Source organism: Siniperca chuatsi, linkage group LG19, assembly GCF_020085105.1.
Source record: "Siniperca chuatsi isolate FFG_IHB_CAS linkage group LG19, ASM2008510v1, whole genome shotgun sequence".
In the NCBI taxonomy this organism is placed as follows: domain Eukaryota; kingdom Metazoa; phylum Chordata; class Actinopteri; order Centrarchiformes; family Sinipercidae; genus Siniperca; species Siniperca chuatsi.
The window spans coordinates 7,918,099-8,062,277 of record NC_058060.1 but is presented as its reverse complement, the minus strand read 5'-3'; the positions used below and the strand labels follow the sequence as shown (position 1 = coordinate 8,062,277).

The window sequence follows — 144,179 nt, the reverse complement described above, 5'->3', positions numbered from 1 at the left end:
CTACCTGTGTGAGCAAATCCATTTCACCAGGTTTTGATTTAAATAAATATTTGGATTATAAAAGGGGCTTGAAATTACATGCTGACCATTTTGTCACAAGCTCCCCCTTCTCAAACCAGGTCCCCAGCAAAATCAGCCCACTTTAATGTATAATTGCAACTAACACTAGATTTAATTTAATAACACTTTTCTTTCTATGAAATCAGTACTCTCTCTATTTTAGCGTTTATTTGAGGTGCTGTGAGAAATAAAGGAATCAGAAACTAAGAAAGTGAAGAAAATAAAAACACTTTTGAAGTTAATCATGCAAGAGGGTTGTCAAAGATGTGTTGCAGCAAGACCCCAGGCGACACCAGAAACATCTTTTAATCTGCGCTGGGGACATGTAAACAGTCATTAAGACGGTGGGAACGCTATTCATACTTTTCAGCTGCCTGATAGATGTGGAACGCCTTGCCAATGTCTACACAAGCAAGCGCACCAATGCAAAGCCGACACTTTCAAGAAAAAAAAAAAATTGGGAGCTTGTGTGAAGAACTTTGTGCGCACCTTTGCGATTGACACGCATCTACACAACACAACACATCTATTCAGGCTGTGTGCAAAGTGAAGGGATCCACTCAGGCTGACGATAATGTAGTTTTTCTTCTGCGGAGTTTCTATGGCAGATGTGCTAGCGCTGTAAAAGCGGAAGGGATGCATTGGGGGCTTGTTAATTAGCAGAGTGTTTTGAAAGGCCTCGCATCCCGCCTTGGCTGGCAGGTTGGCAGCACCTGATTAGTAGGGAATAGCGAAGCGCTGAGACGACGCTCTAGTTCCCCAAAATAAAGAGAGGAAAAACTCACTTTCTCCCTCATACACACACACATACACACTCAGGGGGCCCATACGCTGGCCTCATTTTTTCCTTGTCTTCACCTGACAAATTGCATTCACGCTGTAAAAAGTGCAGACGCTGAAGAGGGAATACATGTGTCTAAAGCATCTCTTTGAACTGGAAATGCTAAGGAGATCATTAGACATACAACATTGTTTTCTGACGTGAAACATGTTCCACGGAATAGGCTGCAAATTACCTCATATGATGATGGGGGTGATATAAGCAGATGTAAAGTAGACAAAGTTTCATAAGTTGTCAGTTTGATTGAATTGCAATGTAGTTTGATGTTTTGGTTGTTTTTTGGCATCCAGTGACCATATGCCTATAAAATAGACATATGCATATCATATGTGTTCATGGTCAGTAAACCCTTCAATCCCTGCATTTGAATGACAGCATTTAAAGTAAGGCTGAAATTATAGTTCTGCAAAGGTACACATTAACATCGCTGTGGATGCACGCAGAGAAGGATGGTATGGGTAATCATAAGTTGCAGAGGCTCACAGGGAAGTCTATGCACACACCTCCCAAGTCTCAACAATGCATCATGCAGCCCTGTGTGTCAAACTGATTGGTTGATCAAATTTCCTTTTGGGAGGTGGGTGCGAAACAGAAAACAAAAACGTTGTGTTCGCGTTCCGTATAAGTCGCAAGGCGAACATCTCAGAAGGCCCCATGAATTCACACACTGTCTTCTACAACAATAAGTGAGAAAGAACAAAAGAATGGAAGGACATTTTTCAAATCTGCACATTTCTGTGTTTGGCATATGGTAAATACAATGTGGTCGGGTAGTAGTGGGGTCCTCATGCAGACATTATGAGGTCCCTCAGGGGTCTATGATTTCAGGATATTTGTGTTTGTGGGCCATGTTGTTATCCGGCTGTTGCCCTCAGTGTCAGGACCACCATGGGAAGTCATTTCCCATGGGGAATACCACCGATCAGGGCCTCAACTGTGAAAGCTCATTTCATGATTTTATTTATTCATGGTCAAACAGGACCAAGTTAACTTAAACCCTAGTGGAGTTTTTGATCTTTCTTTTTAGGCTCACTTTAGGTTGGTTCTTGGTTTGACATGCTATAATATTGGCCCATACCAGAAAAGAATGAAAGATTAAACGGAGAGATACAGTAGGTCGATAAATATTGAGGCCATGCAGGCAGCTGTAACAAAAAGAGTTGGTGTTTCTCAGTCAGGCTTGACATCCTGGACAGGAAGCAATCTGGAAGAAGGGCCACCTGGTCACCATGCAGCCAGACAGATGGGAAGACCAGATCTGGGGTGGTACAGGTTACCAGGACCTCCCTTCTACTGGTCCTGGGTCCAACTAATGGACATCTGTCACAGTCCCACAACAGAAGACCCAGCCACTGTCAGAGCTGTAATGAAATATGTATGAAACAAGGATGTTTAGCAGCAGCGGGCCCAGTGCTAATCAATGATTCGATCCACTGGCGCTCAACACGGAATACATATATTATACATTATCTTTTCATGCAGTCAATTTTATGCATTCTGATTCCACCTCCAGACATACTGCATTGAAATGAGGCAAAGCTGAAATTGTGTTTAAAATTTAAAGTGGTCCCATTGCTCCAAGCTACATGCCCTCTCTCACTGTCATGCACACAAGATTGTAGGAAAGTGAGACATTTTCTTCCCTCGCACTGCTCTCCCTCCGAACATCTGCTGTAACAATTGCAAAGCCAAGCCTTCCTCAAACAACAGCAATCATATTTGTGTCACAAAGTAATGTCAATTAAGCTCTTCTTTCTAATTATGCTAGCAAAAAAAGAAAGAAAAGTGTCCTGCATGGTGAGCCAGAGCTAAGTGACCTGAACAGGAGTTAGCAGTGGCAGCCAAGGGCAAAGCTGGCTAATGTAAACCAAATCCTGTACCTGGGGAGCACAGCCTATTCAGGCTAATCCGCTAGCCTGGAGGCTCCTGCTTTAATAGGGGCACTGTGGACCTAGTCATTGTCCTCTCTACTCAAGGAGCCCAATGCAACATGTTAGCCCCACCGAGCTGCAAAGACCCCTCCACCCACTCCTGCCTGATTATTTATCTGAGGCATGTGGGAGGGGGGTAGCAGCGAAGAGGGAGGAGAAAGGAAGTGAGATTTGTGTATTTGTGCGTGTCTGACGGTGTTATTTGAATGTGCCAAAAGTATATGATATGCTATTTTAAGACAACTCATAGCCCACAAAAAGAGACAAAGTGCATTTCACATGTGAGAAACAGCCCAAGATGCTTTGACTCAAGATCAGTGCCGACAACAATGCAAAAATGGAATATAAATAGACTGAAGGGAATGAGGATCTGGTGGATTGTAGTGGCTGTATTATCAAACGCACCTTTCTCCGCAGGCCTGTCATTTGGCACCAGCCACCGAGGGAGCAATAGCAGCTGTCAGCATCCTCCCAATACATCTCATTGGATTCAATTCATTTTACCTGAGGCATTTTTGTCAGTCCTTGTCTCAGATTCTCCCATTATGTGTGTGTGTGTGTGTGTGTGTTTAGGTGTGTATCTGTGAGCTACGTGCACCTGAGGTATGTTTGTAAGTTTGTATCTGCCCTTACTGTGTTTGTGCACGGGTGCGTTCATGCATGTGTGACTGAAAAGCAAAACAGTATTTACACACATGTTTACCCTTGCTGCCATGGGAGCCTGGAATATGCCAGGGGCTGCTGGGGTTACCCAGCAGGGGAGGAAGCCTGTGAAGGGCTGCCTCGGTAAACCCACTGATTATTTGTGCCATTAATTCACACCTCCTTGACCTTGCTGCTCAATCTATACTCCGGTGCTCGTCTCAAGTAGCGCGTTAGAGGAGGCCAGGCTCATACATCCTAATCCAGGGCTGACAGACCACAGAACGGATGCTCCAATGTTTTTTTTCCCCTTTTGTTTTCTGTCCTTGTCTCATGTTTTTAGCTGCTGGCCTTGTGAACTTGGGTGCCAAAATCAGTCTTTTCAATACTTATCATCAACTACATCCAGTGATGTTGATGGTATGTGTACTAAAAGTGACAGTTTACCTGTTATTATTTTATTTTTTTTGTGCCATTTAATTTGGAAGTAGCATTTCTTGCAGAGGCAAGTGAAGGAGACTTCTTCAAACTGCTTTGAGGCGGTAAAGTAATCACTCTAAATGTAAATTAAGATTTGCTAAATGTAAGTAATGTTCCGTTCTGTGTCCTTTGTGAGGTAAAACTCCCCGGGATCTGTGCGTCTGTCTGCCGCTATGGCTGGAATGTAGAGGTCAGATTCATAATTAACCCCTTACACTTTTTAAGGGAAGGGACGGGTAGAGAGGGGACGTTAACTACTAATGTACTTTATTGCAGGCAGGCTATTTTTCTTATTACGTTATTTCATACTTGAGCAAAAAGTGATTGAAACTGCATCCAAATTGCACATCCTCATACAACTACTTTTCTCATTATAATCTCTTTAAAAGATGATTTTCTTTCCTCATGATACAGCTACGATGCATTTCAAGTGTGCAAACAAATTGGGTATCCACTATTAGCGAGCACCGACTCCTGTCCCAACGTTTTGCTTCTGTTGTTACCGCTCATCAGCATCAGAGCCATGTCACCCTTTGATGGCTCAGTTTTGGTGGTGGTGGGGGGGGTTGCGGGGCAGCGTCAAGCTGGGTTCAGAGGTTAATTGTGAGTATTTTGGTTTGTTACTCCACGTGTAGCTTCCATTCCACTTTGATTCCACCCTTCACCTTTTGACTGGCGCGGAAAGGCTTTGCGCTGATCGCATTTGGCACTCATTAATAGTCATAATCTGAGGGAGGCTGAAGCTGTATCGACAATGGTGTGCGTGTGTTGCTCAGTTCTGCCTGCCCCCCACACACACACACACACACACAACCAACTTCCCCACCTTCCCCCACCAACTTCCTCATTCCCCACCATCCTGCTGCTCCATGCCCCGCCGTGGTGGACGATGGGCAGGCTGGCTGGCTAGCAGGCTGGTGGGCGGGCGAGGCCGGCAGCTCTCGGCGGGTGATGAAAATGCATTCTCCGGGCTTAATTGAAGGTAGAGCTGTCATGTTCCACGCAGACAGCCACATGTAATTATTCCAGTCTGCCAGGCTTCAGTTTGCCTGTCAGCTACCTGCCTGGGTTGCCTGCTGCTGCTGGAGGGTGTGTAGAGACAGAAAGCAAGGGAGGGCTGGATAAGGGAATGGATAGAGAAGGAGAGGAAGGCGAAAAAGTGTGCATGCATGTGTGTGCGCGCGTGTGCTGGGCCTGGCTGGGGAGTTTCACTGGAGGGGTGCATAAAAAGCAGTGATCTTCCAATTTGTCTCTGCTGCTCGTCCTTTCTCGCTCCCTCTATCTTTAACTCTCTTTCTACCTACATCTCTTGTGCCGGCACCCTCCAGTCAATCTTCTCTCTCTGTTTCTGTCTCCATATTTCCTCCTTCAGGAAGAGACAGAGGAAGGGGGAAAAAAGTCAGAAACAGAGGCATAGAGAGGAAGAGTGAGCGACAGTAAATGTAGGCCCTCCACAGATAGCCCAGGCCGCTAAACATAGCCTCCTTGGTTCTACATCGACTTCAATTTGGGGAACCTCAGAGTATTTTGTTCCTCCATGTGGCAATTAGGATGTCAAATCAAACTTGGGAAGGCAAACAGCAGAGCAAGCCTCCTCGCTGCTATTTCCAGACACCACGTCTCTGTCTCAAGCACACACACACACACACACAGACACAAGCCTCTTTCTCTCTCACACAGACAGCCATCCAGATCTCCTAAGGATTACACAAACTCTGTAGCTGCTCAGAGAGAGCTTCTTTCTCCCTCACATGGACACAGAAGCACACACACACACACACACACACACTGTTATGGAAATGATCACATCCCTGAACAATGCTGAGTTTCTGACCTAGCAGTCCGAAGAGCTATAAATCGGGGTATTCCAGCGGAGGCCTGACCCATGACCCTTCCAACACCAGGCCTGTCCTCACTGTCAGTCAGACCTTTATCTCCCTCTGACCTCTAAACATTACTCAAACAACAACGGGGCAAAGTCAGAGCCCTCATCCCCAATCACACGCCTCTTTTCCCCCAGCATTTCACACCATGACATCAGTGTGTGCTCTCTGCTCCAGGACGTCTGCTTCCATTCAACTTTGGTACCACTTGTGGTGTTATCGTGTAAACCGGGTCTGTTGTCTGAATTTATCTGAAATACTCAGCAGTAGCAAACCAACACACGTACTGTAGATCAGGATTCTTTCATTTTCATTACTTTTACATTACTCTATTTTGGTTTTGCTGGATCATTGCTCAGCTTTCAATACAGTGGATCAAATCATCCTCACTGACAGGCTACAACTGTGGGTTGGTTTATCTGGTTCTGCTTTTAGTTGGTTTATATTGCATGGTATTATATTATCAAATAGACAATTTTCTGTGATGTTATGACATGCCTGATGGTGTTTTGAGCTATAAAATCCCACAAGGGTCTGTTCTTGGCCCTATTTTATTTCCTATTCATATGCTACTGTTGCGCCTGCTAATTCATTGTTTTAATCTATCTTTTTACTTCTATGCAGATGACGCATGGCTGTACTTGACAAATGTGATGATCTCAGCAAACTAATTGACCTAAATGACTTCCTAGACTTTCATGTTGCTTTTATGTTTGTTACCATCCTGCCTGATGATTTTATTGTGATGCACCTTGTAACTTGTTTTAAAAAGCACCCACATGACACTTACACACATGATTTTCGCCACCTTAGTTGCAGCATTTACTTCTTGGTTTGTCAATACTGTTTTCCTAAAAGTGTGAACAGCCTGGCTTCCACTCACGCTGGGCTGAAAACCATCTAATGCAAAAAATGTGTAAGATTCCCCGACTCACCCAGACAATTTGTCAAATTTAATCAAATTCCCTGTCATCTCCTGTCTGGCATATACCTTCTTAAATGTCATAATATTCCAGAAATTCCATGACCAGTGGGAAAACTGCATACAAGATAAATATTTAAGCCCTGGAGGTATTGCTGTTTCAATTCAACACAGAAAAAGACGCACAGCCCTCTGGTTCACGGGGTTTTCAAAAGCACAGCCACATGAAGGCACTGCTTTATTCCACCGACTGTTTTCTTTTCTCGTTTTTTCCCTTTTACCACCAAGCACTGTAAATTATAATTGCTCTGATCTCATTCAAATGCATTTAATGACAGACCAATAGGGTAAATGACAGCTTTTGAAAACACTTTGTGAATCAGTAACCTAAACCTCAATCTGTGTGTTTGCATTCACGCACATATTCCTTCGTGTGTGTGCGTGCGATTGCATGAATGTGTTGGTTCTGTGCCAACATGGGGCAGCGTGCGCTAAACAAGATAAAAGAGTTTTTTCCCCCAAGAAGCTCACTAAATGGAACGTGGACCCTGCTGTTTGTCTGCAGAGGAGGCTCTCCGAAGGCTGGAGACGCTCAGGAATTTGGGGCTGAGCGGGGCAGGGCCACCGAGGGACATGGGACTCACTCTGGGTCACTGCTTCTGAGGTCACCCCCCCCATTCCTTTGTGTCCCCATTCAACCTACAATATGCCAAGAGCAACAATATTCTTCAACACAGGAAATTAATCCACCCGTGTCGCTTAACAAGTCATTTAATCAGGTACCGAGCAGTGAAATCTTATTTATTTTATTTCTAATCTTATTTTATCTGAAAAGTTTTTTAATCCAACCAGCGAGGCGAGATCATTTCATTTGTTTCCAATGCAAATCTTGTTGTAAAAATCATTTTCATGATTCTTAACAGCGTGATAGACCCCATCTGCCTTGTCTCAAACTTTCTACACCTTGAAATAGTGTATCAAGTCATGGTCGTAGAACCACCACCCGATTCTGAAACTTTTTAAAATGAAAACAAGGTCTTAAAATAACATCTTTAAACTTAATGACGTTTTTTGCAGTGGTCATGCATTAAGTACAGTCTTGATGCATGTCAGTGATTTAATTCATAATACACAGTGAACAAAGTTTTCTCAACGGCATCTCCCAGGTGAAGAGTAAGAGTAAGGGTGCAGAGAATGTACATATTTATAGAGGTAAACAGTAAAGGGTAGATATGAATATGCTAAGATATATACAGTGTGAACATTTAAATCCATTTATTCCATGGAATATTCTGTTAGCAGATGAGCTGAAATGCAATTTGTAAAGGAGCACACCAAATTTTGGATTACAAGCTTATCAGTTGGTGATGAAAACAAATGATCACTTCTTCATTGGCTCTGGTGCTTCATGTCAACTCGTTTGCAGGTGTTGAGTGATAACAATAGGCCACTAGCATTTAAATCATATGACCTACAGATTCACAAAGTTGAAAAAGTGATCATGGAGTGTCAACAACGCACGGAAAGGGGAGCATATAAGTTTATGGCACTGAAAAACTTCAAAAAGGAGATACAACATGAAGACAGGGTTTCTGATCCAAAGGATAAATACAAAATAAAAATGACATAAACCTCCAATTTTCACCACAGTCACTTGGACCCAGATCATAATTTTGTGAAACACAAATTCAAGTACACAACTGAAACAAATTAATGAAATTAACTAATTAAATAGCTAAATCAAACTGGCCTAAAATGAATATCTATATATATACAGTATATCCACTGCACGCAGATTTTAATATTTGCATAATCTTTCATTGTACACCACCTTCACTTGCAGAAACAAGGATAGGGTTACACATAAACAACTGAAGGCAGCTAAGACTACCCTCTCTCCATTTCCCTCGTTGTCTCTTTAGTGCAGTGTTGTGTAGTCTGCTGATTACTGGGCGGTTGCTGTTGGAGGATATTAGCCGACTCCGTCAAGCCTCCTCCCACAGTGACAAGCTCCAGAGAAACCCTTCACACAGCTGGAAGCTCGGAGGCCCCAGTCTTCAGAGGCGTGCGCCCGGCCCCTCGACACAAACCACACCAATGTACAGTTTTGTCTCTTTACTCCTCTCCCTCCCATTCCCTCCCTCTTCCCCTCCTTATCTGCCTTTTTTCTCCTCCCTTCTCACTCGGCCTCTCTTTTTCCCCCTACTTCACTTTGACACGCCCTCACTCTCAAAGTCTTTAGCAGTTCATTTGAAGTGTGTTTTCACAGCAAGGCAAACAGTTAATTTATGGAATTGAAAATAGAGCAGCATTTTGGTTTGTGCAATGCACTCTTCATTAGCAATGACATGTTGTGGACAAATGTGGACAAACATGTAGCTAGCCTGGTTGCTTGACTGCTTTTTGATTGACTCACTGCCTGTATTAATGATTTTTAGCCATGCTATCAGTCTATCAGTTGGTCAACCACTTGGTCCAGTCTGAAATATCTCAACAACTAGTGAATGGATTGCCATGACATTTTGTAAAGATATTCATATTCCCGAGGGACTACTGACTTTGATGATCCCGTCTTTTCCTCTAGTGCCACCAGCAAGTTAACATTTTTGTTTAGTAAAATATCTCAACAGATGGATTGTCACAAAATTTTGTACAGACATTCACCTGGTATTGCTTGCTTAAGCTAGCAGAAAGATGCATAGATAACCTGTCAACTTGCTGGGCGGAAATGTGGTCATGCTGTACAGATTGCATTTATACCTGGCTGATCCGATCGCATTCCGACCAGAATGTGCTCTGCAGGCATTTACATTTTCACACTAGGACATTTTTTTATTTGTCCAATACTTTGGTTTAAAATATCTGCAAAACGAATTACATTCTCATCAGCCTCAGCTGCACTTTGTGTTTAGTGCTAAGATGGTGAACATGGTGAACACTATACCTACGAAACATAAGCATGTTAGCATCTATGTTGCGAGAATGTTAGCATGCTGCCATTAGCATTCAGCTCAAAACACAGCTGTGCCTAAGTACAGCCTCACAGAGCCGCTAGCACGGCAGCATCTTTCAGTAATGCAATCTAGTGCAACAAAACCACAAACTACAACCTCAAAAATGACCTAATACAGTCTCGACAAAGACTGAACATCATAAGCTTCACAAGTGTAGTGTTTATTGCAGGGCTGTTGTATTGCATTGCATAGATACGGTGTTCCTGTTATTTAGTCCATGCTTTAACTGATGTTGACAAGTGTTGATTACAGTAACTGTTCACTGACGGCTCTCAGGTGGCTGTGCAAAACTATTAAGTATCTCAAATGAACTCTGACTTAGAAAAACACTGGCCCAGTGTTGATTTTTTTTTCACATTCCAAACACTGAAAGCTTTACATATCAGCTATTATTTATTCTTCATTTATCAAATGACCCACCAAGGTTCACATATACCATAACTGTCATCATGCTCCTGAGAGATAGTGGTAGTTTCCTCTGCCATCTTATATTTCATTTTAATGAAATGGAAACATTAGTCAGGTTCTGAATCCATTTTAATCAGAGCAACTTGGAGTCTTGGAACTGTGTGTCTATAAGCAGAACAAAAGTCACTTCTTCCCTGTGAATAAGCTGCAAATCTGGGCCAGCCACCACTGAGACCCACCACGGCCCTTGGACTCACTTAAGGAAGGCCTGTAAAAACCATGACTGATTTACATCTCCACTGCCTGGGCTTCCGCAGAGCAGCGCCGCCCCCCGTCCCACTGTGGGTGCTTTAGTGAACCACTGAGGGGTGGGTTGAGGGCACACTGAGGGGTGGGTTGAGGTTTGGGGGGCAGAGAGGGGCTAAGAGAGAATAGGAGTGTAGAGAAGAAAGAGGGAGGAGAGAGAAAGAGTGGGGGCGTAAGAGGGGGCCAAAGGTCACAAGGGCAGTGCAGGGCACTCACAATCAGCGCTGTGTAAACAGGCCTTCTCCTGGAGTGGACAGGTTGCAGGAGGGAGTCCTCCACGGGCCACTGGGGCTGTCAGCAGAGCAGATAACTGATGGAAGGAATGTGGCATTTGTTCTTAAAAAGAGGGAGAGTGGGAGGAAGAGAGGGAAGGGGGAGGAGTTCAACTGGTGGCAGAAAGCGGGGCCACCAATTAACATCTACATGATGCATTCGTACAGCTGGGCCTCTTGCTCCTTAAGCCCTGCAGCTGCATTTCTGCTGGCAGGCAGCTCCCTGCTTCCCTGGCCCTGTTCGCTCACACAGAGACCCCCTTAACTGCACAACGGCATCGGCCTCGGGTCTGCGGCAGTACAGTCCTTACATTGCCAGACAGTTCAGTCATTACTCTGTAGACTACTGGTCATCTGGTGAGCTCTGAACAGGGCCTGAAAATAATGAATTTATAGGAAGGTTTCCAGTTTTTACATCCTCAAGAATTTGTAAGCCAAAGTTTCCCCTACAATAAAACTATGAACAGGGAATTGGTAGTGTTTTGTTTCCACTCCAGCACACCCTAACTCCTTGCTAAGCCTCTACCTGTACATAACTGCCAAATCTTTTTGTCTCATATTACTGTATATCACCACGCATTCTGTCATTTTCCTAACCACCACCTTCCTTTCTGTCTGTGTCTTCACCATTTATTTAAAGACTGTGGTTAGGAAGATTGACATCAATTTAGGAGTTAAGCTGCACCAATGGGATTAATGTGATCCACAAGTCAAATCCTGTCTGCAGCCTCTGCGTGTGTCCTGTCTGCCTTGAGATGGGCGTTCATCTCCCCCTGATCCCAAAACAGTTATTAGCCTGTCCTCCCATCAGGAGCATACGGAATCAAGATATGAGTCAGCTGACCTCGCGTCTGCGTTCAGAAGAGAGGCAGAGCTCTCCCTCCGTGCCTTCAGTCTGCAAATGGAGCCATGATCCCCATCTTTGACCCTCCCTCTACCACCACCCGTTGTGGTGGCCTTTGAGGCCAAGTGAGGTGTAAACAAATCCAATATACGTTGCATTGTATGGCACCCCAAGGGTCCCCATGAAGTTACTCTAGAGGTACAAATCACTTAGGGTCACGGTTTGCTTGCTTTTTCTTGCTCTGTTTCCCCGAGGCTCGCAGTTCCCCACGCCGAGAACTCTACCCAGCCACCCACCGCTGCCATCATACAGGTTTATTTACATTTGGATGTCTTAGATTGATTGAATGGGCCCCTTTTTGGGATAGTACCTCCACAGGCCTGCTTAGTGTTCAAACCGGAGACCACCGTGCAGAGAGGTAAAGGTCCACACATTCTGTTCCTTAAATCACAATGCCATCGGACTCTGGCTGTTACACAGATTGAGGATGTCGGTCCTTAAGCTTTGCCATATATCAGTATTATCATCAGCACTGGTAGAAGTTATGATGCCGAGGTTGTGTGCAGGATCATGTCTTTTCAATGTCCTTGCCCTGCTTTTTAGAGGTTTTTGTTTGAAATGTGTGATGTGAGATTTAGGTGAATTTTCGTATGAATAATGTAAATATACATTTTCAACCTGTAGCAAATTCAGGAGAACTTTTAGAGGGGCTATTTAAACATTTTTCAGCAGGAATGGCTTATTTGGAATAAAGTCAAACTGGGAAGGTGCACTGCAAACAGTGCCGCAGGTCAGCAGGGCAGAGGACAACTATCCATTTCCTGGAGAAGACCCTCCCCTGACCTGGCAGGCAGTTATCAGGTCACTCCGGGTTCAGCCTCTGGGCGTGGCCCGCTGCCTGACTGCATGTTACCTATAGTATTAGAGAAGTACAAAGGAATGTGAGACGATTCAGTGCTGTATTGTGAAAAAACCTACTGCTGGCTGGCTTGACCTGGACAGCAAGGATATAGCTTACTGGTGTTATCTGCTGGTCTCTGACACAGGCTTTAGCAGGTTATTCAGCCTCTAACGTTTCATGTTAGGCCACTGACTGAATGTATAATACACTGAAGCTATTGACAGTAATCTGCCTCAGTATCATGGTGATTCTAGCATGTATAAAAGGAATGACAAAGGCAGTTTCAGTATCACTGGATGCCAACAATAGCTCCTTTGTGTCCAGTTATGTCACTATGAGCTGCTGTTCAAAACACAGGAGTGTTTTGGAGGAGTCTTCACTTCTACTGAGGACCTGTCAGGGGATGCACAGTTCAGTGGAGCAGTAGATCTATTTGTGTGTGTGTGTGTGTGTGTGTGTGTGTGTGTGTGAGAAAGAAAGACAGATACATGCATCTGCCTGCGTCTGAACACTTGAATAACAGATTGTGTTACGGGCCAATGAATCAATTCACATAATATGATGTAGTGTAGTTGTTAGATGGCAGTTGCTCCAGATGCATATCACTTAAGTTCACTTTTTAGGTAATTGGGTGTGACACGTCTATGAGGCTATTGACGACCAAACTAATGCGAGCAGCAATGCAGTCTGACTTGTCAGCATGGGCTGATACCAAACAGTCAAGTTGCAGTGAATAAGCTCATTGAACTACAGTTGTACGATTTACATCAGTGGTTCCCAACCTTTTTTTTTGTCAAACATACGCCCCTGGGTTAGGCTGGGTTAGCTGAACTCAAGTACCCCTTCATGGACAACACCTGTCATGTTCCAAACATGTCCATTTGAATTACTGTTAAACTGGATGTTATTTAACGCTTTTAACTATATAAAAGTGGGTAATCATGTTGTCATACAATTTAACTGTCCATGTTATGATCGGTTGAGTCAAGTTAGCATTCATAGTAGCACTACCGCACCATGTAGCAGAAGCCGGATGTTTCAACCATTACTTTGAGCTATTTCAACCATTTATTCAGTACTCTAAATGTCTTTCCACAAACCCCTGGTTGGGAAACACTGATTTACATAATATCCTAGTAGTAAGTTGAGATAAATTGAGATTAAAATATAAACCTTGTACCATTTACTCATGGTTGAATGGATGGTTGTATTCCCAAAATTTCACATGCTTTACTTTCACGGTATCTGTATCATCAGCTAACCATCCAGTATGAGAGGCAGAGGAGATTTAATTAACTTAGCGTTGGGAGATGTAATTAAGCAACATTGTGTAGCTGCTCTTTCTAAACCCAGCTGGGCGATCGTAGGATAGGTGGGTCTGCGCAGCACGTCCTGAGGCTAGCTAGCTAGCTGGTGCAATCACAGTGCTGTCTCACAGCATCAGGTATTTTAAATATAATAGGGTTTGGCCTGGTTTCTCTTTGCCCCAGTTAAAGTTCCCTTTCTGCTCCGCCTAATTAGACAAAAACAGCTCCCTCCTGTGAGTCTTATCAGCCAAACATTACTGAGGTTTCACAGAGGCTCTCATCAGACAGACACAGAGCATGTACATTTGGAACATTCACTGTACTGTATACTCAACATAGATGAGGACGACAGTGCAACACCTGCGCCTTTATTACTGATCAAAGTTGCACATTCATATTTTAACAAGGAGGGACCATATCCCGCTTTGACGAAAGGGACCCTTGCGTACCAACAGATGCAGCTCTGTTCATTATCTATGGAGGAATGTCAGGATTCAGATCTGTGAAATGCCATTTGCTGAACGCTGTCACACGCTCCAGCACACTCCACAAACCAATTAAACCAAATTGACAGGATTGTTCAAACTGGCCTGATTTGTCAACCCCAAACACATACACACACACACACACACACACACACTGCATGGGATTATTTTACAAGCGATACTGTCACTGTTTGGATTATTCACAAAGTGTGTGTATGCTTTTTGAGTGTAAGCCATTAATATTAACTATGGCAGGAGAAGGCTGTATTTGTCAAAGCCTTGCTGTGGTTTGTTCACTAACACTAAAACGCAGAAGAGAGAAGGAGGAACGTAGTAATATTTCTGACTTTTAATTTTCAAACAGTACAGCATGCTGAATGTAGCTGTCATTTATTTTTTAACAGCAGCATAGCAATGTTTTAAATCCTTAGCATCAACTAGAATGGTGCAATTTGAATACATTTAAAAACACTACATGAATAAGTTACATGTCAGACATTTAGCATAGCTCCCATATTTTGCTCATAGAGGACTCAATCAAATGCTCCTATTGGGGACATGCATTCTTAATAGCACGTCAATGCTCATTGGTTTATCATACCGTTTCCAGACCCACTGGGGTGCGAATTAACTTAAATTAAACTTCTTTCTGGGTTTTTTTGCTGAGAATATTTATGTATGCTGTTGGATCTCCATGCTGAGAGGGCCTGAAGAGCGCAACCTCAGGGTGAGATGTTTATTGAAAATTCAATGAAAAGGACCCATGCTTATGGAGTCAAAACAGCCTCCAACACATTAAGAATTAAGTAGATACTGATATGAATCAATCTACTGTTACACTCAGAAGGGGTGTCATAAAACTTGGATCCATATACAGCAAAACAAGTTATTATTTTGCAAAAAAATCTCCTCTCAGACAAAGGCAGTAAAACAAAGCTGCATTACCTCATGACCTTTAATAATACTTACAACTTGATGAGAGAATCCAATGATTTGTCTCTATCAAAATAACTCTCAAGCAATATTTCAATGCAAGTCAAGTTTTCCAGAGTCCCACCAGACAAATCCCTGAGCATCCCCACATAAAGTAACATCAGCTTCTACCTCACAGACGCTGGATTTTAGCTGTGGTCAGCTGTGTTTTCCACCACACTTCAGTCTGCAGCAGCTAATAAGACTATTTCAGCCGTCTACCTGCAACTGTATGGCTGAGATGCACTCCTCAATAATGCATTAGACAGGCAGGCTAGCACCCCTGGGTCCCCCCTTTCTCTCTCTCTCTCTCTCTCTCTCTCTCTCTATCTTCCCCACTGCACATACTGTACAGCAGAATACAGTGATGATGCTGCCTCTGCAGCTTGACTCAAAGGTGAGTAAGGCCTATTGATTTGTGGACAGAAAGCACCACTTCTCATCTTCTCCGGGCCCAGCTGCAAAATGGATGGGAGTGAAGAGGATGGTGGTGGTGGTGGGATACACAAGGGGGTGCAAGGGTGGTGGGAAGGGGGATGGAGACACAGAGAGAAACAAACTGGAAAAACAAGAGAGGTACCGGTGCTTTGTTACTCTTTCAGCTGCGGTGACATCACTGTGAAGTTCCCCCCAGGACGGAGCAGAGAGAGGAGGGCAGATGGGGGAGGAGAAGAGGGGGAAAGAAAAATAGAAAAGTTGAGGCCAGGAGAGAAGTGGCTGTTGCTCTAAGAAGCTAGTTCCGTGGTCTTCTTAACCCTTTTGGGCATTCTGCAGCAGAGATCAGAGGTTTAACCCATGATATCTGTAATCTTGTGCTATTTCAGTGTGCAGATTTTTATTTCAGCCGAAAAGAAACAGCTTTTACTTATTCAACATGTCCTCAAGCGAGAACCTGAAGCAACGCGCTTCAAATTCAGTCAACACAACCAAATACAGAAATGACCAGTGACGTGCATGAACGAGCACAAAGAGCGCCGTTCATTGACCACGCTCATGTTTTTGGTGAACGGTGAACTGAACGTGTCCGTTTGCAACTTATGAACGTGAGCGTCGCTAAGTCCCGCGAGAGGTAACGACGCTCACGCACTGTGTTTTACGGCACCCGGCACGCCGTTGTTTTGGGTCACGGAATCTGATGGTTGACACATTTTTGAAACGACGCTGAAAAATCCGACCAGTCTTGGGAAATGTCTGCGAATGAGTGATGATCACAAATAATCATTAACAAAGGGTAAGACGAGCTAACAGCCGCAAAGTTCCTCCACCCAAGTCAAACTCACAGCATTTTGTAAAGAAAAAAATGGAAGAAATGAACATGAACAAGTTAATTTTTTGGTACTGTGAATTTAGTTAGTGCCCGGGCATTTGAATCAGTTTTTAGTATCCCCTGGAAACTTTATTTTGTAACTTAGTTCCGTTTTTTTTTCTGTGCAACTTGTATTTGGTTGTGTTTTCTTTTTTTGCAGTGCATTTTGTTAGCCTGCATATGTATCATCAAATTAAGGTGTTCTTTTCATTTGATTGTGTTTTCTTTATTTGCATGTGATTTTTGTAGTTGCGCTGTATTGAGCTTCCAGGGCCGCCGCAAAAAAACTGATTGAAGCTAATGTTTTGTATATTACATGTTTTAAAATCAATTCTTCAGGTCAGTCTAGTTGGAACGTAGAATTTACATACTCTACTTTTGTCAAATTGTCTGATAAACAGTCATGCCAATGAAGTGAACCAGAGCGGAGCCGAGATAAAGAGCATTGTCTCCTCATTTGTCTCTGTCCACCGGTGGCTCCCTAAGTGGACTCGCCATTGATAACTGCACAATGCTTCCCTTCCCGCACAACAAAAGCTCCCTCAACCAGATGGCAAATTAGTGGCAATTGTTCAAAAACAATGTAGACGGCTGATGACAGACGCTCAGGGCGCATGGCGGAGACAGCAGCAGGCCGTTGTTTGGACAGAAGATTTTTCCATTCAGACTTCTCCTGCACTGCACTCCCACACCGAGTAAGCGAGGGGCGACTGGGAATCATTATTCAGTACTCCAGGGGCCCGGCCGTTTAACACACATCCGCCAAGTTCAATCTGCTCCAATAGACACATGCACTTATGATTTCTCTTTCAGCGTGTTAGTGGAAAACAGATGAGGTGCTGCTGATATGTTCGCCTGGGCACAGTTTTGACAGCAAGCTTCTTTTTTTTTTTTTGTTGCATATAATCTGTCCACGCCTCAGGTCATTAAAGTAGCACCGACTTCGGAGCAGTACATTATTAGGCTGACAGCTGAAGGTATTAGTTAGCTCTTCACACAGCTTTATCACAGCTTTTCACCGGTGAAGTGTGTTTTCATGTGAAGCTGTTCGCTGATTCGAGGGTTCAGACATTTTTTTCTCGCTGTCTTGCTCCATCTCACCATGTGTAGTAAGTACAGTGCTTTACTGGAATGAAACAACATTTGTTGTTTCTGGCCATTTCTAGAGGTCTCCTCGATGTTAATGACTTCAGCAATGGAGCTAGTGACACATTGCTGACACACTGGACAATTCCCACATTTGTGTGAGCTGAGGAAAAGCTGGCAGAAGTGGATTTCTATGATGAATTGCACCACTTGCTCAGTGGCGTCTGGATTTAAGAAAATAAAATCAGCCAATTACTAATGTCCTGTAGAGGTTTCCAAGGCTTTTTCCCCCTAGTAAATTAAAATGTAAAAATGTATGTGTTTGGGTTGGTCAGTTATTACAATGGCACAAGGAGAGTGAGATGAGGTAGTGGTGTTCAGGATTATATTTAGAGAAAAAAAAACAGAGCTCTGCTGGAAACCACAAAATGAAGAGGCCACAGCTTCTGTTCAAACAAGCATAACAAACCAAGACTTATTTTAGCCTCGCTGGTGAGCAGTCCAGAGGATACACACTTCTGAGCGGACAGCTGCGGTATTTACCAGAACCACAATCTATTACCATTAGATAATAAATCAAAAATAAAAGACAATGCCAAGAATAACAGCCATAAAATAGGAAAAAGATCACCCCATTACAACATAGCTCGCTTTGAGAGTATGCAATTAGTTTTTATTTTATATGGCATGCTGTTCGTATACCAGAACTAAAGAGGAAAATTTTCAAAAGCAAAATAGGAGAAATAGGCAATCAGGCAAGACTGATCATAGAGGACTGGTGAGGTTGGTTCTTATTTCTTTTACTTTTTCTATGAGAGAGTTGTTTGATCTTAGAGCCTTACATTTATACATTTTTGGACATACAGTACTCTAAGTACTGTTTTCTTTTATACATCATCCTCTACACATTACATGTGCTGTTGTGGTGTTACAGTAGAAAGTGGACTGGTCTGATTTTTGCTTCTTGTCTCGTGTCATATAAACTAGTCAGCCCTTGAGGAGTGCATGGGAGTGCTAGCAGCACTGCAAGGAGCATGTGCTTTTGCTGCGTTCACGCAATGTCAGCACGATTGGAAGAACAAGAGGACTTCCATCTATTCCAGCTTTGGAGCATTCATGCACTATTCAAAGATGGTGACCACTTACTGCTGTAAGTCTTGTAGTCATTTAATTTAAATTATGTGACTACTAGCTATTTTCGCAGTGCTACTTATTTGGAGCAGTTCGTGGAATCCAGATATGAACAAACTGTATTATTAACTGTAATATTGGATTTTATTTAGATGTAACTGCCAGCAGTAGTGGCTTTGTGGCTATTTTGCCAATGGTTTAATGACATGAATGGTTTTTCCAACCCTGTTGCTCGTAATTACAGTCTAATGACGTGAACGCGACATTTGAGCTAAATGCTAACATCATCATGCAAACATGCTCTCAGTGACAGTGCTAACATGCTAATGTTTAGCAGATAATATTTACCAGGGTCACCATCTTAGTTTAGCATGTTAGCATGCTAACATCTGCTAAACACAAAGTAAAGCTGAGGCTGATGGGATTGCCATTATCAATGTAGTGCAGGTATTTGGTCATAAACAAAAGATCTGAACAAATTTTATTTTAGACCCGGTGATGGTGTTAGATGAAAAGTCAGAGGATCACCAAAGTCATTAGAATGTATCCTCTGGGGAACTTGAATCTCTGTAGCAAACTTCATGGCAATCTGTCTAATAGTTCTCAAGATCAACCTCATGGTGGCGCTATAATGGAAAAGTCAGGAGTTCACCAGTCATTAGGATTCGTCTTCTGGTAACCATGAATGTTGATACAACAATTTGTAGATGTCATTTTATCATATTTCATGATATTTCATATTTCACTGAATAAGTGAAAACTTTAACCTGCTAGTGATGCTAGAGGTAAAGTTCAGAGATTTATCCTCTAGGGACCTTGAATGTCTGTAGCAAATTTCACAGCAATCCCTACAATCGTCAAGATATTTAACTCTGAACCCAAATGTTAACCTAATGGTAGTGCTAAAGGGAAAAGTCAGGGGATCATTAAAGGCATTAGGATGCATCCTCTGGGGATTACAGATGTCTGTACAAAATTGAATGGCAATCCATCCAATAGTTGTCAACAGCCTGCATTTCAGTCTGAACCAAAGTGGACCGACAGACCAACATTGCCATCCAAAAAACCTTAAAGACATCTGAATGAGGACAAAAAAAGCCCTCTAGGTAACTTTAGCTCCTTGCTAATTCTTCCCCAAGACATTATTTATAAAGCCACATATTTGATGAACTCCTGAAATACCACTAGGGTACATTTAGTATGTCTTCTCCCAGGTGCACAGCAGGGGGGGGGAATGCATCTTGAAGAAAACATTGACTGTCTCTTCTTATTGCCCAAACTGAGCCACTCTCAGCCTGAAAAATATCAATTCACCTTCCCTTTCATGTGAATCTGAGAAATGCCCCAATTAAACACAAACACCATAAATCAAAACACCTGTTAGTGACGATGCAAGATTTTCAAAGACGCTCTGAACCTCTTTGAACATCTCCCTCTTCTCTCTATCTCCTCCTTTTAGAACATTGATTTACTACCCGTGACTTCATATAAAACTTGATAAATAGTGGGGTTGTGGGTACAGGGAGATAGAGTGCGTCCTGTCTGCATCAACGGTGGAAAAAGCAAACCTCCAGGGTGATGGAGGGGGCGACATGTTCAGGCATGTCAACTTAAAAGCAGGTATAAGGAGCCCCTCAGCACGTTCTGGCACTCCAGTTCCTGCCATTTGTTCTCCTTTGGAATAAAAACCCGGCTGAAAGCACAGGATGTCGGATGTAGACAGCTCCCCTCGTTTTGGACACGTTTGTCTACAATTACTGTCTGAGTTCTTGCTGGGGGAACCTGTGAAGGTATCCCTGCTTCCTCTCTTTTTCCTCTATCCCCTCTGTTTCTTCAACTTTACCTCTCTTGCAGCCTGTGTCCTCAGTGATTTCACCTGATGAGAAAATCGAGCAGAGTCATTTGAGACTCCCACCCTGCCCTGGCTTCTTCTCTTCTTTTCTTTCATTTTGCCTCGAATCATCATTTGGAAATCTACCCCACAATTAAGTCATTTTCCAGGAATTTGGCTCCGCGGCCGTGAAACGCTAGATGGAGCCGGTCTGGTTGGGCCGTGCAAAGCCAGAGCTGGAGGGTATTTACTCTCCCCTTCGTCCAAAGTGTCATTTGTAATGTTCTTGGCAGACAAATGCAGCACCGGTGGAGATAAGTGAAGGCCTTCTTAATACAAAACTGCCATCATCACCAGAAGGAGCGTAAATAAATAGCTCACCTGTTCCAGCACTTCCATTTAACGAAGCAAGACTAATTCCCCGCTCGAATCACGCAGCGGCGATCAGTTTACCAACAGCATCAGCCCTCTCCCTGTCATCCTGCCTGACATCTGTAATGATAACAGAGTTAATGCTAAAGCCTCCCTGCCTCATCTCCCCGTTCTCTTTACACGCAGATTAATTTCAGCTCCGGCTTGACAGACAGACACATCGTCAAAACCTGCCCCGCTATACAAGGTTACTGAGTCAAGGCTGGCATCAGGAATGTGCGTGCACCTGCATGTGTGTGTGTGTATGCATGCTTGTATATATGTGTGTGTGTGTGTGTGTGTATGTTTGTGTGTCTCATTGCCTGCCTCCTCTACACCGCCTGCCAAAGCCACTTCCTTAAACATGTCAGACATAATCCTGTCATTGCTGGAGGGGAAATAGTCGAGGCCGGCAGGCAAGCAAGCCAGAGAGGGAGTGGAGAGTGGAGAGACGATAAATAGTCCAGGTTATGTGTCCAGGTGTGTCTGTCTCTACCACACACTTAAGACATATTTAGAAATAAGCAGAATTATCCTCTCCAAACCCAGTTTCTGCTTGCATTTATGGAGTATAGCTATATTTTTTTTTAAAACACACAGCCACAGTAGCAGTGGATAGTGGATGTGGGTTTGAGGTGTTCCTGTGTTTTGGCAGAGTTTCCCTCTAAGTGGAAAAACACAGATGTCAACAAGCCTTTTCTGGAATCTTGCACCTCATTCCTTTTTCTTGGTTAGTAACACTTTCAAAACCAGACTCAGTCACAGTTAGTCACCACAGGTGTGCAGAGTTAAAGATAATTATGGTTTATCATAACTTGGGTCTTATTTTGGTGGTTTTGGACATGATTTATCAGTTATGATACAATTGAACTGATTAAAGTAAAGTAAGTCCAACAAGACAAGAAACATGAGCAGTACAATCACACATGTTGGAAACAAACCACCGGACCAAAAAAACCCTCATAACAAGTGTTTACCTCATAACACTTGGTCCGGTCTCCACCTTTTTTTTGTCATGGTATAAATATTTCCGATATTACTCACCCAATCCCTGTTTTCTTTCAGCTTTCACGCTAGCATTAATGTGATATTTATTCGTAGCATGATCTTTAAAATTCTTAAAGTATGTTTACAGTAGTAGCATCAGCAGCCAAAGTTCCAGCACTGTTGATGTTAACCAGATATTTTCTTTTTTTTTCATTTTGAGAGCCAAAGAGTCACAGGTTTTTCATGATTTTCTGGATCCATTCATAATTAACGCATTAAAGCTGTTAGCAAAGTTTAACAATCCTGAGCAAATCCCCCAGTGACTTCACTTACCCTCGCTGCATTCTGATTGGCTGTCTCACATGCTTAGTATCGGTTGGTAGGGCAAATTATAACATGTTTCGTTGCAATCCCAGATGTCACTAATTTACTTGGTGAGTAAAATATTATTATTATTACCAAAAGGAACGACAGCCAAAAGTATGCATCAATAATGTAATGTAATGAATGTAATCAACTGGAATTACCCTTTAAGTTCATTCCTCTCTGTGCTGAAATTTGTTTTGCAAATCATCATTGATAAATAAAAACCTCTAACTGTTCATGTTTGAACCTTCTATATATGGTTCAGTTCTGTAACTCATTGGGTTAATGATTACGGTTTTTGTCTTACCTGAAACCACAAAAATGCATGTCAAAGATATTACATAATGTGATTCAGATATTTTTTTTATACAGCTAGAGTCAAGTCCATGAAAGTCAACACTACATACATTATGTCACTGAGTAATTGGGGGATAAACTCTTTGGAGGATGTTACTCAGTGATGTTTCCACCCCCCTTTTCTCCCCCAAATCTGGGAATTCAGAGCTGCTATGCGAGGTTACAAACCTGTGTCTGTGATAGTACTTGTGCATATGGAAAACAACATGAATGTATTTATTTTGTCTCTGAAAGCCTTCTCCTGTCACTGTGTGTGCTGGAAACATGTATCAGTCTTCCTAGCAACTGCACGAAGTGAAAGATTGTGTGTGTGTCCCCCCCCCCGAACAACACGGAGGCACCGATAGAGGAGGGAGCCGACAGGCTGGCAGGAAGAGATAGATAGATACCGTCCTTAAAATAAAGAAGTCAGCCTCTCCATCCCATCTGTCACCGACACCAACCTGCCGACTCTTCCGCCTCAGATTGTCTTGGCACCCCCTGTCTTCCTCTGTTCGTGTGAGCGAGGATTTCTTGGCATGCATTAGCCAAATCTAAACTAAAGAGCGCATGCAGTAATTCAGACTCTTCTCGGGTTGTTTTTGTAGCACGAGGCAGCACATGGGAAATTCCTGAGGTGCTGTTTTACACAGATGGTGACATTACAGAGCAGAGAATAAACTGGATTGGGTGTGATGTGAAGTGACATGTGACTTAGTTGAATGTTGAGCTTTTGCCATCACTTTGCACATTTACAAAAAAATGTATGCTTGCGTGTCAAGATCAGCATTCATGCATATAGTCTAAATCAGAGGATTTCAAACTGTAAGACGTGAGGCAAAGATACTGCTTGAGGCGGAAGGGACAGGTGCACGGCGGTGTCCTGAAAACAACAGGAAGTTAGTTATTGTAGTTTGTCCTGCCGATTCAGACTGCTGACCAACAGTCAGCTCTTGGAGCTGCGACAGTGGCTGTGACACATGGATATATGGAGGGAATTAAGGTACTTTAACCCAATTTGCATCCAAATTCGCACTTCTTGTCTTAATCATAACTCAGTCGAATCTTAACACACAGACGTGATACACGTCTTTTTAGATTCAATGTGACTAACACTTACAGTGGTGTTCCCATTATCTCTGATGCCCATTGTCGTCCATAAATCCGCTTAGAAACCGTAGAAAAAAGACACTCCTTATAACTCCAGAACTTGCCCGTGAATCGTCACGTTTTTTAAGTTTTCTTCAGTATCAAAGAAGTCCAGTGATAGCTTTCTGTACAGCCATGGGAATACTGCAAACAGGAACTGCTAATACTTTTGGTGCCAATTTGCCATGATGTAAATAAGTAAAGGTTAAAACTGTAGCCCACAGTTAACTCACTGAATTCATGGCAACATTATACTTCCTGTTTACAGCCCCCAAATTATGGGAACTGTAGATTCACAAACTAGAGCATAATTATCCCCCAAAAGAATAAAAATAATAACAGGAGTGACAAAATCCATTAATATTGATATCTATAATAGGGGATACACAGCTGGTTCAATTTTGTGTGTGGGGGGGGGCCCACAGTGTCAGACTTTGAAAATCCCTGGCCTAAATGAACACACAGGCATCTTTACTGTACATGAGCATTTGCAATAGTCATGTCAGGACTTGCAAAACTCAGTTTACAGTTTCTTGACAGTAAGTTTGCATTAACTAAATGCAACCAAACACGAGAATAAACTGCATTTAAAATGTACATGAGTCAATTCTGGTGTCTTTGGAAATGAGACAATACGTTGCAACAGTTTAAAGTGGCAGCAGACTGTTTCTTGCCAAACCTGCGTAAGTTTCTATACTGTTTTTCTCTCACTTAGTGCAAGTTTTGAGGTTTCTCCCTCGCGACAAAATGGAGGAAAGCATTCCAGCACTTCTACCGTGCAGCTGTAGTCCAACATTAACAAAGCCTTCCGAAACATATATCACCCTGCCATGGAATTCAATCTTTCCCAGAAGTTCGAAAAACAAACCATGGCTAGAAGTAGCATCTGTCAATAAAGTATAAATGAAGGGCTTGATTATACAGCTGGCTGGCCGGGAGCCATCTCTCCGAAGACAGGAGAGGAAAAAGAGTGAAAGAAAAGACGAAGAAAAGTAAGAATTTGGTTGTTTTACTTCGGCCGGGCCCTTCCTCGCCCATGCTATGCAGCAGCTGTAAACGCACCAGTCAAAACAAATCTGGGATGCCAAGGGCTATTCTGCTTTCTGCATACACCCCGGCTCCACCTATACACACAAACACAAACCTGTACGGTATTTCTTTACTGACTTCTTCACTCCTGTGTATGCGCTTCATGAGCTATCTCTCCGTAATACCTTTTCTTAGTGTCACAGGTAACGTGTGAGGCCTGTGGCAGAGTCTGACCTTGCTGGCTCAGAGAGTGTTCATCCACTTTCAGATTGAACTTTCTCATGTGGATTCAAACACAAATAATCCGTTCATGAACAGTCATGTTTGGTTTAAGAGCCGATGGATACAGCAGAAGGCTCTGGAATTTGGAAAAGAAGGGGGGGCCCTCCATTCAGATATATGTGCTCTGCCTTAAAAAAATTACCTGTCTTCTGTGTGTATGAAAGCCACTTCGGGTCAATAGCACACTTCAGACCTGCCTGATGATGAAGTTTGAGAGCAAAACAGCAACTAGAGATGATGCACAAAGCAGAGCCCAGCTGTAAAAATGTCTGCAAATGCATAAATATACACAAACAGCTTTAGAGGAGACAAGGCAGGTAAGGTTTTATGCTGAAATGGCTCTTTTTGTCTCTCATGGGTGCTAAGACAGGCCAAGCAGGTCACGTGTGTGTGTGTGTGTGTGTGTGTGCGCGCGCTCCTCACCCAGTGGAGCCAACTGCGCAAGCTGCATGAAGCGCTCCAATATCCCACCTAGCAAAATAAACCAGACGATTAAAAAACAACATACAGGCTCAGTTCCACTCAGGACCTACACCTAAACCTTTCCAGTGCTGCCCCCCTTTCTCCCCCCTTTCTCCCTCCTTCTCTCCGCTCCTATCCACCTCCTTTCTTCTTTTTCACATGCTTTTACAGTGAGGTACGCTGAAAGCTCTCTTTGTTGCCACGGTCTGTGGCGTTTGAATGGTACCAAACAAGCGCCCAAGTGCACCGAGCCCCCAAGACGGCCACTGAATAGAATTCTTCCCCTGACTTCTCCCTGGCCGAGCGACAATGAGTGGAACCACTCCTTTCTAGTCAAGCCCGCACTAATGGCTAAGACAATATTTGCAGGAATGAGGGGGATTTAATTTGTATTCAGGCTGTCTCCATTTCTTTTCACGGAACTTGGGCCTGTTCAGTTCAACTGTGCCGCAGCATCTGAAAGTACGCATTCTGCCGATTTCGCTTTGATTTTTTTTTTTTTACCTCCCTCCATCACCACCAAACCCCCAACCCTGTCTTTTTTTGGGGGGGGGGGTCTTTCAAACACCATTTGCTGCCCTGTGCTTGGTTTCTTTAATTCAAAACAGAAAAAGAAGAGTGGGGCAGGGAGTGCTAGGGAAGGAACAGGTGTGTGTCAGAAAAAGGAAACCATTGTGTGGTTTCGGGGATATTCTGTCGAAAAGAAAAGAAATTCTGACATTGTGGCTACTGTGAGTTGTTTTCTTAAATATTATACTCATCCTTGTTTTGTGCACAGTCAAACTAATTTCACTGGTTTTCAGATTATCCTCAGGTGCAATACAACTATATCAGAGTCCTCATGATCTTGAAGGGTCCACATGAAAGTGCGACTCGAAATGTGTAGATATAACAGCCTCCAGGATTAACTATAAAAGCTTTTTATCTTAAACTGATATTCCAAAAGCTATTGTTACAGGTTCAAAAGTAGCTCCAGGCTACAAAAATAATTCCTCGGCCGGCGCCCGATTAAATAAAGTAATTAGCAGAGTCATTTTAAAAGGCCGGTGCTTTAGATTACAAACGAAAAATACAACAGGCAAAAACAGCACCTAATGCTGACTGACAGCAGAGAGAGCGGTGAGATGTCGTAAAACACTAAACTGTGTTTTTCCCCCAGGTATTTTGAAGTCCTTTAAAGCAGGTTCCACACACACACATATATTAAGCTACACACACCGTGCTAATTATCACGGCTACGTTTTTAGCCATTTGATGCTGAAAATGAAAATGTTCCTGTGGATTGTTACCATAGAAATCGCCTTACTAAATGCCTGTCGCATCAATTGCAGCTGTATAACAGACTTTTTTGTTTTCTTGGCCGGAAAGAGGCTCAGCGCTGCACGGTAACAAAAGGACGGCGGAGCGCGACGTCAATTTGGGTATGAGAGAGCCTGGAACGCAGCCATGAGCTGTCTATCTAGCGACAGACAGGCAGATCGTTTGCATACTTGAAAGATGACAGTGAAATCTATATTTGGGATGCTGGGCTATGAAGCAGTGATGTGCTGTGTGTTTACTTTGCTCACTAGCAGTGAGAACAATAAATGAGCAGGGCATCTAAGCCAAGAATACAATCACTTTTAAATCACTTTTACCTGCATTTATGCATTTGTAGTGTATATTACGCACAGAGCACCTTAAATCTCCTGACTTAATCTGACCTTAAAGGAAAGGTTTTTATTCGCTTTCTTGCTGAGAGTTAGATGAGAAAATACCAACACTCATACCTGTCCATTCAGTATGGAGCTGAAGCGTAGTAGACGGTTAGCTTTGCTTAGCATAAAGACAGGAAACAGCTATCCGGGCTCTGTCCACATATAAACAAGACTAAGAGAGGCTGTACTCAACTAAAGTGGTGCTTTGAGCTAAATGCTAACTGCAGCATGCTAACATGCTCACAATAGTGGCGTTGTCATTGTGAGCAGGTAAACTATTTACAGTACCATGTTCACCATCTTAGTTTACCATGTTAGCATGCTAACATTTGGTAATCTGTCCAAAGCACTGCACAAATGAAGGTTTTGACCTGATGATGGCTGTAGATGAAAAGTTAAGTTATTACAATACATCCTGAGAGGTACATGAATGGCTGACAATCTATCCAACAGAGCTCATCAGCGAGGTTTCGGAAGTGAAAACCCCATTCATATTCTGAATAATGGATTGTGACTATTAGCCATAATGTCGTAACCATTCAAGGTAGACTTACCACGAGCTATGAGATTGTGAAATGATGGTATATGCTCCTGTAGAAGCCACAAGTCTGAAATCAACTTTGTTTTAAGTAAAACACGTTTTATTTGCGATCTCATGGAGAAGTACTATAGTAATGTTACGTTTACCACAGAGCAACCATGATTTCCCTTTCATTTTTCACTAAAACACTATAATACTGACAAAGGTTAAAGTCAAGAAGAAGCGCGTTACTATTGTTAGGTTGGAAGTTATCGTTTGCAATGGTTTATGGGATGCGTAGTTCCTTCACTCTTAAAATAATTATATACACAGTCTTGTAACCTTGCCTTTTTTCAATTTTCCAATCTTTTCTTTGCTCTGAATCAAATATTTTATAGTCACGATTCATCCCGTACTTCGTCTCACTTGGTTCAATGCCTAAAACTCTTTTTTCTGAAACATCAATGAATGGGAAATTCACTTCCGGAGAGATTAAAGTAATCCATCCAATAGTTGTTGTGATATTTCAGTCTGGACCAAAGTGGTGGACCGACTGACTGACAGTGCCATCCATAGTACCATGCCACTAGCATGGTTTTAAAAATTTTAAAAGTTTTTGGGCTTTTTGCCTTTGTTGGAGAGAGAGGGAATCACATGCTGCAAAGGGCCCCAGGCTTCTGCGGTAAGGACTCAGCTTTAATACATGGTGTGCGTGCTCTACCAGGTGAGCTACTGGCACCCTCTATCCAGTTTTTTTAACAGCAAGTTTTACAGGGGGGTTATGTGCGCACACATTCCCCTGCAAAACCACAACTTCAGTATCTGGTTTTTGTACAGATTAAAAAACTGAATATAACGGGTTAATTTGTGAGCTTTAGAAGTGGTGGCAGGTGGATTTTTTTTTTTTTACCTTTGGACAAAGCCAGGCTAGCTATTGTCCCCTGTTTCCAGTCTTTATGCTAAGCTAACAGTCTCCTGGATGCAGGTTCATATTGAACAGACAACCCTTGGCAAAAAAGGAAATAAACGTATCTCCCAAAATGTCAAACTCTTCCTTTGACATGACCTCTGACCATGCTGAGTAAATGTAGAAAGATTTAAGCCCAGATTCTGCTACCCTACAGTAAGGTGTGGGGTTTTGTTTAGCAGAAAAACACATACACGCTTTCTTACAAGGTGATGTTACTTTGACTCTAATTTGTCCTCTGAGGTTGTAACACTGACATTGTTCCTGCCTTAAAAGCAGAAACTGCAAAACGTTGTTGTTTTAAAGACGTCTTTCAGAAGGAAAAATAGATGTAGCCTCTGTCGAGAGGTTTGTGCCTCTGGGAACGTGAGATGGTAAACAGACGTTTGACAGGGCTGTTCACACACACCGCAATAAAGCACTCTGTGTTCGCATATTCTCTTTGAGATGTCTAAGCAGGGCTCAAGGTGGGGAGCTTTTGCGTATACACAGTTTTGCCTGAAATGTGTGTGTTTTAGTCATAAATATTCAGTTTACAAAATGAATAATAACAGGGGTAGCCACACAAAACAGGATGGAATCCTGTCTGACCCTGTGGATGACCTCTTAAAAATAATGACAGATACTATTTTATTATTGAATATCATTTCCTGGTATTGTTTTTTTTAAATTATTTTTATTTTTTTACTTTTTTATTCAGGTTTCGTTTCATTTAGTTTTCCATTGTCATCTATGAGTCACTTGCTCCCTGGAATTTTCAAGCGTTAGACACTGATTGTGTTTTTTCTTGCTTCACCGAGCAAAGAAAAGGTGTGTGTGTGTGTGTGTGTGTGTGTGCGTGCATAATGTGTAGTCGATCTTAAGCCGAGACACAAGGTGCTTCCTCTCTGACTCCGCGGTTTCCATCTAATCATTATTCCTCTCCAAATTGCAACGATTGAACTTTGATCAGCTCTCAAAGAAAGAAAAGGAGAGATAGAGAATGTTGGGTAAACTTTTGAGTAGAGGAGCAGCGAGGCACATAACAACCACCAAACTCCAGTAAATAAAAAGGTACTTTTAGCCTAAATCCACCCCTTTCCACATTCTGGTCTGCAGGGTCAGCAGAGAGAGGGGGAAAAGAGAGGCATCTGCTGTCAAATCAAATCTGGTTGTCAGAATGTTGTGCCACACACACATACACATACCATCACCACTCGCCTTCACATAATAATGAAAAAAAAAATACATGTACAACAACAAGAAAAGACTGAGTGAGCCAGAGAGCTGGAGTTGGTGAAGTGGGAGAGAAGCGCTGAAAAGAGTTGGTGGTGGGGGGAGTGACACGGGCTGAGTGAGAGCAAGTTTTGAAATGTGCATCAGTGTGTTCGGGGGGGGGGGTTAGGTGGGAGGGAGAAGTTCCCTCATATTGAACGAGCGCCTTGCTCGCTGTTTGCTCCCTGAGCCAGGTCTCAGATTGAAGGGGACCAGCTCCACCACCATTTTTTCGCCCGCGGTCATATTGACTCCAGCCAGGCTGTTGGGTCTGGTATGACTGCAGGCTATGTGTGGGCCTGGCTGCCTGGCTGCTTGGCTGGTTTCTCCGTGGACAGAGGAGGAGGGGGGGGGGGGGTTTGAGAGAAACCCTGCGAGTGTGTTTAGTTTTCCACAGGGCAAATACCCGCGCTCCCATCTACCTAATTAACGAGATGAAGTCCCGACGATAACGATTCTGACAGCTTGTCTGTCTGCTATCTGCCTTGCCGAAGTGAGAGGAGAGGAGCCGCTTGTGTCTATACGGCAGGAATTCCAATGAGTCCGACGACTGCTTGCATTGGTAATTGCATTCCCAGAAGCCATTTTAATGAATCTAAATTGCTAAAACCTCTATTCCTGTTCCACTGATCATGATAAGTTGATGTACTAGCTGGGCACTGTCAATATACTCATACATCAGTGCGATTTAGAACCCAAAAAATAACAAGTTTAACCCAAAACAGAGCAAAACAAAAGCTTTTCACATTCCTATCCTCCCTTATGTCATTCTGTAGGGGGCTTGCCACAGGTGAAATACTCCTGTATTAGAGCTATACTAAAAGAATGACAGGTGTCCACCCTCAGTGTTGTAAAATTCTGTAAGAACTTACTACAACAGCTCTTTTGATTCATGGTTCTGCTCTGAGAATTTACTCGACGCTTTACAGCTTCCTGTCAATTCAAATTCTGAGGTGAATTATGATGACAGTTCTTTAAACAGCATATTTCTGCAAAGATCCTGTGTCTGTCTTTCTCTTCTCTCACGTATCCTTCTTTTTTCTACACGACAGGTCTGTTTAAAGGCCACATGCTCCTGATTTTTAACCGCAAGCTTTAGTTGAATAGATCTGACTCCACAGAAAAAACACCCATACACACACACACACACACACACACACACACACACACACGTCCAGGTTGCATTGAATAAATGTAAACTGAGATGTTTAGAATTGCAAATGGTGCGTTAGGTATTTCAAAGGGAGCCTGTGTTTACTTGCATCACGTTCCAAACCCAGCCAGTGGCCAATCACATAGGGGAATACCCCCACTCATTTGCTACTTCATCTCACACACACACATACTCACCGGATTCCCCTAAAGAGGAAACATTAGCGAGCTCAAATGTGCTGCTGGTGTGTATTTCCCTTGGTACCTGACGCTGGTCTCATACAGAAAGCCACTTTCATCTGCTTTTGTTCCTGATACACATGCATTGCACTGTGAACCGCACTGCGTGTCCTCATGATTTCAGTTGTTTCAAAGTGGATTATCGAAGTAAAGATATGTCACCAAATGACACCTCAGCCTGGGTGAAAGTGATAGCTAAAGATTTGTCAAGACATTTGTGACAAGGAAAGGAGCAAATATCTTGGTTTCAGGAGTTATATGAGTGCACATCCACAATGCCTGTGTGTATGGATAGATTTAAAACATGATTCTGTACTTTTTTTTATTTTTCCAGGCATGTTTGCCTTCTTATTTGATAGTGACAGTAGAGAGATGACGGGAACCAAGGGGAGAGGTAGGAGGCATGACATGCAACAAAGGTCTCCGGCTGGACTCGACCCACGGACATTGCAATTATACGCTCAGTGTCTTAAACCAGTAGGCCACCTCCGCCTTTGAGATTTTTACTTGAAATAATCTAATCGAATCAATTCAGGGAAAGTTCATGGCCCTTGGAATCAGTAATTGACGAAACAATCTCACCCCTTACTACCATTTAGTAGCTGTTCCGGAGCTTTTTATCATATCTCACGATCTTCCTCAGCAGGTGGAGTTTGCCCAGTTGTCATGTAAATGTTAAAATTTCCAATTTACTGATTACTTTAAGAACTTCTCGTCCATGTTGGCTTACAAATAGAGATTAAAGAGATGCATCAGAGACAGTGTATAATACGTTAGTTCTGCAACGGCTACTAAATGGGCCACTACTGTCGTCAATGTCAAGAGTGAACTTTCACTCTCAACTTTTAAGCTGACGTGAACGAGAAGCTTAAAATGCGCTGTAAAAGGGAAATTTGACCATCTGCGTACAATTCTTTGACAACTGAGCAAACTCAATTTGCTGAGGAATATCATGTGATAAGATTGAAAGCTCCAGACCAGCTGCTAAATGGACCTTGAGGTGAAAAACCATTATAGCCATTATACCCATTATTAAATATGTGTTGATTAAACAAAATATCCCATTCATTAAGATAAAACATCAATGCAGTAAACTTCTTATGACAGGTGAGTGGATGCCCTTTGAAAACTGCTTAAGGGGATAACTGAGTACACATTTTGAACTAGAATACACACCCTCCACCTGCACAGTGCAATTTGGCCAAAATAGTATAAAGTCTTAAAAGATCCTCCCTGCCTGATGATCAGCCATTTTCTCAGTGTTTTGTACAAGTATCTATTAAAGATATTCTGCATACGGTGAAACCAACAGATGAAAGTGGGGTTCATCCCTCTTCCAATTGGTAGAAATCAGTTAAAACTCAACTCAGATCCAACAGGAATAAACCATATGAGAAGTTGAATGTCTTTGGCGTTTATTTAAAGCGTGTCAGGGCGGAGTTGAGTCAACTGGAGTTTTGAGCTCGTTTTACTTGAGTTTGACATTTTTAAAGCAGCAAGTTAACGCGTGACTTATTTAGAATAGCAGTGTGTTGCTGCAGAACTTAACTATTAGCAAGCGAGTTTTAAAGTTCAAAGTGCTTCACACGCCCACAAAGGCGCATGCAGAGTACCTAAAAAGCACAAATAGACGAGCACACATCATTATATTGCAGTAGGAGATGCAAACTAGAGGAATGTTTGTTCAATGAGATGTTAAATATAAATTGCATGTGAAAGTATTACGGGAATAGGTACGATTTTCTAAACAATACCTTTACTTTATATGTTGATATTAATGTTAAATGAAGCACAGTTTGTGCAAAGTAATCTTCACACATCAAGACAGATTCATCATCACATTCACAGCTTTAGCTCTTGAAGAGACACACTGAAGAAACAGAATCACTGAAGCTCCACTTATGTCACTTTTTTAAGACGTGCATTTAGCACCTTCTATAGTGTGAATTTCTGTATATAAGTCATGTTTCTAAAGTGGCGACCAAGAGGCCACCAGTGTCCATTGTGTGTGAGTGAGTGAAGGTTTGCTGGGGTGGTCTCGACCCTGAGACAACAACTCTATAACCGGGACATTGTCCCAGTCTTTGTGAGAGGGCCTCGCTGAATTAGCCTCTGCCACCTCTCACAGCCCCCTCTGCTCTGCCACACCGCCATGAATAGATCTCCATTGTTGCGCCGTATAATGTAACAATTTCATTATTACGTGATTGCAGAAGTTTGACTCATGACCCGGACCTCGGTAAGGCGGCAGTGATGTTCTTGCAGGGAGGAGGAAGGTGTCCAGGGGTGTGAGGATGCAGCGGTGGCTGGAGTCAGTGCAGGTTACCTCTGAAGGCTGTTCTATCAGCCTCCATTTAGACCTAATTGGATTGCTAGTCACCCCTTAAATTAGCTTGGCTAATAAGGTGTCCTGCTGTCAGACAACGGTGTGCAAAATAATGAATAAATACTGTATTTGAGGTGTGAGGCTCTGTTGTTTCACATTCGGAAAAGCTCAACAGAAATACCAATTAAGCGGACGCCTGGCATCAGACTCAACAGGAGAGAAAGAGAGAGAAAGACAAAAGGGACGCCGGGAAGCAACAAGACACAACTAAAGGTAAAGGAATGTAATGTTTGCCTTACTGAGATTGAATATTTAACGAAGAGCATGGTTAAAAGGTAACACAATACTCAGGCATTGACATTCCTATTAATTTTTAACCAGCTGAGCAGAGTATTCAGTGGTGTGTTCTCTGGAATCGGTTTTGCATAAAGAATCAGGATGCAACATGAAAGCAAGGAAATTAAAAATTAATCACACGTCCAAATGGACATGTTGCACGATTCAACCAATGTTGTGTGTTATGCTGCAACAGTTACATTACAGCATTTATCAATAAGCAGTCAGTTGTTGTTTTGTGGGATATCAGCTCCTGGTGTTTGTGTGTGTGTGTGTGTGTGTGTGTGTGTGTGTGTGTGTGTGTGTGTGTGTGTGTGTGTGTGACCCCAGCGACCATTGAACCAGAAGATATTCCAGTGACCTCGAGTGTGACACCATCCCTCCCTGGTTAGATGGTTCGTTTGTACACACGTTTGTGTTCTGACGTGGTGAAGGAAAACGCCTCAAGCACAGTATGCTGTCATAGGAGGCAGCAGCTGACAAGCAGGTAACCCAGGCAGTGAGGATTCAACTGGCTGGAGAGAAAAAGTAAGCTCTGCAATAAATGTTAGAGTTATTCCTTTTCAAAATTCAATGCGCATTTAATTTTTATTGGACTTTTTCAGGACACTTTTGCTGCAATTGTGTGAAACTTTCTCTTCCACTTTCACCCCCAAAATTCTATGCAGCAGTAATTCAGAGAAAGAGAAAATAGTCATGCATTTAACAACTATTGTATGTGGACATGGAGGCTTAATGCATGAGCTGCAGAAGCCCTGGAGCCTGCCAGGACGTACCATGCAGCACAGCCCTTTCAATCAAATCAAATCTCCACGCACCATGGCAGGAAACTTTGGCCTTCTCCACGGAGGGAGAGTGTCTTATCCTGATAATTACATTGGGATATAGAGATTGCGTTGCCACAGGGCTAAAATACTCCCATCGCTAAAACTTTTCAGCGCTGCAGCAGGCTCAATGAGCCTGGCAAGGCGGCTACAGTCAGACTGTGTTTGATTCTCGAAAAAACGGGAAAAGCACTCAAGCACGGCCATGAAGTGCTGAAATCCTAATCATCGCTCGAGAATCGTGAGCTCCACTGACAAGCAGGTAACAACAGGCAGAGAGTGCCCCGTGTTAACTGAGTATAGAAATGTGAAATCTGTAATCTGCAGCAACATTAGCAAGACAAGAGGTCATGTCTGCAGTGTCAAATGAAGCACTTCGTTAACGCTGCTGCAAATCATTTGTTTGCACTGGCACTCAAACAATCCCCAAGGAGTGATAAGGTAAAGGTGTAAAGACAATTATTGAAATCAACTTATCCTGATCTTGTTAGTTAAAAAAAAAAGCGGAACTCCACCAATTTTACTCATCAAAGTCTGTTAACAGGTCTAGGGGAGTACTACTGCAGATGTGAAAATAATTGTACACAGCCTTTTGTGGCTCCAGAAACAGCTGCGCAAAATATGATAAATTGTTTCAAGTGAGTCAGCGTCGGTTGGTGCTGAAGACTGCAAGTTTGAAAAAGAAGAAAATATGGCAGTGTGGAGAAAGAAAGAAGTGAGCTTACCAGACCTCTGTGGCCCGCTCCTCATCTCTGCTTGAGGCTGGAGGCTACGTTAGCTGCTACTTGCATAACATGCTCAAATGTGTGAAATAAAAAGGACAAAATCTTGGGTTCTGATGCTTCGATTTTTATTTATTTTTTATTTTTTTCACTGTCCATCGTGAGTCTGACAGTATTATAGGAGAGCAATGCTAAATCAGTGGAGTACTCTGTTCTGCTAAAGCTAGATGCTAACATCAGCATGTTCACTCTGACAATGCTGGCAGGCATTATGTTAACCATTTTCACCATCTTAGTTTAGCATGTTAGCATGCTAACATTTGCTAATTAGCACTAAACGCAAAGTACAGCTGAGGCCGATGGGAGTGTCATTAGTCTTGCAGGTATTTGGTCATAAACCAAAGTACTGGATATAATCAAATTTTGACCTGATGATGGCGCTGTATGGAAAACTAAGGGATCACCAATTCATCCTAATAGAGACATGAATGTCTGAACCAAATGTCATGGCAATCGATCCATTAGTTGCTGAGATATTTCAGTCTGGACCAAAGTGGTGGACCGAGTGGTGTAGTGGTATAGAAACTGTAATTTGCTTATGCTTATAGACCTACACATGGCTTTCCAATTTAGACCCATACGACCATCTACGTATTTTAGCCAGAGGCCACTGGATGTTTTCCTGACTTTTATGTTCCACTGTGGAGGTGAAGACAGCTTGGATGTCAAAATAAATTTTAAATATGCTTGTCAACGTGCTCTGGTTTGGTGTAGCCTTTCAGTGAAAATAAAGTAGTGGATAAGCAGGAGCTCATTTCCTCATACTGTCCACTTTCGAGTCTACAAAACCTTTTAACTGCTGAGCTGATATTATTCACTGTCTGACAGAGATGGAATACTGAAATACTGATGTGCAGTTTGGCTTTTTACTAGGCCACAGTGTAAACGCAGCATCTGTTTGCCACCCAGGCCAGTGTTCACCTGTGATGCGGCTGCCTAATGAGGCATGGAGGTCAGGTTGTAGGTTATGGGAACCTGGGTCGTGGTCAGACCCTGGAACTGTGGACAAACAGGAGGACGCATACAACAGGTGAGATCTGATACTGGTCCCATTCACGCTGAAAAGCCAGGAGAGGCATGGAAACCTCACAGTCTTTGACCCTGATGTCACTTCCTCCTTACTTAAAAGTTCAAATTACCCTTACTTCCTACGCAAACCCTGAGTAGCTAAACTGCTCTGGAATGATCTAACCCAAACCATTACTTCCTACTGTGTATCTTTTGGTTTCCTGAGAGGGAGGCTTGCTATTTCCCTTCCTGTCGTGTCTCACTTTCCCATATAAACACCCAAGAGGAGGGAGAGAAAATATTACAGCTTGAAAGCAGTTAATATCGCCATTCACTTAAGCAAAAACTACATCTTCTGTCAGTTTATACTCTCGACTGCGGCTCTGCCTGCTCTGGATCCCTGCCTCGGTGTCAGATTAGGAGCGAGTTGTTCATGAATATACAGCTGGTTACCCTCATTTCGAAACATTAGTCCCTGTTTGGCTTAGAGCCAGTACAGTAGGGGTAAATAGAGTAAATACAGACAGGCCTTGCAGATGCTAATGTACTTAGCGTTAGCGGTAAACAAAATGAGATTACTGGGGAGGGAAGGCAAACTCCGAATTTGATTTACTCAGGCTTAGCGTAAACAGCTTGTCAAACTCCTGCTCTGCTGCTATGAAAAGGGTGCAGAATGTGTATTTGACTAACAAGCACAGTAAGTGTTTCTTGCTATTCATAAAATTACCAAGGCGATTGTCACTGTAATTGAAAGTGACTGTGAAAAGAGAACGTATAGGCGCATCTCCTCAAAATATTGTTTACTTTTTTTTTCCCTCCTTCAAGTTGTTGTTGTGTTTTGAGTGATAGAGGATTACGAGTTAGGGATCAAACTTTTCAGTTATTATAATAATGGAATGTGAATCTGCATAATGCTAAATGAAAACAGATAAACAAGTTTGGCACATAGGAAAGTACAGCAGGGATCACCTAAATGTTAGTTAGTTAGTGTGTCCACGTGTCCCTGCAACATTAACATAATCCACAGTATAATCCAGAGGCGGCAGCAGGGGCCTCTCCATAACGAAGCAGATAACGAGCGCAAGACACCACTCCTTATGGGAATAAAACTCAGCTAAATGAGATGGAACCAGGCTTAGTGCTCATATTATGTGATAAATGGGATTTTCCAAGTTAGAATTTTCTGGCATGTTATAATTTTTTGCCACACTTTCCCCAGTTTTTTTTTTTTTTTTTAGTTCTGATGACTACAGCAGTCATATTATTTCTCCCCTCTCGCCGCGGGGAGAAAGTTTTCAGTGTCTCCCAACAAAAAAAGGCAGGCAGGCTAATTGCATGTCAATAATTCAATGCTTAATTTTAATGACCAGGAGAGTTCATTATTCTCCGTCTAGGCTGCCTGATGATGTGATTAATAGGGATGAAAGGTAAAGCTTGCAGAGGGGAGAGGAGAAGGAAAAAGGCAAGGGGATAGATAATGTTAGGATCTTCTATTCTCTTCCTTCCTCCACCCTTCCCAGATGGCAGAAAGGTCTCGCAGACTCCTGAGTCGACAGTTTGGAGGAGCGTGCGGACTGCCGGGGCACATACCGAACAGGAGGAGGAGGAAGTGGAGGTGGAGGAGGGACGACGGGGGAGAAAGTGTTTCTGGGTGTACTTGACGTCTCTGAGAGCAGCCAGTCAGGATATTCTCAGCACTTTATCTGGATCCTAACAGGCTACTTACGATTTCTACACACCCATAAACAGTCCAGAAGGCCCAACGAGGTGTGGGAAAAAAATCATTTAAAGTTTGGTTAAGTTACGGTCAGGAAATCCACTGTTGATCTTGCATAATCCCATGCAGGATGCAACCTTTGTTTGGGCTAAAAGCTGAAGGTATTCCAGGCACATTATTATGAACTGAGCAGTAAAGGTTTAGAAGTGGAAGAACCCCCCCCCCTAAGGTTTCTTCCCCACCCGGATTTGAGGAAGATGAAGGCATCACAGACCACTCCTTACAATGGAAGCACTTCCTCCAGGCCTAATGGCCTCTGAGCCGCAGCTTTTGTCCCCTGATTAGCCAGCCTATTCAGGGCTCAGCCCCCTAATTGCATAGCCTGTTTAGCTACCCGGCATTACAGTAAGAATTAATGAGACACAATTACTGCACCCAGGAAATCTCCTATCCCAGCGACCACTCCGATCTGCAGAGGGACCTCACTGAATAAAACCTCCTTGAGTCTAGAATTCAACCTACTGTCAAAAAAAAGTGGAGCACAAGGTTTTTTCCCCCCTTGCAGGAGCAAAAAAAATAAAAAAAATACATGTATTTATTCGAAGCTATCTCATAATTAGGCCCTAGAGTGAATGAGTGAGGGAGGGAGAGCAGTGGAGGAGATGGGAGAAGGAGAGGGTGGGGTGGGAGAGCAGCATTCAATAGCAAAAAGGCCCACAGATACAAAAGGCAGAAGAATGACAGGCGCAAGAGTGAAACCTGCTTGGAGAAATGAGGAGGAGGGCGATGGAAAAGATGGATGAGGGGGGAGGGGAGGGGAGAGGAGAGGGAGAGTCAGACACAGATGCAAATCTACAGTTTAGCTACAGATAACATTTCATCACTGTGGCTTTGTGGGAAGGCTAAAATATAGAGGCAGCCCGGGGTGAGCAGCCCAGTCTATGCTAATGGTCCACGGTGACACTTTAAAGAACCTTTGAGATGGGACAGTGGGCTCTGGAGTCCCGTCCACGTGGGAGCCGAGTGTTATCGCTCGGAGCCAACACAAGATCTGCGGGCACAAACGAGGTTGAGACCTTTCTAGAGTCCTCTCACATTTTATACACTTCTGACACACACACACACACACACACACACACACACTGCAGCAACTTTAAAGTAGCAGCGATTTCCCTTTGCTATTTCAGTTCAGCTGGATAGGTTAGAGGTGAAATAATCTACATAGTGTCACCATTCAAAGTTTTCTCAGTAGGTATTGATTAGTAATACTGACAGGCTCGGATACTGAAGCTTCCCATTTGATTACTAAGAGTTAGTTTTCAGTTAATTCCCAGCGGTCTAGCCTACTGTTCATTGGGGTAACGCACTGGATAGGCTTCCAGTCCATCACATGGCTGACACAAACAGACAGATGCACATTTACACTCGTGTTCATTTACCTTCAGCTAACCATCATTACCCAAGGTCTGGTTAAGTGCTGTAGTTTTTTGAACTAATAGTATGACAAATCTGCTAAATTAACTCTCTCGACAAAGGTTAGATGAGAAGATTGATACCACTCTCATATCTGTGTGCTAAATATGACGCTTCAACAAGCAGCTGGTTAGCTTAGCTTAGCATAAAGACTGGAAACCAGTGGGAATCAGCTAGTCTGGGTCCGTTCAAAGGAACCAGCACCTCTAAAGCTCTCTGTATAAAAACAAAAGTGTAAACGGTGTAGACAAAACTCCAAGAAGTCACTTGCGTTTTGCACACTTATAGTTTTTGCAGGGATTAAACAAACAACATATAACTTGTTACCTTGTAACAAGTTGTTACCTTTGGACGAAGCCAGGTTAGCCGTTTCTCCAATTTCCAGTCTTAATGCTAAGCTAAGCTAACTGGGGGTTGGCTGTAGTATAATATTTTCCGGACAGATAGAGAGCGGTATCTATCTTCTTATCTAACTCTTGGTGTATTTCCCCAAATGTCAAACTATTGCTTTGATTGATTGTTTTTTGTGACCCAAGATTTATCTAGCCTGACAGCCAGGTGAAAATAGTATCCACTTGTTGTCACATAATCCAGTTGATGGTTACGGAACAAAACATAACCAAGGAATCTGTGTTTAGGAGGTCATGATGCTTCATTTCCACCCAGATAGTGTTGAAGCTACCACGCTGCCTTGTACAAATTTGCCAAATGTTTAAAAAAAAAATCTACACTTTTTGGATAAATTGACTTCGATTTCTTCTTCATTAGTCCCTGTGTGGAGATGTGAACACTGCATTTGACCCATTCTAACTTCTCAAGAGGAATGGACCAACTCCAGATCTGAGGCCTTAGCTGAATCAAAAGCACTGGCTGGTATTCCTAATACCTGATATTCATGTTTTTCAGGGTGGGAAGAAACCAGAAAATCCAGTACAAAGCACACAGGGCAAACATGCTAACCGAAGAGCTAACCTCTGTTGTCATCAGCTCTGTAAAAGGACTACATCTGCTCTATCTGCTGTAGCTATTCAGTCCTTGAACAAGAGTGGACCAGTTGGGTAGATGATATAAGGTTGAAAGGATGAAATTTTCCTGCTGCAATTAACGCGAACGTCTCGGTCACTCATCAACATTCCGTCTGCAGCACTTTACTGAAGAGGTACTAATCAAAAACAAAGCATATTGATTGCTTGCTGAGTCGTGTGGTCTACAAATGCAGTTTGGAGTGAGCGAGTGTGGGGGGGAGCTTTTCAAGTCCTCTTATGTGGTTTGTAAATTCTGAATTTGTCCAAGATTAGCCTCCATAAAGAGGATTACTACTTTTGTATGGAATATTTTCAACACTGGCGTAGTCATTTCAGGAATGTTCATGTTGGGGCTTTCGGAGCATTGTGTTTACTCACATGTCATTCTGTTTTCCCTTTTCTTTCACCGATTGAAACAACCCACACGCATACACACACCTCACCCACCCTGAGCACTCACTGCGGCTGAGTCTGGTGGCGTTGACTGTGCAAACGCTAGTGCAATAGCCTCGGTGTTATCTGCACCGGGAGCCTGTCTGTCTCAGGCCAGCGCAGAGAGGTTTACCTGAATGGCCTTTGTTTCCCAGTGACCACCCTTAGAGCAGGTCGCAGCCTGAAGCCATTCCGCCCTGGACGTGGCCCTCCTCGGGTTTCGACCCTCTCAGAAAAATAGAAAAAAGAAGAGAAGGAGGGAGAAGAGCAACAGAGAGATGAAAAAAGAGAGGTCAGAGGCTCAGGTGAGTTTAGCGTGTAACCTGTCAATCAAACATCATACAGCATAGCTCAGGGGAGGCTCTCCCTTCCACTTCAGTGCCCCCTCTCCTCAACCTCTGGCGCTCCGTTCACCTTTATATGTCTTTCACGGCACGTTAAAAAGTACTCAGATCCATCCAGAGCTACTTTCTCACATTTCCCTTTAGCAATTTGCAGATATTTTGACAGAGGGAATCTATTACAGTTTTCATGCAGCTGTAATTTTGCGTCCAGGTACCAGACTTTTTCCATTCCACAGTGCTATGACAATATCAGCGCATGCCATGTTGACTTTGGTAATGGTTGTATGTCAAATATAAGCCTCTACAATAAATGACAGTCAGAAATGACACAGATTACCAAAGACATAATCATTAGCTAAAATAGCAGGAAATGCTAACTAGAAGGTCACGCAAACCAAGCTGTCAGGCAATACCATAAGTGTAAAAGCTCAATAAGAATTCATTCACAACCCCCATGGTTATCCTCCCTGATTGCACAATTAGTGTAGCAGCCAAACACACTTGCATTGTCTGGAGATGTCAATCTTAATGGTGTCATTGGCTGATAAAGACGTCCTCAGTCTGCATGAGGGAAGATAACATCACCAGCTGGAGAGTCGTAGCATTATTATTACGCTGTGCCTTACCTGCCTGATGCAATCAGTGAAAACAAAACAAAGTTCCCTCAAAGGAGCTCAGTCAAGCCTGCTAACCTCATTTCAGCAACAAGATTATTTCAATTGATCCAATTAACGTTTGCTGGAGTGGAGGCCCCATGATGTTAGAGGTGGAAGAGAGTGTCAGCAGTAAGCTTTTATCTCTCGGTGCTGTTGCACATTGCACAGTTAGATCAGGAGTGGATGGAAAGGTCAGACCATTAAATCAGATAGAAACAACGCCACATTAATTGCGTGGATGCATTTCCTGTGATGAGAGGTAATCAAAATGCCAGAAGGAAAAGGACATAGAGGATGAAGGTTACCATAATAAGGGATTCATAACGTTAGGTTTATATATTATACAATTTAGCATCTGCGGTAGTATAGAGCGGTCTTTTCTTTGACTCTGTAGCTAAGATGGTCTTCTCCTAGCCTGGCTCCAGACCTCTGAATCGCTGCCCACACCTCTGATTTGTTCAGGTTTAGTGTTGTACCCACTGTGACGGCTGTTCCCTTCTGTTAGAGAAGCAATTGACCAGTCAGAGTTTAGTGGGTGAGATTAAGAATGGGATATCATCTTCCTACATAGCTACTGTAACAAGGTACCTAGCTACATTCATGACAATATAGCAACAGTAAAATGGCAGCAACTGAGGAAAGCTACTGTAACTACTAACTAAGATGTATGTGTCCACCTATATTTTGAGGATGAAGTGATCTATATCTATGTGCTACACAGACACGATCTTTCATTTTGCCTACCAGGGGAGTCCAGTGGCTCCATTCTTCAGCCAAGGCCCTTTAGAGAAAATACCTAATGTACAAATAACATAAGCATCAATGTAGACATGCAGGTGTTTATTTTGACCATCAAAGTCTATAGTCAGCGTTCATATTTTCCTTGACATGTTTGCTACATTTCATCACATGGCACACAAAAGTAAAGTAAAAGTCTAGAAGAAATGTGTGAGCCCTGCCACCTCCACTCTTTTCTTATTGATGCTGACTTGCCTCTAATATTCAGTATACACATGGCATTACAGTGTAAGGCAATGCCTGGCCTAGTGTCTGTGTCCCACTATCTGGCCTTGGGGAGCTTGAGTTTTCCGTCACACACACACACACATCTACACAAACACCACCCACCTAAGAGTCTCCTTATGCCCCCAGCTCGTCACAGATGTATGCCAAAGAGCTTCAAATAATATTCGGTACGCTTGGAACTGCTCCCCAAATCAAGTCTGTCAGACGGTAGTCTATGTAAACCCAGTGTGAAGGCGAGATTAATACTGTAAATAATGCCCGTGTTTACATAAATAAACATGTCTTAATCTGACTGCTAATGAGCAGTATAGGATGCCCAGGGCAGCTCACCAGGGATGTCGCTCAGCCTCTGATGTGCACAGTGAGAGCGATCGGGGGTTTGATCGGAGCCCGCCAAGAACGAGACGCAAACTCCACAAGGTCGTTTGTGTTTTACACATCTGCTACCTCTCTGCTTCTCTGTCTCTCACCCTCTGGATATGGTTTCCCACTTCCCTACCTTGTCGTTTTCTGCCTCTCGCTCTCTCCCTCCTTCTGTCTGGCGGTCATCCTTGCCCTCGCCATCTGTTTCACAGTACGCCACACACGGAGACGGAGGGAGGTAGGGAGGGAGATGGTACCAAAGAGAGGATAAGTGAGTAAGGAAAACAGGATCTTGACAATCTTAGACTATCCATCCATCCATTTTCTACCGCTTGGTCCCGTTAGGGGTCGCGGGTGACTGGAGCCTATCCCAGTGACTTTGGGCCTTAGGCAGGGTACACCCCGGACAGTGGCCAACTCGTCGCAGGGCTAACACAGACACAGACAAGGACAGACAACCATTCACTCTCACATTCATTCAATACGGGCAATTTAGAGTTATCAATTAATCCTACACATGCATGTCTTTGGACGGTGGGAGGAAGCCGGAGAACCCGGAGAGAACCCACGGTAACACGGGGAGGACATGCAGACTCCACCCAGAGAGATTGTGTGATGTTGGTCTGGTCCGGGAATCGATCCCACGAACCCACGATCTCCTTATTGGGAGGCAGGAGCTTTAGCCGCTCTGCCACCGTGCACCCGAATCTTAGACTATTTAGGACTAATTTACCATTAATTCTGGACAAATAGGAATAGTTTAAAATTTTGGGAGATATACTTTTTCGCTTTCTTGGCAAAAGTCAGATGCGAAGATCAATACTACTCTCATACCTGTACGTTAAATTTGAAGCTACACACAGCAGCCAATTAGCATAGCTTAGAAGCAGCAGGAAATAGCTAGCCTAGCTCTGGTCAAAGGTAAAACAAATCTGCTGGTTTTACAGGGTACACGTTATATCTTATTTGTTTAATCCATACAAAAATCAAATTGTAAAAATGGCAATTTGTGGTTTTATAGGTCTGTTATGTGCCCCGTGAAACTGGCAGATGTTTTTTTACTTTTGGACAGAGGAAGGCTAGCTGTTTCCCCCTGCTTCCAGTCTTTATGCTAAGCTAAGCTAACTGCCTGCTGGCTGTAGCTTTATATTTAACAGACAGACATGAGAGTGCCGTCAATATTCTCATCTTACTCGGCAAGAAAGCGAATAAGTGTTGGACACCAAATGAGCCACAGCTTCAAACTACTAAACTCCATTCACTCCTCCAGAAAATTCGAACCATGTGGAAGATTTCAATCAATCGATCAAGTTTATTTATCACATGTAAGATACAATCACAGTGAAATGTAACATTGAATTTAACATTCATATGGACATTTTACTTGATGAATTTGGTGATGAGTGAGGCAATTAAAACTATTTCAAGTGATTACTGCAACTGTCTCTAAAAAAACACAAACTGATTGTTACAATGAAAACAAAACTCAGTCTAACTCAAATTAGACTGGTCCAAGACCAAAACTAAGCCTGTCTTAACACTAATAGACTAGTCTTACACATATCTTGTGAAACCAGCACCTGTTGCCAGCATCACGAGACAAGCTATAGTAGCCAACTGCATAGGGATCTACTTCCAGGGTACCCTGCTGGATAACCAGACTATAGATGCCTGTTCATCTGCACACGCCGGTTTGTTTACGTGTGAGGCTAAGTGTATCTGTTGCTTTAGTGTGTTGGCGTGCTACAAAACTAGTAGCAAAAAAAAAAAAAGATTGGTCACAAAGGTTTTCTACACAGTAGAAGACCCAGGTTGAAAAATACCTCAATTTCCCTTTAACCCATAGTTTGGGACATTACACATGTCTGTTACCTACTGTACTGGTATGTTGTGGTTTTGTTAAAATAGTGATATACTGTATACAATCACTATAAACATATAGTGATAGTAATGAAACGTAAATCCTATTTAACTTTTTTTTTACTATATGACACCATTCTCAAACTTGACTCCGACAGGTATTATGGAGGTGCTTGAGGACTCAAAGGTGTCCTATACAGTAGGCTACACTTCACACAGGCAGCCATTTTGTCACAACTACAAATGCACAACAACCCATATATTTGAATCGTAGCATCGCCAGTGAATCAAAGATAGAGACACAGCTCAGTATTACGTTACAGCTTGCACCAGACTAGAACAAAATAATAAAAAAAAATGTCAGATGTCTGTGAGTTCAGGAAAGCTACATTCCAATTCTTCCACCACAGTATTTAAAAGGCAGTATTACTACGTGATAGAACTGAACAGACATCCCAAGAGTCCTAGCTGACAATGCAAGATCTAAACAAAGGATTTTTAGCTTATAGCAGTTGACATGAAGAGCCATTAGGTTAAAGGAGCACAGGTAGAGGTGGAATAGGATGTATTCAAAGACTGCATGAATAGTAATGAGACGAGTTAATTAGCGGGACTCGCTTCCTCTTCCCTCCCTGTGGGAATGAAAGGAGACACCTTCTGACCTTTAACCCCTCGGCAGCCTGGTCAGAATCAGCAGTGAAGCAACCAGGCCGACCCTTCCACAGTATCCCCACCGCTGTGCGTTACAACAACGACAGCGCGAAAACGAAATGACCACCTTCAGTATCCAAAGACAAGTGTTCCACCCCATGTGTTGGAACCAGATGGCAAGTCTACCTGCTTAAGTGCCGTCCATGTGTCGTTCCAGGCACGCAGCCCTCGTCTCCGGTTACATGCAGGGGTTAAAAAAATCAGCTCCCGCTATTATATGGGCTAGTGTGTGTGTGTGTGTGTGTGTTTCCTGAGTAGGAGAAATCTCTGTGGGCTCGCTTACCTTTCTGGACAGAGAGAACAAGTTGCATGCTGTTTTACAAGAGGGGAGATAAATCTGACGGGAGTGTCAAGTAGCAGGCGTCATAGCAGCCAAAAGCAGACCTCTGCTGGCTGGCCAGATTCTTGTGGCATCGGATGGCTGAAAACTCCAAACAATCACACAATAACACACACACACACACACACACACACACACACACTTGGCTCAGGGACGGCAGCCAACAACAGTCAGCTCTTTGGCTGCAGGAGAATGGTACAGATTCTCCTCATGGAGGCAATGTTGTTTTTTAATTAGTTGTGTAAGTGGAAAAAGTGGATCTGCTTTTCTCAAGATCTTCGGTGTAACCCACCCTACAGATGTTTGTGACATTATGTAACATTGCTGCTTAGCAACTTATATGCAGTTCTACTGTTTATGTGACGCGAATAGTGGCCACTTTTAAACTAAATATTCTCACGGGATTAAAGCTTCACCCAAATAGAAAATGAATTAAAATAGATCAGTCCTATATTTACATTTAGTGGTTTCTAGGCATGCAGGTAGTTTTGATCTTCCCAGGTTTAGAGATATCCATCCATCTGTGAAATTTCGGCTGCCAGCCAATACAATGGAGGTGAATGGAAGTTTGGGTACCACTTACTAACAGGGCAGCCTTTATAAAGGTTTTTTTATCATTATTATTATTATTGTTGGTTAATAAATCATTAACTAATGCTTTATAGATCAGTTATAATCAATCAATAATAACAACTTTTGGGTTGCCAGGTTGTCAGAAATCCCTTTGGCTAGGGTTTAACCTTTACATTTGGTATTGGCACTGTCCTGTGAAACCCATGTATCTCCAAAAAGCTCATTTTCATGAGCTAAGAAAAACAGCCATGTTTTCAGCTTTGCAACAATGCTATTTTTTTTTAGATGATTCAATGGGGTTTTGAATGGTTTTGTAAGTAGTACTAAGTAGGGGAATGCTCGCAAGTTTATCGCTTTCCAAGAAGCCATCTAGTCCACAGCTATAAATGATGCTATGTCGCTAATGAAGGGTTTATAATTCATTGCGTGTGCAGTTGAACATGTTGACACATGGAGTGATCAAACAGTCCAATCACTCACAGGAATTTTTCACAACCTGGCAACCCGAGTTGTTGTTATTATTAATGACTTATAAATGATCTATAGACCACTAGGAAATGATTTATTAACCGCAGCAACATCTCTGTCCAGAATCATTGTCCCTGTTACTCGGGATAATCCACAGACTTTGCTGTGAAACGTTTTCATAGAAAAGATTTCTTCTGTAGAATGTAGTTCCAATTTGAGGTCTGTGGTTTGGAGTCAGAAATCTCAGAGATGGATATCTCAAAACGTGGGCAAATAAATCCCAAACTATCTGCATGGGTACCACTAGAGTTAATGAGAAAATATGCCTATTTGTAATTTGGGTGAACTGAACCTTTGATAACGAGGGGTTGCAACACATAAAATTGTACCACTAAAATGAGATTTGGGAGATTATTTTTCTACTTTCATTTGTGAGTGCAATGTGTGCATGTTGCTGATGTCAAGAACAGAAGCAGTTGCCTCTTGTTCATCATGAAAGCTGTCTTGTGCTGCTTCAAGACAAGATTCGATTCTCTCACTTAGTTTATAGTTTTTACTCTGCATGCAAACACACACACACACACAAGTCCTTCCTGGTCTCACAGAGAGGGGCAGCGGCCCTAAGGAAGGATTTACAGGGGCCGCCTGTCCTCCCAGCAGTAGGCTGATTGGAGGGGCTGGCTGTGTTTGTTAAGGTAATGGGCCCTAGGTGAGCTAATTCACAGGGTACACGCTCCATGCTCTGTCACCTCAGGAGCACCCTGGTGGAAAAGGAGGTTGCCGGCGGGGGCTGGGGCTAGAGGGGGAAGGTTTCCAGCTCTCGAGCTCTCCCAAAAATCCCCTCAGCCTTGCTCCGTCTCCTCCAGCTCCACCTGAAAGTGATTACCAGGCCAGCCGTGAGCAAACAAGCCCCATATGGAGTGTCTATAGTGGGGCTGCGGCCGGAGCCTGGGGAGCCCTCCTCCACCTCTTTGGAGAGAAGAGGCCTGAGCAAACACAGCTAATGAAGTCTTAACAAGCAGCCCCGGGTTAGCGCGAGCTCGCTAAATGCCACCGAGGCTCTTGGAATTGTGTCCAGCAGATTGGCTAAATCTCCTCGAAGCTTTCCTTTACAAGATAAAGTTGCATTAGCATATCTCTCTCTAACCATCTCAGAGGTAAGTCCAGGATCTGGCAAGCAGTCACACTTGATGGGCTTCCTTTCTTCGGCGGGAGCACTTGATTCTGACCGACAGAATGGGGCTTTAAATTGAACACATTAACTTTGGATCTTGATGTGATTCTGGATTTTATTCATTGGTCACAGAGTGTTTCTTTAAGGCTTTCGGTGTGGGGAGATATTTTCTCACGGCGTGCAGCTCTGCGCTGCAAACAGGAGATGAGTGGATTTCCTCAGAGTAAATCATTATCGCTGCACAGGACAGACTTGACGCCCTCTCTTGCCCTCGTCTATCCTCCCTCTGCTTCCTCCATCACTCTCCCACACTGTGACCTGCACCTTACCCTCGCTCCCTTTTTTTTTTTTTAATCGTGTGTCCCTTTTGACCCATCTCAAAATACCAGGGTTTATTATTGAGAAAACATCGCACCATCCATCGTGCGCACAAACGTACACTCACACAAGTCCACAGCACTGGCTAGCCGAAGTCTTGTTTCCTAATCAAACGCAAACAGCCATTAACAGAGCTCCTTCCTTGTCATCTCACAGTCGCTTAATCAGTCTGTGTTCTCCTGATGCTCAGCTCTCTCCGGGTTATTTTATCCGTTCAGCGGGTCGAGGCTGTAAAAAAAAAAGAAGCTGCCTCACATGATAAAGACCTGGCTCCACTCCAACCACAATACCACTAAACTTAAACTCCAGCGCCACCGCACCCCGGCCCCTGCACACAATGTTGCATTATGCATGGTTGGGAAGCTGAGAGGAAGATGCTTTTTTGTAAGACACACATTGGCCTCCTAGCACCCAGACTCTGCAGGAACTGTGTGTGTGTGTGTGTGTGTGTGTGTGGACAAAATGTCATCATTCATTGGTGAAATGAATATAGAGTTTCGAACAGATGTGCTGATCACATGGTTGGCCTTGTTTTACCAGACGCTGCATGACTTTGATAATGATAATAATGATGCTCACTGCAATAAAATAATAATTATGCATCCTTTATAAGTTACAGGAGTGTTTTAGTTCTGTAAAAACGACTTTTTAACATCACATACAACGGTTATTATGTGCAATTTATCAGTATGAAGTGCTTGTAACTCATTCTAAGTTCACCCTCTTAGGTAAAATAATGAACATGAATTATTATTATTATTACTATTATATGTGCAATATTTCAAGACTGTTTTTGGAAGATTTTTGAAAATATTTTAGCCTTTGCAGCAAAATCCAATATCTAGAAGTTCTGCTCATGTATGAAAGCACTTCAGTATTTGTAGTATTCCGTATTAGTATTAGTAGTATTAGTATTATTTTAATGTGTAGCAATGCATCACATTGTATAAACTCATCTTTTTTGCATGTGAAATTTAATCTGTATAACTATTAGCTGTTAAATTAAAAAAAATAAATAAATAAATAGTGGAGTAGAAGTATAAAGTACCAGAAGATGGAGAAATTCTAGTCAAGTACAAATACCTCACAAGTGCAGTACTTGAGTAAATGTACTTAGTTACTTTCCACCACTGCAAAAGTATACACACGTCCATACAGTATGATCATGTCTGTATACATTTCCTGCTGAGTGCCCCCACAGTCATGTTATGCATCTGAAGCAACATTGTAAAATAGCACAGGATATAAGAATACCATAAGGTTGATAAAGGCACACTGTACAGCAAGTCTTCAAACAGGAGTTCATAATATCAGAAGTAAAACATACATTTTACAGCAATAAGATTACCGTCAAGTAACTGCCGATGTCTCCAGACACTCTCTGGAAGCATGTTAACACTGATATGAGCGCTCTGCCGCCGCCTCAGTGTGCTGCTTGGTCTTTGCCTCGCGCAATTACGCCTCCCGCGGAGCTCTATGCAAGCGTTAAACGAAATATTAGCACCTCATTTAAAAAATAAAACAGCTTTTCACAAGGACAGACAGCTCCCTGGGTAGTCTTATCATGCGCAAATTAGCCAGTTTACCAAACTGGCCTCTCTCTCTCTCCCCTCTGTCTGTGTGCGTGTGTGTGCGTGTGTGTGTGTGTGTGTCTCACAGAAACAATCTTCTGGAGCTAGACGCATCCTCGCTCTGCCCATGTTACCACCGTTGTGACACTACATCCAAGACTGTGTGAACAGAAAGTTCAGTCACTGAGGGAGATTTTGAAAATAGTAGCTCATTATTTATTCCTCCCAGTGCTTCCGGTATCGTCTTTATAATTAGCCTGCTTCATATTATTATGATTATAATGTTCAGAATGATAGTTTTGTTATTTGAAATAGGTTTGGGGGGGGGGGATCTTTACAGGGCTATTATTTTAGACCAGCCATAGCTCTGGGCTTTTAAAAAAAATGCACAAAAGTAGTTATTTTGTCTCAGTATGTGGTTGTTTGAGTTGTGGTCGTCATCAGCGGGAGGTAGAATTATGCCCCCCCCCGTTCTCCACATCACCATCCTGTACCCCGGCGCCACAGACACTGGCAGAACTACTATCATCAGAAGCTATATAACAAAACATCTTTAGGTGACAAACGTGATGGACAGCTGGAAAGCACCGCCCCTGCCGCTCTGTGATTGGAGGAGCGGCTCCGGGGGGTGTAGCCTGCCACGCTCTGGTATATATTGGCACCGCTTAGTCTCCCGGCCGTTGATTTGTATGGGAACCGGGACTAAGGTGGGACGAGCCGACTGGATGTAGTCGCTGTGTTTTGAAGACAGAAATAAGGCCCACGTTTTCCCGTTTGTAGCGATCGGACAGCAGCACTTGAGATTTCTAACACCAGACTGTCTGAGGATACTGAGAGCAGTTTCCAGAAGAAGGTGGATTCTCCTCTCAGCCATCTTGACTGCTGCTCGCCGCCCTGAAGGCTGTTTTCTCTCCTCCTCCTCCTCCTCCTCCTCCTCCTCAGCTGAAAGTAAACACGGCTTGCACATTGCTTGCAACTCCGTGCAAGATCCTGAGAGAAGCGAGATGGGCTCGCTGCGCGAGATCTAACCGGACCAGAGGCAAAAGCAAGACGACTGGGAGGATTTATTGCTGTTGGTACCAGAGCAGAAGAGGGGGACACGACGCGCCGGAGGGATGGACCTGTTTGGGATTTACCTGCTCCTCTCACTCGCTCTCCTGCCCCGATCCAGCTGCACCACGGCCAAGGAGATCACCTGCCAGGAGATAGCCGTGCCCCTGTGTAAGGGGATCGGCTACAACTACACCTACATGCCTAACCAGTTCAATCACGACACGCAGGACGAGGCTGGACTGGAGGTGCACCAGTTTTGGCCTTTGGTTGAGATTCAGTGTTCACCGGACCTGAAGTTCTTCTTGTGCAGCATGTACACCCCGATCTGCCTGGAGGACTATAAAAAACCTCTCCCGCCGTGCCGGAGCGTGTGTGAGAGAGCCCGTGCCGGCTGTGCGCCTCTCATGAGGCAGTACGGCTTCCCCTGGCCGGACAGGATGAAGTGCGACCTGCTGCCGGTGCAAGGCAACCCCGACACTCTGTGCATGGACTACAACAGAACCGACTCCACCACGGTCTCCCCTGTCCTCTCCAAACCCACCAACCATCCCGGTAAGGGTTACAATCCACCCAAAAATAAGCCTAGCCGCCCCGGCGCGCCTGGGAAATACAAGCCGCCCGCCGCCCCGTGTGAGCCGGGGTGCAAGTGTTTGGAGCCCATGGTGCCGGTGAACACGGACCGTCACCCGCTCTACAACCGTGTCAAAACGGGTCAGATCACCAACTGCGCCATGCCGTGCCACAACCCCTATTTTACGCACGACGAGAGAGCATTCACCGCCTTTTGGATAGGACTTTGGTCCGTGTTGTGCTTCGTGTCAACTTTTGCCACCGTCGCCACTTTCCTCATCGACATGGAGCGGTTCAAGTATCCAGAGAGACCCATCATCTTCCTCTCAGCTTGTTACATGTTTGTGTCAGTCGGTTACATTGTCAGACTGATCGCGGGACACGAGAAAGTGGCGTGCAACCGGGAGTTCGACCTGGAGCACATCCACTATGAGACCACGGGCCCCGCGCTCTGCACCGTGGTCTTCCTCCTTATTTACTTTTTCGGCATGGCCAGCTCCATCTGGTGGGTCATCCTGTCTCTGACCTGGTTCCTCGCAGCCGGGATGAAGTGGGGCAACGAGGCGATTGCAAGTTACTCCCAGTACTTCCACCTGGCCGCGTGGCTCATACCCAGCATGAAGTCCATCGCGGTCCTGGCGCTGAGCTCCGTTGACGGGGACTCGGTCGCTGGCATCTGTTACGTGGGAAACCAGAATCTGGACAACCTACGCGGCTTCGTCCTCGCCCCTTTGGTGATTTATTTATTTATAGGCACTATGTTCCTCCTGGCCGGATTTGTGTCCCTGTTCAGGATCCGCAGCGTCATCAAACAAGGTGGCACCAAAACCGACAAACTAGAGAAGCTGATGATTAGAATAGGCATCTTCACGGTGCTCTACACGGTGCCAGCCACCATCATAGTCGCCTGTTACTTTTATGAGCAGCACAACAGGCAGAGCTGGGAGATCACACACAACTGCTCCAACTGTTTATTAGAGAGGGACCGCAGGAGCCCGGACTACGCCGTTTTTATGTTGAAGTACTTTATGTGCCTTCTGGTGGGCATCACGTCCGGAGTGTGGATCTGGTCCGGTAAAACTTTGGACTCCTGGAGGACTTTCTGCACCAGGTGCTGCTGGGGCAGTAAAGGCACCAGCGGCTCCATGTACAGCGACGTGAGCACCGGACTGACGTGGAGGTCAGGCACGGCCAGCTCCGTGTCTTGCCCCAAGCAGATGCCATTGTCCCAGGTTTGAATGGGGGTGGGGTTGGGGGGGGGGTGGCAAGCTTATGAGGACTGCTAATTGTTTGAGAGATAACCCATCACTCCCCGTCTTAAGCAATTTGCATAGTAATGAACTGCTGCTGAGGTGTCCCGCCTCACTCTCCCCAAACATCCACACACACGCACACACACACACACCTCTGTGGAGAGAGCTGGTTGAAACATTCACACAGGTTAATTCCTCCCTGTTTATATGTATTAGAGGTACAGACTGAGGCTTTTAAGCAAACTGGGCATTACTTGCTGTAGGCAGAGAGACAGTTTTGTTCCTAACCAGCTTCATACAAAGAGCATTTGGGTTTTTATTGCCATTTTATCTACATAGTGCCAGATAACATTGTATAATCCAATCACATCAAAGATGGTTTAAATTAAGCCTTAATAGTGCCCAAGTATTTTACGGGTCATTCGTTTTGTAATTTGAAATGTATTTATATAAAAGCTTTGTAAAAACGTGTACATTTGTGTATAAAAGAAACCTTTATAAGCTATTGTAAATTTGTACAAAGTGTAGATGTCTCTTTTTTTGTGAGAAAGCAAATATGACCTCTATTTTGACAATAAAATATTTGATAAATCTCAGCATCTGTGTACCTCTGCAGTGTTTTCCCATGCAAAGGGGGCTGGGGCTGGGGCTGGGGCTGGGGGTGGGGGGCCCATGCAGGCATATTTTGTGGTTCCTTGTGGTCACCGTGTTGAGGATGGCAGCAGCAATAGCAGCTTTTGAGAGTCCCGGCTAAAAAGGAAGCCCTTTTAACCATCAGAGGCCGGTAATTAGAGGCAGGGGTTGAGTTGGAGCATCTCCATAATTGTTAAAGTCCTCTTCATATGCCTCCCGAAGCCCGCTTTCTTAATTTAGTAAAAGAGGGAGTGGGTGAATGGGGGTACAAATGCAGGGAACGGACCCTTTTCATCTGCAGAAACTTTGATCTTTCTTTTTTAGCCAGCCTAGAATAAAAGGTGGTGTGTATTAGGAGTGTCTGTCTGATGTGCCAAGGTTCCCCCTAAACGTCCCCATTTGGATGCTTTGATGGACATCCTACAATTGAAAGAGCATTTTGGAACCCCCCACCCCCACCCCCAACCCCTTGCTTTTCTGGGGTTGTCAGAGCTGAAACCTGCCAGAGCCCCTGCGTCTTGTGTTTGGGGGGGTTTTTTTCCCGCCGAGCCTGAATTGAAACATCTTCTCCCTCGACTCAAGCCGTGTCAGCGAGTGCAGAGGGCCTTGACATGAATGATATTGAAATAGCTATGAAAGCCCCACAGGTGGTCTGTTCACATGATCTCACATCTTAGGGCCCCCTAATCGAGGCATTTTCGCTACAAATGTATCTGGTTTGGTCCCAATTAACCCAATGCGCTGGCATAAGATGATACACTGTAACCCAGCGTAGAAATGCCTTTGATAATGCTGGTCAATGGTGACAGTGGGCTTTGTAGTGACTGCTTTGTTCCTGCTTTATTCCTTTACACTCAAGACGGTAGATGTTAACCCCAATAGCTTCTTTTCAGTGTGGTGCAGACATGCATCTGTTCTGGGAGTGTAAATCAGCCACATAAATCTTTGCATCAGTGCTGTCAAAGTGCTGTCATTGCCTGGTGCAAAGACACCAATGAAGATGGAAGTTAGAACGAAAATGTCCTTTTCTCAAGAGCAAAAGAGCGCCCTTCTTAAGCATTTTGCTTCCCTGCAGTTCCCTGCATCAGCAGTTCGGAGTAGTTTTAGTGTTTGTGTAAAGTTACTACATTTCAAGTTTGGGAGTTTTAATCATGTTATTGTTTAGTTTCCAGCTTGAAATTGCTTTTATATTTCAAACACTGCCCTCTGTTTGGTAAAGTGTCTCGCGTACAAGTTCACGCTCTGAATCATTTGCTGTGATGTTTCCATCAAATAGTCACGGTAGTTTCTTCTAGTCTTGCAGCTTGTTCTTCTGGTGTTTACCTCAAAAACCTCAGGCAGGCCAGTGTGCAGCTCCAGCTCCAAACTGCCAGGCGCTCAGCAGTGACGTTAATGTGCAGCCCCACCTAGTGGTAGAAGCAGCACCGCACTCCTCCACAAGCCTCCACACTTGTGTTCAGAGCACTGAAATGTCTCAATTCTAAGAACGATTGCATTTTTTGCTCTTGATCTTGGAATCAAGAATAAGTGCCAAACTTAAAAATGTCTTAGCGTTTACAGATACAAGGCCTTTCCCAAAACTCATATACAACATTGTGACATGATGGATTCGGCTTGAAAACAATCAAATGTTCACATGAAGCACACTGATGTCAGTTATAAAATGTGACATTCGTTTTATATTCGCTGAGCTGTGAAACAGAGGGTTCCGAGTTTGAAAGCGAGACAAGACGGTGAATAACAAAATGTAGAAATGGCAAATAAAAGTGGTTCTAAATATATAAACTTGCCAGTCAACTTTTAATGGTAACGCGTAGTTTTTAGGGCTGAAACAATTAGTCGATTAATTGTCATTTGTCAGAAAAATAACGGGCAACTATTTTGATAATCGGTTAATCGTTTCAGCCGTTTGTCAAGAAAAGATAGTGAAAAAATGACAAACATCCTCTTCAGCTTGTCAGATGTGAGCATTTGCTGCTTTTGTTTGTTGTATTATGGTAAACGGAATATTTTTTGGGGGGGGTTTGGGCAGTTGGTCGGTTGGGGGTTGGAGGGAAGTTGTGACGGACGTTTTCTCATGATTTTTTTGACATTTCATAGATGAAACGATTAGTCAGAAAAATAATCAGCAGATGAAATCGCTAATGAAAAGAATCGTTTTTGACTCCTGTGTTCACTGCTTTGGAAAAACATAATCAGCTGAACTTGTACTTCATTCACACAAAACAGAATTATATGGCCTCCAATGATGAGTATCACTTAAAATCATTACTATATACATCTAACAAATGTAAGATTTTATGAATAATATGGCATATATTGGGGAAATATATGATCTCCTGGCTCATTCAGTGCTTGAGGGAGGGCATTTTGGGTAGCTGTAGTCCTTATTTGGAACTGAAGAATCACACGTAAACGTCACTAAAAGTTACTTTTAGCTTCTTTATACAAAGTCCTACTTTTTTTCTTTATGAGAACACGTAAGTCAAAGTTCAGGACCATTCTTAAGGCCATTTATTAGACATTTTAAAAGCAACATTCACTGCTAAACACACACATGCTAAACACATCACCCTGGTGCATCTTCCCCCATACCCAACTCATCAGGCACTTAAAGCAGCATGTCCTGGCTTGGCCGTTATGCACACATTGTAATTAACAGGAAACTCCTCCTCCTCCACAGAGGTCACCGACCCAATTCGGTGCACTTTACAGGAGAAAGTATGAGAGTGTCATTAGGAGAACCTTCACACAGACAGGGCAGGGCTCTCCAGACTTGTTGGGTATTAACTGGTTATTACCAGGTCAAGTCTGAGTTAATGGTTTATTTTTATTTGGACGTATTTTATGGACATGCCCCTTATCTGCTCTTGTCAGGGCTTGTGCTCGACTGCCGCCTGGCCCCTAACGGGCATACACACAGTTTTAGGTGGTATCGCTGGGCTACACTGGAGCAGAGGTGTAACCAACGTAAACAAAGCTGGTAACAAATAAATCCATCAACCCTCGCATGAATCCAGGAGACGATCTTTTCCGTGATTTCCGTGACTCTGATTGAATTGTCTTCTTCTCTCTGTATACAGGTGTTAAAGCCTCATTTGTGGGGCCAGGAGGAACATTCTCACATGGTTGCCCATCAAATATTAATGGCGCCGTTTGGTGAGAGGCAGACACAGAGGAGAGTACAGGGGCGATAGGCAGGTCATGCTTTTTAATACTATTGATCCCGAGAAGGTTGGGGTGTTTTTTTTTTTAAGCATAAGAGTAGATGTTGCAGCTGTGGACAGCATCTTGTGATCTGCATTCGTGGTTTTTGTATTAAAGATTATGACAGGCAGTTTTAAAGTTATAAAACCATGACATAACAACGACATTAAGAATAAAATGTGCTAAAAAAAAGTGTTTTTTATCTGCGGAGCTTACACATGCTCCTGCAGGTGATTACATCAGGTTTTGTAAATATGAAGACCGTCAGTTACAATCATTTCTCTTTATTTTTTCCAGATTACATTTGTCAGTGGAAGATGAACAATAGCACTTCAACCCCAGAGTTTCCGAGGGTGTATTCTGCCATGCATAAAGCATAACAGTGACCTCGGGTTTCTGTGACCCATTTAGATTAATGCTGAAGCTCCTGGCCTCCAGCTCAGGCGCATTATTCCCAGCTGGCCATTTGAGACGGCAGATGTTGGAAAATAGAGGGGTTCAGCGCTCAGGCTTCGTGGTTATAGTTTCCAAGGGACTTGGACGTCATTGAAGCTGCCGCAGTTTGGTTTGCACATTTACAAGGTGAGTTTAGGAAGATGGTTGAGGTCAAATAAAAATAAAATGGAAAATTCATGCTGTGTTTTTAACCAATAAGTGCTTCATTTAAGCACTATGACTGAGCCTAACAAAGATATCGGCATAAATCACCAGCCCCCCACTGGCACAGTAACAATGCCTCTGTGGTTTAGTAGTCCTTACAGTGCACCCCTGCTGCCTCGTCCAATCCAAGGAACCCCCACCTCCACACACACACACACACACACACACACACACAGCGGCTGAACACTGTGTTCCCTCTGTCCTTCACTGACTGACTGACATGTACACAAAAGAAAAAACCTCTTTCATCTGAAGCGCTGAGTGTTTTCCCAGATTCACTCAGCTCTTAGTCCAACAAATGTGCCCACACTCAGCATCGAAAATGGGTGTGATGTCACGGTTCTGCGGTAAATGAATATTGAGCAGGACAATCAGACGATAAGCAGTCAGTGAGAGCGATGCTGTCGTTTCTAAAATGGGAGTGTAATACAAAAAAAAAGGGTGACCCTACTTCTACGTCTATGTCCAACTTACAGGACGATGTAATACCAACTGGAACAGTGTGCCACATGTTACTATATGCCAAGTGAAATGAAATTCACACAGAGTCTTTTGCATTTTAAATACTATTTATCTAAAACAATTTAGCTCAGTCATATCGATGATCATTAGTTAGTTCCGTGCAGTTCAAATAGGGCACCTTACATTACATCAGACTGACATACAGCAGGAATGTACAAGGTTAAGACATCAACGCATTTCAGAATGGTTTAAGTAACGTACTGAACTAATGTTTTGATGACAAATCCCCTGCACAAGATGTCAAAATTAGTTTGCTCTAAATTACAGCATATACTCCATATCACATACATTCATCCAATCAATCTGATAAAACTCATTTACTTATCTTATTACATTTTGATTAGTCCCCCCGTGAAGCGGCCTGTGCCCGTACTTTTCATGCTCAGAAATAAAACTATTAAATGCAATACCCAATTCTGTCCACTCGAGGGAGCCATTAACTAGATTGTCTTTTGTCTCCCAGCTCTAAATGGACAATATCATGTACATATTTTTGTACCAAGACTGGCAAAACCATTATTAAATGTTGTCCATATAAGGTGAACGGCAGATAGAACTAAAGGAGACTCAAGAATTGTCTTGAACAGATATCAGCACAAAACTATCAGATTCTTTAACCTCTTTTATATAAAAATGTATTTGTTCTTTGTTTCAGCATATGAGCTATGACTATGTGCTTCTATCTTTTTAAAAGGTGTGCTGAAGATCTGTTCATTATAAGATAGTGAGTGGCAAATTATAACGATAACAATTTTGCTGCAAATTAGTCATTCGTTATTTTACACATTTTATTTGTCTGAGACAACACCCTGCACAACACACATTTGAATCAGTCTTCATTGTTCCTCCTGTGTAACTGCAGATTGTCTACTGCGTGGCCCTCAGCTGGACCTTCATGCGGTAAGGTTCAGGTGACAGAGTGACCCCATACACACGGGTCCTGCATCCTCGGGCCAGATGAACTTCCTCAGCAGAGTCACCATGATGAGGAAGAGCTCCATAAGAGCCAGACCCTCTCCAAGACATATACGTAGACATTTTCAATCATTAAGTCATGTACAGCTCTTAAAATAGAAGATTTGGGCTCTCATACTTGCAGAGAAATGCACGAACAAACTCTCCCTGGTCATTCAGAAAGTTTTCAGGGTTAAATTCATGAGGGAATTTCCACTGTCCCACCTCATTCAGCACCGAGTTCAGGTTTTGGATGATCAATGTACCTACCCTAAGGAGAAAAATTGCCAGAACCCGAACATATTCAGTTTACAATAATATGAAACAGAGAAAAGCAGCAAATCCTCACATTGGACACCATTAATCAATTATCAAAATAGTTGGTGATTAATTATCTGTCTCGAGTCCCAACTAATCGTTTCAAATCTCCAAAACCCATTACTGTTGACTACTGTATGCCTGAACACTGTGGTTTAGTGTAATACTATTAATCCAATCATTCCAATCCTTGTAAGCAATCTGGTTTGGAGCTACTGCAATGGAATGCAAACACCTGTTATAGCCAACTAGCAGGCCTACCGGGAACAAAAAAATCTATTTGCTGAAAGGCATTTCCTGAAACAGTAAAATGATCCAAAAAAAAAAAAACCTCATTAGTTTTACCCTGGGTAAGAAATATCCCATGAGCTTCGTGCCATTTGCTGAACAGTGGTAGATACTATGAGGGACAGTGTTGGCTATCCTATGGACTTCATGGATCACAGCTTCATGGATCACAGCCTGGAGTAAAAGAAATGACACAACATGTTCTTCAAACTGGGTTAATAATTCAGGCTTTGCAGGAGCTCAGCAGACCACTAAACTTCCAGAACCTGCCATGAAGATAATGACAATTTCCATTTCTTGACCAGCACCAAAGCAAGAAAGTAGTTCATAAAGTTATGTTTTTAAAAAAACAAAACAAATTCTGGTTGAGAAGCCCCAGCAGTGAATGAACCCCTGTCTGTAGCAGTTTATGTAGTTGTGTTGTGTTATATTCTGCCAAATATGTTACTCAGACCCGTGTCTGCACAAGAAATGTCAAAACTATTCAGAGAAATCTCTCTGATAATGTGCCTGCATGTAAGGCATGTTGTGTCTGTCGTCGTAACTGCCGTGATCCTTCTTTATCCAACACGAACATCTCCCGCTGACATCGCTCTGATGGAGAGAGTTAAAGAGACAGAGCAACGCAGGAGGAAAAGAATAATGATGAACAACACACTGAAATGTCAAACAATTAGTAGAACAACACACCACAAAAAAAAAACGTGAAAAGAAATGAAAGAATAGATGCCAGAACGATAGAAGCACAGATTGAAAGTAGGAGTCCCAGCAAAGTGAAGGTCCAGAACAAACACGATGAGTCGATCCTCACAAAAAGAAGAGCCATCAGCGCCTCTCTGGAATGAGAAAGGGAATCGTTTTGATTTTTGATTCTATCTTTCTTTATCTCTCGTCTCTTTGTTTGCATGACACACACACACACACACACCTTATCCAGTTCATCCAGATAGCAGTCAAGGAAGTCTCGTGGTTGCCCAGGGATTCTGGTCTGTTTGTGCTCAGTGATCAGACGAGTTGCAAGTTTCTTACAAGTCTGAGAAATGTACATTTATTTCTCTTCTCCACTGAGTGAAAATGAGGGGAAAGTTCCAAGGTGAAACAATGGCGGTGTTCTTGCTTAAAGCCCCGTGTTCTGGATTTGAAAATTTCAGACTTTGGTGACTCCCAGTAGAATTTAAAAAAAGATAGCGTAGCATGATGATAATTCTATAAGGGAAAAATGAGAAGTTCTCCAGATCCAATGAATATACCCACCTTAGTGTTCTTAAACGCCTTCATGAAGGGCAGGTTTCGAATCATGGGAACAGAGTCACACAGCTGTAAAGAAAGATAAGACTATTCCAATGATTACGAGGAGGAATACAGCAGGGTCATTCACTCGTGGATGCTAAGTCACTGGCTAGTCTACAAAATGTCTGGGCGGTCAACCAACGTTAGCTAAACCTGAGCAGGACTCCTGGGGTCTGTGTCACAGAGCAGAAGGTATTTGGGTAACTTTGATGTGTAAAACACAGAATTTGTCTGGACAAATCTGGAATATGAAAGTTAAAGCTAAAATAAGTGTGATTATTTTCATATCTATTTGAGTGCCCTTGATATAAAAACATCTGGGAACACCTGTTTTAATTTAAAGTTAATATAGTTAGCATTCAGCTAACATAAATATAAATGATGTTTGCTAACGCTGATAATTAAAAACTGTGTGGGAGTGTGATTAAAATCTGTATGACTTCCAATTACACAGAGACAGAGTTGATAGAATTACAGAAGCTCAATAGTCTTTCAAGCTCTGTGTTTTTGCACAGTTCTGTCAGTATCATCCATTTCTTTCCACCACCGGGACAGCAAAGTATCAGAGCTTTATGCACTTTAAATAACAACTGTATCAAATACTTAATTTAGATCTCACTACTGCTCTCAGTAGCAATGTTTCTGAGCTAAAGTTGTTACCTTACCTTGTTATCTTAAAGCGAAACTATGTAACTTTTGCTGAAATGCAGCCACAAATGGCAATTATGAGATACTAAATGCTAATGTATACATTGTGTATATAGAGTTTACAGTAGCACAAGTAAAGAAGAGTCATAAAGTCAGCAGACTGACTCAGCAATATCAGTTACACTGTCTAAAGTTTGCTAACATTAGCTAAAGTTAGCCACCATAAGCTACTGGTCATGCCAGACCAAGTAAGGCTGTAGCAGCAAAACCCCGGAGTGTATTGAATTGAGCAAGGTTTTGAATTCAACTTTTCATTTGTAAGAGGAAGTACGTGTAATTTATTCTTTCAAAAGTTACATAGTCTCACTTTAAGCAATATTACATACTCTGTCCTTTGACATCTCATCTCTGTCTTTTCTGGGCACGGTCACTGACAAAAATGTCTTGTCCAGCAAAATCAGCAGCCTTAGTCATCAGAGCCTCCTTCGTGGCCTGCACCCCATTGATGACTACGGCCAGTGTGGGTCCCAAGAAGAGACTCTAGACATTTTCATAGCACTTCCTCAGCTTGGGGAGAGCACGGTAAGAAGCTCTTGAAATGATCATGAGTCATTGCCAAATGCAACATGCAATAGATCTGCTTTTAATTCACAAGAAGAGGATTTACTTTTAAACATCAGCTACTAAGATTGCACACAGTTCTGACAAGCTCTGGCTTGCCTTGATTATACAACTACTGCATATGAGCATTGTGACAGCCCCTATGATTCACTTGTCCTCCTTGCTGCTTTTCTGTCAGGCAGCATAATCAGTAGCATGGAACACTGGAACAGCATGCACATCTGGAACAGCATGCACGCTATATTTCTCTGCATTCTATTTTACATGCAGCAACCTGCACAGGGCCTGAAAAAAAAATTGGAATATGTATTTTCACAATTATTAGGTTTGCTAGGGGCCGACCACTGCAGAGAGTGCTGCAAAATGTGCATAGCAACACTAAATGGGACATTAATGGAACAAACAAATAATCCACATTCTTGCCTAAAAGGACTTACATCTTAAATGGTGAATATTCTTATATTCTGTAAGTTTGTGTTTAATCAAACTATCCAACACTGTCTCCTTGAAATTACATTAATATACCACTAATCTGCAACAGCAAATATGTTTTAAGAGAAACATAATGCTGCCCAAATCAATTTTTTGTCAACATAATGAGGGCATTTTTTTTAATGAACATGTCTGCTAAGTTGCAAAAAACTGAACATTCTCAGCCAAAAGTTCAATGACAACTTTAGTCATTTGTTTTTCCTACAGTATCAGCATAAACTTCTTTATGGCTATGTTTAGATACTCAAGGACTTGGTTAAGATTAGGCAAAGATCGGGGTTTAATACTGAAAAGGTTAACAGTGACTGTAAACACAAGACAGGACACCAGGTGGGCTTGATTGGGGCTTACATTTTTGCCCCCGGGCTGCTTAACAGGTTAACCCGGCCCTCCCTACCAGTCTGACCTGTATGTCGGCATTTTAACACCCCAAAACCTCTCAATAAGATCCTCCGAGCTGTGGCTTATTATCTGTCGCTGAACTTTATCTGAGTGCCATGGCTCTCAAGCAGTCCCACATTTACTGTTGTGGCTAACAGGTCACTATTAATCAGGATAGCCTCAAATAAACAAAATGAAAGAACTGCTGCTTAATACAGCAATTTAAGTGACATTGCACTTCTTGGTGTCAGCAGAGGCCACTTCAGCAATGTTTAGAAAATCTACAGCACAGGAAATGCAGCGGAAAAAGGTTTTAAGGTGTTTTTGATTAATTGAAAGAAAGTGTCACAACCAAAATGTTTTATGAAGATACAAATATTCACATATCAAAATCTGTCATCACAATGCCAGAGGGCATTTGATTTCAAGTGTTGGATTCAATATATGGCAGCATTTAACATTTTTCATCACTAGAGGGCATCTGATTTCAAACTACAGTGTTGGCAAAGCTACTACAGCACAATGGACTGGATCAAACAAAAATAGCTACAATAAAGTGCTTTGCCAAGTTACAATAATACAATAACACTAATGAACAGCCATAACTGTTACACATAGAAAGATCACTTCACATTTGAGAGTCAATGAGTGAAACACATAGAAACATAAGACATCCAACAAACTTTCACTTTACAAAGAAAATACATAAAATAGTGTATGAAACTGAACATAAATTCATTTGATATTGTATTGGAAGGCAAGAATATGACTTATAATAAGAATTAGGCACTAAACAAAGTTTATTGGGTACTACCCAGACCTTATAGTACAGAATACCAATAAACACAAGTGTAACTGAATCCAGCTTTGGCTTTTACACTAAACATTGGGTGTATGGAGGAGGTGCGGCACCATTAGACCTGCTGTGGTCTGATGAAAACCCCTTGTGGTCGCCTTTATGACAGTCAGGGTTCAGCACTCAGTAGATAGGTGAGATATGAGGCAGAGAGCTTTTGTTGTCACCTTCAAAGAGACCACAAGAGGAGGAAGATCAAGAGCTATCCGTTTACACAGAGACCGACCAGCCCCTCAGCCACAAGAGCAGCAGATGCAACTGTGATGCCACTGATTTACTGTGGTAGTCTCCTCATTTTGTATACAGTAGTCCAGAGATTTCAAGAAAATACAGGTTACACTGCTGCTAAAAACCTTGAACCATTTTAGCAAAAGAAGAAGTTAATTAAACATTACAGCAGCCCCACTATATATATACTGTCTATGATTGACGTGTCACAGTGGAAGCTGGTGTCTAACCTACATTAATATGAGCTTTGATCAAGGTGAAACCAAAGCCACAGCAAGCAGAAAGCAGATATCCTGAAGGGCAACAGGCAACACTGCTCCTTTGCAGAGCTCCGCTGTGCTCTATTTCTAGTGACAGTGTATGTTAAGGCTTGTATTCCTCTTAAGCTCCGCGGGGCCCTGAAATAGAGTGACAAGCTGTCTCCATAAATACAGAGCCCCTATGGGGGAAAATAATTGCTTTGTGAGCCTATGTCGGGGGCCTCATAGAATGGAACCCTATTCTATGAGTTTGATAACACCACCTTAGCCTTTCATTTGCCTTTCTGACCCTCTTATTCCAAAAGGTCACCCAAACACCGAAGCACAGGGCCCACAGGCTACCCATGTCCGACACCGCTGACCCAAACACAAAAGAGAAGGACTCCAATGGTGGTATCATATAGAGTGACAGTGATGGGAGGTAGGGGGTTGTATATGTGGGACAGGTCAAGGCCTGTCTTTGTTTATGGAAGGTGTGTCTGGGGAGGTGGGGGTAAAGCCAACAAGGGAATAAACAGGTGGGCTGCACTCTTTTAGATTTTCTCAAGGTTGAGGTTTTTTCAAGGACGCTTAAGGCTAGAGTGTCCCGTCAGTCTCGACTTGTTAAGAGAGTTTGTATTCCTGACTTGAATTCTTTGATTTGCATCCCTCAGCTAGCACTCCTTAAAGGCAATGTGATCTGATGGTGTGATAAAATTACAGCAAATATGAGGCAGAGAGCATGGCTGGATGTCAGCTGCAACAGTTGTTGCCACTGTGTAAGCCTTGGGGTATCTCTATGTCTGTTTTTCTCTATGTCTGCTTCCACACCTATTTGTCCTATTCATGTGTTCCAAAATAACCTGGAAATAAAGCAATCCAACCCTCATAGTCACACCCACTCTGATCTTTTCTCTTGCCCATCATCATTGGTCTGTAGCTCTGCGCTGCTACCCAGCTCAACCAGCATATACTGACCCACCCTTCTGGTACAGATTGCTGTGGAAACATCCCCGATGGGCCCTGCTGAACCCCCGGGGGATGACCCGAGGTCCCGTCTGGGCGGAGGTGGAGGTTTGAGTCGACTGCGTTTGCTAACACGAATGGATTTGGGTGTCCCTGTTGGCTCTGGGGGGCAGAGAGACACCTCGCTGCCATTCCTTTCCGGAGCCTCCTCTTGGGAAACAGAGTAGCCGTTGTTCCCGTTGGTATTGCAGCCTGGAGGTCCTGGAAAGGGTGAAAGAGAGGAGCGCTCCAGGCAGGGTGGTTCCTGATCTAACGCAAGAGCTCCCCCTCCACAAGAGCCCTTGCTGCCTTGCCTCTTCCGGAAACTCCCTGTCTGACCAGCCTCTACCTCTAGACCCTGCTGAGCCAGGGAGGTGTGTGGGTCCATTCCTCTGGAGGCTCCTCCGGCTGAAAGGAAACACTGCTCTTCCTCATAAATCTTCTCCACCATCATCTTCCTCTTGCTCTTCTGCCTCATTGAGCGCTTGATGGCGCAGATGAAATCCAACACGTTTAGGAAAAGGGACAGAGCAGCCACACCGAGCATGAAGTTGAGCATCACGGTCTTCTCAGTGGGCCTGGAGACGTAGCAGTCCACCTGGGTAGTGCACGGTGGATGCTGGCACAGGAACCTCCTAGGGATGTAGAAACCAAACAGATAGTAGTGAGCTGCCCCAAACCCTGCCTCCAGCAACGTCCTGAACATCAGATGGAGGATGTAGGCTCCTGTGAAGCACCGGGCCCACCTTCGCTCAGCCACCAGAGGCATCTTGTTTACAGAGGTCTTGTTGAATGACTCCTGGTGGATGTTGAACAGCTGCAAGGTTTTGATGTGACTCGAGGAGTTCAAGTCCACGGTGAGGCCATTTGAGACCTTGTGGACCACGTAGATGATAAAGATGATGTAGGGGAGACACAAGGTGATGAGCTGCACCAGCCAGAAGCGGAAGAGAGAGATCGGAGAAAACAGGTCATAGCACACGTTGGCACATCCGGGCTGAATGGTGTTACACACAAATCGCTCCTGCTCGTCCTGGTATAGAGGATAACCAGCAAAGAGGAGGATCAGGATACGGAGGAAGATCATCACAATGAGCCACAACTTCCCTGAAAAATAAGCACAGTGGTATTAAAAATTTGCTGATTTTACAATGACTCATGAATGTGTGTGTGGCGTTGCATATTTTAAAAAGTAATCAAGGCCACAGAAATCAGCAACTGCCTTGAGATTTATAGATCTGTAGAAATGCCAAACAATTTCACGCCACACGAACATAATATAGAACTTATTTTGATTTCCTTCAGTCAGAAGTGAAGTCAACTCACCCATCAAAGTGATGCTGTGGTTGACAGAGATAAAGATGACCTCAGAGGCACTTGATGCCGCCATGCTTGCTCTGCTTAAGGCCCTCCAAAATCTTCTAGTCTTCCAGTTCCAGGCCACAAGGTAAACCCTTAAGACAGCACCTCACTCCCTATCCAGCCACTTCTCCTCTCCTCTACTCTTTCAACCAAGGGACACAGTGGCTTCCAGTAGCACAATAACCTCCAGATTGACGGAAACAAAGCTTCCTCAGCAGTCTCTCTCTTTCCTAGAAGGAGTATGTGCCAGGTCCCTGTAGGTAAATCCAATCTGATCCATTTGAGTCACCCAAGTCTCTGAAAGACTTAAGTAAACCATGTAAATCACCTCTTCCTCTGTCCCCTGCAGACAACTGTCTGTCCTCAGACAACAGAAGACGGGAGCAAGCCCCATTGTGGGTCTATTCTTAACACACTTCCAAAGGCACGTTGCCGTCCTGGCATTGCAGAGATATTTTGGTGCTGCCGGTCATCCTTACAGGAGAGTAACAAGCGTCCTGGCTTACTCACTCTAAATTGATGTATTAAGTTCTCAAGTACAATGGTAAGCATGTTCAAACTAGCTGCTCCATAAAAATACAAGCACTTCCTGCTACGATGATGAATAAAGATAACATGTAGCTATGCAGACTGTGGATTAGCTCTCATGAGTATTGTATTGTCCCACAGCTGAGGCCAGTTTATGACAGATAAGGACCTACTGTATAGTCATTTAAGTATGAAATAAAACTATTCTTGATTATTAATCTGAAGTACAACACAAATTCATATTACAATCACGTGACCAGATTTACACTGTCCATTTTTAATAAAATGAGATTAATGATTCATTCTAAACTTGCTTCGACAAATGCACATCATAGTGCATATCTCTCTAATAAAATGATTTTACAGAGGACAAATCAGTTCCTTTCTCACATGCTGCATCCACCCTAGCTCATGGACAAGGTCTCCTGTGGGACACATGGCCAAAGACAGACAGTTGGCTTGGCTCATAATCACTACAGATCAATGGTCATTAGCACTTCCATACTGGCTCACAGTAAGAATCCCACATGGCTCATTTTGAATGGATGGCAAGGTTAGCATTGGGAATATATAAAGGATGCTGTTGAAAATAAATAGTGTGTGAAATTGAATTTTTGACTTGGTAACAGAGGACAGAACGTTACTTAGATCTGCAATTCATTTAAACAGGGCATTGTAGTTCCATATAAAGGGCAGTAGATGTTGTTTGGCATTGGGAAAGTATGAAAAGGGTGTGGAGCTTTACAACAAGTGAAGGCAGATTTTTATTAAAGTAATGATGGGCCATAGGTAAAAAAACAAAACAATCCAAGAAAGTCCAGCAAAACCAAATCAAAGTGGAACTAAAACCCCAAAATGAAACAAACAGCCTTACAGCAACCTGCTACACTCACTCCCATTATAGAGGAGTGACTAACTACCTCTTCAGCCTCATATAAACTGGAACATACCATCTGCTCAGGTAAGCGCAGGTAGAAGTAAATAGGTACAACCATTCCAAGAATACTCAATAACAAATAAAACACAAATTTAAGATACTTACCTACAGTAACATCTACTTGTAAAGTTGGCTACTAGCACACAAGCTCACACCTAAGCACACCAAATTTAATACAGTGTCATCTATTGAACAGTTTTACCCTTCCCTCAACTACTTGAGAGTGCCCAGTTACTGCTTACAGGATAACGAGGCACACCTGTTTTCAATTTCACTGATTGAGCTAATGACCTGCAACAACACACAAATATTATATTATTATATATACACACACATATTATATTCAACAAGTAATTATGACTCCCATGCAAATCTTTCTCCAAACATATCACCTGCTTGCATACAATTAAAAAAATATATTATTTTGATAGATTTTATGCTTGGTATAACCTTTTTTGTTTATATTACTGCCTCTCTCTTCTGCATAGTTTATGATGATGTAGACCCAATGTCATTCTTATACAGTGTTTTTTAACAGTTTTTACAGTTACTGAATTCAGAGTTTAGCAAGTAAACATGTACTGGTTTTATTTGCAACTCGTCACTCATTATACTTTTTTCTTTCGTTTGTAATGATGGAATAAATGATAACCACAGTGACTGATCTGTACTCCTCACAGTTACACAAAGCAAGGAGACAGGAACTCTTTGTCCTTATCTTTTGTCTCATGTGCTTCTACTCATTTTTTATCACCGATGTAAGCTAATAGTTCCCATAAAGCCTCTGAGCCTTTATTTATTATTCCATTCATGGCTGTGTTTGAGCTTTTCCACCCTCTTCCCCTTCCTATATATGACTCTAGCCTCAGCAATTAGTGCCATTTCCATGTATACTACCTATCGTTTGATTTCAGACTCTGCTATTGCCCACCTGTCCAGCAGCTGCTACTTGGGGGAGATTTCTCGCCACAGTCATTACTTGATCATCTACCAGATCCTGCAGCTGTTCCCCATTTCGCCATTAGCATAAGCATAATTATAAGATTAGTTTCTGTTGTGCCTAAAAAGCCTATCCCTTGTGTCAGTGCACAGGTGTGACACAAACATCCCAACAGAATTTCAGAAGGCTTTCATGAGCAACAAACTGCACCACAGGGCACGAAGACAGTCATTAAACATTATGATGCAGAACGAGAAAGTGATGATCTGTTTCACTATTTTCTCTCTATCAGGAACTTTCTGTCTTTTGCCACACTTTTTATGATCTACTTCATCACCAAAGGACCACAGAAAACTCCTTGAGACATAAAAATGATTTATAGGATGTGGGTGATGGATGTTTTTTTTCCTGCAGCACCTGTGGAACACTGTAATGCTACAGTCTTAAGGGATCAGACATGGTTTCATCATCAACAATATTTTTATATGAACAATTAGTCAAATGACAATGTGTAATATGATAGGATTCTTTCGGAATGATGAACCCACAGAGAGTTATCACTCAACACTGCAGTTCCCATCAGCTCTAGCGTTTTAGTGTCTTCATGCTAATTGTTTTGGTTTTCTGGCCCGTAACTTTACCGTTTTGGTTGAGTCTCACGGCTCTCATTAGCCTTGTTTCCAGAAGCTGCAGGACGCTGTTTTCAGCAAAAAAGTTCTTATAAACCCACTGTACGCTACCTGGCCAGCACCACATGGGAAACACACAAAGATAGCAAATAGCTGGTGAACATAGCATGTTTTGGTGGAGACCAAAATAGAGCTAAAGGGAGATCGAATATTGGACTTACATTTGCCAAGTGTCCAGAAACACAACTGCAAAGGAATGCTAATGTTGCTCCATGTCTGTTGTGTAAATTGGCAACTGTTTGCTAAAATGAATATGGCTAGCTACAAAAAAAATTCAATAATCCCAGCATGATGCATATTTAGCATCTCTAAAGAAATCAGTTTGGCAAAACAACAAAACCTCACTAATTATTTTGTATATTGAGGTATAGCAGTCTACAGAAACGCTACCAAGGCTCTTTACTTTTCCTATGTTAAGAGATCTAACCTATTGTTTATGAGACTTGGGTAACTCCACCACATGCAGCCAATTCCTCCACTGAATGTAGTGATGTTAAATGCCTTGTGTCTCCATGCACTTTCTCCCTAGTGTTTGGTTTTGTATATAACATGGCATGAAGAAGTTGAGAGAAAATAAGTGTTACTATTGACCTGTTCTGTTCCAGCTGTTAGAAACAATAAATGGTCTTGACTTATGAGGCTCCTCTTGTTTAAAGTGAAACTTGTCTTTGTAGCATTTACACAATCTGATATTGTGTATCTGGAACATCACGTTTTGCTCCCTGTAACAGGCAACATCTTGCAACATGGCCACTCATTTACTATTGTTTGAATAAAAGCTCTTAATGTATCAGTCTTTATGTACCCGCTGAACTTCCTTAAATTCTGTGAAAGGAAATAAACTGACAGCCAAACAAAATATGGGAGACTGTAAACTGTGTTTATTAACCCAAGAGACTTGGTTTCAAAGGTGAGTTCGTGTGTCTGTGTACAGTATTTCAAATGTTTGATGTAGCTCATAAGAGATGTTTGGCAATTGCTCTCAACAAAGCTCACAGCACCTCTTCATTGCATTGAATTGACTTGTATAGCAATTACCAGAGCAGCGATTGAAATGCAAATCAAGGCTAATACGGAGGATTAAATGTGTCCCTCAGTGACAATATGGCAGAGTGTAATCTCTGTATTACCACTTGCTCTAAGCCATTTAAATGGTTCTTTCTGGGAGAAGAAACCCCGCTGAGTCACATCAGTTGTACAATACAGTACATATCGAAATATTGTGATAGAAGTGTGGAAAGCACTCGTGATAACACCATGAATGATGGTTGGCGGTCTCAGAGTAAGTGTGTGTATTGCTATTACCCTTTTCCACTTTGGGTGAAATGACCATTTTAGATTACACAAGATACATACGCTGGGTTTATTGCAAGGTTTTAAAGTTTAATTCTTGCACAGGTTTTTCTAAACATTGCTTCAGAAGAGAAGCATTTGGAGCAGTTCTATAAATCATAGTTGAAAACATACAGAGAAAAAGAGAACAGAGAGAGAGAGAGAGAGAGAGAGAGAGAGAGAGAGAGATCTGAGTTTGGCAAACTGAGAACAGGAACAGAATGACCGGCTCACTGAAAAGAAAACACACTGACAATAACAACAATAACAAGAGAATACAGTACAACTTGTTGAACACATCAATCAATGAAAAACAAAAAATTAAAAATAAAGGTGACAGCTACAGCAGTTGACTGATGTTAGCACGGGAAATCGTCATGATCAAAGCTGAATATGGGAAATCCAAAAATGGTCGTCGAAGAGAGGAAGAAAAATCAAGGGAAAAGTAAAACTCTATGCAGAGGTAGAGTTCAGTGCACAAGGCTATGACACACACCTAGTAACCAGCCGCCAGGACGCCACAGGCCCAAGGTCTTTGCTGTCGGAGTCAATCTTCCACCTCAGCACTCACCATAGTTGACCACATGGCATCAACACTTACTTCTGGCTCTAGAAAACACCAGACTGGGCTGTATGCACACACACATACAATAAATAGGATATACAATCTTTGAATACCTCTAACAGTTTGAACTCACAACAGCAACTCCAGTAACGTTACTTTCCTAAAGACACATTTCAGTCATTCAAAGCACCACGCAAAACAACAGTTCTCTTTCCAAGTCCCAACACCTTTTCATATACTCCATGTGCAAGTGGGATGGGTCAGAGCAACACGTCGAACAGGGTCGTCCTTCATTTGTCCACGACTTTGGTCCGGTTCTGTCCCTTCTCACACCGGCTGCTCAGGGTTGGAAATCTCTCTGACCTGACTGACTCTGGTAGCTTTTCAAACAACTGAACTTAAATCACAGACGTGGAGGTTGCCAATGAAATGCACAAAATAACCTAGAAGCTTGAAGGAGGGGACGTTCAACCTTAATCTGACCTTTTTCAAAAAAAAAAAGAAGCTATTTTTGTGTCTTTTTCAGATTCATTCATATTTTTAAGCATATAGTTTACTGTCTATTCTGTGATGTAGGGGAGGAAAATGTGAGTCCAGTTGATAAAGGCAAACAATCACTATTATAAAGTTTATATAATAGAAGCATTACTTCACACTTTTATCAACCCATTCAAGTGTGAAAACTAGAACGAATTACGCCAATTAAACTCAGTGATTGTATAGGTTCACCCTCTACTTCATCCCTGCATGTTCCCCTATTTCTGGTTTAAGAAATGTCAAGAAAAGAGCAAATCAGGAAGTGATTTGTTCATGAAAAAAACTGTTTCACTTATATCAAGTAAATGCAAGAAACTACAGAGCCCCCCCAAAAGCTGACAAAATGTTGTAAAAGCTTGTCCGAAAAGTTTACTACATTTTGTCAGTTATGGGGCTCCATAAGAAACAAGCATCACCACTTAAAAACATATGATTATGGCAATGCTTCCGGGGGTGGGGTTGAAAAAACAACAAATCATAAAATAAGCCCGAACTGTCTTGTATTATCTATATATTATAGAGTATGTAACACATAAAAACATGGCATTTTCTGCAGTGTGAAAACATAGCAACAAGAAAACAGACAAAAAAAAAATATCTTAAGTGGTGTCTCCCGTTTAAATCTTAATACTTCACCTTTGTCTTTACTTGATTTGTCATAGGAACAAGGAATCAAACATATTTACCGTCCTCATGTACAGTAAAAACTGATCCAGTATAAATATTCTAACATCATTCTGGTTTTTACAGTACGACCTCAGTCTACAGATTTTGCACACTGGTGTTGTATTTACACTGTACAGAGACACTTTAGCAAAATGTATACAATCTATCTTTTTGTAAGCAGTGTTTGAATCGTCACTTAATGCTTTTTCATTCATTTTGGTCCTCTCCAGTACAACAACTACAACAACAAAAAAAAAAAAAAAAAAAAAACCCTGAAGATTCATGCTTTTAGTGGCTCCTAAATGTCTATATTCCATTTGTGCTGTTTCTTTGTAAGCTGGAAGAACCATACAAAATGTTAAAGAAAAAGATACGCCAGAGTTATTTGTTCTGTTCCTCCAGTAGAAATGGGAGAAGTGTTAAACTAGCTTATCACAGGCACCGCAGGTCAGGACAATGGCAGTGAATTAAGTACAACATAAGCTCTACAGTATATCTCACATCTGATCAGGACTAGCGGCCCACTGTCTTCCAATCAGTCTTCTCCCAAGGATGCATGCTTCATCGTATTTAATCACAACAACAAAGCAATGCATGAATATTGCTTTAAGTGAATAGCTGTATTTGAATGGTGGCTGGATGGCCTTGCTGTAAGAGAAACTGTTCCGTCCCTTGAGCTTAACACTGACTTGCTTTTTCAGTGTTAGCTCTCTGAATGAGAATGATTTGTCGAGGGCGAATGATATGTAGTCCAGTCAAACGTATCAACTGTGCACTCGGGTTAACAGTGGAATGTACATGTCTTTCCTTTGCGTATGCTTACATCTGCTGGCAGAGGTTTCTGCTGGATGGGAATGCAAAAGAACACAAACACCAACAAAACACTGAAACAAATTGAGGAATTTTACATTTTTTTAAATGTGCCTGTAAGCTGTCCAAAAAAAAAAAAAAAAATCATCTCATGCTTCAGCTAAGAAACTCACTGAACCAGAAGATTAAAATTAAAAGGAATGTACACGGCCTCCCTCAATCAACCGTACAAGCCAGTCGAGCCTCAGAGGGAATTATGGAGCGCTGTTGCCGCTGTCATCTGTTGTATTTCGCATTAAGCTTGTTCCTATTTTCTTTTCCCAACTTCACACAGTCGCTCATATTGCCAGCTGTATTTCAGTTTGGCCTCTTCGTTTCTTCTGCAGTCAAGGTCTTCATTCCAACAACTTAAACTCTAAAACTTCAGTTTGGTTCAGCTCAGCTCTGTTTGGTTCAGTGCAGGCAGCCAGTGGGACTTCTTTTATGTACAACAACCAGAGAGGGTGCAATCACACTTGCAGAAGTGCCAGATTGTGTGTGTGTGTGTGTGTGTGTGTGTGTGGGTGTATTCCAGACAGAACCACTGATCCACAGGACTGCCGCCCACCTGGTTTGCCTGCTTACCAGGCAGAAATACAGTACAGATTGTCTGACAGGTCTATCTTCGTGCTGCAGGCGGCAAGTGTTAGGAAATGATGGCTGGACACCACCGCAGCACCGTCAGGTTGTCTGCGCTCACTGACCGCTTCTTGGCTTGTTTCCTCAAGTCCTTGTATTTGTCATCACACAACCGTGAGATGGCCTGAAAATCAAAACATAGCAGAAATGAGATGGAGATGGCGAGGCCTATTTAGAGTAATTAGCTGACACCGTAGTCAGTTTGTGCACAAATGGGAGACGGCAGCCAAAAACAGGAAATAATGAAATAATTAATAAATTAAATTAACTAAAAAAAAACATTCCTTTCCTTTTATAGCCCAAAATTGTTTGTAGTTTCAGTAGTTAACCACACAAAAAATGACAAATGTGTGATTGAACTACTTGAATCACCATACAGATGAATGTAGCTGAACTACCAGCAAGCTACTGCTAAACGTAGTTCACTACTCCCCAACAGCATATTCTACAGGTCGTTGTGCATTGTGCATTGCCCTCCACGCTTGGCGCACCCTTGATTACAACGGTTCCACTCAAAACTGGTGGAAACGCAGGCTGATTCGCTTGATAGCACCAAGGTTTCCAAGAATCTTGAACGGAACCGGTTCAAGAACCAGAACTAATTTGGTGGCCATGTGTTTTCACTTTCACTTTCACGGTGCCTGATTAGACCTCTTCTCAGGACTGCGTGGGCGTGTACAAACTGGCGTCTCCCTCACTCTCTTCGTAGTTGCACCTGTTAGGGCGGGACACCTTACCCATTTATCATTCTTATTGGTCCATAGAGTTTTGTGACATAATCCAGGCATATCTCTACCAAACTGACTAGAGGTCTAATCAGCCAGAGAAATTGAAAACACCCGTGCGGCTGTGCAGGGCCTTTAAATCAGGCACTGTGGAACTTCCCTAGTACATTACACAATAAATACACCTTTTTCACAGCAGACGTTTTGACATTTTCAAAGCAGGAAAAGCCCAGGTGAAGTAATAACATTAATAAAGTCCAGTGAGACATCATGCACTGTACCAGGGACCTGGAACAGGCCAAACTAAATGGAATGCAGCCATTCTAAATGTTAGTAATTACAGCTGTGCTTTCCTTGCTATGAAATGTTAAAATGTCTCCTGTGAAAAAGGTCTACTTTGGTCAAACAGAGAGTCTTTTGGACATAAAAAAAAAAACCCCAGCCGGCAATGATGCATCCGCCAACATCAACATGATTACATAATTACACAGCAACACAGCCCTACATCCTGTCCTTCACCCAGCAGCGAATGTACAATCTGTGTTTTGTGTGCATGAGTGTTGAACTGAGGCACTTCAAAATACTAACTAGCCAGACTGCCTCAGTTCATTGCATTCCACATCCTCAGGCCACAATAAATTGGGTTCAGATTTCAAGATTTCTTTTCTTCATTTTTTTCCCTCTACGACCTGAACTCCAAAATCCAAATCTGTTTCCAGTTTTACTGTGTGAACTACTCACCTCTAGTTTCTGGGCCTTGTCCCTGCTGAGGGGTTCCAGGGGGAAGCTGAGGTTGTTGGCCTCAGCCAGGGAGCGCAGGTCAAAGTAATACTTGGCGTAGACGCTTGACGGCACGTTGATGTTGAACTGCAGCAGCTCCAGAAACTGACGCTCCAGCTCGTTCCTTTTGTCAGAGAGAGGGAGAAGTCAGCCCTTAGGCAGGCTAAAAAATATCTGCTATTTAGCTAGGAGCCATACCCAGATTTAAATAAAGTTAGTTAGATCATTGAAATTGAATTGTCTCTCTACAAATAAATTCTGTATAGAGCGACTGAAGAGGAGACAAAGAGATGAGAGAGTGTTAGTGCTCATGAGACCATCCTGGCAAATCCATCACATCACACAGACGATTTTCACATGTACAGTACCAATACACATACACCGAGTACACCCACCAAACATAAGCCTCTCCTCATACTGAAATATAACTAAGCAAAGGGGCCCCGAGCAGTGTGTGCAAGAAAGAATATTAATCCCACATCCTGAAAATGCTATTGTCATGTATTGCCTTGTGTTTCAAAGCTCTGTGATCCCTTCTGCAGCGCGCTGACAGCCGCTTTCATCTGTTTATCTTCAGTCATGACCGATTCATTTTGCATTGTAACCCGCATTAGAGGCACTATCCATCTCCCCCCCCGCATTTTACAGGCACGCAGCAACAGACAGCAGAATTTTGACTCCTCTGCCTAATAATACTGCTTCTTTTTTATCTTGCCGTGGCACTCATTCAGCTATTTCCATCTATTTCTTTTTGTGTTTCTCCTCTCCTTACAATTCTCCCCTGCAGTTATTTTAAGCTTGTGTCTGTTGGGGCGGGTTGAGTGTGGATTTAAAAAGACTAAAATTGATCTTCAGAGAAAATCTCTGGTCAAGCACCGAGTCATTGTCATGGTAAATTGCCATATGGGAGCACAGCGGAACCACATGCTGGGCTCCACTCACTGAAGAGAGTCCCAAACAGGTGGATTACAGTCATTGGACATGAATATACAGCCACTGGTGCAGAAGGGTGTGAATGCAGCAGAGGTCGGAGGTCGTAGCAGTGGCATCGTGTCTACAGCATCGTGTTCCCCCTCAGAATAATCCAGCCGAGACGGTATACACGACAGAGGGGTGGGTCCTCACGCTCAAGATGCTTCCTCGCTGTCTCACACGCAAAGTGAATTTAATTTGTAATTGAATGATGATGATGATGATGATGATGTCATCTTGAGATGAAGCCATTCCATATAATGTAAGATTTTAACCGTGAAAAAAATATCCAAGCTTTTCCTTCAGACTTTTTACTAAGCCTAACACTGATGTACAGTAAAAGCCATGCATCTGTTATTGTCAGCTTGTTAGGAACTAATAAACCAGCCTAGTGTCATGCTTGGTGACATGATAGCCCTTGGATTTATATCGTTTCTTCATTGGGAAAGGTGCAAGAATAACTGATATAAACTGTCAGCACCATAGTTGTATTGGTGCATGGTTTTTACAAGCCTATATGTATAACTCTTGCTCTAACAAAGGGTAGACAACTTCTTATTAGGTGACAATACTTTTATCATAAGGCTGAGTTATATTTAACTGAGCCAGCCTACTGTACCGCTGTTTTTTTGGGACCAATCCAAGAGCCACAACAAAAGACAGTCAAGGGTGTCAGCAGAGGTCGCTCTAAGCATGTCCAAATCTCAACACCTCTTGAACCCAGGCTGACACACCCACAAACACAGACTGTTCTCAGCATAGAACGAGCCTGAATGAGTCACTAAATGGGGGTGAAGACACAGTCAGTACAGTACGGTAGTTAAGAGGAATATTGAATAACAACGGCTGAGACTGTATACCAAGTGTTTTAAGAAACTGAAACACTAAGTTGATTAACCAATTAGTCGATCAACAGAAAATTTAGATCAACCAGATTTATTGTTTGCGGCATTTTTCAAGCAAAAATGTGGAATTCACAAATATGAACATTTGCTGTTTTGTTTTTTTTCCCTATGATAGTGAACTACTTATCTTTGAGTTTTGGACCGTCCGTCGAACTAAACAATACGAAGATGTTAACTTCTGCTTGAGGAAATTTTGAGGGGCATTTCCCACATTTAAAAAAAAAAAACAAACATTTTATAGAACAAACTTGATAGATTAATCGAGAAAATAATTGGCAGGATAATCATTCATTAATTTAATCATTAGCTGCAGTCCTCGCTCCATGGACATGAACAGATCCTATCTATCCTCAATTTCTCTTTGATTTAATGCCCTAAAGCAGGAAAAAAAAAGAAAATGTAATAATGATATGAATGCGACTGTTGTCTGATGATTGTCATACAACACAGAGCCGTTAGTCTGCACCACACACACACACACACACAGTAAAACTTCTGTAAACAGCTATATCCTCTACAGAGATCAGGTTCTAGCTGGTCGACACTCCTCTTCCGTTGCCAGAAACTGTCCGTGCTGCCAACCGCTCTTTGGTAATTTGCCTCTCACTGAATTTATTTACACTGAGGAACAGCCAGAGATGCTACGCTACAGTATGTGCTCCCATGCTAAGTCTATTTAAACCATCGTATGGTATATGCAGTCATGTGATTCTGCACCTCCCACACAGCCGCTAGAAGTGTTCTCTCAGTCATAAGATCACTTCAGCGCGGCAGCGCGGAGCACTGCTTCCAAAGGAAAGGAAAAGAAGTCATGTGATTGGAGATGCCAGCTCCTTCCACATTTAGTGATAATGTATTTCTCCTAATACCACAAAGTTTCCAACTATGCACCTGTTGAGCAGCACATTTCCGGCCAGGAAATTTCCAAAAGTCTGTCATTAAAACAGATATTCAGATATATCAGATATTTTCTCAGTCCTAATAGGGATATTATTGGAGTGAGGTGCTCTGTGGTTTTTCAGATGCTTGGATTGGATGCTTGAATTTAAAATATATATATATAAAAAAAAATCAGCTTTGCAAATGTTTTATGAGGAAGGAAAGTTTGTTAGACCTCAAGGATACGCACAATGAGTTTTGGTGAGTAACACTGAATGTAAACACAACTTTTGTTGGTTTTACGAGAAAACTCCACAGGGTACCTTCAATAGCATTTAATAATTCTTGCCTCTCAGATGAACACAGACTGAACCAGCAAGCTATAAAGTTAATTTAACAACTGTAGCCAATTTACAGTTGTTAAATTCACTCAATAAATTTTCACTGCAGTAAGAATAGAACACATCTGCTGCCACCTTCACAACACAGAAACACAATTATTATTAACAAATGTCATGCTTAGTAATTATTGTTATGCAGGTGGAAATGAAACTGGTTAAAAATAAGGAACTTCAGAAACAAAATGAGCCACCTGTATGTTAATAACCACTGACACTCGTTGCCAACATTTAGCAACTGACCTCAGTCTATAGGCCTTTCTGTTGTGTGTGCATTGCATTTCTGTGCACTTTTGACTACCTTCATATCAGTAAAATGCAATATTTTGGGTGTGTATCCAGCAACTCACATGTCCTCCACAGTGATATCCTTGAGAATTTGGCAGTAGTCGACATTCCAGACCGCCTGGTCGTCCCAGACCTTGGATGCCAGGAGGATGGCTCCTAACACGATGCGCTTCCAGTTGGCAGGGCAAATGTCGATCTCAGCATAGGTCAGGAGCCTCTCCAAATACACCTTGGACAAAGAGATGTCACGTGTAAATATCTCCAAAAAACATTGATCTTTTCCACTTTGAACATACAAAATCATACACATAATTGAGATCCCTGTGGGTTCTGTTTTTTCTTACATATAATGAACACAATAATATAACAGAATCTTGTACGAATGTATTATTACATTACTTATGTAATTAGCATGTTCTCAATGTGTGTTTAATTAGCCTTTGCTCTCCCTGTTTTGCAGAGTTAGTTTGCTGCTTTCCTGTTTTGCAGTCCCCTGCCTGCTCCTCCTCCAGGTAAAAACCACAATAACAAGATGTCAGAAGCTGATGAAATCCTGCTTCCCTGGAGCTCGCTCATTAAAATATTCATGTGGATCGAAACACTGCACTCTTTCCCCATTTCCATTTCTCTCTTTTTCAGTAGCCAGAATTCCCACACTCTACAGATCACAAAGCACACTGAGTCTTGCAGGCACCTGTTCCATACAAGTTGGAATACTTGTACAGAAGCTGATTCTTCTGATCCATTAATCATCATTTTGTTAGAAAGTTAGATTTTATAGTGATTGTCGAGCATGAAAGCTGCAGTGATCTGCTGCATGGAGATAACTAAATGTCTAGCTTGCTAATGGAAGCATACGTTACAGTTTTCTCATAAAAAGCTCACTGATCTCCCACTACACACTCCCAAATAATAAATAAATGTGCAGTATTAAACAGCTTCTCTCTTTAATAAGCGCACAAACACCTGTCATCTTTTTGGTTTTCACCTTTTTTGTATGTATCTGGTTGGTTTTTTAGTTTTCACTTTTATTTAGTCATTTCACTAACTATTTAACTTCAGAATACTATAGTCTACTTCAGTTTGTAACAGATATGATCGAATACAAACAATAAATCTAATTCTTGTTACAGTCATTTTTTCCCGGCTGACTAGGAACTGCATTTTTAATTTTCCATAAATAAAATGTACTGCAGGCTCAACTGAATTCAGACTAGTTACAGTAGCTTGAAACTTTGAATACTGTCATCTTAGATGACAAGTATGAAAAATCTGGTTTGCAGCGATGCTGTATTTTTCTATGGCAGAGCAGAATATACTGTGCATTCCATTTATAATTCTGTCTGAATCGGCACAGTGGCAGAACTGTCAGTATTATGCGACTTAAAAACCTAAACAGAATCCTAGAAGAGGTGGAAAGTAGATGGTCATCTTTTAGAGGATGATTATTACCACTAATTACTAGAGATATAATGGTTCCTTGTGGTTTAGACAAATAGAGAGAAGGGAAAGGTTGTGAAAAAGAAATGAAAATATTCTTTCATCCTATTTTGTAGCCTGGTTTGACTTGCCCACTAGCACAGCTCAGGTGGCTAATTGGACAAGTCATGCTGGGTTGCGCTTTGTGCCTGCAGGCAATGCTAACCTATCTCTGTTGTGGCCCAGAACCTGCCAACAGACACCACATACACTCATCTGGCAGCAGGCAGCAAACAGAACTGAAGAAAGCCTGCATGAAATGAGAGCCAGACCACATCCTGGGCGATATGAATGCGACATCGGCGAGAGAATATACAAACAAGCGCAACAAAGAATCCAGAGGCAGTGTGGTTGGCAAACAGTAGCCCTGTGCAACCAGAATAAACCCAAATGATTTAACTTTGTGATTCTTGGGTCAATGTCACAAATAAAATTTAGTACTAGACAGAGAAACCGGTCTCCATGGAGCTCAAAGGTTAAACTAACCTCAGGAAGAGACTACATTTCCAAAACAGAGGATTTCTAACTGGATAAAATGTTGTAATAAGAGAAACATTATCTGTCTGATAATGATTAAACAACATACTATTTTCATATTTACGTTACTTCTATGGTTTTGTGCCCTCTCTTATGTTTAAAAAGTAATCCTGCTCTGATAAGAGAGTGTCACATCACACCTATTATTCATAACAATGGCAAACCAAAGCATTAAAGCACTTAATTTAAAGATTTAAAGTGTATGGTTCACTCAGTTAAACAGAGGAATCAATTTGACCACATTACTGACTGGTGGTTGTTTTTAGCTACTATACACACACACATTAGTAAGCATCCCAAGTTTAAACTCCAAACCATCAACATGTAGTGTTTCTCATTTAAACAACTAACCAGTAAAACACATCCTGCTGGGACAGCTGAGAGTATACTGAGCCAGTGTTAATAGCATACAGTTCATGTATTATCTATTGCCAGTGCAGGACTATCCAGTTAGTGTAGGCAGAGATTAAAAACTAGAATTCTTTAGCAATGATTCATCTTCACAAAAGAAGACATGCTGACTTTCTGGGTCTCTGTCTTCTCCATCCCAGAAAGAAGCCTGCCCTTTCCTATCCTATGATGTAATGACTGCGAAGGGAAGGAAGACGCCCAGCTTCCATCTTAACTTACCTGTCTAGAGTCAGCAGTGTCAGCTAAACCAACCCTATAACAACCAGCCAACAGCCCTATTCAACTACTGATGACATGCCAGACTTGTGCCAAAGTCACGTGTGTGTGCGCACAATGCGACTTTGTGAAGTCTGACACATTTTTGTTACAGTACGTCCGTACACGGAGAAAGCCACAGAAACACTCACAGATACTGTGCATCAGTGTGCTTGGGGACACAATCTCTAGAGGGATATATTGAGCATTTCATATGATTCAAGAGGAAGAGATGATGTCCAAAAATAAACGAGAGAAAAGAGTCTAAGGAAGGCAACAGAAAGAAGACAGCACATGACACAAGAGAGGGCAAAAAGAGAACCAAGAAGCAACAATCCCTTCTGGTGTCAGCACTGAAATACACACACACACACACACACACACACACACACACACACACACACACACTTACCAGTGTGACAATGGCACACTCGGCGGTGAGCTGTGCGGCGCTGAACAGCGTCCTGACAAAGCGGTAGATCTGTTTCTGCTCGGGGTGGTGTTTGTCGTAATCAGGAGGAAGCTCTGACTTCTAGAACAGAAGATAAAAAAAACTAAATGAACACGAAAGATCCTCTGTTCACAACATCTGATCTGGTTGTTTACCAAAATGGAAACACAAGCTGCTAGTTGAGACATTTGCTTACAAATGAGCATTCATTTTGAATAGAGTGCTTTGTGGGCTTTGGATACGGAGCATCAGGCAAAGTGGTTATGTAAATTTTTGGACTGAAACCCTGCAATTGTTAAGCAAAAAAATTGAACCGAAAATACATGTGAATGATCCAGATGGCTCCCGAGATTAATAGACAGATTTCCCCCCCATTTGATCCACGTGGGCTTGTTTGCTGTTCATCAGCTTGTGTGGTTTGTCTTGCTGATGAATCCCGACAGCTCCGCAGCTTGCGTATAATGGAAATGTATCTTCAGGTAAGGCCTTACCGTGAGCGGATGCAGCTTCTCATCGAAAATGTCTAACAACATTCTTCCGTCGACATCTCTGGGATGACAAACAGACAGGAAGAACATCAGAGTATGATAGAAATAATGATAAAAAAAAACCAGATGCCATGAGACTCATTTCATTTAAAATATGACTTCATCCTCTAAGATATTGCCTGGTCAATAAGCCATGTATGGGCATTTATCTGCACTTCAAACAGCTGCCCTACATGGGATTCCTACAAGTTATAGAGACAAAAAATAGATTTTTATCAGATCTGATCATTAGCATCATCGACGCCCCTAAAATAGCCATATAAGGCTCCGTTTGTGGACAAGTTTCATTCACAAGAGTAAGAAGGAACTTCACGGTACAGAGCTTCAAGTCCCGCTGTCAGTGGCTGTATTAGGGGACCCAAACCAATCTGAAAATATCAGTACAGCTTTGAACGACGCATCATCAGAAATAGAAAAAGGTCATTAAAAAGCAAAGTGGTCGATGAGTCCGATGGGAGGCGCTCAAGGGGACGTGGCAGTCACGGAGATGGATAAGAGAGTATTATACAGTAGGTGACGTTAGGCTGTCAGGTATTTATAACAAAGGGTGTTCACCTGGACAGCGACCTGCATAAAGACCCTGAGGCGTCAAACTACTGAAGTTAAAATATCAAAATATGCAAATAAAATCTAGAAAAATAAAAAAAATAACACTCAAACCTCTCAGTAAATTAGCAAGCCATGATAATGATACTGATATAATGAACAGAATCATTTCACATACCGTTTATTTTAGTTACATATTTTATTTTTGTTGATTTCGGTGTCATACACTTATATACATATATTTTTTTATATAATTGAACATATGTTCAAATTCATTCAGAATTAAGTCAAACGAGAAAGGCAGACTATCTGTCCATGACTTGTTAGACAGGTCTGCACTACTAAGAGAAAATATTAAGTTGGTGAACGCCACAAATTCTCTTAAATCACTCTTCTGTGCACACATGTTCATCTGAGTGGATCTTGCATGAGGCCCTCAGGCTTCATATCAGACAGAATGTCACAGTAACTAAACAGCTTGACATTTCAACATAAGCCTCGGGGGCCAAAAGTGTCGATTTCTTTTTTTCCTGCCAATGTTTAGTTTTGTCTGCTGACCTCTGACGTTGATATCTGACGCAGGACTGTGGAATTTCGAAGTAGATAAGGGAAAAAATGTATCATACCTGTTCTTTATGTGGTAGTATATTGCGAGGGCTACACTGTAAAGACAAAAAAAAAAAGACAATGGGCCAAAACATTTTTCCCTTAATGTGAAATGAAATATCAGATAATGAGTTATTTCACGTTTGGTAATGTAGTTACCATTTGATGGTGTATTTGAGGTTGGGCTGGCTGACAGTGCTGTCATCAAGGAATATGGTGGAACATGAGCTGTACTTCCGTCTCACTGGGCCTGGATGATGCTGGAGTTCACACACACACACACACACACACACACACACACACACACACACAGACAGACAGACAGACAGACAGACAGACAGACACGTCAATCTCTATTTCTGTGATACTCGGACCAGCCAAAAGCCCTGCTAACAGTCATGGAAAGTAGGGCACCTGTAAGCCCACAAACTAATTCTGTCTGTCCTCTGTCAGCGCCTGACATGGTTGCATGCGGGAATGGCATTTATGGTGGAGTGCATCTTTATAGAAGCCCCAAACTTCCATTTAGTGGCAAACTTTGTTTTTTCCATTGGCTCATTTTGTTCCAAGTCATTTTCTCCTGGCACATGCGGAACCAAAGCTTTATCATATCAATTGAGTTATCCAATTTTCAAGATAAACACTTCACTGATTCATCACTAAAAACCGCATGTCTTACCAGTTCCTGCACTTGGGGCTGAGGGAGTGACGGACAGGGATGAACTACACCATAATGTGATGAAATTGTTGCCACTACCTTTTTACTACATCTAAACTATGACATTTAACTACATCTTTCAGCTCACACATGACTAAGACTATAAGTGGAATCTGTGCGGTTTGAAGAGGGAGGGAGCATGATAAATGGGTTGATCTATTTTACGGGTCATTTTGAGGACTTTACCTTGTTCTCCGAAATGTGTGTGAACTTGCAAAAAATACAAGACATTAAAATCACCATTTGCACAATTATAATATTCACAATTGTATTACACTACCAAATAATTGACAGTCACATAAGAAAATCAGCAGCCTTTTGTGTAAGGTCCACTACTGCCCTTTTAATGTATCATACACAATGTCCTTTATCTTACTTACATGGTTGATGTAAAGGCTCTTCCGCTTTTCTCGAACTGAAAAGGAAGATGAGAGAACAGGTGTCAGTGCTGTCACACACACACACACACACACACACACACACACACACACACACACACACACACACACACACACACATCAAGCTCAGCGTCATGAGTGCAGTACACAACCCGCACAGACAGGGAGCAGCATTTACCCAGGGTTTATAAATCGCCTCTCATTATAGATTTTGAGAAAATATTGGATGAACAGCTTTTTTTTTTTAAACCTCTAATTATTCTACACTACATTAAACAAAGCATGGCAGTTTTAGCAAACTGCATTTTAATATGAAAAAAGAAAAATCCAAAGCCTGTAAATGGCTTTTCTCTCCTGATACATTGAAAATTGTGTTTTAATGTGTGGGAATGAGTGTGAGTTCATTAATGATTAATTCATCATTTCGGCCTACAAGAGTCCCAATCAAATCAAGTATAGTGACTGTTTTATTCAAGAGCAGACTGTCATTTGTCACTTTTTTCATTTCTTTCCGCTCATACAAATCTGGTCATTTGCAATGCTGATTCTGCTTAATGGATGTGATGATTTGTTAGTTTTATAGAGCTCACTTCACTGAATGCAGGGCATAACACACACACACACACACACACACACACACACACACACACACACAGCTGCGTGTCAGCGATGTGTCGGTTTGCGTATCCATGTGTGTCTATATGTGTATATGTTTGCTCTGATGTAGGAGACCACACAAGGATCGCTGTCAAAGCAAAGTGGAGCAGATGCAGAGCGCAGCATCACACACAGTGACGTAGTGAGCTGTGTGGCACCGCTCATCCCGGCACTGTCTGTCTCTCACCTCACTGACACACACACACACACACACACACACACACACTTTTGAAATCTAATCAAATGCACGTGTTTATGGCTTTTTCCCCTCTGGGCAGACGTGACTTCCTGCGCTGCTTTCTAGCAAAAAGCAGCAGGCTCTTATGCCATAATTAGGGCTGCATATTTTTGTGGAAAACAACTTGACCGCAGTGATGTCTGAATTGATTTATGAATTGATTTTTCCTACACTTAAACACTGACACATTAAATATTCTTCTAAACAATGTGCTGCGATGCTCGTGTCAAATCACAGTTTCATACTCCCGGTTAAATCCTAACTTTTATTTCATTTCACATCTCCTCTGTCGAAAAAGCGCAGCTGCCATAAACGCTTGATATGTGTCATTTCAGTAATGACAGCACAATTTTTAGGTTAACACTATGCAGCCCTATTCATACGGGTGCATCGTATAGAGCGACATCCACACGGGCACAAACACACACACAGACACACACACACACACATAGAATGATATCAGCAGTGAAGGCACGTCACCTGCTAACAGAAAATGATACAGATCAAGAACAAGAATACAATAAAGCCTGAGACTACATGAAAAGTCAAGCCCAAACAAACAGTAAGCATAATGCTACCTGCCTACTGAAACCACACACATACATGCTTACCTCTCTTGTTGGGCACAGCAACTGAAAAAACACAAAGTCCAAGTTGTCTCTGCTTGTTTTTGACACAGATGCACAATGGGGTATAGTTACATAGAGTTTGGAGTGTGAAAAATTGCCCATTGTGTGTCCTGTGTTGGTATTTATGCACAATATGTTGAGAAAACAGGCCAGCAGACATTCACACAAGAGCTTGATAAGGCTAATAAAAGAGCATCAGCACCTGATATCAGTAAATCAATACATCAGCCCTCAGGCTACAAACTCCTCAGCTAAAGCAGCTTTTCTCCAGTGTGTGCAAATGGGACAATATTAAGCCTCTTATCATCAAAGTAAAGAGATTATGTCTAAACTGAAAAGTAATCTCAGAAACCAACTTCACCACATTTCAGCTGATTAAAATGCATTACTGTCACTCTGAAGGGTGCAGACTGCTACAAGAAGATCAGTCTCTCTGCCTGATAGAGATGATCAAAACAGCCCAGTGCGTCTCAAAAAATCTGACGTAAAGGCAGCTGGTATAACATTTTCCACAGGAGCCTGCCTGGAGCCTTTATGGTGGATAAAAGGATGTTAATCAACAGTACTGTTGTATAGCTCCTGCATTAATAAAACAGCTTGCTTTCCCACAAAGCAGGCGGCTTTGTTTGACTTGCATGAGTTTATAAACATAAAGATAGTTTAGAAATTATTTTTGCAGGCTGCATTATCGCTTAATGTGCAATCTGCCACGTATGGCGACACTGCTCTTTGAATTACTTTTTCTCAGCAGGTGCCACATTTTTGATGACCAAATGGTTACTGATAAAAACATACAGACAACATGAATGGTCAAAGGCACACGGAGTGTTTCGGGGCCAACAAAGAAAGTGAGGATTGTTGGGAACAGGGGCCCTGAGGGAGTTGGGGGGTGAGGTAACGTAATTAAAAATACAATAAAGATCTTGGATTGAACTATTTGAACTGTTTGTGTCTAATGCATTCTAGAAATGTCCACGTTACTATAGGTTTCGTGATTTGAACACTGGATGAGGCATGCATAATTTCACAGTGCTTTCTGAACACATTCTTCACACTTCTTCAGACAGAATGCATATAGTGGCTCCACGGCCATCAGAGGGCTAAGAATAGAATCAATCAAAAGCAAAGGCCATCAGAAACTCTTTCCAAACAGCTGTGGATGACACTACTACTAGCGAGCATCACCCATTACATCAGTGCTTAGTACACACTCTCAGTCTTGCCCTAATCACATTCAAATGTTATTTTTATGTGAGTTTCTAGGGACAAAAAAGCCATCAATATAACACAGAACACAACTTCACCTTGCCTCACACTCCATCGACCTCATCTAAGCAGGTCCTGCGTGTGCCTGACACATTCATTTAACATGACTCTTGCCTACACGTTGCAAGTTTTCAACGCACTCACCAACCATCCCTAGAAGTGTTTTTGCCCTACTTTACTGTGAACTATTGCCACTCTTGCCGCTGTCTTAGATATTGTCCCGAAACAAACCTGATTATAATGTAGTGATTGATTTGCAAGCCAAGGAGTGTCGAAGCTTCAAAAGTAGGTTTGGGAGAAATGCAAGGTGCTCAGAGAAGAGTGCTCACCGTCAGTCTGTGACTTGCTGAGGAAGATGGTGCTGGCCCGGGGGTGATCTGAGGGATTGTACTCCATGGGCAGGTCTGAAAAGAAGAGGAAAGAAAACATTAGTCTTACAGGCAGCGATCAAATTAGAGATTTGATTTTAATTGATTTGTAGTGCATTTAAAAAAACCTGGACAACCAGGATACACGTCTGGTACCAATTTCACTTTGAGTCTGCATACTGTTTGTCTAAGAGCTGAACTAGTTCTTTAGATTTCTTTTGACAAAATGATATTCAACAGAATATACAGCAATCACCAGTATTATAGGAATAGTAAGCAATTAACACAAGGCTATGATGTTTTACCAGAATAACTAAAAAACACTGTCATTGAAATGTGTGGAGTTAGAGTTAGGGGTTAATCACCTCTCTTGTAATGGACTGAACTGAAAGGAAAAACAATCTGTTAGCCGACAGTTTGCTGCACCAGCGCTGTGTAAACGGCGGTTTGCAAATCAATGTGCTAGGCAAACACAGCAGAAAGGTATAGATTTGTTTTAGATCATTGTCTGTGCATATACCACCCAGGGTCAACCACCACATTAGACGGTAGCTGGCAATAAAAGCTGCAATAAATCACAAGGAAAAATATCTTTGAGCATCCACTGAGCTGATGAACGCTGACAGCAGGTTCGTACAACATCTGTCTTCTGAGCCTGACACTGACTGCTGCAGGTGCAGCTGTCTGCCACCAGGTGCTCTCTGTCACAAGGTGCATTTTCAGATTAAAAGTGACTAAACTCCATAGGTTCATTCATGAATTTTACATGTCTCAATTCTTGTAAAAGCTATTTGTACCTTTACATTAGTGTGATCAGATTGTTCAGATGTTAGATACCTGCGTGACTAATTGTCCCTGTTGTCTCATTTATTTGATTAACTTTCTGATGTCATTTTTAATATAATATTTTAACATATATCACGTCTGATGGCTAAAGCCAGTGTGACTGCTTCTGGCTAACTGGCGTTTAACAAAGTGAAACAGTGTGTTTTAGTGCTGCAAAATCATTATTGATTAATCTATTGGCTATTTCTTTGTTTAGTTGATCAATCGTTTGTCAAAACATTGCGAAAAATGCCCTTCTCAAGTTCCCAGAGCCAAAAAAAAAAAAAGACATCTTTTCATTAAGAGATTACCTGTCAGCTTTTAATTTTTGCTGTAAACATACCATCTTCCCTTGTTAGACGTGTATGTGCCAAACCAGAACCAGCCACAGACACTGTTGCCTGGCAGATGGCTGCCATGTAAAAACACTGAATATATTAGTATCAATTTTGTGTCCTAGTTCTTTGTCCTGATTAAAACTCACAGGCAGAAACATGAGTTTCTACTGTTAAATTTTAAACAAGAAATTTACAGAGAAGAGTCGGGATTTGGTTGATTCATGCACTGTATTCTAAGCCTGCAGCCCTTGTGTTCATATGGCTAATGAAACAGAGAACCACTGTTGTTTGAACAGTGGATTAGTACTATATCTCCAAGGCTGCTTAAATTTGATGGTGGCCTGGTGAAAGTGTTTTAATATCCTGAACAACCTTAGACAAAACATTTGTTGACATAAGGTTATGATCATTATCACGTTCAGGTCTAGCTTAATCAGTAACTGAAACTGTAATAGTGACTTAACACTAACTTAAAGCTTAACACAAAAAACAGTGTGGGGTGGTCACCCCGTCAGCAGCTTCCTGGTTTCTTGGATGATGTCAGCGAAACAGGAAGGGTCAGAAAGGACCAACACCCAGATAGACTAATAGAGAGAAAGAGAAACAGATGCCGAGAGACGGAGATACAGAGGAAGAGTGACAGGCTGATAATGAAAGAGAAAAGGGAAAAAAGGACAAGAGAGCGGAAAATGAAGTGACAGATTTGAAACACGATTGACAGGGAGAGGGAAGACAGCAGGGGGCAGGAGATGAGAGCAAAGGTGAGGGGAGAGGAAGTGAATAAGGTCCTTTTGCAACCAGCGTCAGTATAAAACCTTGTGGAAAGGAGCATGGTTGATGTAAAATGTTAGTTTGAAGCTACCATTAAAAAACACTATGTAATGATGACTACAGAGCATACCTCAGATCACAGAGCCTCTTTCGGTACACTGCAGGTTACACATGCGAGCCACCGCTATTGTGTCCAAACGCTTTTGAACTACTGTCTTTTTGTGTTTGAAAGCCACTTGAAGAGCCTCAAAGGACACTAACACACACACACACACACACACACTGCCATGATGTAGGAGGAAGTGACACAGTGCTGAATAAAAAGATGGGTGTGTGGGAAGAAGCAAAGAGCAGTGAAGGAGAACTGAAGGATGGTGGACTAATGATGCTGCACACACTGCTCAACTGTTGACGTACTGTATACAGTACACGCACAGTGCATTCATATATGCATCTGCAAATCATCAGTCACAAATAAGTGTAGAAAGCGGACGTTTTGTTTTGTGCGATAAGTAACTTCTACTTAAAAATTTGCACTGAAATAAAAGAGAAAGGAAAGCTGTTTTTCTTAATTCCAGGTTGTCACAGTTTCAGCAGAGGAAGCAGACTGTCCACAGCTCCAGGGAGTGTCCCTCTGGATGGCTGGTGTCAGTGACCTTTGAAGTGGTTCCACCCTCCCCACCAGTTTTCTCTCTTTCTCCAACCTGGGGTTAGACGAAAGCACCCAGCTTCCTGCGTTTCAGGAAGCAGAGAGGAAATGAAGTAGGGGGTGGCGGTTACACATTGTTATGGAGGTAGGCTGAACAAAGAGTGGAGGGAATATGTCAGCGTGCGGATTTATGCCAGGCATGTTTAAAGTTCCACCATTTATGCTCCTACAGAAACCCTGCAGAACACACATGAACCCACCTATAGAAAGGACAAAACCAAAAGAAGATGGACACTAAAGCAGCCATAACTCATTGTCTTCTTCCCATAGTTCACCTCTGATAAATAAATACACTTCTGCCTGTTTCCCCCATGCAAGTTTAGAGGCCCAATCCAGTGATCCATTAAAAGCGAAGTAAATCCATCACCGGAGCATTGTCTTGTCAGTGAAAGTCGTGTAAGACCGCACAATCATAAAATAATAAAGGGAGGGTAGGGTTGGGCTATATGCTGATATATACCATGAGATGAAATTTGTCAACCATCAGAGATTTATACTAAGGTAGCTTACCTATATCTCTGGTTGCATTAGGGCCATTGTGGGTGCTGTCTTCATTAATATACTTGGTTATTTTCCATACCGATTTATTAAGGTTGGAGTTTTCATGCATTTTTTAAGTCGATTTATGTTGCAGTCTTATACGTTTTTTTTATATATTTTTTAATGTTTGGATGACAAATTGTTAACATTTGTCTCAGGGCAGTATTGCTCAGATTGTTGCACAATAATTGCATTTACTTTAAATAAAAAACAAACAAAAAAACTGGATATTTATTTGTAAATATTTTGCTCAACTTTGGTCGGGGTGGCTGAATTAATTTTTCCTCCTCCATAGCATTATAGTTAGCAGCTACACTTGCCTGCACGCAGTGTTTGCATCACAGAGGTCCCTCTTTTCTGCTCTGTCAGCATAGTGGTTTTAGCAAAGAGAAACAATAACTTTAGACATTTAGAAGAATCCATTTTTAGAACTTGTGAATCATACAGAATCATAAAAGTTGAGAAATCAATTAATTTTTTTCACATGATTTATTCTGATTCAGGGTCAAGAGGAAAGAGGGGAATCTGTGTAGGACCTGGCAAATGTTTGTATTTTCTTCATATCTAAAAAAAACAAACAAAACAAAAAAAACCCAAACAATCCAGGTTTAGTTGATCACAGTTGTGCCTCATTTTGATCCAGGAAAACCCCGAAACACACACCTCACCCAGCTGCAACCACCTGCAGGACAAGAGGAAAGCGATGCCCTTTATACTGCCGTTAGTTACACTGTGAACAGGAATATCTGCATTACTGCGGTTAGCTGGCACTGTGCCTGCCTGCGCTCTGAGCCCGTCATGAAGGTGGCTTCGGGTTGCAACATCAGCCCCAGACAGGAAGGCCCTTGCTGGTTTCTGGCGGCCCTGCTGAGGTGCCAGCCTGAGGGGATACAGATGGCGCAGCACGGTACCGCCGGGCTGTCAACAGCATGCTATCAAACAATACGCCCACATGGTGAAGAAAAGAAGCACACAGCACATCTTGTAATGGAGTGTTTGAGAAAAGAGCACAAGATGTAGCTGCTGTTTGAAAATAGATATGTCAAAAGGAACACCGTGTGGCATGGTTGCAGTTAGTGAGACAGCGGATATTGTTTTTGTAACTTCAATTCAGACTGTTTTGTTGCTGTTTGCAATCTTGTTTTGACCACTGATGTGTGATGATTTAGGATCTTAAAATCTCAAACAGTTTCGGGCTCAACCCTTCTTGGGGTTCGGTATTTTACAGAATGTTTTTTCTTGAAGTGTCAGTGTAATCTAAGGTTTGTGCAACGGCATGGTGCTCAAAACGGTTTACTTTGTGAAAACAATTGTTGTGCGACTTCGCCTTAAACAATTTAAGCTCTTGCTCCATTTAACTACTGTGTCACTCTCTTTGGCTAGTTCTCCTGTCTCACCTTGAATCTCATCCATCTGCTTTCACAGCCTCTGTGCAGTTTGGAGTAGCAAAGCAAAGCAATTTTCATCTGATACCTCTCACAGCGCAAGCTTTATGACTGCTGCACCACATGATACTGTGAGTTGGCCGTGATAACACTCCTGTAAAAGTGTGTGTGTGTGCGTGTGTCTTGTAATGTGCGAAAGACGGAAAGTGAGAAATCAAAAAGACAAGGTGCAGCCATTAACATGCTCAGTGGGCATTGTCAGTGAATAAGGTATAGGATGTGAATGTGCGGCAGAGGGCAGATCTTAACAGTCAAGTGGCTCTCACCTTGGATAACAAAACACTTTACAGAGCACAGAGGAGGTATGGACTTATTAGGAGCTCTGCTGTGGCATTAATCCCGCACCTCTGTGAAAGTATGTTATCTGTGTTATGGCATTTACCACTGTACACAGCCACTGTGTTTTCATTTGGACAGTGTGTGCGATAGGAAGGAGCGGGCCAGAGTTAAAGCTGCACTGCTAAGATTTTTATGTATAGCGACACCTTATTAGCCATATCCCATCTGCTCACATTCCAGTGTCAGGGAATAGTTACAGTCAGGAAATCTTTTTTTTAATGGAGGAAAAGATCAATCAAATGAGTTGTTTAATTTGCTGCAGTCACTTAATTTCTGGATACTGAATTGGCAAAATTCTGAAACTGAAAAGAGGGTTAAAGGTTGTTAAAGAGACTAAACGAATGGGAAAACAAGTTAATACAAGACTAATGCTTAATGACTCGCTTTAGCTTTCTCTACACACACCGGCATGAACACACACGCGACAATGGAACAAACCCCCAGCAGCAGCATCACAGCAAAAGAGCGGAGCTTTTATCAAAGAAAAGCCTACAGGGACAAGAAGCTGGAGGGTGAGCATGAGTTGGGGAAATTTCACCTGAACTAAAAGAAAACATATTCTGATGACTCAATCATGTGCTTCATACGTGTATGTCAGTTCACTTGGCACAACACAGAAATCATAACATTTTGTTTCCATCACCTCAATATGTCTTAAACTGAGGCAAATGTGTACAAGATTACAGTAACTGAAAGCAGTCAATAGTAAGTCAAAGCCACAGCGGCCTGACAACAAGTGTAGGACGCGTTGCTGTGCCACTTGAGTGAAATGCTTAGTGAAAAATAAATGCTGTGAGGAAGCAGGCTTTTAATTTCACTGAAGAATACTGAGCCACAGTCAAAAGGCAGTGAAATTCACTGGTAAGCAGAACAAAATGATCACGGACTGGAGAAGAAGAGTCAGTCAAGTTCCCTTCCACTTTCATATTTGATCAGTTCAGGAGTGGGAAATAGGGCATTTCCTGATTTATTCATTGTGCCTAGAATACCCTTAGTCTCTCTTCTAAAAACGAATCGAACGAAAGGATTGTCAAACATTATGCCTTTACCCTCAGTACACATGCTGTATGTCCTGACAAAACAAATCAATAGTCTACATCCATGCTAGCAGCTCTGTGAAGCTGTACTTAGGCACAGAGGTGCTTTGAGCTAAATGCTAATGTCAGCATGCTAAAATGCTCACAGTGACAATGCTAACATGCTGATGTTTTGCAGGTATAATGTTCACCATCTTAGTTCAGCTTGTTAGCATGCTGACATTTGCTAATCGGCACTAAACACAAAGTACAGCTGAGGCTGATGGGACTGTCATTAGTTTTGCAGGAATCTGGCCATAAAGCAAAGTATTGGACAAATTAAAACTTTGACCTGACGATGGTACTAGATGAAACGTGAAGGGATCACCAAAAAGGTGTTACAATTCATCCAGAGACGGGCAAGAATGTCTTTACCAAATTTCATGGCAATCCATCCAATAGTTAATGAGATATTTCAGTCTGGAAACAAAGTGGTGGACTGAAAGACATTGCCGTCCCTGAATGCTGCAGACAGAGCACATACAACATGTGAAAGTCACGTTTTCTGTATACACCTCTCAGTACATGCTAGAAAGCTATGTTGATATGCTAAGGGGACAAAGGAGGCGGCAGCGAATTATATTGCAAGGACAGGCAGATGGAGAAAAAAAAAAAGATGTTGCAAAGGCAAGGAGAGAGTGGCTGCACTCCAATTGTTATCGACATTTCATTTAGTGAGGCCAGTAGCTCATATTTATTTCCCACGCACTTAAGTCTAACATTCTGGTTTAATGTAATGGCATTGCAACATCAGCTATTAAACTTTCATCTGTTTATTGAGGCTGTGTTTAAAAACTTTAAGAATCATTGATGACACCGAGACTTAAAGGCGAGGATCTCCTCTGAATCTATAGTGATTCTGCCTACACACAGTTCATGTAAGCCTTTACATTTGCTGTTCTGAACATCCAGAGTCTGGGGATTCCCAAGTCCTGAGTGCTTTCTTCAGCAAAAAAAAAAAAAAAAATTGTTTGGAATACAGAAAAGGAAATGGCGAGTTAGCATGAGCAGAGACAAGCACAATGGGAAACAAACGAAAGCAGAACTTTCGTCATCAGAACTGCCGAGGGAAAAGGCGACACAGCGGTGGAAACACTGTTTGATTAGCAAGTAATCTATGTGAAGTGCAGAGCAGAAACATTACCCCACTTTCACAAAGATGCATAATCATGAAGGTGCAAATCACATGGAGCTCTGATAAAATCTTACTTTCTTGCAATCTTGTATGTAAGCTAATGAGAGCTGTAATTAGGATTACAACTAACGATTATTTTCATTAGCGATTACTCTGTCGATTATTTTTTCGATTCGTCGATTAATTGCTTGGTCTGTAAAATGCAGAAAATAGTGAATGCTTGTTATAATTTCCCAGAGTCCGAGGTGACATCTTCAGACGTCTTCAGATTTTGGACTGTTGGTCAAAGATATTCAGTATGACAAAGGAAAGCATCAAATCCTTGTGTTTGAGAAGCGAGACACAGCAAATGTTTTACAATTATTAAACGATCAAAATAGTTGCCAATCAATTTTTTGTTGATCGACTAATCGACTAATAATTGCAGCTCTAGCTGTAATTATTCCAAAATTGACACATTGTTAACATTAATAAAACATAGATTTTACAACCACAGTTCCATCAGAACATCAGGTTCATATTTGTGAAGATGAATTGTCACTTAACAACCCTCCTGACTGTTATTTTGTAATGTGTTCTCTCTCTCTCTGTGTGTGTGTGTGTGTGTGTGTGTGTGTGTGTGTGTGTGTGTGTGTGTGTGTGTGTTTTAGAGTGTGAGAGGCCGAGAGAGTGAGAGCAAAAGTGAGACATAGAAGCAGGTAAGGGGTGTTAGGGGTTGAAGAGTCCATGGGCAGGTAGAGGGTTCATTTACTCTGCACCCAGCTGAGAGCCACAAACCCACCCTCCCTCTTTCTCTCCCCTCCCATCCCTGCATCCTCTGCCCGCTGTAACTAGGCAACGCTGGCTTGAAAGGCAGGCCCATCAAAGGCAAATACAGGCAGCCGGGCTTGCTGTCTTTTTCTTCCTTTCTAGTGCTCTATCACTCTCTCTCTCTGCCTCTCCCACCTGCTTGTACGCTACACTGTACTAATTGCTGCGGAGTCTTATTGTGTTTAAAGATGCAGTGACACTGCATGACACAGAGCACAAGTACAGAATCCATTGCATTGCCTTCTTACACTACACGCACACCTTCACACATGCCCTACTAGCAGAGACAGGACGTTATCCTTTCCAATGGAGGGTGAATGAAAATGATGGGTAACGAGACTGGAAACTGCTTGCAGAAGGGCGATAAATACATTGACTTTCTCCAATTTTGCACAGACCATCAGAAATTACATTATTTAGACAAAAAGAAAACAATTATGACTGGTTTATACTGATGTGTGGTGACTAAAATTATCTAAATTCTATAAATCTGCGATCATACAGTACAAATATTGATTGGCTTCATTAGATTGTATTACAGAGTAGACATCACAGACATAAACCCACAGACACAGAGCAGGGGTGTGACTATGGTAAAGCACTGCCATGGCATCCATCAGTATACACACCGGGTGACAGCAAGGATGGTACAAAGGGGGTAGTTGGGTGGACAGGCACCAGGGTCCTACAGGTGCTGACACATGGGAAAGAAATGGCCAATTAGGGGCAACAGCACTAGAAGGATTTAAAAGTAAAGAAATGAGGAAGCTACACAGGAGATGATCATTAAAATAGCATGTACAGTACATGGTTGCTCTAAATCCAGTTTGAATGGAGATTAATAGCATATATTCATGCTTCATTCCTGGGGTCAGAGGAAATGTAAAGCTTACAAACTACTGTATGCTCTCACTCTCTTTCATGCTAAAAGTGTAGCTATTCTGAATCTAAAAAGTGTGGTTTTTGCCCTAAAGGTTAGATAGATAAATATTAGACCAATTGCTGGACCAATGAAAGCTGTGATGCATTAGCCTGTCAGCAACCTATGCTCATGTCACAGCTCCTTGTTTAATCCAAATCTCTATCTCTCTCCATGTCTCTCTCTGACTCTCTCTGTCTCTCTGTGTGTGTGTGTGTGTAAGGTTCATCCGGTGTCAAGCTGTGGAAGGAGTCGAGGATGACAGGAAGGCCATCTGTGCCAAGCCCTGTCATACTCTGTCTGTGTTGACATTTCCACACAACACATGCACGCACACATGCAGGCATTAGCAGCCATGCATAAATCAACACAAACACAAGCAAACACACCAGAATAACAATGGATTTGATCAGGGATGCGTGCACACACACACACACACACACACACACACACACACACACACACACACACACACACAGGTATTACAGATATTTGGGTAGCTTACACAGGACTAGCAACATTTGCATAACGTGCTGGGCTCCTACCAAGGGCTCTGAACTGAAGAAGCAGTTTAGAAAATGGATGGATGTATTCTTGCTCAAATAATATTCCATAATATTTCTGAACTAGAAATTCCTGAACTAGAATTTGATTTAAAAAAAAACTGGGATTGATTAGCAGAATTGAAATCCGACTCACAATCATCAAAAATCTATGGTCCAGGGATGCTATTTGTATCAGCATTTCTAATACCAACTCATTGGAGGAGGCAAATAAAAGAAGAGTTTAACAGTATAACCTTAAACATCAAGTGTAGCATTATAATTTTGTGACTTAAAATATATAATGAATGGAAAACTAAAATTTTCATCCATCCCTTATGATAAAAATGAACAGATGGCATATTTACTGCACCATAATCACACTGAAGCAAACCATTGCAATAAACCATTATGTCCAGTCACGCTATCTGTTATTGACTGTATAGCTTGTCAGATGTTGGCAGACCAGGTCAACTCCCAACAGCCAATCAGCAGCATGTAATTACCTCCACACCTGTTCACCAAACTACCACCAGCGACTCCAGTGGTCCCATCTGATGGCCGTATGCTCAGTTAGCTGGCTAATTTAGTCCTGACTCCACTAGAATCAGGACAAAAAACATGGCTTCACTCACTACCTTCCCCACTACATCAGAAATGATCTATTCAGACATGAGCTTCTCTATAGGAGAAGGCATCATGTGACTGTACAGTAATTACCCTTACAGGAAAGTCACATGAAAGCCCACATGTGAATTCAAAGCACATGATTATACTAATACGTAAATGTGTGCAATTTGAAGAAATGCACTGATATGAAAATTGTTGCCAGTATGGATTACAGACATCAGACAGATGAAAACATCTGCTAATACTGATAGTTGGTCATATTCCAATAAATACATTTTCAGTTACTATGTCTAGTTCTCATTTGATTTAAAAATATTAGGATTTAGACTAATGTGAGATATAAATACAGTTGGTCTTACAGTGTTGCTCTGCAGAGGGGCTCCACTGTTAATCAATGTACCCTGTGAATTACAATTTACTGGTTAAGCAAGGAGGTAATATTTCTAGGGCAAAATGTATGCTGCTTCATCCACACATTGCAGTTTATGTCCAACAGCAGGAGCTGTAGCGCTAATGTAATGTCATAATGTAATGATGGATGTGTGAACCTGTGCAATTCCATCAGTACGGCACTGTAGGTCTGGAATAAGTGCAGCAAAGAAGTGCCTTTTTCTTTAAGTTTAAATTCCTCATTTCTTTTGGAATATCTTTAGACACATGCAATATATTTTGAAATTAGGCAAATCATACACTACCACTATATACCACTTTAAAAAAATAAATGTATCATTATCAACTTTAAAACAAGGGTGTTTTTATTAATTAAAACAATAGAGGAAATCATAGGATTGATGAAATCATTTAAATTTCACCATCATTGTTGTTCCTGGGCATGTACTGTATACCACTGGTCTCACAAGCCCAGTACAACCACTGTTTGGTTCCACTGGAGCACTATAGTATGGAAGTTTTTATTGGACTTTATTATTTGTAACCCACAGAAGACAATCCACAAATGTGTACCATGATACACAAATACCTCACGACCCACAAACATGTTTGTTTTTGTTTTTTTGTGATGTGTAAAGTCATATCCACAAAAATATAGAGCGATTTGCAAATATGCATAACTTAGTCTGTAAATATGTATTTTCATTTCGCATAAAAATGATAGGAGGTTTTACAAATGTAAATAGTTTCACCACAACAAATACATGTAAAAGTGATAATAAAGTCCAATAAAAACTTCCATACTTTGGGGGTTAAGTGCCTTGCTCAAGGAGTTTTCAACATTGGGTAATGAGGCAGGTTAAAATGCTAATTATTTATCTGTCTGGTCCAGACTCAAGCTGGTGGCTTTTGGTCAGAAACACATTTCTGTAACATTTATGCAATGTGTGGAAGAAAAAGCGCTAGCATAATGTAATCAGTTTGCTTTAGGGCTCTGTCTCTTTCATTTGGTCAGAAAAGAGTGTGAGGTAATAAATGTAAATCACTACTTTAAATCCTATTGCGAAGAGCTCAGGAAGGTCAAACATGGCCACTAACCCTGTAAACTTGATCTGTCTGTAGAATTTGGATGTCTCTGTCCTCTCTGCTTAAAGCAAGACAAGCAGTCTCCCCTATTTTGCAGAACAAATTTGCCAGTAATGCAAGTGGCCTGCTGACAGCTGTGCCCAAATGATCTCTTGAGCTCCTAAACACCACATCTAATTGCCACTGAGTCTCGTTCCCAAGCTTGCATGCAGTTGCAAGCACCACTTCAGCAAGCAAACAGACAGATTGCATTATGTAAGCTGATTTCTGATTATACCATTCAAGAGCACTGATGGAAATCTACTTAGACACTCAACCATGGGCATTCACTGATTTTTGTTCTTCCTGCTTACAAGAAGAGCACACACACTTGACGAGTTGTGATTTGAGGAATACGCTCCAAACAATGAAGACTTGGATCACAAAAGCATTCCCACACTTCACTACACAGCTGTCTTGCAAAAGCCTGAGCTTAACACTTTGACAGCACAAAACCAAAACAAACAAAAGGTCAAGCAATTTTATCGCACACATCCTTCAATTTGTACCACATACAGACCACATATAATCCACTATCCATCTCCAAAATGTCAATGTTTTACCAATTTGAGGGGGGGAAAAGTCATTTCATGTTAATTAAAATGCATTTGTGACATTTTTACAAAGAGTTTTCATTATTCTTTTTCCTATTTCTAGTATAAGCACAATGCAAAACCAAGTCCAGTGACAAAAAAGTGGAGCATCAAGGTTTTCACACAATGGTAGTATTATTCTGCATATATAGACCGCCAACTTTTGAACTTAACTGTGGATAATGAACTCAAGTGATCAACCACAGCAACAACTACACCCCACTTTACCTCCACTATGCTCCCAACCCAAGGCAGCAATTTGAAATAATCTGAAGATCTCCCAGGATTTCATACCGCAGATCGTGTACAACAAGTAATATAGGTGTTACAACTTAATAGCATGATTTTCTGTCACACAGAGACACTTTCTCTTATTTTAATGAGTGTTCCCGATCAGCGATTCAGAGGCTATCTCCCTACTCTTAATTAGAACTGTTAGAAGACCTTTACAATGTGAACTTCTCAGGATTGAGCGGCACTATGAGTGAACACGCGAGCAGGTCATTTGTGGGTAGTAGATGCATCTTCCCACGCATAGGCAGAGTCGAGCCAAACGAGACACCAGAATGAGATTTTCACAGGCAATTGCATTTTCATTAACACTCTGTGGATCTGTTCATTTGTTTTTCAAATGGAAACAATTCCCTCTGAAATGATTTGTTATTCCTTTTGGGAAATTGTTGGCTTTTGTGAGCAAAAATAAGAATTTAAAAAGGACCAGTGTGTAAGATTTAGGGGGGAGCTATTGGCAGGAATGGAATATAATATTCATAAGTATATTTTCATTCGTGTATAATCACCTGAAAATAAGAACTGTTGTGTGTTCGTTACCTTAGAATGAGACCTTTATATCTACAGAGGGAGTGGGTCCTCTTCCACGGAGTCTGCCATGTTTCTACAGTAGCCCAGAATGGACAAACCAAACACTGGCTCTAGATAGGGCCGTTCACGTTTTTTTGCGAGTTTTTACGGCCACCGTAGTTTCTCCCACACGCTTGGAAGGGGAGGGTAAGGCGAGCGGGATTCAGTTGGTTGCAATCTGCAACCTCACCTCTAGATGCCACTAAATCCTACACACTGGTCCTTTAAGCAGACATGATTCAGACTCTCACACGTCTGCTACTTGCTATTTAATGCAGCTACAATGCTTAGTACATGTAGCTTTGTAGCCAAGAGCATGCTCCCAGCTTGTCTCCTATTTTAGTCGCTGTGGCTGTGCTGTCAGTTTAGAAACAGTACCAAATACAAAATAACCAACACAACATCCTATCAAACAGATTATTACAGTGTGTTCAATAGAATTTGTGTTCCAGCATGATAGATATGCAGAAAGCCATGTACACACAAACCTACATTTCTCAAAGGCACTTTACCCAGCAGTACAGCTGAGTACAGGACTGAGGTCAGCTGCAAGACGTCAACATGTGTCTGAATTTTCCGAACATGAAGCAAGACCTGGCTGTGAAGCAGGCTTGCCATTTGTGTTCTACCCGCTATCCCAGGATAAACAAAGTTTCATACACCTGCACTGATAAGATAACCCAGTGAATGTGGTGTAGCAGCACTGACTGTAAATTAGCTTAACTGCAATGGAAGGAGAAGAAATCCCAGCAGAAAGTCTGTGGTGGCAATAGATGGTGCCCTCAGCAGTACAGAGGAGCATCCCAGACCAAGCAAAACACTTAATTTGGGGTAGAAATTGATGACATATTACCAGCAGAAATTATTCTACTGCCAATACTGAACACAGTGGAAATGGCACTTAATACTTTTTTCAGTATTATACTTAATACAACTGTCAAATAAGCAACTACATAAAAGTACAATGGTCAAAAACAGTAGAGCTAAAATGATTAGCCAATTAATCAATTAGTTGATTGACAGAAATTAATCGGCAACTATTTTGATAACCCATTAATTGTTTATGTAATTTTTTAGGCAAAATTTTTCTGGTTCCACCTTCTAACTTTTGAATATTTGCCTGTTTTCTATGATAGTAAATTAAATATATTTGCTTCTTGGGCTGTTGGTCAGCCAAAACAAGCGATCTGAATACGTCAACTTGGGCGCTGGAAAATTGTGATGGATATTTTTCACTATTTTCATACATTTCATAGACAAAACAATGAATTAATTTATCGAGAAAATAATCGTCACATGAATCAATAATGAAAGTAATAGTTACTTGCAGCTCTAAAAAAACAGTCACGTGCTATAACATGTGTTTGTACTAAGACTCTTACCAATATGCATATCAGCATCAGCCAGTGTGGCTGGACAAATACTGAACAATGTTACTGTCTTTAAAAAAACATATCAATGACTGAAATGTCACATCACTAAAACACAAGATACTTTAACACATTTGTAGGTGCTGTTGCTTTTGCTGTACCCATAAAGTTCAGACATGCCTGCCCTCACCTTGGCTCCATTCCTGCTCTATTTGTACTTTTTTTTTTTAGACACATTTAAAATCCCAATACAAACTATATTTTCATTGTTGTTTAATCTGCAAATTATTTTGATAAATCAATTAGCCTTTTGTGTGTAAAATGTGAGAAAATGGTGAAAAGAGAGCTGATAGACAGTATGCATGAAGTTGCTGTTTTCAGTATGGGTGGAGAGGGCAATAGTGACAGTGACAGCGACAGCACTGATGACTGAGATGAAGTGAAGTGAGAATCACACCCCATCAAACGCCCCACTCAAAACTCAAAAACAGTTGTCGCTACCTCTTTTATCCCCGAGTGATGATTAAATGTCTGTATAAAACTGTGGGTATGCAAAGAATCCGTCAGATTTCGACTCTGACAGGCTGACACCAAAATGTGACATTTGCTGCCCTGATTTTAGACAGCTCATCAAACTGTAGTCAGGGGCATTCTGAATCTTTTTGAAGAGCTGTCTCTCTTGGCTAAGTTCACAAAAAAAAAAGACTGCTTAGTTCTTATTTGGTGCTTCAATCAGTTAAATGCTTTTAGATTTAAAACCTGTGACTGGGGGACATGCCAACATGCTGCCAAAGCATCCACCATCAGTTCTACTGTTTAGCCAAATGTACTGCTTAATGCTTTATATATTAATTTTAATCCACAATTAGACTGAATACAAGATTACTTCACCCTAAAACTATTCAATCTGGTCTGCACATGTGAAGGTGTTTGCTTAGACAATGACAAAAGGAGTCAATTATCCCACGCAAAGATATTGCTCCTTTCTACAACTTGCAAATACCTTGTGAGTTATCATAAAATGGATTTCAGCCAATTAGCATTTTAGTTAATACATATTTCACTCTACATTCAATAATCTGTTGAAGACTTTTTTTGTGCGTTAACATACTTTGCAGAATCTGCAATTCTTACATTAGAGCTGAAATGATGAGTGACTGATCAGCAGATAGACAGAAAATGTATCTATAAATATAATATATATATATAAATAACTATTTTGATAAGGGATTGATTGATTAAGACTTTTTTCAAGTAGAAATACTGAGCTTTCCCTTACTCTAACTTCTCAGATATGAGGATTTGCAGCTTTTCTTTGTCTTATGTGATGGTAAACCTTAATATCTTTGGGTGTTAGTAAGTCATTTGAATATGTCTGGGCTTAAGGAAATTGTACTGGCATTTTTCGCTGACATCTTCGGACATTTTGACATAGGTCAAATGTTTTATCAGTTATTTGAGAAAATAATCATCAGGTTAATCAAAAACGAAAATAATCGTTAGTAGCCCTAGTTTACATTGCTGCTGAAACCTGGTCAAATAAAAAAGAAAAAGAGCCAAAATAACTGAAATGGAAGGAATTAGTTTATACTCCACAAAGACCGACACTGACAAGAACCAATTTGTTCCTCAATTATCAAGTCTTTTTACATGATTCAGGGTTTCCGCCAGTGTATTGCAAGCCCGGCGGCCTAAGTTGACACCCCGTTGATTTTTTAAAATGTGTGTTGAATAAATGACTTATTTCTAACAACACATTACGTATTTTCAAATCTCCAGTCAGCTTTTAGCACTGACTTAATGTAGGGCCCTATGGAATCGTTAAATTCGCAATTCCGAGATTCCGTCCGTGATTCTGTTATCACAGAAACTTTAGGGCCCTACCTTAATGCTGACATCAGCCTGTCGCCCCGTCAAAAAAAAAAAAAAAAAAACACACTTGCCCCCGGGCCTAACAATGTTTCTGGGGGAAACCCTCTTATGATTTATGCATTTAGAATTTATTTGGTCAAAAATGTGTTGTTAGCTTATAGCTCTCACATGCAGTTTTTTAAATAACTAGTAATTAGAGACTGATGTTATGCATTAACTGCACTGGCTATGAGTCATATGGCAAAAGGGAAAATTGGCAGCTAAATGTAAATCTAAATGTGTGCATCTTTACATAGGACATAGAAACCCCAGGCAAAATAAGGAGCATTTTTCACCTCAGCAACAATCAAAACAAAATCGTATCACACAACGTACATCTAGGTCAACTTGTCTGGAATTCATAGTTAGGAGACTCCCCAGGCTCATCAACCAGGCATGAATAATCCATGTCCAGATTTCAATTAGCCTGCAAGCAAGACTCATCAATATGTGTGTGTGTGTGTGTGTGTGTGTGTGTGTGAGCTCCAGAAATAACTAACTTTAACACTGATGAGACAGAGACGAATGCTGGGCCTGGAGCCATTGCTCATTTACAGATGTCTATGTTAAGTAAAACCCAAACAGGGTGAGAGATCCATCTGTTTCCTCTTCCATCTCGCCTTCCCTTCTCTCTTATTTCTGAGACATCATAAGTGGTCTAGGCTTACCTTTACTTAGAGCTGCTGTGCAGCAGCAATACAACATTACAATGTTTTCTGATCAAATCAGGCTAAAAATAGCTCAGCTGTTGGTCTGGAGGGTCTGGAAATTGCAATGAATGTCCCTCTCTCTTTTGAGCGCTGCAATGATGGTGAACCCAGTTATGTTGAGCAACATGAGCTACATGTAGATGTAATCTTTATCTCTGATCATTTTGGCTGCCATATTCCTCTCTTATTCTTCTTCAAGGGGAAATCTTCCGCTTAAAAAAAAATCTCTATTTTAGCAAGTCATTTGGCTTTCAGTCATCTTATGTTTCTCAATCGGAGCTAAGAAAAAGGATGTCATTAATACAGTTTCACTTGTTTCAAAAAATTTGATTTAAAAAAGGCAAAATATAGCAAATTGCTCCAGTGAAAATGTAATTATGATCAAGAAATGGAGAAATGAATTTTCCTATTTCTTTCTATTTACATTTAAGATTAGTTCAAGTACAGTGCCCTATTGTTTTTATTGTTTTAAAAAGGGTTAAGATAAAAGTGTAGAGATATTTCACGCTGTGTGAAGCCATGCTGATAAAGCCTTTATACCCACATCACTAGTGCCTGCCAACAACATCCAATTTCCAAAAAGCTACCATTTATAGACTTTAGAACTTTATGTAACTACCTATGCATTTTTTATATTAAATGCATTTAGACTGGAACGCATCTTGACTGTGGAATCTGCTCAGTGACCGCACAAGCCACCAGTCAAACAACACTAACCGGAGAGCAGGAGTATTTCACGAGTGATTTCCCCCCCTTGGGAATCACTTACTTAACCTTTGCGTTGATAGCAACCATAAAACTCAACTATCCTTTAGACCTGCGTATCTGTGGTAGTCGACTTGTCTTTATCACAGTCAAAGACAAGTGATGGGCTTGACCCTGAGAGACCTGTGCCATGGTATTGGCATGGTACTCTATGTCCTAAAATGCAGATATACGTGCTGTGAAGTACAATCTATAGGCTATAGCACTATAGCCACTTGAAAGACCCTCTCATACTTTTGTTGCATTCTGTTCAATGAGCACTGTGTGTATGTGTGTGTGTGTGTGTTTTGTTTGTGTCATCACCAATGTCAGCAGTTCTCACGGCTGATTTTTTTTTTGTAATCACATGCTCAAGGCAGCCGGGGTCACACACATAAAACCCACAGCACAAGCAGAGGCAGGCACGCACTAAACATAATCATACTATTTGTTCAGGTAAAACCAAATCAAATATAACACAAGAGCTTGATCACCATCACACTGCCCTCCTTTATGAGACATGATCAAGCAAGATAAACACTTGAGCGACTATTTCCTTACTCTTTCACAAGACAGATATCAAATCTCCTTGCAAATTATGCCAGTTCTTTCCTATAGCGAGGCTTGGGCATGATGACCTACAGTATACGTGACTTTCCCATGTATTCATTTGCTTGAATCAAGCAGTGTTCCTCCACAGGATAGGTACAGGAGTCTTCTGTCTGTGGAACGCCATTAGAGGTCCAGTGACACTGTCAAAGGGTCATTACCTAAAGACTTGTGTAAACAGCTTAAGACAAACACTGAAAAACCAGCTTGAAACCGGTTCCTGCTCTCCCCTTCCTTTCATCATCACATTCAGAGGCACAATTCCAAGCTTTGGATTTGGTGGTCATTTTGACCTCTTGTACAATGACTGTTTAAAACACAACAGAAGAATTATCCCTGAGAGTGACCTCCTGTGTTGGCAATAAGTTTTACGTGCATTGAATACAGGGTTACACAGATATTTTAACCAATATTTTCAGTAAACATTAAATATGAGCCAGTGAACATTGTTCATTCCCAATATGGTTAAGGTGAGGATAACATTTTGCAAGGTCCAGGTGTGGCAATTTGTAAAACCTGTGATGGGACCTGCCTTACCCTGGCATAACTAGCTTCTTACCAATCTAGGGTTGCAACTAACAATTATTTTCATATATCATTGATTCATTCATTCATTAGATTAATCATTTAGTCTATGAAATCAAAAAAAAAAGCATTTATCACAACTTCCCAGAGCCCAAAGTGAAGTCAATTTAGAGCTGCAACACAGCGACAGAAAACTAATTGGGTATTTTTAGAATCGATTGACCGTTTTATAATAATAAACTTTATTTATACAGCACATTTCAAGTTACAAAGTGCTTTACGTGGTTGAATCAGGATTATTACATTTCAGGACTGAGGCAAATATAATCAGGCAATTAAAATAATACAGAAATAAAATGAAATAAAATAAAGCCCCCAACAATAAAGAGAAATACTAAGAATAAAACAGATAAGACATGTTGGTAATAAAACGGTGTGCTAAAATTAATATAAGGCTCTTTTGAAAAGATACGCTTTGAGAAGTGGTTTAAAAGATGTCAGTGATTCAGCAAGCCTCAGATCCTCGGGCTGGGAGTTCCAGAGCTGAGGGGCATGGACTGCAAAAGCCTGGTCCCCTTTAGTCTTGAGCCGGGACTCAGGAACAGCGAGCAGAGCCCTTCCTGAGGATCTGAGGCTGCGCCCTGTAGCTTGAGTCATTTTTATAGAACAAATACCAACTGTGCTGGTTCCAGCTTCTCAAATTTTACTGCTTTTCTCTGTTTTATATGATAGTAAACTGAATATCTTTGGGTTTTGGACTGTTGGCCGGACAATACAAGACATTTAAAGATGTCACCTCGGACTCTGGGAAATTCTAACGGGCATTTGTCACAATTTTTGCGATCAGGGAGCGAGCGAGTGCAGGTGGGCGAGCAGTCAAGACCAAACGATTAATCTAGAAAACAATTGGCAGATTAATCGATAATGAAAATATTAGTTTGTTGCAGCCCTAACTCAAATGGCTCGATTTGTTGAACCAACAGTCCAAAACCCCAAGTATTTCATTTACCATCATATATGACAAAAGAGACGCAGCAAATCCTCACATTCGAGAAGCTGAAACCAGAAAATGTTTTGCATTTTTGCTTGAAAAATGCCACAAAAAAACCCCCAGTGATTATTAAAACAGTTGTTGATTAATTTTCTTTTGAGCAACTCATCACTTAATCAACTAGTCATTGCAGCTCTAAACCATTCTAAAAATTCCTTTATCAAGAGGTCAAGACGGCCTCATGGCCGTCTAAATGCTGGCTTTACCACAGTAATTCTGGGATTTTTCTAAACAGCATGAAAGCAGTCAAGATTATACATAAATAGCCTACTGCTGGCACTGCTCCTACTTTGGGTAATGACTGAAAGAATGACATTGCGGATACGAGCAACCAAACTTGAGTTTCCTTTGTAAGCAGTAGGCGATTTGTTAATTTTTAACAGGGGTTAAATGGGCGCGAGGAGGGCTCCCTTGTGCCTTTTTTTCAGAAGCCTATTTTTAGCCCCTTGAACTGAACTTTTTAGGGGCCATTTACTAAACTCTGAAACAATGCAGAATTATAACGTTATATTGTCAAATAACCACTCAATTTGCGGGACAGAGATGAGAACAAGTGAGAACAGCAAAAAAAAAAAAAAAAGTTCATGAGCATTCAAGGGCACTTTTGGTCCAAGCTCTGATAATTTCTGACCTGGCCTAAAATTTTGACGGAGCGTTTCTATTTTAACCGCCGCAGCTTTTCTAGAGCCCGCGAGTTGAGTCAGTGAGTGAGGTACACACAGCACACACACACAGGGAGAGGAGAGACGAGACGAGTCGGAAAAATGATTTCACATGATAGTAGACAGCGGAAACACAGCTTTTAATCAAGAATAGACAAGACTCTTACATGTTCAATCTTCCCACAGGCAGTTCAAAACCAGTATGTCTCATATGATCCGAGATTGTGCCGATTATTAAAAGCGGCAATGTGAAGCGCCACTACGAGAGACTGTAACAAAAGAGTTTCCCCTCTGGGATCAATAAAGTACTTCTGATTCTGATTCTGAGACAAAGCACAGAGCATCTTTTGAGCAGACTTACAAGGGGGACGGATTTTGGTCATTTCTCTAACAAGGGGATGGCACCCCCCCCCCCTCAAATCGCCTACTGGTTGTAAGGTGTCTGGGCTCACCTGAACAAGCTCGGAGCAGAACTTCTGCTACATGGAAAGATGCCGGTTAAGGTGGTTCAGACATCTGATTAGGATGCCCCCTGGACGGCTCCCTGTGGAGGTATTCCAGGCACGTCCAACTAAGAGGACACCCTTAGGTAGACCCAGGACATGCTGGGATATATATCCCATCCGGCCTGGGAATGCCTAGGCATCCCCCAGGAGGAGTAGGAGTAAGTAACCAGGGAGGATATCTGGGGCTACCTTGCTTAGCCCGCTACTATTGCAAAAAAGCAGCACAGAATGGATGGATAGATGGACTATTGGTGCAAAATATCTACCTTTCTGCAGCTAATAGTCCAAAAATATTCCAGAAATATCTGTATTCAAAAACAAAAACCATACTGATCAAACCACGCTTAACCAATTCCATGCCTGCTCCATCAATTACAAAGCTGCTGAAGAGGGCACAGTTCAGACCCTGAGGCTTCCTTGATTACTCACTACAGGCAGCCCAATCCGCACAGCGAGGAGTACAGTGAGGTTGACTGGCCTTTTTTACAGCACATCATTTAGACTGAGCAACATAGCTTTGGGAGGAAACCTGCCATGCCAGAGAAAGTGAGACACACATAATTCCAAGTGGCATTCTGACCTGTTTTTGGCTGACATCAAGGGCTGTGAAGGGCTGTTTGTGCTATTTGTATGCACTATGCTAAGCACTGGGTGCCATGGTTTTTACTCATTTCGAGGATTGAGACAATGTGATGCCAAGTCAGGTGCTGTGCTATAGCCTGCATTGACTTTGCTTTAACAACTAGCATTAGGGCTAATGTTCTAATAACTGCACATTTGCTCAAGCATTGCTGGTCATTTCCTTACTGTAGTTGCATGCTGGGATGATTTCCTTCCCTCCCTGCCCCCCTCCCCATTTCCTTACTAACCACTGGTGTGTCTACTGCCTAATTTTTGTGTCAATGATACGCAATTTGACACACTTTAGACCTCATTAGACCCTGATGAAATCGATAAATCTGTGCTTCAAGGAATTCCATCTCTGAACTGTCGAATAATAATCCTATTCAGCTCCCTGTAGGAGATGGATGGACATCCTGACATAAACACTGTCCAATTCAACTCAATTCAATTTAATTTACACAGATCCAATTCATAACAGAAGTGATCTCATTGCACTTTTCATATAGAGCAGGTCTAGACCGTATTCTTTGTAATATTATTGACAGAAACCCATTAATTCCCACCATGAGCAAGCACTTGGCGACAGAGGCAAGGAAAAACTCCCTTTTAACAGGCAGAAACCTTGTCCATCATTATCACATCACCTCCCACTGGAACACAAATTCACACTCCCACTTCACCAGACTGTCCCAACCTTACGCACCCTTTCATGCACAGACACATGGTGGAGATGACGCAAGCTCAGGGTCCTACATCAAGTCAACAGACTCATTCAAACTGCCTTCTGGACTTGGGGTGGGAAAAAGACAAGCCTAACAGTTAGGAATTCACAGTTTTTTTTAATGGAAAAGAGCCCAACGAAGAGATGCTGTAGACCACAGACCACCAAATAACCAGGTTTTGTCAGAGGCAGCACCAACCTGGAAGCTTTTTAAGTCAGTGTATAATAAGGATGGAAGATAATAGTGAAAGTAATACTACACGTCCTCCTAACCCCTTATTTTCTCAAAACATGTGCAAAGATCCATCAGTGCAGTAAGGATATTGCAGCCAGTTCTCTATGCAAATCAATTTGTTTCAAGTAGCTATTTTCTAAAATTATGTTTCCTTTTTCTTAATTCTAGAACCATGACACACCTCATACGTCTTGTTTAAATATACGGTCAGTTTTTAGTTTTAGTTTTTAGACAGGCGCATTTGAATTAAAAACAGGCTGAAATACTCTTAGTGCACCATCACTAACTTTTTTCTACTTTTTTTTTTTTTTAAGAAAATAAGGTCTTAAGGACCAGATTCTAGCCAGAATTTTCTTCATAAGATTGAAGTGTTAAGAGATTGAACTGCCCAACCTTACATAAAACTAACTCCACCTCCACCAGCTACAACAGAAAATGCTGCTTACACATGCATCAGTAGGCTATTAACAATCTAATAACAGAATCTACATACTGTATAACACTACTGTATGAATTCTACAGTAGCCTATACTTTTGATACTTTAAGCAGCCTACATTTAACTGATAATAGGCTACTTCTTTACTTTACTCTAAATGCAGGACTTTTACTTAAGTAAAGGATTTGAGTACTTCTTGCACCACTGCGCAGGTTTCCAACATGCTGGGAGTCCATTGAAAAGGCAGCTTACAGCATAGTTAACGGTGTAACGGGTGGGTGGGTCCTTTGCACAGATGTTGCGAGCTCTCATTATTTAATACTAACGTTATAAGTCTTTAGAGGCGTGGGTATTTGCAGAGCATTAAACAACTGTCTCCAGCTATTTGACAACAACAACAAAAAAAAATGATAATAATAATCACGAGAATGTGTGTTGTTTCTTGTACTATTTACATGTTATTCAGACGCATTAGTAAAAAGGGGGTAACTCTGTGTCTTACCGTCTAAATTTTCTCTGTCGCTGATGTGCTGGAGGTTGCAGCCCGTGTCCTCCCGGCTCAGCTCCGGCTCCGGCCGGTAGGACTCGAGTCTGGAGTGGTTGTTCCTCCGGTGTTTAGGGCTCGAGGACACGCAGCAGGAGGTTGTATTCCCCATGGTGTAAGCAGGTTTTTGTTATAGTCCAAACACTGTATCTTCAGTGTCCTGGCCGTGCTTGTTAGCGTTAATACAAGAGAGAAAAAACGGGGCGGTAACGCGGATAGTCAGACCTGGTGCGAACTAACGTTACAACCCCCGGTATCCGTTACACGCCCTTCCCCCGAATCTAAAATACGCTTATCCGGACAAGTGTACTCATTTGAAAAGCTGATTAAACGCCAAGGTAGGCTAATAAATCAGAAAAGTAGCCCAACGTCCCCTTCCAAACGCCCAGGAGGGGGCAGACAGTGCCTCTACGTTACAGGCTTCGGTTTCACACTCGAATCCCTCGCCTTGTAATTTCTGTTCGGGCGTCCAGTTATCCTGACAGACACATTTCGGTGCACTGCTACTTTATGGCGACATGAATTAATACGAGGACATGATACTTCAGCAAGTCGGGTGAAGATATTTTTGCTCTCAGTGCTACATGGTTGCCTATGTACCGTAGACTGCTGCTGCTACATCCGTTGCTGTGTTGCTTTCACGTGCTACTCGTAAAATTAAGTCAGGAAATTGCTTCGCACTTTTAGCTGCATTCCATATACAGTTTTTTCACCCACGAAAACCCACGAAAAGAAAACAATTATGATAACAGTAGTTGTGTTTTGAGAGAGGAAAAAAGAAAATTAACCACAACTTTTGATATAATACGCCTGGACCTTGTAGCATTGTTTGTCCTTTGTATGTTGTTTTTAAAAACAATTTGCGACGAAAAATGTACAGTAGCAGTGTCTTTTTTATTTTTTTTACCTTCAGTCATTCACTCTGTATTCCGGCCGTTTTTTATATTCCCGTTACCACATTGTGGTAGAAGGGTCGTACATGTATGCATGTAGAAATTACAATATTTGGGCAGCACGTAAACATATGTTAAAAAACGTACAGCGCTGTGGCTGCGATGGAAAAGGTTCCGGTTCAAGTGGGTGGTTACAACTATGTAGGCCTAATAAATGGACAATTATGACAGTCTCTTGGGGGATACAGTGAAATAGAATAGAATAGAAAAAGACCCTCTCAAGGGTTCAGGTGAAGTCCGTCAATGATTTTATCCATTACACCAGTATTTATCTACAGTCAGTATAATAACAATAAACTAACAATATATAGAAATGTGTTCTTGCTTGAACAGGTGGGTGAACGTTACTGCTGTATATACCTGGTTTATGACATGTTATGGACCCAAACATGGACGTCTGTCATTTCCTCCTTACCCATATTTGTGTGTGCAAGTTCATTATTTGATTTTGACTGATGACTGACAAATGCACAAGGGCTTTGCTTTGCCTGTGACAAGAGTGAAATGGCTGCTCATAGGCCTACTAAATCTCTCTGCAGGATAAAGTGGGATTAGTAGAGGTTAACGCAAACAAAGTGACGTCCCCGAGGGATAGCCTGATCCTTTGAGATGTTTCCTTGACATGCGAGACAATATGTGCACGCTGATGATGCTGGAGACTGAAGAATGCATGAGCATGTGGGCTTTTTGGGGCGATTACATTGGTTGACATGATCAGGCATGGTGCTGTAGTGCAACCTGCTGGTACTGCAGCTGCATTGCATTTCATGGGCACCCACATTACAGCCTGCTTCAGCCGCTTGACCTGAAACATGTTTTTCACCACATCACTTCTAATCCTCGAGTTTCATTTTTTTAAGACTACTAAGAAGATACACATTGTTTCAAATTCTGCACACCAAGATTACAGAGTAAAGAGTGTGCTGTAGCTGAATGAGAGGCAAACCAATCCGTGTAATGATCAGTGACATTACCACATACAATATTTGAATTGCTGTTGTCTAAAGTACAAATCATTCCATCTGTTTTAATTGGTGTACTATGGCTACACTCAGAGAGTATTTCTTTTCCCTACCAGCGCGTTCCACAGTGTGGTTTTATCAAAGTGGAAGTTGACCGGGTTTTTTAATCGACTGGACGGGAATAAGTATTCACGATAGGCCCAGGTGCAGTGCAAGTCTCAGTGGCATTGGATTCTTTCCTCAGTTGTTTTGTTTCCATGTTGTCTCCGTAACAAACTGCACGTGGGGAGTGACAAAGAAGCAACCACAAAGCATTGAAGATGTATCACCAAAAAAAAATAAATAAAAAGATTCTGTAGACATTTTGAACAACTTTAAATGAAGTGTTCCACGTAAAAGAAAAGCTAAATTCCATCACCATTATCTTAACAATTAATCAGCCTTCTCTAGCAGATACAAACTCCAACTGCAAGTCTTTACCATTTTCCTTTAGTGGTCATTCCTGCCATATCAGGATTTGTTTTGGGCCCTACTATAAGTTGGAGAAGCTACACACTTGTGCTTTTTTCTGCAACAAATCCTTGAGTATTTGAGAATTTAACCGTATCACCGAAAACCAGGCCAGTCTTTCCTTCCCCTTGTTACATCCACATTCCTCTGGACGTGACTTATGGAAAATGTGTTTAAATGCTCATCCTACTTCCCCTTCTTCCAGCATGCACTGCTTGCTAATAGCGTGGCTCTTTCACAATATATCTGTCATCTATAAAAGATGGGAAAGAGGAGAAACTGCTCTGCTTCTCCGTGACAGTCCTAGCAATCAAGGAGGCTCATCACCGAAAGGACAGCACATCGTGTTCCGAGCAGAAACCCAAGGTTGCGACTCAGCATGGCGATAAAAGCTTTATTAGACCCTCATAATGGAACTTGTGTGTTAGTGATTGGTTGATTAATTCAACATAAAAGTGCTCTGATATCTTTCTTCTTTTCCCCTCTCAAGCTCAAGCTAATAACAAATGAACTCACTGGTTACAACTTGCTTTACAAATGCTAGTCATGTTGGGCCTTTTTCTGTCTGGCCCCCTGGTTAACACTGAACAGTGTGTCCCTACATGTAGGTCTTATATTTACCGTGTATGAAAACAACACAGAGAGCCTGAGAAAGAACTTTATTGAAGCAAATACATTTTAAAAATATGTCTTTTATGATACCTTTAAATGAGGTGTGATCATATCGAGACAACAGCTAAGGTGTTACAGAAGAGAAACAGAGGAGACTACTAAAAAGCTGGATTTCTGCATGAAATTTCAAATTCAACCGCATTTAAAATGGTAGTTACATAAACAACGTCTAAATTTAGCCATGTGTACTGAGATGAAGCAAAACACAGAAAAGTTAAAACAATAAATTACTGCAATTTCCACAAATGTGTGGGGGTTTTTTTAACTAAAAATACACTAATTTATATTAAGATAAATACTTTTTCCCCCCTCCTTTCTTTGTAAAAACTATGCACCGTTAGTAAAATGCAGTGTAAACTTGCCCAAATAAATATTATTGCCACAGGTTAGAAGCAGATAAGTCTTCATACAGATGCTCAACAGAACCCGGTAGGTCTCTACATTAAGTACAAAGGAAGGTGGGTGATCAATGCAGTGGGTGTTAATATCTGGTAGTATGCTTGCATCGGGATTTATGAAGTGGAATAAAATAAAACACAAACATTGCAACGTGAAGCCCTGATTGACACCCTCATAGAGACTATATCAATGATATAGTATATATTTTTGTATAAGAGAGCCAAATTATGAAACGGATCGTAAAGGAATGTAAAATGCGGTGCAGTTAAGGTGATAGTGACCAATCTAGGCAGGGTATTTGGATGTTCGGGGTTGTTCAAGCGCTGCAGCTGGGCCTTCAGCATTTGATTCTCCCTCTCCAGTAAAGGTGTTGCGAGGTGTTGCGAGTCTGCAGGTGGTCCATATATACGGCAGCCTCCCCGTTCAAAAGGGACGTAAGCTCCTCGTAATACTCACTGATGATAACCCTGACCTGAAGCAAGGTTCTTGTTTTTGCTGGTGGTGGCGCATGGATGATTCAGAGCCAGAAACATTGACATCATCGTGTAAACACATTTAACTGCAAGGACAAGGGAGTGTTTTGTGTGAGTGTGTGTTTTATGTGCATAAGCAAAACCAGAGTCCTCAAGACACCCCGCAGAAGTACAGCAAAACAGTCCACACGATCCCGGTTCCTCCTCTCGTCAGAGAGAGAATCACTCGACTTTGTGTCGATATATGTCTTTTAAGGCTCTGAGCTCCTCAATCAGAGTCTTGTTTTGATTTTCGAGCACAGCCACGCGATTTTCGAGGCATTTCACATATTCCTTCTTCTTTCGTCGACACTCCCGGGCGGCTTCCCTGGAAGCGACAACAACAGTTACCGTGAAAAAGAAGCCCTCTTGGCTTTTCTCCCAGATACAACAGAGAAGTGATTCTAGCCATAAATCAGATTGCACCAAGGGGAAAAAGAAGGCTCACGTTACAAAAATTACAAAAGGTTTTCTCATGTGGGCACAGAATGTTTAGATGGTGATGATTATGAACATGTTTGTGACATTAGATACCTTCGGGATCGAACTTAACAAAATAGAGTCAACCAAAGGAGGAGGATGCTAAAACCAAAAAACAAATAATAATTTTTTAAAAAGCATCCAAAACGATTCAATGATGATTGACCGTAGTAAAATAATCATGTGGGAGGAAATAAAGTGTTTTTAAGATACATTTTTGGGGCATTTTGCCTTTATTGGACAGTGACAGCTGCAGATAAAGACAGGTTAGGCAGCCATTAATGGTACGCGCTCTACCAGGTGAACTACCGGGACGCCCCAGTAGTGACACAACAGTGTTTACAGCAAACACACGGTAAGCCCAAAGCCTTCTACAGAGAGCAAGCAAAAGGCAAGCATAAGGTAATCAATTTTGCGCACCAGCAAACCAGACTTCTCCACATACAACTGACCTACTTCCAAACACAAGGTTGGTCGTGTCAGCCTACTCACTCTTCACTCCAAACATTACAGACCAGATAATGGGGGGGTCAGACAACTTAAGATTTAGCAGCTAAACCCACTGGATGGAGGAGAGTCACACGGTGGAATGATGATAGGCTTGTAGATCTTATTATTACGTGCAGTTAATGTCATTAATTGTCACTTGGTGTTTGTGTTACATTACACAGCAGAAAGGGCACTGGAAGAAGGTATGCAGTGACTGTGTCCAATAGAGCCAGACTGATGTGTTTAAGGCCAATACCGATATTCATATTTGAGAGTTCTAACAATATATTGGCCGATATTAATTTTTTCACATAAACTTAGAACTTAGAAACTTGTGGTAAGGATCCCTTTAGTTTTTAGTAACCAAGACATGTATTGAGTGGGACATTTTACATGGCAGTGCTTGTCAGTGCTCTCTGTTGGAAAAACTCTGTAACGGAGATATTCTTAAACAAACAATATATAACATGTTGATTAGTTAGCTTCAGAGCTGCTGGTGCAGTGGGTGCCTTCCCCCCTGTATCCAGTCTTTATGCTAAGCTAAGCTAATCGGCCGCCGGCTTGTAGCTTCATATTTAGCGTGCAGACATGAGAGTGGTATCGATCTTCTCGTCTGACTCTTGAGCAAGAAAGCAAACAAGCGTGTTTTCCCAAAACGCTGAGTGCAGTATTGCTTAAAAATATGTCGGACCTATCTTTGGCATTCTATACTGCAATTTCATGTTAATTATGAGCCACCATTTAACTGATGCCAATATACCTAATATAGCTAATATCGGCTGCTAATATCGGTATGGCTGATTTACCGTCCGGGCATTTTAATGTCCAAGCTGATGAGTGTGAATGGTCCTGGTCTTTACCTGTTCTTCATCAAGCGATGCTCCCTCTTTTGTAAGGCGTCCTCTACAGGTTTGTGGGAGCTATGAGCGCTGGCCCCTGCCACCTCCTGTGGGAGGCTGGAGCTGGGGTTACGCAGCTGGCAGGCAGTCAAGTCACTTGCGGTGCCTGGGGAGACACAAAACAACATGTCAGACAACGGGATTGGGTTGGTATTCATCAGAATCAGAAATACTTTACTGATCCCCGAGGGGAAACTCTTTTGCTACAGCAGCTCGCTATCATGTCACAGAGGAATAGAAGTTCTAAGCAAAAAAATATATATAATACGCTATAATACAGGTCAGAAAATAAATTAAGTACCAAGTGGGTATAAGTATAAAATAAAATAAGTGTGAAGTACAAAGTGGGTTTACCGGTTGATGATAATAATACGGTATACAGTAATAGTGCATGAACTGCCAAGTTAAGTGTAGCTTATTAAGATTATAATGAGACGGAGGATATTGCACAGCAGTAATAGAGGTATGGATAAATTTCAATATCAATAAATAGGGAATTTTAAACTGAAAAGGGTATATTGCACAGGAGTATTAACACAGGATATTGGTATTTGTAAATCTATTACGAAGCACGTGTGTAAAGTCCATCTGAAGTTGTAAGTAACTACTAGCTAGTTTCAGACTAGTGATTTACTAAACTGGGTTACACCAATAAAACTTAAGAAATGTTTGAAATAGTTTGAAAAGCCTTAAGCAATGTGTAAACCGGTTGCTAGAAAAACAACTGTACCGCCGTCCAATCAAGCAATTCACTATGTAACCAGGAAGTCACTAGAGCATCGCAAGCTGTAACGTAACTGCAAAAAACAACAGCTTTAGGGGGCCAAGTGATTTTGATTTGTTTATGCATACATGGAAATATCTGATTATGCTAACCTAACTGGTGCTACTTTAGGTCATTGCGGCTAAAGTTATTAGCGTAACATTTTGTAACTTCAAGTATATTGTGTGTTGTTGGTTTTTTTCTTGTAAAATGTCATTTAAAATCTTCCCAGTTTACATCATTATTCAGATAGATATGTCGACCATATCCCAGATATTAGCAAGCTACTATAATGTCAGTTTTGTCATTTTGGTCAGTTAGCTACGCAACAGTATCACCGGGCGCATACTGGGTGTAAATATTATTAACAACTAATCTCTACATAAGAACTAGTTTGTGTGATGCATCCTTTAAATTAAGTTTTGATTAAATTAGTAATAATTAGTAATGGGCAATTCTTCACTTAATAAACACTTATAACTAGTTTGAATTTATGAAGATCTGGTGCGACAGCTTAGTCCGACTCAGTCAGTCAGCATGTCTATTATTTTCAATTTAGTGACAGATAAAACTATGACACACAAGCCTAAATAATCCTGTAACGCATAACCTTTTCGCATATGACTTTTGCTCTCATAAACCAGCTCTTATTCTCAGAGGTTCCATTAGACTGTTTCAGAGAGGGCAACCAAACCATACTGTAAATCCACTGAAGTTTAAACAGAGTCCAGGTTTTCAAGATTTCAAAGGTTTAATTTATCACATGCGCATTCAGTGTGTGCTGTGAAATGCAGGATCGCATATGCGGCTGTGCTAAATAGATAATAATAAATAGATATTATTAGAAAGTGTAAGTGACTGAATTCCACATTTCATTCTCTCTTCTTTTATCTTATCAAATGGGTGTGTGACACTGAAAAAGAAAGGAATACACACTGAGAGATGGTGCCATTCTTATCTACTTCCCCCTCAGTTCATTGCCCCTCATATCATGTAACCCACTGATGATTAATTCTGTGATATGTTGGAAACGCAAAGGAAACAGCATATAATCGCAGCGTGGCCAGCAACTGACGTCAATGCACATCTTATTCGCTGGTTCGGATTTACATGACGCTGCTGGGGGCCTGTTCCAGGAAAAGCAGCGACGTCAGCTCCTGCTGCTATGTGCTCTGAGTGGGCAGAGCATTGAAGCATTTCACAGAGAGAGAGGGAGAGGGAGAGGGAGAGAGAGAGAGAGAGAGAGAGAGAGAGAGAGAGAGAGAGGAGAGGATGACTGAGAGACAAGCAGACCCTGTGAAAATGTTTCTTATCGGGGTAAGCTTGTTGCTGCTGACTGTGGAAAATTAGTTTTCAACGGTCCTTTGCTACTTTTTTCAGAGCAGCCTACTTGTGATGTTATTTGATGGCATTACTGAGCTTTCTAATAGTGGTTTTGGAAAAAAAAATACAAACAAATACATAATGTCTAAAAAGCCAAATCCCAATAATCAGGATTTTTTTCAATTTCAATGCTGACTATTAATGTCAACAATCACTAACTATATTTTGAGAGTATTAAATGAGTATTTCAACTGAACAACAGTGTAAAAAAAAAAAAAAAATCCCTATTTTTAGTAAAAACAGATGATAGCAAACTGACCTGTTTCTGTCTCATCCCCAGTTACAGCCATACTGTATCTACTCCCAAGGTTTTCCAAGAGAAACTGTCCCCTTCAGTGTCTTCTCTCTGACTGAAATGTTACCACAGCCAACAGCAAGGCTATGTGTGCAATTTACAATTAGAGGCATTGACATCACCATGACATCACTGGCCTCCTGATGTCAACAGTATGGTTCGCTCTCTCCCCCGACACAGCGCTATGAGTCAGGGGCTCTGCTGTTTGTCTTTGGAAAGGAATTTTCTTCAGCTGGACTGGAGCGCACAACACTGAAGAACGCGACTTGTTGAAGACGGACAGTCAGTAGAGGCACAGATGATTTGGACTTTAGCTCCACAATCACTCAAGCCCCCCCTCCCCTTTTTTTTTTTTTACGGTTTAAAACTTACACCAGAAATAGGGATTTGATAACATTTTGTGTATTTTCATGGCTATAATCTCAATGGTATATCTTGATGAAAGTCGTTGCAAAAATGGTTTTATTACCACAGTATTATCACAGTACCCCCACCCCCACACACCACCACCACCACCACCACCACACACACACACTGCATTTTCACTGCATGTCGAAGGAAGGCTCACTGGGTGTAAAACATTCACGTGAATACCTTAATCCAAATAAGAGCGACACTATAAAGCCAGGTTACTCATACAGCCGGGTTATTATGTGCATGTATATGCAGTGCACTGTCACAGCAAAACATTAGCTCTCAACTGATTCCTTTCATACTCAGAGCTAAAGGAGCTGGCTCCCTCTGCAGGTATTACAGAGGGAAACAGAGGACCAACGTTCTGTTAAGGTAAAAGCAGCAATACCACACTATAAAATACTCTACTACGCTACAAAAGTAAAAGTACTCAAATGGCCCCTGTGAGTGTTAAAATATTATATTCTACTGTATATCATATTATTATTATTATTGATGCATCAATAAGAAAAGTACTCACTATGCAGAATAATATAATATAATATATATTATATTATTGAATTATAATTATTGATGCATGAATACGTACATTACTTTAATGTTGCAGCTATTAAAGGTAGAGCTTATTTTTTACTATACGTTCTGGTAGCTTGTGAATTTCAACAAGGGGTTAATAAAGTCTTATCTTAATCTATAATAATAATTAATAATTGATTTGTCGATTATATTTTGTATTATTCATCTGAATCTGCAAAGTTACTAGTAACTAAAGGCATTACGTACTTGAATAAATGTACTTAGTTACTTTCCACCACTGGGGGTATTTAGGCAGCATGTTACTATTGTAGTTGGTTGAGGTGGAGCAAATTTTTCTATTCTATTAGTTATATAAAGGGAGGTATGCATCATACTGGTATTTTATAAGCTCATCATATGTTTTGTATGTAAAATCTTAATCTGGAATTAGTTACTACAGCTGTAATATAGTCTATTACAATTCAAAGGGAAATATTGCACTGTTTACTCCACTACATTTACAGTTATAAGTATAAGAGAAGTGGAAATACTCAAGTAAAGTACAAATACCTCAGATTTGTACTTAAGTACACTACTTGAGTAAATGTAGTTACTTACATTCCACCACTGCAGTGGGATCAAATGAAATCATACTGAATAAAAAGGCATTCGTCTTTGTTTAGTCCCAAAGTCAGCATACAGGGTTTGACTAACTGAACCTGTCGGTTTAACATTTGACTAGTGAACCTTAGAACACTTTCTTTTCTTTTTTTGCCGTTTTCGCTTTACTAACCCCGAGCAACTGACACTGTTCTTGTCTTCTACACTTGTTTGCTGCCCATCCTAAATTACTTAGATGCAGTGGTCTGGACGTCAGGTGTCACCCGGTCATGTTGGCTTACCCTTCTTCTGCGGGTCATCCAACGTCTCCCCGTTGTACTCAAGGGTTCTTGGTGGAGGCTGTGGTGGTTGTGTGCTGGTCATGGCCATAGACGGCAGGTTCTGTGTCCCCTCAGGCAGGAACCTGACGGAACCTGCTTGAGAAAATCCGACTAGGTAGTTAAAAAGGTAAGGGTACCAAGTAAATAATAACAGATCAGGGGTTTTTCTACACAACCTGGTTGTGATTATGGCCACATCAACGTTTCTTACCTCTTTCTTACGCTAGAATAAGATTAATATGACATTATTTATCAATTGTAAGATGCAGCTCTGAGAACATCGCCTTGGTTATAGGCAATGGCAGGAGTGTCGTTGCCTTGAAAAGGCTTGTTTTATGATGGGGGAAGACACTGGAGCACTCAGAGGGAACTGCACAGACAGAAGAAGAAAGGGCACACCCTATGCAAGGCAAATATTCCAACCCCGGACCCTCTTGCTGTGAAGAAACAGTGCTAACCTTTAAACGGCATGCTGCAGTGGCATTAGTCGTGACGCTTCTATAGTATACACAAGTCTGTTTATCAAGTGTTACCTGGCAGTGGGAGCATGCAATAGTGCTGCGAGCAATTCAGCGTCTCCCCGTAGTATTGAAGGGTGCTTGACAGAGGCTGTGGTGTTTGTGTGCTGGTCATGGCCACAGAAGGCAGGTTCTGTGTCCCCTCAGGCAGGAACTTGACAGGACCTCCTTGAAAAAACCCATCTGGGAGGGTAAAATAGTAAAATAATCATAGGATAGGCAATTTAATTCATCTGTGATTGTGGCAACAATCAAAGAAACTCTTTTTTTTTATACAGTAATGTTCTTAATGCAACAGTTTATTAATGTGCAAGACGTAACTTTCTCAAATACGCAAGCCTAAATGAGAAGACGTGAACAATGATTCAATGCTGAGCAACATAATGCTTCATGACAAAGGACTTTAACTTTGAAATAACTACATCATCAGTCATGATGGGTCACACGTGCTTGCGAAACATTAAGCAGGGTCTGTAAACCCCTTATATAGGGGTATGTCCATTATATTACATAATTTAGCAGGACCAAATGGCAGACACAAAAAAATGGCCGTTGTTTGGCTATCTAAAGACCTAAGTATTTCCCTCAGGAGTTAGTGAAGTCCGAAACAGAGCTAAAAGGAGAATATTGGACTGACATTCGTCAGGTGGACAGAAACACAACTCCAATGGGATGATAATGTTGCTCTGTGTCTGCTGCATTTGAACATAGTCAACTGTTTAATAAAGCATTCGCCATAACAACTTTATAAGCCGGGAGTGTGGTGGCGGCGGCAGTGTATCTGTAAGCTTGTTTTAATGCTAAGTTAGTTATTTCAGACGTAAAGTCGCTTTCTATACAGTTTTCATGTTAATCTGTCTACTTGCTTTATTAGAATTATTATTATTATTAACAGTAGTGGTGGTAGCACTGTTAAAGCTAGGGTGGGTAATGTATTTCAGAAGCATTTTTTGTTAGATTTGTTGAAATTCTATCGGTATCTGTGGCTGTCACATGCCTGTAATATTCCAATCATTTCCTTCCCGTCTACCTACCTGCGCGCACTCTGCCCTTAGTGCACTCATTGCGCATGAAAATGTCTTTTGGGGGAGTGGCTTTGGAGGGAGGGCCTGAAGGGAGGGGGTGGAATTTTTTTTCGGTTGGATACTTCTTCAAAATCTACCTGTCTCTTGCCAGTTTCTCCGACGTTACCTACCCTAGCTTTAACAACAGCAGACGTTGTTGCGTCTGTAGTGATGGTAGTAGAAGAGGTAGTAGGCGTAGTAGCAGTAATAGGACAAACTGTGCTAGGAAATGTGCTTTCAGACATGCTTACGGCACTGGTTGTGGCTGGTTTGCTGGTAAACAGGTGCGTGAACGCTGGGCACACGTGCGTGTGGCTGATATTTCTCATCTGTCTTCACTTGGTTCATTGTGACAGGCACGCTGACTGAGGCTGCTGATCAGGGTGCTCACTCTGATTTCTCCTTAGGGATTAGAGAGGGTTAGAGTTAGGGTTTTCATGTGTACCTAAAGAACAGAGATATAAGCCAATGTTAGGTACAGTAAGACAATTAAATGAGTTGCTCCTGAGCTGCCACTATCTGCTTTGCCACCCCTTAATCCTCCTCTTACCAGTATCTTAAAGAGGTTTATCCTTTTATTATTTTAAATGATTTTTATAAGGCTTAAGGAATAATCTCAGCGTATATTTGTGAACTACTAAAGCCTTTTACCTCTGCTAGGCCTCTCAGGTCCTCTGAACGAGGCCTGCTAGTTGTACCTCGTTCAAGACTGAAAACACTGTGTGTTCGCCGTCCTGGGTCCCAGGCTGTGGAACGGTCTCCCCCTGGGAGTCAGGTCAGCAAAACTCCCTTGGATGTTTTAAACAGAAGACCCATCTCTTTTCTAAGTGTTTCTGTGCTTGTCTCGTTCACTCTACTCTGTTTTGTTCTTTTCTTTGAACCTTTTATCCCGTTGTAAAGCACTTTGTAACCTTGGTTTTAAAAGGCGCTATATAAATAAAAGTGCACTTACTTACTTTACTTATTTTACTAGACAATAGCTTGATCATTTAAACAATGAATTAAACCAATTACTCAGGCATGATGACTCAACCTGTTCCCGGAGTTTGTGAAGCACTTCTCTTTCGTTTCTCCTTAGTACTTTCTCTGCCTTGAATTATTGAGTAAATAAAAGTTGGGGGAGGTTAGTTTGTAATGAGGCACTAGTGCTGCCTAATGTGAATATATCTCTTATTAAGACACAACTGTAGCATGTTCAACTACTGATTTTGGGGGGTATGTTAACATTGAAAGTGCCATTTCCTGTCGAAAAAAGTAGACTACTAACAAACTGGCCTTGGGTGGCTCCACCTGCTGGTTAACTCAAGTAACGTTAGCTAATGAAGGGTTTTTTTTTTGGGTTTTTTTTACTCTTGTTTAATTAACGTTAACTTATAGGTTAAAGTTAAGTATGTCAAGTAGTTTGACAAAACTAATAACAACAATTTGCTAACCAATCTAAATATAGCTGTTTAAATAATCACATCAATGGATTATTTCGGCCAAACTATCTAAAACCGATATGTTAGCTAACGGTAGTGTCCTGTCCGAGTTAGCCGGACGCTACTGGCATTGTACTCACATTAAATTATGCTGTAGCTGTTGTGTGCAACTTGATGAGCCTGGGCGACGATCAGAAAAACCTTAGCTTCAGTTAATAATAGACTGATAAATTGCTATAAATTGTGTTTTGTACTTAGCGTTATTTAAAATGTTAACGTTGGGTAACCCCAAGCAACGTTAAGCAGTAATTCTCTTTTTCGACGATTCTGATTGGTTGATTTTTCTTCTATTCTTTCTCCAAATATGACACAACACCATGCATCCACGTATGTATTTTTAGGCTCATATGATTTAAAAAAAAAACAAAAAAAAAACGGCATACACCATTATTTGCTAACGACTTTCAATTTATTAATTTATATTTCTCTCCCACAACTGTCCCGTTTGTGTCAATTTGTGTTGAGGTATTTCTCTAAAAATATCATAGGACATATAAAACTTAAACAGCTGCTTGGTGAATCTCTGTATATGCATACGTGGTGAACAACTAACGCTAACGCTGGGCAAAATGTTTACCCTCTCTAATCATAACAGAGATAAAATTCATTATAACCTACAGAACGTTTGTGGGTATATTTTTAATACTCAATTCCTAAGAGGTTTCCGTAGTTTTAGGCGATACTATAAATATATGGGTGTTCTTATGAATGGGATCCGCGTGAGTTTGGTGTTATTCTCATCAATATGTATACATATAGAATACATGATTTAAAATCGAAAATTTCCCAAAGACACTTGACCATGGTAAAAAGCAAAAAAGCTAAACGACCAATTTACGCTTGTTCATAATACACCCCCATCTAATACAATGGTATAATCCAAGAGGTAGGAAAGACCTGTAAGTGAGACAAATCAAGCCTGTGACAGCGGAGAAACTTGAGTTTTATAACAACTAAATACTGAATAGAGGTACGTACTATTCAAAAGTCCACGCTTGACTTCAGTAACCTGTTTTGTTTAACAACAGCACCATGTTTTGCCGAGCTGTCAGTACAAATGTGGGGAAATTGCAAAGAAGATGACCATTTGCTAGCGATAGCTGAGCTCTCGTTAGCTTCCTGCTAACTGACTAGCTGCTAGCCGATGCCTCAAAACTGTTGGGACTTGAGCAGGAAGAAGTAGCAAGCTTGCTAGAAGCTAGCTAGCCTTTTAGCTAGCCATCCTATTTTGGGATTGGCATTCCGCTAGCTAGTAACCTTAACTTAGCTGCCTTTTTCTGATTGTAAGGAGGCTGTTTATATAGTAACGTTAACACTTCCTTTTGAAAGACGGATATCGGCATATGTGAAATGGCTAGCAAGAAACACTGTTCATGATGATGTTGCAATGTTTTCTCTGACGTGAAATCAACTGGTATGAATGACGAGAAACAACACAGGGCCTTGTTTCTCCTACTTGAAGGGAATCAGTGATTCTTCTGGAAGTTTAGCTATATATTTTTATATGCATCAGTCTCGCTTGGTAAATTGACCAGCGACAGTAGTATTGATACCTGATGGCTACCCCAATGTTTTCACTGTTGATGAACGTCAGTATTACCTCCATGAACTTGAGCTCAATGTTTATCTCATCTGTTGCTATCATAGTAATGTGAGCAGCTGTTTCGAAGCAGGCTATTTATCATGAGACTAATTTCACTTTGCCCTATATCCTGACATCTGTCTAATTCAGTCACTCTTGATTAATGCTATTTTCAAATCTTTATAATGGTGAATGTTATTCTAAAAAAATTTGACTACAAATTTTGACATTATTTTGTAATTACTATATATTCGGAGTCACAAGCTTCATACATTAATCTTTTTATCATTATGGTTATTGTGTCACCTTGCCAAGGATACCTGTGTCTTTCCTTTGTGTTCCTACTGCTCCTTCTTAGGCCTGGTTCAATACTAAAATTTAATCCACTCACTTTGGGAATCATATGTTTGCTATAACAGTCCAAACTGACGGATGGGCAGGTGGATAGTTACATGATGACAGATGATATAGAAACTGAAGCCAAGAGCCAAGCAATTTTATCTGTTCATGTGGTCATTCCTTTATTCACTTCTGTATTCATGTGTTTTTGTTTTTTCTTTAAGGCTGAAAGAGAAACTGTACAATGTCCTTAAAGCCACGGGTGGTGGATTTTGACGAGACATGGAACAAGCTACTGACGACAATCAAGGCTGTTGTGATGCTCGACTATGTGGAGAGAGCCACGTGGAATGATCGGTTCTCGTATCCTATGCCAACTTGCTCCATATTGAAATTTAAACTACAACACAATGTTTTTGCTAAGTGTCAGAGCAGGGTTTATGGACAAGAAGTCACACAGCTGCTCAGTACAGTAAAGCCGTTGCCAGCTTGCATAGAGCTTAATGTATTTGACTTTACACACCAAATATGGCTAATTCAGATAGGCACTAATAGTTTAGATAGTTAATTTACCCTTCAGTTTTTCAAAGCGTTGTTATATTTAATATGATAAATGTCAATGTGAAATGAATATCTGTTTGTTCAGGCAGTGGCAAAGCAACAAACTATTAATTTATTTGTAGGGAATCGCTAACCAACAAAGCAAATGCTGTATCTAGTATTACATACATACTACATCTTTATTAACTGTATATTTACATCTATAGATAATGGAATCACGTTTGTCCCAATTATTTATCCTGAATTCTGACACCAGTGACATTTATGCCTTGTGTGTTGCATACCCCGAGCCTTTGGGTGAAAGATTATACACAGAGACCAAGGTGTTTCTTGAGAATCATGTTCGGCAGTTGTACAAGGTAAGCACTCACAAAGGCTCTCCAGCGGCTGGCAAAGAAAAATGTGTGGGGTGCATTTTCTATTATTCCTGCCTTGTGCTTCTTTCCATAACACCTGTCTTGCTTGTGTGTGTGTGTTTTAGAAAGTCCTGGAATCAGAGGAAAAGGTTTTAGTGATGTACCACAGATACTGGGACGAGTACAGCAAAGGAGCTGACTACATGGACTGCTTGTACAGGTAACATTGCTGCTTTTATGTCCTTTGTTTCCCTTGATATATTGATATAGTATTTGATATCATTGAGTCACTATGCTGATTCACCATTTAGTTCTGTCTTTTTTTCTCTCCTCCACCTTTATTTTTTTTTTTTCAAAAACAAAAGACTGACATTTGACAACTTTGCAGGGCCAGTTTCATTTCTTTATCAGACATATTTTCAGTTTGTAGTCTTGAGTATATGATGACACTGCTTCCTTAAATTCAGTGTGGTGTGTTCAAGTACAACTTTTAACAGAAGACGTGAGCCAAAGCAGGTGTACCAGTCTTTGTCAGCCCTGGTTCTTTAAAGTTGGCTCGGTGTGTCAGCGTCCTTAGATGCAGAGTGTACTAATTCTATCACAAGCTACTATATTCCAGCCTACAGTTTTTGTACACTTAAAAAATTACCTTGAAAAGTATAGTGTGAAGTGCCAATGGGCATTTGATGTGTCTGATTCATTCTAAATCAATACTCCCTTGGAGAGCTTTCAGATCTATTTTTATGTGTACTTCCCACCAGACTGTCTGTGCATACCTATGCCTTTTGTAATTTATTATGTCAGCGTGAGCGCTAGAGAAAGGGAGGCGCTTGGCTTTGGTAGTGACATAGTAGTGTTCAGTTCTTAATATAGAAGAGGGTCGCTTATTATCCTCAACTGATGTCTGTGTAAATATGCATGTGTATGTTTGCACCTTGTCCAATACAAATCATCATGTGGTGGAGGTTGAACTGAAGTGCCAAACTGAATCGAAACAGACTGTTAACACCTTCGATCACAAAAAGCGAGTGTGATTGCTGTATTGCTGATAGAGGCAGACGGCACAGCTGTGAAAACTACACATGATTTAAGGTGGACTGAATCAGCCAGCATAGATCAGCTTGATGACAGCCATCAAACTGCGAGAGTTAGTCTGTATGGTAGCTGCCCTGCTGCTAACTTACTCCTTGCTTCCTGAGAAATGTTGAAACACACTTCAGTGTATGCATTTCAACATTAGATTACCTGTCATATGAATTAGTTACAGCAGTATAAAGTTAGTCTTCCTCATATTGATACTCAGTGTGTTTTGGTGCAATAAAAAACTTTTTCAGTGAGATGGAAACACAGCCTTCTTTCGAAGGCATTAACTATGTTCTGTTAGCTGTCTTGACTGTTAACGGTGTTCACCAGCCAACAAGATGACTTTGTCCGCTGTTTGGTGCTGTACAGTTGGATGGTCTATTATTAATAAACAGTTTTTAATCTAAACAGATATGAATTACCTGTGTTTGACTAGTTAATGGTACGAAAGTTGGGTAATGTTGGGTTTGCCTATGCCTATTGGGTAACCATTCTGTGTCACTGGAACCATGACGTTGGCAGAAAGGAATACTACATTCATAAACTTGTAGTTGGTGTATTGATTATCCTCCCACTGCCTGGAATGCCAGATGAAAACACAGTCATTCTGTAGAGAACAGAGCTCCCCAAAGTAGCAGCCATTCATCAAAAAAATCAAACGCATAAAAAAAATTCTATACCAAGTCTCAAACGCCGCCTACGTGACGTGACGCGCCGCGTCCGTGCCCCGTGTGTTTCGGCCGTTAGGGGTTCACGAGTGAATGAACTCAACTTGCAACTGGCGGACCCTGGCAGCAGCACTTATTGTGTTTTATTAAGTGTTTCTTGATACACACTCACACATTAGATATTAGATGACATCTCCTCAAACTCCTCTTGATGGAAATGATATTTTAACAGCTTGACCTCCTACCCCACTCTGTTTAGGTATCTCAACACTCAGTTCATCAAGAAGAACAAACTAACAGAAGCAGACCTACAGTACGGCTATGGGGGAGTGGACATGAATGAGCCGCTCATGGAGATTGGAGAGGTATTGACTGATTTTCTTGCACTGGTATAAAAAAAAATGTCCTTTGCATCGACACTTCCACGCCCACTAGGGTTATTAGCTAAAAGTAAGGAGAGCACATGCACAGATTGATTCAGAGATTAGTGGGATTCAACTTCTGGGATGGAGTACCCAAGACAAGATTTCACTTTACGCCACCCAACTACAGTGACATACTCCAGGATCTGTTTACACTATTGTGATCTGCTGTCTTTTTATTTGCCGTTGCAGTTGGCACTCGACATGTGGAGGAAGCTAATGATCGAGCCCCTTCAGGGTGTCCTGATCCGGATGTTGCTGAATGAAATCAAAAAGTATGTTTTTCCACACAAGCTGAGCCACAAGATGGTGATTTCTGAAATCCACCTTTTTGTTGTCTAAAATTAATATTTCTGGCTTTTTCCAATCGTAGACATAAGACGAATAGCGACTGTAGTCCTTGTGCTCTAATTGTACACTAATTTGTTTTTAATTATCATTATTGCAATGACTGATTTCCAGTCTTTCACACTGTTAATGTCTGGACATGTAGTCTAATTAGGCGGTAGACTTTAACAGTGTTCCCACCATGCTAATAATTTCACTGCTCAGCAATACAAATTTTAAAAAAGACCCCAGACATAACGCTAGCTTCCTTGTGTCTTACAGTGATCGTTGTGGCGAGAACCCCAACCAGAAGGTAATCCATGGGGTCATCAACTCCTTTGTTCATGTTGAACAGTACAAGAAGAAGTTTCCACTAAAGGTGAGACAACAAATAATGACCCAGAGGATTACAATCATTTGTATTGTGTTTTTATATCTAATTATCAGGCTATTGATTCAGTTATGTTTAGAATGTGAATGTGCCATGTAGTCCCATTATATTCAAAAAATGCAGACATCTCTACGGTCGATATCTCCAAAACTTCGCAAATCACAACAAAACAATCTAGATGGATAAATAGCACTACAGGTAAGAGGAAAAAATATGTAGTTTTGATTTAGGGGCGAACTGTCCCGTATAATGTCTTTATTTACTGTTTGTGTGTATTGTCCAGATCACACCTGATCTGATTAACGGGCAGTGCTTTTCTCATTGTTTTGTATTATCCACAAGATGTACAGTAGGCGTTCATATAGGTCTGTGTATGTCCATGTATACTAAATCTTGTGCGGTCCACGTCCTCTTCCTGTGTTGCAGTTTTATCAGGAAATCTTCGAAGGGCCATTTCTGTCAAAAACGGGGGAGTATTACAAACAGGAAGCCTCCAATCTACTGCAAGAATCCAACTGCTCACAGTATATGGAGAAGGTAGGATAGATGGACAGATAATGCAAGTTATGTGAATGCTGCATATATTCAAGCTGCCATGCGAACCTATGAGCTGCTTTAACACTGTCATACCCTTGTGTGTGTGTGTGTGTGTGTGTGTGTGTGTGTGTGTGTGTGTGTGTGTGTGTGTGTGTGTGTGTGTGTGTGTGTCACTGTCACTGTCAGGTCATGTTAGTCTGGTGACATAAGAGTTTTAATCTGAGTATTAGCTCTACCATTAACCCGCTAAGGCTGAGATCACAGACCCCTAGGCAACTTCAGCTGCCATGATACACACACACTCTCTCTCTCTTTCTTTCTTTCTTTCATTTATTCATTCATTCCGGCAGTAATCAGATGTCTCTGTCCTGTAAACAGGATCATCATTAAAGCTTTACCAGGCTTTTTTTTTTTTTTACCTCCCTGTTTTAACATCTTATTGTCATAAAAGCCCTTCAAAGGACGGGTGTTGCATATTAGCCTCCGCTATAAACACTATGATACATGCATCGGATAGCTGTTTTCAGTGTCTGCCCCTTTTAAATAAATCATAAATTAATAAATAAAAATGTGATATGACTGTGGAAGAGCAGTAACAGACTCCGTAGTACAGTACCGTCCCCTCCTGTCTGGACAGGCTCAGTCACGGTTGCTTATCTGACCCAGTTTATAGCTGTGGGGACTGGGAGGCAGATTTGTCTCTTTCTTCCTTAGTTATCCTTACATGCCGTATCAGCTGCCCCGTCACCGCAGAATGACGTTCTAACCAATATGTTCCATACATTCAGGTATAGGTTTTGACAATTTTTTATTTTATTTTTTTTAAACACTTCACAATATTTAGTGGAGGCAGAGCTGGAAAGATAAATTGATGAAATTAGTGAATCTACCACAGGTCCTCTGTCTGCTAAAAAAAAATAAATCATAAAGGCTAAGTAAATATATTGTGATGCAAAAATGTGACAGTCTGCATTGTGGAGTTGAAAAACCGATTGCAATATTAACTAAATCTGATCAGACGCCCAAAAAACACACATTTTTGGTTGGAAGAAAAAAACACCATCATCGTAAAATACCAAGAATTGTGTAGTGTCACCAAAATAAGTGAATGGATCTAGTAATAGAGGGCATTTTTTGTTTTCTTAACTTGTGTTCTGCTACTTGCATTGGGCACAGTCAGTTTTAACCAACATATATGCCAACATATGTAATTACATAATAGATTCGGTTACATGTTGCATTTAAAAAAAAAAGTATAGTATATGTTAAAACCATGGCTTTTTGAAACCTGCATATACATTGTAATTACTGATTTGTTGCATTTGACTTCTGTCCTCCTCTTTCCGTGTTTCTCTTCCTCCAGGTTTTGGGGCGGTTGAAAGACGAAGAGATGAGATGTCGGAAGTACCTGCACCCCAGCTCCTATGCCAAAGTCATCCATGAATGCCAGCAGAGGATGGTGGCAGATCATCTGCAGTTCCTGCATGGGGAGTGCCAGAACATTATTCGGCAGGAGAAGAGAGATGGTCAGTCCACTACTGTCCTTTGTGTCCTAATGCATGGATCTTTTTAGCATGAAGCAATATATATATATATATATATATATATATATATATATATATATATATATATATATATATATATATATATATATCTCCAGTATACACATTGAGTCGTGGCATTGTGTCCTGTTGTGTTGCTTTGTTCAGACATGGCCAACATGTACACCCTGTTGCGAGCCGTGGCCAACGGGCTGCCCCACATGATCCAGGAGCTGCAGGTCCATATCCACAACGAGGGCATCCGAGGCACCAGTAACCTCTCTCAGGAAAACGTTAGTACCACAGCACTGCGTGTGTGCTGTACACACAGGATAATGGGTGTTCAAGCAGCTGTTCTGTTTTGGAAAATAGCATTGCAAGGGTTTTGAACATGCATTTCTGCAATCATGTTTTTTTCTTGATACCTGTGAGAGCTGGGAATAACTGTTACACATATATTTATTTAGCTTTCATCACTGGCTGTTGTACCGCTGAAGCTTGAAGGCAGCTTGATTTGACAGCTTAATGTGATGTTTTTATGATAAGACATTACAAGTTAAACTGTTTTGTCATGTCACTTCTCCTGACATAGAGGTTGCAGCATCTGAGATTGATTATTTCGACTGTTGAAAAAAAAGGCCATTTTTGTCTGTTAACTTGAGCTGCAAATAATTTGGCTTTTAATTCTCTCTCTCTCCTCTAGATGCCAACCCTGTTTGTGGAGTCAGTGCTGGAGGTTCACAGTAAATTTGTTCAGCTCATAAACACAGTTCTAAACGGAGATCAGCACTTCATGAGTGCACTCGATAAGGTATTAAACCCCAGATGCTAATAGCTGGTGCCTCATTAAGCAACATACTCATAACAGTCACTAGATGACAAAAGTGTGGTTTTTGGCAAGTTCCTTTTTCCTAGTATACTTTCTGTAAGTGCAGAACTACAGTTAGTGTTTTATTTTTTTCACCATTGAACTGAATGTGTTGATATCTCTTTATCTCAGGCTTTGACGTCTGTGGTGAACTTCAGGGAGCCCAAGTCCATCTGTAAAGCCCCTGAACTGGTAAGTGCGCACACACACACACACACACACACACACAGTATTATACACAGTGCCTTGACCAGGTCATGTCCCTCCCGGTGTCTCTGTCCAGCTGGCGAAATACTGTGACAATCTGCTGAAAAAGTCTGCAAAGGGAATGACAGAGAATGAGGTGGAGGACAAGCTGACCAGCTTCATCACAGTGTTCAAGTACATAGACGACAAGGACATCTTTCAAAAGGTGACCAGAATTCCTCTTATGCTGAAATATAGCAAAAACACAAACGCTTCAATTTAACTTTTTCTCATATGTTGTGAAATTCTACAAACCTTGACTAGGAGGGTGGTTTTGAGCTTAAAATAGTTCAAAAAGTATTCGCCTCATAGTGTGTCCATTTTTAGTATCCTCAATAGTTTCAAAATACAAAATACTAATTTTGAATAAACTTTGTTTCAAAGAGGCACTCTGTTTTTCAAGTCTTGTTTTTCTTTCTTTCCCACAGTTTTATGCCAGAATGCTAGCAAAGAGGTTAATACATGGTTTATCATTGTCAATGGACTCGGAAGAAGCCATGATCAACAAACTAAAGGTAAATCCAAAGAACGTGAACATTATTAACTGAGACTTGTGATATGTCTGACACTGCCAGTGCCTCATCTAAAAAGCACTCGGCATGTGATTCTAAGTCAGAGGTGGAACCAGCCCACAAAGCACGTCATTCCTTTGAATGTCCTGTGGGACATTCATGCGAATACACTCATTACGTCTCCTGCGTTTCTCTCTTTTGCTTAGTTTTTTTTCTTCTTTTATTACCCCTCTGTTCAAACCCTCTCTTGTCTTCCTCCCTATTTCTACAGCAAGCCTGCGGCTACGAGTTCACAAGCAAACTCCACAGAATGTACACAGACATGAGCGTGAGTGCCGACCTCAACAACAAGTTCAACAATTTCATCAAGACACAGGAGACGGTGGTGGACCTGGGCATCAGCTTCCAGATCTACGTATTACAGGTGAGGAGGACTCCGATATGGCTGACATCCCTCACTCATACCAACAGCCATAGGATTAAAGGCAAGGCCTTCCTTGTTTGAGAACATTGGCCTTGTTATTGCCACTTCTACGTCTGGATTTAAAAATCTGAGAATATTATGAGTATTATTAGATATTTGTGTTTCCAGTCACTATATTTACCCTGGCTTTATCAGACCGGTTTGATTCTACAGACCAACACTTGTGTTCCCCCGTTCTCACTACAAATGTGTAATGTTGTGGTGTATATGCCATGTGGTTGCAGGCTGGAGCCTGGCCTCTCACGCACGTCCCCTCCTCCACATTCGCCATCCCTCAAGAACTAGAGAAGAGTGTGCAGATGGTGAGTTGACTCTGATGAGCACAGCTGAATTGTCCGTTGTAGAGGTTGATACTGATTAAAGGAGCACGTTGCAAAATAAATTCTGTCTTCACCTCCTTTTTACAGTTTGAGTTGTTCTATAATCAGCACTTCAGTGGGAGGAAGTTGACCTGGCTGCACTATCTCTGCACAGGTAGCACAAACACACACCGCATGCGCTATTTAAAGCTGAATTATGCAAGATTTGAATGTAAAAAATGCATCTGTTTGAGCCGGTATCTGAAAGTGTGACTGCAGCTGAAGATCCCTAGATTTGGTGCATCAGAATAGCTATTATTATATTATATTAAACCAAAAAAACAAACAGTAGCACACCCAGGCAGGTGTACACTCATGGAAGAGAAAAAAAGAAACTATGATATAATCAAGGAAACAGGGTAAATAATAAGCTAGCTGCTTCAATTCTATGCACCACCATTCATCTGTGTGCGCTCGTCTCAAACAGGTGAGGTGAAGATGAACTACTTGTCCAAGCCCTACGTTGCCATGGTGACCACCTACCAGATGGCTGTGTTGCTGGCCTTCAACAACAGCCAGACGGTGACATACAAGGAGCTGCAGGACGGCACCCAGATGAACGAGAAGGAGCTACAGAAGACCATCAAGTCCCTGCTGGACGTCAAGATGCTCAACCACGACTTAGAAAAGGTCTGCGCTTTCATGTGCAACAAGTGGAATTTGAAGTAAATCGAAGTAAAACTGAGTCTGACAGCATGGCGTTTTGTCATTCGCAATGGGTATTGATTGGGAAGCTTATGTTTATTTGTACCAGATGCCTTGTCAGGTCCTTAGCAACCTCTGTTTATGTTCCAAAACACTGGTGACATATCCCTTCCTTCCATCCCTACCCACCCACGCTCCGTAAGCTCATTTCAGACATGTGGAAAGCGATGATTATTTTAATACAGGATGTCTTCCCCTCTGCTCACAGGAGGAGATTGAAGCCGAGTCCACGTTTTCACTAAATATGAGTTTCACCAGTAAAAGGACAAAGTTCAAGATCACAACGTCAATGCAGAAAGACACGCCACAGGTTAGACTCCATCCTTTCTCGAGCTTCTGCTGTGACCCCGTTGTTTGGCAGCCATGTTGATACCTAAACCCTTGTCCCGTATCTGCCTGATCATTAGGAGATGGAGCAGACGAGGAGTGCCGTAGACGAGGACCGCAAAATGTATTTACAAGCTGCTATAGTGAGAATCATGAAGGCTCGCAAGGTGCTGCGACACAACGCCCTCATCCAGGAGGTGGGTGGGAGTCACCTCAACTCAAAATGTTCAAATAAGTAGCTGTCAAAGGGATTTTATTCTTTTTCCAGTACCTTCCTTTGAGGAATATACACATTTTGTTTTCCTAAACAATTTTGTGGCCATATTTTGCTCATTGAACAAGCCAAACTTTTCAAGCACAGCAGTGTTTAATGTTTCCTTTATCCTTTTGTCTCTAGTCTTTATAGTCTTCCCAGGGGAGAACTTTGTTTTCGAAGCCCACACATGTTCATGCCTCACAAGAAAAACATAAAGATTCACAAAATAAATACAGCAGGCATATAAACACATATACATTTGTTTATACATTCATGCCCCTACATGTATCCCCACATGTCACATATACAGTGTATACACACATGTACAACCGCACACACACACACACACACACCTAAACATAGTATTCAGTGAGATATTTTGCTAAGGGCTGTTTTTCACTGTTTTTCAAATGTCCCTTTGCGCAGGTCATCAATCAGTCCAAAGCCAGGTTCAACCCAAGTATCAGCATGATCAAGAAGTGCATCGAGGTGCTCATCGACAAGCAGTACATCGAGCGAAGCCAGACCTCGGCAGACGAGTACAGCTACGTCGCATAGGCAGAAGAGCCGAGCCAGGGAGCGCTTACACACAAACACTCGCCTGTGTGACTGACCGGCAGATGCAGGTTTAAAACGTGAAATAAATAACAAAACAGACTCATTCATCCATTTAGGTTTTGGACTGTCGTTGTCTGCTGTGATTCTATGCGGTGACTAAAAGTAGGACTGGTGCCTCCATCTTCGAAAACAAGAAAGGTCATCGTGTCGCGTCAGACAGCACCCCACAAGACCCTCCTCCCATCCCCACCCACCTTCTGATTTTTAAGCTGTTTACAACATCACCAGTGCCACGCACCTGTGCGTCAAACGACAAAAAGAAAATGCCTACAGCTGTTCGAGAGGAAAGAGCTGCTAAACATACTATTCGACCGAAAAGAAAAAGGAAAAAAAGAAAACCGGGGAAAGAGCCAGTTGTGACATCAGTGACACATTGGTGGCTACACATTTCAAAAAAAAAAACATGCTTTCTTTTCTCACGTTTGCAGTTGTTGTGTGTTTTATTTTTCTTTCTTTGTTAAATGTACTGAAGTTAGGAAAAAATATTGTAATAAAACTGGTATACTGACTATTGTATCTACTTTCAAATGTAAAGAAAAAATGAGGTGACAAACATGATCCTGCTGCTTGTCAAATAAATAAATAAAAACACTGAAAGGTTTTATGTAAACGTTTGTCAAGTGTATCCATATTTTAGTCATTTCGATTGTTTGTCAATGAACGTGTACTCTGATACTGAAATGTTTTCACCACCACGTTTTCTGATTCCCTTTGATTTACTGATCATCAAGCTGATCATCATTCGTCATGACGTCAACACAGCACAGCAGCCAGGAATCTCCGGCAACAAAATGAGGAAATTCAAATCACCCTGTCAAGAAACTAAAGAACAACTGTAACTGAACAGAAGCCACTGAGTCGGGCAGCAGACATTTTGACTCATCGTAGTAAAAGTGCAGAGACCTTAAAGCAGTCTTGTGAAAACTTTTCCCAGCGTTCCTCTCGACGGATATTAAACATTGACTCAAATAATGGTAAATATAGTAAAGTAATAGTAAAATAATAGCGAGTTAGACTTCTGTAATGAACAACTGGGTATGAACAAATTTGAAGTTCCATCGAATGAATGGCAACTAGAAGAAGAAAAAGCGTCACGCGCACATGCGCGTTCGGCAGCGTTTTACTACAACCACAGCGCTCGCGAGGTGAGCGCGTGAGGCGGCCGTTGTGCTGTCCGCTGTCCATGGTGCTGACGCAGGCCAGAATGAGTGAGAACATCTTCCTTATCGGGAGGAGGGAGAAAACCCGGTGCTCAGAACGTACAGCAGTAGTGGATGCAGTTATCCACGAGACTGCTGCGGGAGGAAGAAATCGTTGAGAATGTTTTCCATGCAGGAACGCGTATTCGCCATGTTTATTTCATTTCTAATGTATTGTTTTAAACGGTGACATACGCGCAAACATAAAAAATAAATATAAATGCTATGTTCTACTGCTCCGTACACTTTTAGGAATTTCTATTGGCTTCTGTCACGAAATGTTCTGTCGAAGACCTCGTGGCGCAACGGTAGCGCGTCTGACTCCAGATCAGAAGGTTGCGTGTTCAAATCACGTCGGGGTCATGTCTTTTCAATACTATACTGAAGGTTATGGCTACTGCAATGGTATAGAATGTAAATATACACAAAATTATTGTCCGGTGGATGGAGGACGAAAAATGTTAAACTGTCAGTTAATGAATGAATGTGCAAATAAATACAGGTATCAATAATTGCATAAATACAACAATGAATAAATGTGAAAATAAGTAAATGCTGAAGTAAATAAGTAAAAGTCAGTGGTTATATTATTCTGTTTTGTATTCTTAATGAGGTGGGAGGACTAGGTGAGCCAGACAGAAGCAAATGATTCCTAGCAAATCTTCCATGTACATGTGACATCACCCATTGTTTTGTTTGTTTTTGTTGTTGTTTTTTTATAACACTTATTGAAAATGATTTCTTTCACAATACTATATTTTATAATCATCAGGGAATGATGGAATGTGGCACAGAATAAACAAAAAGTTACAAGTGAGAACAATTTACTTCCAAGACAGAAATATGCATAAGGAGAACAAGAAAAAAAAAATCATACATAATATACACATCCACACAAGAGGTTTACTTAAGCAGGCATAATGTTAAAAGCTTTGCATAAACTGATAAAGTGATATCTATGAAAATGCATCAGATTTTATAAGTTCATCAGATGTTTTGTATTCAAATTCATTTATTTAATAATCTGCAAGGTAACCAACTATACCTGTTGAATAAATGTTGTAGAGTAAAAAGTATAGTATAGTAATATTTCCCGCTGAAATTTAGTGGAGCAGAAGTTGCACACAACGATAATAATGAAGTACCTCAAACTGTACTTACAGGAACAGCTCCACATTTTTGGAAATATGCTTATTCGCTGGAAGAGAGTCGAGAAGATGAGAAGGTCGATACCAGTCTCGTGTCTGCATGCTAAATGTGAAGCTGACACCAGCAGCCAGTAAGCTTAGCTTAGCACGACGACTGGAAACGGAGGTGCTTTAATCAAACGTTCTCCAACAACAGGGAACATTCTGACGTTGGCACTTGTCTTAATATGAAAGCTCCTTAAAAACAACTTCATTTAAAGTAAAGATATTAGCACAGTTTCACTCTTGTTGTGTTTGCTGGCTACAAGTGCTGTCCTACTGAGGGATTGTGTGAGTTCAGTGTTGTCATCTAGTGTCATGATGGATGGAAGATGGTGTCATCGGTTCTACTAGGACATAGTAACATACGGCTCTACAGCTGTGCCACATTGCTTCCTTTTCCTGTAAGTGGCCCTACTGTATTCTGAGGGATTCAGTGCCTCCTCCTCCTGATCGGTACTTTGCAATAAACAAGTTGTAAAGGATGCGTAGAGCAATAATTCCTTAGTGTTTTAGATAAAGATTTGTCTCATTTTAAGCCGCTTTTCTGTTGTTTTGCCATCATCGAAAAAACCTCATTACACTCTGATTCAGTGTGTTAAAAAACGTAAGACATGAACAAGTCTGAGAGGGACGAATAGCTTACTGTTTCACAGTAAATTTTGTTGTCATTATATGTAGGCTGGATTAAATATATATACGCATTTAACACTCAGAATTTACAGAAATTAGCATTTTAACAGTTTCGTATCGGTGTGAGAAGGTAGTTCAACTTAAACCGATGTCTATGTAAGCCTACATAAAGAGTTGAAGCAAAATGCTCTCTCTCTCTCTCTCTCTCTCTCTCTCTCTCTCTCTCTCTCTCTCTCTCTCTCTCTCTCTCTCTCTCAGTGTGGGACGAAGTGAGGCTATTGCCCTGCACACCTCTGCCTGCACAGTCTTCCATATTTACGTTGTTACTATTCAAGCTGCAGCTTCGATGTAAAATTCCAGCTCCTGGCGGGCTCTGTCCGTGGTGCTGATGTAACCTGTAGCCAAAATACAACATAGAGTCGTGGATATTGAACACAAGGCCGCATACAGCCCAGATGGACTTCGAAGACAGAAGCTACAGTGATCTCAGGATGCTGCTATCGGGATAATGGCAGCCGCTCCACAGGCTTGGACTGTCTGGGTAATGAAGCTCAGCAAAAGAAACAAGAGCAGGACAGCACCTCTGCATGCGTGGCATTCTGGCAGTGAGACACTTAAGCTTCCTCCTCTCTATCTCTCTCTCTCTCTCTCTCTCTCTCTCTCTCTCTCTCTCTCTACATGTCTCTATATCTGCTCTTGCCCAGTGAATGAGAGAGAGCCTGGGAAAATATCGAAACACTTGACCCAGAGACACCACAGCCTGCTGGAAGGACAGAAGCAGTTGCAACAGTTTCCCCACCACAGCCCAAGCAAAAATTGCAGCTGGTTATTCCATGAACAAAGCAGCGATTTTAACATGTATCACCAGGCTCAGAGTTGCCATGGCTCGAGCAACAATTGCAACTATTTTCCACTGTGGCCTGAGCAAGAATTACAGCAGTTTTTTCCAGGATCAGAGATTTTTGCTCTGCTGCTGATTTTCCCTGGACACGGCGACAATTGATCCTGTGGTCTGTACCATCAGAGGGAGAACTGCTGCTTTTTTCCAGGAGCTGAGCGAAAATTGCTGCTAATTTTTCTAGACACAAAGCGACTTTGCTGGTTGGTTTTAGAAGAACGCGAGCAAGAAATTTTTGCTGGTTTTTCCAGAACTAGAACCAGAACCAGGACTGAAGCTGTTGTCTCCACGGACCGAGGGGGGTGTACATGTGGCTTTTAGAAGACCAGCGGAAGATTTGCAGCTGATTTTTTCCAAAATCAGAGCAAGCATTGCTGCTGCTTTGTCCAGGACCTGGGCAAGAATCGCTGTTATTATTAAGGGAAAACAAAATCCAAACCTACATGGCCCTGTAGGAAAAAGTGATTGCCCCTTAAACCTAATAACTGGTTGGGCCACCCTTAGCAGCAACAACTGCAATCAAGCGTTTGCGATAACTTGCAATGAGTCTTTTACAGCGCTGTGGAGGAATTTTGGCCCACTCATCTTTGCAGAATCGTTGTAATTCAGCCACATTGGAGGGTTTTCGAGCATGAACTGCCTTTTTAAGGTCATGCCACAGCATCTCAATAGGATTCAGGTCAGGACTTTGTCTAGGCCACTACAAAGTCTTCATTTTGTCCCCCAAATGACAAAATAAGTCCTCGGCACACAAAATAGGATTATATGTTTCTTTTTTCATTAACAACCTGCACACAGTGCTGGTACAGAAAAGGTCACTGAACACATTAAGGAACAGTTGATTTTCTTCCCTGTTGTTTCATCTGTGCAGCCTTGTGTTGAAAAGCTGATTGTATATGTGTGTTATTTTTATGCTTTCAATACCTAATTAACTGAGATTGTCTCGCTTTAAACACATGGTATTGAAAAAGTATCTAAGTATCAGTACTTTACACATTACTCAGCATCATGTGTATTGAAAGAAAAGTAGAATGGGACGTTAAGTTTGTACAGAAGTGGAATACTGGGTGTTAAAAGATGCACTCTCATCTACCTTACAAAGGAACAGCACAGAAGCTGCTGAAAAAGAACAGGCAGGCTACGTTACCACGATAGACAAGGTTGTAAAAACTGGCTGCCACGGGTGAAGATTTGATGTTCCCCAGGTGTCGTCCTTATAGCATAAGTACGACAGTATACTTGCTCACACATTCTCCACAGGTATGACTCAGAGTGCCTCTGTATTAGCCCGGTGGTGGACTCGCTTCCTTTTAGAGTTAAAAAGTATGAATTTCATGGAATTTATTGAAGTCAGTCTGCAGAGCAAGTTTGATCAAAGTTGGATAAGCAAGAATTATCAGCAGAGTAGAAAAAATGTGGCTTTAAATGGGATAAAAAAATGTCAGTTTTCTGACAGCTTCTGGCAGCGCACAGGGGATATGACGCCATTGACAGGCGACCAGATGAAACGCACCATTAACTTGATTAAAATTCCGGATTTCTCTGGGTTTGAAAATTGTTGGAAACATTTGGAATAATATATGTACACAACTCAACATAATATATAACACAGATCTAGCCGTTTGCAGACATTTTAATGCAGAAGAGTTACATATTACACCTTTAAATCATACTATTACACGAGAAAGAAAAGCAGGTAATCAAAAGGGTAAAAAAAAACCCCAAAAAACCAAACAAACTGCAAACCGCAGGATTGAGAGATGACGTGCTATATTATGTATCTGTGCAATACTGAGATAATTTTTTGTGTCTTTTACCATTTCACATTTGACTATGCTGAGAAGGGGGACAGGCTTCCCAATTTCTATCCCAGGTCTGCAGACCTTGATTGGTGAGGACAATACACCAGCAGTCAATGTATTCAAACAGTTTTTTGATGGGATGTGACAACAGTC

General features: G+C 41.6%; 6 protein-coding genes and 1 non-coding gene across 17 annotated transcripts; 3 read left to right on the top strand and 4 right to left on the bottom strand.

Moving 5' to 3' along the window:
* Window positions 1–51,531: 51,531 nt before the first annotated feature.
* Window positions 51,532–54,333, top strand: fzd8a (frizzled class receptor 8a). Its single transcript, XM_044177263.1, has one exon. It carries the CDS (start codon window positions 51,977–51,979, stop codon window positions 53,720–53,722), a length of 1,746 nt encoding a protein of 581 aa, XP_044033198.1. The 5' UTR covers window positions 51,532–51,976; the 3' UTR covers window positions 53,723–54,333.
* Window positions 54,334–58,389: 4,056 nt separating this feature from the next.
* On the bottom strand, window positions 58,390–62,143 carry LOC122867076 (cytochrome P450 2D15-like). Its single transcript, XM_044177443.1, has 6 exons — window positions 62,123–62,143; window positions 61,574–61,636; window positions 61,248–61,352; window positions 60,991–61,155; window positions 60,895–60,913; window positions 58,390–60,558 (listed from the first exon to the last, which is right to left on the bottom strand). Exons 1-6 carry the CDS (start codon window positions 62,141–62,143, stop codon window positions 60,308–60,310), a joined length of 624 nt encoding a protein of 207 aa, XP_044033378.1. The 3' UTR covers window positions 58,390–60,307.
* Window positions 62,144–62,879: 736 nt separating this feature from the next.
* Window positions 62,880–69,104, bottom strand: LOC122867007 (gap junction delta-4 protein). Of its 3 annotated transcripts, XM_044177319.1 has the most exons (3): window positions 67,406–68,986; window positions 66,826–67,186; window positions 62,880–66,714 (listed from the first exon to the last, which is right to left on the bottom strand). In XM_044177319.1, the coding sequence occupies exons 1-3, from the start codon at window positions 67,467–67,469 to the stop codon at window positions 65,967–65,969; spliced, it is 1,173 nt and encodes a 390-aa protein (XP_044033254.1). In that variant the 5' UTR covers window positions 67,470–68,986; the 3' UTR covers window positions 62,880–65,966. The 3 variants fall into 3 exon arrangements, with proteins under 3 accessions (XP_044033254.1, XP_044033253.1, XP_044033252.1); XM_044177318.1 differs by lacking the exon at window positions 67,406–68,986 and adding an exon at window positions 69,012–69,104 and having other exon boundaries at window positions 62,880–67,186; XM_044177317.1 differs by having other exon boundaries at window positions 62,880–67,186; window positions 67,406–68,984.
* A 2,793-nt stretch (window positions 69,105–71,897) lies between these two features.
* Window positions 71,898–113,826, bottom strand: ccny (cyclin Y). Of its 4 annotated transcripts, XM_044176324.1 has the most exons (12): window positions 112,833–113,826; window positions 89,139–89,213; window positions 87,526–87,546; window positions 86,002–86,036; window positions 85,808–85,831; window positions 85,063–85,163; window positions 84,924–84,959; window positions 83,695–83,752; window positions 83,165–83,284; window positions 80,133–80,299; window positions 76,590–76,752; window positions 71,898–75,247 (listed from the first exon to the last, which is right to left on the bottom strand). In XM_044176324.1, the coding sequence occupies exons 1-12, from the start codon at window positions 112,984–112,986 to the stop codon at window positions 75,131–75,133; spliced, it is 1,071 nt and encodes a 356-aa protein (XP_044032259.1). In that variant the 5' UTR covers window positions 112,987–113,826; the 3' UTR covers window positions 71,898–75,130. The 4 variants fall into 4 exon arrangements, with proteins under 4 accessions (XP_044032259.1, XP_044032260.1, XP_044032261.1 ...); XM_044176325.1 differs by lacking the exon at window positions 87,526–87,546 and having other exon boundaries at window positions 112,833–113,815; XM_044176326.1 differs by lacking the exon at window positions 85,808–85,831 and having other exon boundaries at window positions 112,833–113,806.
* Window positions 113,827–115,944: 2,118 nt separating this feature from the next.
* Window positions 115,945–126,403, bottom strand: LOC122866555 (cAMP-responsive element modulator-like). Of its 6 annotated transcripts, none has more exons than XM_044176330.1 (7): window positions 126,206–126,403; window positions 125,659–125,734; window positions 124,896–125,046; window positions 123,596–123,763; window positions 123,024–123,158; window positions 118,712–118,856; window positions 115,945–117,210 (listed from the first exon to the last, which is right to left on the bottom strand). In XM_044176330.1, exons 3-7 carry the CDS (start codon window positions 124,990–124,992, stop codon window positions 117,066–117,068), a joined length of 690 nt encoding a protein of 229 aa, XP_044032265.1. In that variant the 5' UTR covers window positions 124,993–125,046; window positions 125,659–125,734; window positions 126,206–126,403; the 3' UTR covers window positions 115,945–117,065. The 6 variants fall into 6 exon arrangements, with proteins under 6 accessions (XP_044032265.1, XP_044032264.1, XP_044032266.1 ...); XM_044176329.1 differs by lacking the exon at window positions 125,659–125,734 and adding an exon at window positions 125,296–125,433; XM_044176331.1 differs by lacking the exon at window positions 125,659–125,734 and having other exon boundaries at window positions 124,896–125,043.
* Window positions 126,404–126,938: 535 nt separating this feature from the next.
* cul2 (cullin 2) lies at window positions 126,939–138,917 on the top strand. Its single transcript, XM_044176323.1, has 21 exons — window positions 126,939–127,095; window positions 128,271–128,409; window positions 128,864–128,966; window positions 129,089–129,183; window positions 130,974–131,079; window positions 131,329–131,411; window positions 131,746–131,842; window positions 132,281–132,391; window positions 133,755–133,917; window positions 134,101–134,225; window positions 134,636–134,743; window positions 134,933–134,992; window positions 135,084–135,212; window positions 135,475–135,561; window positions 135,830–135,982; window positions 136,267–136,344; window positions 136,450–136,516; window positions 136,829–137,031; window positions 137,315–137,416; window positions 137,514–137,630; window positions 138,116–138,917. Exons 2-21 carry the CDS (start codon window positions 128,291–128,293, stop codon window positions 138,245–138,247), a joined length of 2,238 nt encoding a protein of 745 aa, XP_044032258.1. The 5' UTR covers window positions 126,939–127,095; window positions 128,271–128,290; the 3' UTR covers window positions 138,248–138,917.
* Window positions 138,918–139,797: 880 nt separating this feature from the next.
* Window positions 139,798–139,869, top strand: trnaw-cca. Its single transcript has one exon. It is a non-coding gene; the product is annotated as a tRNA-Trp (tRNA).
* The last annotated feature ends 4,310 nt before the right edge of the window (window positions 139,870–144,179 follow it).

Bases quoted from the DNA above. Each gene is read 5' to 3' on its own strand.
- ccny (XM_044176324.1), bottom strand. From the start codon at position 112,986: ATGGGGAATACAACCTCCTGCTGCGTGTCCTCGAGCCCTAAACACCGG. The intron at 89,214-112,832 runs GTAAGACACAGA...TCTTCTTTTCAG, and splicing joins CGACAGAGAAAATTTAGACG to ACCTGCCCATGGAGTACAAT. The intron at 84,960-85,062 runs GTAACTACATTA...TTGTCTTTACAG, and splicing joins CTCAAATACACCATCAAATG to TGTAGCCCTCGCAATATACT.
- fzd8a (XM_044177263.1), top strand. From the start codon at position 51,977: ATGGACCTGTTTGGGATTTACCTGCTCCTCTCACTCGCTCTCCTGCCC.
- LOC122867007 (XM_044177317.1), bottom strand. From the start codon at position 67,469: ATGGCGGCATCAAGTGCCTCTGAGGTCATCTTTATCTCTGTCAACCAC. The intron at 67,187-67,405 runs GTGAGTTGACTT...CTTATTTTTCAG, and splicing joins CCACAGCATCACTTTGATGG to GGAAGTTGTGGCTCATTGTG.
- LOC122866555 (XM_044176330.1), bottom strand. From the start codon at position 124,992: ATGAACCAAGTGAAGACAGATGAGAAATATCAGCCACACGCACGTGTG. The intron at 118,857-123,023 runs GTAAGCCAACAT...GTGTCTCCCCAG, and splicing joins GGATGACCCGCAGAAGAAGG to GCACCGCAAGTGACTTGACT. The intron at 117,211-118,711 runs GTAAAGACCAGG...TGTCGCTTCCAG, and splicing joins CATCGCTTGATGAAGAACAG to GGAAGCCGCCCGGGAGTGTC.
- LOC122867076 (XM_044177443.1), bottom strand. From the start codon at position 62,143: ATGGATGATACTGACAGAACT. The intron at 61,353-61,573 runs GTGGGTATATTC...TACATTTCTCAG, and splicing joins AGGCGTTTAAGAACACTAAG to ACTTGTAAGAAACTTGCAAC. The intron at 61,156-61,247 runs GTGTGTGTGTGT...TTCTCATTCCAG, and splicing joins ATCTGGATGAACTGGATAAG to AGAGGCGCTGATGGCTCTTC.
- cul2 (XM_044176323.1), top strand. From the start codon at position 128,291: ATGTCCTTAAAGCCACGGGTGGTGGATTTTGACGAGACATGGAACAAG. The intron at 134,993-135,083 runs GTAAGTGCGCAC...GTCTCTGTCCAG, and splicing joins TCTGTAAAGCCCCTGAACTG to CTGGCGAAATACTGTGACAA. The intron at 135,983-136,266 runs GTGAGGAGGACT...ATGTGGTTGCAG, and splicing joins TCCAGATCTACGTATTACAG to GCTGGAGCCTGGCCTCTCAC.